The sequence below is a fragment of the Salmo trutta genome, chromosome 27 (assembly GCF_901001165.1).
Source record: "Salmo trutta chromosome 27, fSalTru1.1, whole genome shotgun sequence".
NCBI classification, from domain to species: domain Eukaryota; kingdom Metazoa; phylum Chordata; class Actinopteri; order Salmoniformes; family Salmonidae; genus Salmo; species Salmo trutta.
Genome location: NC_042983.1, coordinates 32658204 through 32796239, shown reverse-complemented (window position 1 = coordinate 32796239; position 138036 = coordinate 32658204). Strand labels below are relative to the sequence as shown.

Here is a 138036-nt window from a genome sequence, read left to right as displayed (position 1 = left end):
AAACTGGTCACCTAGAGCATTGGGGACAAAGAATAAAAGGAGCAGGTTTCTGGGCGTGGTAGAATAGATTCAGGGCATAATGTGCAGACAGGGGTATGGTGGGGTGCGGGTACAGCGGAGGTAAGCCCAGGCACTGAGTGATGATAAGAGAGGTTGTATCTCTGGACATGCTGGTTATAATGGGTGAGGTCACCGCATGTGTGGGAGGTGGGACAAAGGAGGCATCAGAGGTACAGTGGGGGAAAAAGTATTTGATCCCCTGCTGATTTTGTACGTTTGCCCACTTACAAAGAAATTATCAATCTATAATATTAATAGTAGGTTTATTTGAACAGTGAGAGACAGATTAACAACAAGAAAATCCAGAAAAACGCATGTCAAAAATGTTATAAAATGATTTGCATTTTAATGGGGGAAATAAGTATTTGACCCCTCTGCAAAACATGACTTAGTACTTGGTGGCAAAACCCTTGTTGGTAATCATAGAGGTCAGGCGTTTCTTGTAGTTGGCCACCAGGTTTGCACACATCTCAGGAGGGATTTTGTCCCACTCCTCTTTGCAGATCTTCTCCAAGTCATTAAGGTTTCGAGGCTGACGTTTGGCAACTTGAACCTTCAACTCCCTCCACAGATTTTCTATGGGATTGACCACTCCAGGACCTTAATGTGCTTCTTCTTGAGCCACTCCTTTGTTGCCTTGGCCGTGTGTTTTGGATCATTGTCATGCTGGAATACCCATCCACGACCCATTTTCAATGCCCTGGCTGAGGGAAGGAGGTTCTCACCCAAGATTTGACGGTACATGGCCCCGTCCATCGTCCCTTTGATGTGGTGAAGTTGTCCTGTCCCCTTAGCAGAAAAACACCCCCAAAGCATAATGTTTCCACCTCCATGTTTGATGGTGGAGACGGTGTTCTTGGGGTCATAGGCAGCATTCATCCTCCTCCAATGACAGCGAGTTGAGTTGATGTCAAAGAGCTCCATTTTGGTCTCATCTGACAACAACACTTTCACCCAGTTGTCCTCTGAATCATTCAGATGTTCATTGGCAAACTTCAGACGGGCATGTATATGTATTCTTGAGCAGGGGGACCTTGCGGGCGCTGCAAGATTTCAGTCCTTCACAGCGTAGTGTGTTACCAATTGTTTTCTTGGTGACTATGGTCCCAGCTGTCTTGAGATCATTGACAAGATCCTCCCGTGTAGTTCTGGGCTGATTCCTCACCGTTCTCATGATCATTGCAACTCCATGAGGTGAGATCTTGCATGGAGCCCCAGGCCGAGGGATATTGACAGTTCTTCTGTGTTTCTTCCATTTGCGAATAATCGCACCAAATGTTGTCACCTTCTCACCAAGCTGCTTGGCGATGGTCTTGTAGCCCATTCCAGCCTTGTGTAGGTCTACAATCTTGTCTCTGACATCCTTGGAGAGCTCTTTGGTTTTGGCCATGGTGGAGAGTTTGGAATCTGATTGATTGATTGCTTCTGTGGACAGGTGTCTTTTTTACAGGTAACAAGCTGCGGTTAGGAGCACTCCCTTTAAAAGTGTGCTCCTAATCTCAGCTCGTTACCTGTATAAAAGACACCTGGGAGCCAGAAATATTTCTGATTGAGAGGGGGTAAAATACTTATTTCCCTCATTAAAATGCAAATCAATTTATAACATTTCTGACATGCGTTTTTCTGGATATTTTTGTTGTTATTCTGTCTCTCACTGTTCAAATAAACCTACCATTAAAATTATAGACTGATCTTTTCGTGGTCAGTGGGCAAACGTACAAAATCAGCAGGGGATCAAATACTTTTTTCCCTTCACTGTATGATGAGTGGAACTAGGGGCTCCATTGTAAACTAAAACAATGATAACTAACATAAACAACAGTATACAAGGCATATTGACATTTGAGAGAGACATACAGCGAGGCATAAAGTAATCACAGGTGTTGATTGGGAGAGCTAGCTGGACAACAACGGGTGAGACAGCAACAGCTGATCAGCTAACACAACAACAACAGGTAAAATGGCGATGACTGGGCAGAGAGGGTCAGTTAACTACACACAGAGCCTGAGTTCGCGGCTGGGGTCGACAGATAAACGAACTTCGAGCCGGTTTGTGACAAGTAGATCTAATGGCACATAATATCAACAGTAATTCATGAATTCAAATTTAACAAAATCCAAATGCCCCCAAAAAGTCTATTCAGACTCAAGAATGCTATATATGACCCAATTTGGGGTTAAAACAATCTGGAAATTAAATAATTGTGGGTTTTCTGAGTGGACAGTTTCATGCAAAGAAAATGTGTGGTCTGTTGGTTGGTGGGTGGATACTTATAAATCATTGCTCTCTGTCAAAGTGCACTGTTGTAATGGGCTTGAACATGGACCTTAGCTACTGACAGAGGACCCATCACACTTTCTGAATGTAAATGTGATGTTATGATTTGGTGTTTGCGTTTTTTACATTTGAGCCTTTGTGAGTTTTAATTTACAGATTAGTATTGGTTCTTCCACTGTAGATGAGTCTGCGATAATTGCTCAACTCTAAAGCTGTTAGAGTATTTTTTTTAAAAAGACATGTTTCTCTTCTAAGCTTGCTCCAATTTTCAAATGAATTTGCGTCGCATCGCTTTCTCTCGCCTTGTTTTTGAGAACCCATCACTACTTCCTCAAGGTGTCTGCAAATAAACAGCCACCCAAAAGACTGCAGCTGAACACCATGACGCAGCATGTACAACAAGGCGTTAACAGCTGCAGCTCATTAGCTCCAGTAAAAACATGCAGTTCTCTCATTTGCACCCTGGCCAGTTCAAACGGCCTGAGTTAATTTGTTGTTACCCTCTTTTTCTTAAACAAATATCACGGTTGCCCGGAGTGGAATACTCAGGGTAATTTAGCCCTGGTCCATGCACTGCAATGGAAAAGAAAACCGATCTACGACAGTGAGCGCTGCTCCTGGATTTGTCTTTCTTCCTCTCCATCCCTTGCTCCCTCTTTCTTTCAAACACTGTCCCTTTCTCTATCGCCCCATCCCCCCACCCTCTCTGTATGGCTGGACTTCAGCCAGAGCTCCCAACCAGCCTGATTAGAATCTTCCTTAGTGCTGTGGATCTTCCTTAGTGCCCTGTAAACCACGAAACCTCTCCAGCCAGGAGACAGGTCACTGTTGACCAGTGAACCCTCACACCAAAACCCACAACAATAACAACTATGCAGCTGTCTTCTGAAGATCTTTTCAGTTTATTTTTTATTCATATTCAGTGACAGATCATCAGGTCACATTTATTACCATTAGATCTTTGTTGCTTGTAGAAATGTTACACAACATTTTCAGTAGAATTGTATCTGGCACTGGTCTCTTGACAACTTGCATCTTGTCCTCCTGTAGTTTGTACATCTTGATCCAATCAAAAAGGTCACAAGGTTGACTTGACTTGCCTGGCTACCTAGACTCCTTGCCCCAGCCAAACGTTACGCCACGCCCATGGACGTGAGTTTCGTCACCACAATGAGTCTGTTTGAAAATGTGTCATTGGCTTTGATACTCTGATTGGTTAGAGACGATTCAAAAAAACGACTTCAATGATGGCAGTCTCTGACCAAAGTATGTAGCAAACGACAGAGCAGCGGAAGAATTTAGTGTGAGTCGTCAGGCTATGATTTGACACCATCCCATCTTTCTTACATACTGTAAATGCCTCTGGCGATTTTCTCCACGCAGTGCTGCGTCAAAAACACACTACAGACATGTTTGTGGTTTTGTGACGACAGTGACTTATCCTTTTCCAGTGCTTCCCGAGAATGGCGTTGGGAGTTAATTACTTGGAAGACGCGGTCGCAATTCGAGGCCAAAGATATGGAAGCAATTTCTCAAGAGCTTGACTTCGCCCCAGAGCTGGAGCTGCCAACTTCCAGGCCTGAGTTTTGAGTCAGACCATGCAGCGGCACACCATGGGGGAATGTCAGAGACTGTGGAGACTACTCCCTTCACAGGGTGTCTTGTCTAGTCTGATAACATTCAGACCTGCCACCACAGTTCAAAAAAATACAAGTGTTTCATTGTCGCATATACCAGATATGTGCAGTGAAATTGTTTTACAGGGTCAGCCATAGTAGTATGGCGCCTCTGGAGCAAACTACGTTTGTGTGTTCCCAGTGGTAAGGCTGATCAATCAGACTCGGGGGAAAGGTCTGAATTTGTTGTTTATGTGGTTTCTTAAACCTTACAGCAATAATTACCTTTGATTAATTGTTAGAATACAGATTGCAGATTGATATGGTGGCATTATGTCGTGATAACCTCAACTTGCACATATTTAGCATTGAACGGTAGTGTCAAGGTTCAGTTTTACTATTACTTGACTTCGGCTGCTGTCGTAATCTATTGTATCATGGTCTGTTTTAACAGAATTGCTAGTCTTGTAAAGGCATTATGAGCACCTATACCTGAACTGTTGTTAAAAGCTCAGTGCACTCAAAAACATGATTTTCCTCTGTTTTATATATATATATCCACACGATGAGGTTGGAATAATATTGTGAAATTGTGAAAATTATGATAATGCCCTTTTAGCGTTAAAGCTGTTTGAAAAGACCGCCTGACATTTCAGCCTGTTTGGGTGGGATGGGGTTTTGGCGAGCCTGGTGACATCACCAGGTGGTAAATTAGTTAATAGACCAATAAGATAGCTCCGAACCTCTCTGCCAATATCAGCTAGTTTTCAGTGTTTCCCTCCCCACTCAGACCATTCCCAGACAGTCCTACAAAAATTCTTGCTTGAGAAATTGCTCTTTGCTAACAAGCTATTTTGGTTTCTTTTTGACCATTTTAATTGAAACCAACCCCATTACGGTACTTAATTGTTACTGAGAAATTATTAGATATTGAGATAAAAACCTCTGCATTGCACCTTTTAAGAGAACTTGCTAATCTCTCACTCTTTTAAAGACTGACCCATAAAGGATCCACAGTAAACCTGACACACACGAGACACAAAGAGAAACCATGAACGTACAGTACAATAAAGAGTCTTCTCAAACATGTTGTGTTCACTGTCTTTTGTTTACAAAACTAGAACCATCGACACTTACACTGTACACACGCACAGAGACACATACTGACACAGAACATTTCCTCATAAACTAGACATGTTTACTCGGAGCCCTGAGACTTGGCCATTAAAATGTAACAGCAGAATGTTCTGACAAATGTGGCACAGATTGTGGTTATTTCCATAGACAATTGTTTTGCTAATTTTAATGGCTGAGGGTGTGGAGGGAAGTGCACAGTTTTGATTTGGAAATATTGATACATCCCAAACCAACTAGTGATATTGTACAAGCAGCATGTGCATTGAGGTTTGTCTTTTAGTGACCTGTCCTACTGAAAGAGATCTTTTTTATTTATCTTGTCTACTGATAAGTTCATGACAAGGCTGCCATGATGTGCTAAACCTTTTAACTGATGGTAGTGTGGAGCATCCAATCCCCCTCGATCTCTCTCCATGGTGCCTCCATGGCCTGGTCTATCCCGGAGGCATCTAGCGGAGGACTAGGTCAGCATGCCCAAGATGGAGTCTGTCTGTGTCACGCTCGTCGGAAAAGACGGACCAAGGCACAGTGTGAGTTGAGTTCCACATTTTTAATATATAGTGAAACTAAGAAAACAACAAACATGCAACGAACGTGAAGTCGTAGTGCTCAACACACTAACACAAAAACAATATCCCGCAATGCAGGTGGGAACAGGGACTACTTAAGTATGATCCCCAATTAGAGACAACGATAATCAGCTGCCTCTAATTGGGAACCATACTCAAACCCAAACATAGAAATATAATTGACTAGAACACCCCCAAGTCACGCCCTGACCTACAACACCATAGAGAACCAAGGACTCTCTATGGTCAGGGCGTGACAGTCTGAGTGCTCCACTCCTCCAAGAGGCAGGTCATGGGTTAGCACAAGGTTTTTTACACAAGTGGTAATGAAGCTCTGTGTCAGTCTGAACTTGAATTCCTTGCCCCCCTGCAGAGTAGAATGATGATTCCCCCTAGACACTGATCAAATCAAATTAAATTGTATTTGTCACAACAGGTGTTGTATGTGAAATGCTTACTTGCAAGTCCTTAACCAACAATGCAGTTTTAAGAAAATAGTTAAGAAAATATTTACAGAATAATCTAAAGTAAAAAATAAAATGAAAATGTAACACAATAAAATAACGAGGCTATATACAGGGGGTACCGGTATAGTCAATGTGTGGGGGTACAGGTTAGTCAAAGTAATTTGTACATGTAGGTAGGGGTAAAGTGACTATGCATAGATAACAAACAGCGAGTAGCAGCAATGCACATAGTCCAGTTGGCCATTTGATTAATTGTTCAGCAGTCTTATGGCTTGGGGGGAGAAGCTGTTATGGAGACTTTTGGACCTAGACTTGGTACTCCGGTGCCGCTTGCCATGCGGTAGCAGAGAGAACAGTCTGACTTGTCTTTCACAATTTTGGGGGCTTTCCTCTGACACCGCGTAGTATATAGGTCCTGGATGGCAGGAAGCTTGGCCCCAGTGATGTACTGTGCCGTACGCACTATCCTCTGTAGCGCCTTGCGGTCGGAGGCCAAAGCAGTTGCCATACAACCGGTCAGGATGCTCTCGATGGTGCAGCTGTAGAACTTTTTGAGGATCTGTGTACCCAAATCTTTTCAGTCTCCTGAGGTGGAAAAGGCATTGGCGTGCCCTCTTCACAACTGTCTTGGAGTGTTTGGACCATGATAGTTTGTTGGTGATGTGGACACCAAGGAACTTGAATTTCTTGACCCGCTCCACTACAGGCCCATCGATGTGAATGGGGTTGTGTTCGGCCCTTCTTTTCCTGTAGTCCACGATCAGCTCTTTTCTCTTGCTCATGTTGAGGGAGAGGTTGTAGGCCTGGCACCCCACTGCCAGGTCTCTGACCTCCTCCCTATGGACTGTCTCATCGTTGTCGGTGATCAGGCCTACCGCCGTTGTGTCGTCCGTAAACTTAATGATGGTGTTGGAGTCATGCTTGGCCTTCAGTTGTGGGTGAACAGGGAGTAAATGAGGGGACTAAGCACGCACCCCTGAGGGGCCCCCGTGTTGAGTATCAGCGTGGCAGATGTGTTGTTGCCTACCCTTACCACCTTGGGGCGACCCGTCAGGGAGGCCAGTATCCAGTTGCAGAGGGAGATGTTTAGTCCCAGGGTCCTTAGCTTAGTGATGAGCTTGGAGGGCACTATGTTGTTGAACGCTGAGCTGTAGTCAATGAACAGCATTTTTAAATAGGTGTTCCTTTTGTCCAGGTGGGAAAGGACAGTGTGGAGTGCGATTGAGATTGTGTCATCTGTGGATCCTTCCGGGTAATATGCGAATTGGAGTGGGTCTAGGGTTCCTGGATGATGGTGTTGATGTGGGCCATGAACAGCCTTTCAAAGCACTTCATGCCTACAGTGGCTTGCGAAAGTATTCACCCCCCTTGGCGTTTTTCCTATTTTGTTGCCTTGCAACCTGGAATTAAAATAGATTTTTGGGGGGTTTGTATCATTTGATTTACACAACATGCCTACCACTTTGAAGATGCAAAATATTTTTTCTTGTGAATCAAACAAGAAATTAGACCAAAAAAATGAAAACCTGAGCATGCATAACTATTCACCCCCCCCCCCCCCCCCCCCCAAAGTCAATACGTTGTAGAACCACCTTTTGCAGCAAATACAGCTGCAGGTCTCTTGGGGTATGTCTCTATAAGCTTGGCACATCTAGCCACTGGGATTTTTGCCCATTATTCAAGGCAAATCTGCTCCAGCTCCTTCAAGTTGGATGGGTTCCACTGGTGTACAGCAATCTTTAAGTCATACCACAGATTCTCAATGGGATTGCAGTCTGGGCTTTGACTAGGCCATTCCAAGACATTTAAATGTTCCCATTAAACCACTCAAGTGTTGCTTTAGCAGTATGCTTAGGGTCATTGTCCTGCTGGAAGGTGAACCTCTGTCCTAGGCTCAAATCTCTGTAAGACTGAAACAGGTTTCCCTCAAGAATTTACATGTATTTAGCGCCATCCATCATTCTTTAAATTCGGACCAGTTTCCCAGTCCCTGACGATGGAAAACATCCCCACAGCATGATGCTGCCACCACCATGCTTCACTGTGGGCATGGTGTTCTCGGGTGATGAGAGGTGTTGGGTTTGCGCCAGACAGCGTTTTCCTTGATGGCCAAAAAGCTCAATTTTAGTCTCATCTGACCAGAGTACCTTCTTCCATATGTTTGGGGAGTCTCCCACATGCCTTTTGGCGAACACCAAACGTGTTTGCTTATTTTTTTCTTTAAGCAATGGATTTTTTTCTGGCCACTCTTCTGTAAAGCCCAGCTCTGTGGAGTGTACGGCTTGAAGTTGTCCTATGGACAGGTACTCCAATCTCCGCTGTGGAGCTTTGCAGCTTCTTCAGGGTTATCTTTGGTCTCTTTGTTGCCTTTCTGATTAATGCCCTCCTTGCCTGGTCTGTGAGTTTTGGTGGGCGGCCCTCTCTTGGTAGGTTTGTTGTGGTGCCATATTCTCTCCGATTTTTAATAATGGATTTAATGGCGCTCCGTGGGATGTTCAAAAGTTTTTGATTTTTTTTTAGAACCCAACCCTGATCTGTACTTCTCCACAACTTTATCCCTGACCTGTTTGGAGAGCTCCTTGTTCTTCATGGTGCCGCTTTCTTGGTGGTGCCCCTTGCTTAGTAGTGTTGCTGACTCTGGGGTCTATCAGAACAGGTGTATATATACTGAGATCATGTGACAGATCATATATTTGGTATTTGGTATTTTATTAGGATCCCCATCAGCTGTTGCAAAAGCAGCAGCTACTCTTCCTGGGTTCCACACAAAACATGAAACATTATACAAAATGACATAATACAGAACACCATTAGACAAGAACAGCTCCTGGACAGAACTACATGACAATTAGATTGCACACAGGTGGACTTTATTTAACTAATTATGTGACTTCTGAAGGTAATTGGTTGCACCAGATCTTATTTAGGGGCTTCATAGCAAAGGGGGTGAATACATATGCACGCACCACTTTTCCCCCAATTGTTATTAGCATTTTTTTAAACAAGTTATTTTTTTCATTTCACTTCACCAATTTGGACTATTTTGTGTATGTCCATTCCATGAAATCCCCCCCAAAAAACATTTAAATTACAGGTTGTAATGCAACAAAATAGGAAAAATGCCAAGGGGGATGAATACTTTTGCAAGGCACTGTACTGTGAGTGTTACGAGACGGTAGTCATTTAGGCAGGTTTCTTGGGCACAGGGATTATGGGACTATGGTGGAAAGTTTAGCATCCAACCCTCACATAATGTCTATCATAATTGATTTGGGGAGGGTAGACTGGTCCCAGACCTGTGCCTAAGGGAAACTTGGACTTGAAGCCTGTGTTTGAGGAGCCAGTCTGACCTCTGACCACTGTGTTATGACCTAATGATACTGTTAATGACAGCAGGAGGCCATGCTGCTGCTAATCCCTCCACAAACCCTAATCCACAATGGAATGTCCCACTCAGCCTCCCTCATAGAGTAGCTACTACTGTACATTATGTTCAGTACCAGTCAAAAGTTTGGACACACCTACTCATTCAAGGATTTTTCTTTGTCTTTACTATTTTCTACATTGTAGAATAATAGTGAAGACGTCAAAAGTTTGATATAACACATATGGAATAATGTAGTAACCAAAAAACTTAAACAATAAAATATATTTTATATTCTTCAAATAGCCACCCTTTGCCTTAATGACAGCTTTGCACACTCTTGGCATTCTCTCAACCAGCTTCATGAGGTAGTCACCTGGAATGCATTTCAATTAATAGGTGTGCCTTGTTAAAAGTAAAAATGTCTTGCCTTAATGTGTTTGAGTCAATCAGTTGTGTTGTGACAAGGTAGGGGAGGTATACAGAAGATAGCCCTATTTGGTAAAAGACCAAGTCCATATTATGGCAAGAACAGCTTAAATACGCAAAGAGAAATGACAGTCCATCATTACTTGAAGACATGAAGGTAAGTCAATCCGGAAAATGTCAAGAACTTTGAACGTTTCTTCAAGTGCAGTCGCAAAAACCATCAAGCGCTGTGTTGAAACTGGCTCTCATGAGGACCACCACAGGAAAGGAAAACAAAGAGTTAACTCTGCTGCAGAGGATAAGTTCATTAGAGTTAACTGCACCTCAAATTGCAGCCCAAATAAAAGCTTCACAGAGTTCAAGTAACAGACACATCTCAACATCAACTGTTCAGAGAAGACTGCATGAATAAGGCCTTCATTATCGAATTGCTGCAAAGAAACCACTACTAAAGGACACCATTAAGAAGAAGAGACTTGCTTAGGCCAAGAAACACAAGCAATGGACATTAGAACGGTGGAAATTTGTCCTTTGGACCAAATTTGAGATTCTTGGTTCCAACCGCTGTGTCTTCGTGAGACGCAGAGTAGGTGAACAGGTCTCCGCATGTGTGGTTCCCACCGTGAAGCATGGAGGAGGAGTTGTGATGGTGTGGGGGTGCTTTGCTGGTGACACTCAGTGATTTATTTAGAATTCAAAACACTCTTAACCAGCATGGCTACCACGTGATTCTGCAGCGATATGCCATCCCATCTGGTTTGTACTTTGTATGAGTAAAATGTGTTTTTCAACAGGACAATGACCCAACACACTACCAGGCTGTGTAAGGGTTATTTGACCAAGAAGGAGAGTGATGGAGTGCTACATCAGATGACCTGGCCTCCACAATCACCCGACCTCAACCCAATTGAGATGGTTTGGGATGAGTTGGACCGCAGAGTGAAGGAAAAGCAGCCATCAAGCGCTCAGCATATGTGGGAACTCCTTCAATTCTGTTGGAAAAGCATTCCAGGTGAAGCTGTTTTGAGAAAATTTCACCTTCATTTAACTAGGCAAGTCAGTTAAGAACAAATTCTTATATACAATGACGGCCTTCCCCGGCCAAACACTAACCCGGACGACGTTGGGCCAATTGTGCACCACACTATGGGACTCCCAATCACGGCCGGTTGTGATACAGCCCAGGATCAAACCAGGATCTGTAGTGACGCCTCTAGCATTGATATGCAGTGCCTTGACTGCTGGGTCACTCGGGAGCCCCCAAAGAATGCCAAGAGTGTGCAAAGCTGTCATCAAGGTAAAGGGTGGCTACTTTGAAGAATCTAAAATATATTTAGATTTTTTTTAACACTTTTTTCATTACTACATGATTCCATACATGTTATTTTATAGTTTTGTTGTCTTCACTACTATTCTACAATGTAGTAAAAATAAAGAAAAACCCTTGAATGAGTAGGTGTATCCAAACTTTTGACTGGTACTGTATATGAAGAAGATTTTGAAGTAGAGAATTTGAACTTGAATTTCTCAATCTCCAGAGACTCTAAACTTCCATGGAATACCATATTATGGCTTATATGTGTCAAAGCCAGAGTATCCCTGGCAGCTGAGAAGGTTAACACTGGTAGTGAGAAAGCTTTGATTGCTATGCCAGCCTCAAATTAAGCGTCCAATGACTTGCTTATCATCTTAATTCACTTAAGTATGCACCTGCACCCTTCTCTCAGTCCTGGTGATGACAGGACTCTTCCTGCTCTGCTCCTTGTCCTGCCATGTTGGAGGAGTGAGACATAGGGCTCCTTATCAGGAGAATAGGTGTGTGGTGTTCGGACTACCCACTGTGCTGGTACTGTAATGTCTGACACAGCTCCTACAGTCAACAAGCAATATTTAGAGAATGTTGTGTTCCCTGTACAACTTCCCTGTACAACTTCTGTGTCTTTTAAGTTGAGGGTTTTGCCGTATTCTGTTACTGAAACAATTGTACTGAATTAACTGGTTAATTTTACCCAGGCAGTCTGTTGTAGGTCATCCAGTATTTTTAGATAACTATTGGAATGATCTTGCTTGTTGGGTCGCGTTTTCTTAAGGCTTGGCAGATACAAAGGTTCAGTGTGCTCCAAAAAAACATAGCATCATGAGTTATGTTTGGCTCTGAATCTGATTTGAATCAATGGGACTTGAAAATCTAAAACATGGTACTGACTGGTTTTTCTAGAAAGGAAGACAGTTGAACAGTTCAGTGCTCCTCTAAGTTATGGTAACTTTCCTTTCATGAGTTTATTTGGTTTTGTTGGCCCAACAATGTCAGACCACATTACCCATCAAGCTTGGTGTTCGCAGTGGGCAGTGCGGCTCTTCACGCCGGGGGTGGTACAGGTATGTAGGTCAGGCAGCAGCCAGGCTGTTGGAAACTGGAGGAATACATTTCAGGGCATTACAAGCACAGCAGTTGGCCTTCCTTCTGCCCCTCTTTGAACTGACTGTGCCATCTTGTGTGTGTGTGAGAGAGAGGGGGCCATCTTTTGTCCTGGGGCTCAGGCCTGTAAGTCTGTTTAAAAGGGAACATGATCTGCCATTTCGCGAATGATCAGAAAGTGGCTACTGTAGCCTCTCGGTGTGTGTATGTGTATATTGCATATGACTTCTGTTCTTTACAATTCACACAATGTTGACAAGGAATATTGTGTCACTATAAGGACCTGTAAACTCATGTGTTGTGCTTGATTGAGATTCCATTCTATGAAGCTATTTTTTATAGCCTGTCCCTATTTGATGCTGCATGCAATAGTGGAACCATAGAATTAGGAATTAGAAGACTAGAGCGGCCATTAACCTTCTTATGATGGTCCTAAGGTCAGGCATGTTGGTCAATTATTGTTTGCCAGTGCTGTGGAAATATACTGTGTAAAATAATGAATTTGAAGAATGTGTCTGCACTGTATGTGTGTTAGCTAGCTAGCTAGACAGTTTTAGAGAAATTATTCTATAAATCTTTACGGGATAATCAGTGAGGGGCTATGCGTTCTATGGAAAATAGTGAAAGACGTGGAAGGTGTGTTCCACGATGCACTAGTGGAGTGAAACTAACCTTCCACGGAGTTGCGTTATTTTCCAGAGAACGCATAGAGCCCTAAGTTGATTATCCCTTTTATACCATCGCTAATTGAACACATTTGCCTCTAGAAATGTGTTAATTTGCCAGGGAATTGTGTTCAACATCCACTGAAGTAGCTAGCAAGTTTACTAGATAGCTACAGTAGTTACCTTGGTAGCCAAATAGACTTGCTAGTTTAGTAAACCAAACCATCAGTCCTATCTTGCTAAATCTAATTCAACAATGCAATAACGTTAATGTTTTCAATTCAACTTTTGCTTTCAAAAGCAGCTCAAACATAGAACATGTAAGAATGAACTAGCCATTCAATTATACCGTGCTGATATACCATGCATTATCGGGAAATAATGCACACTCTAGAATGACCTTCAAACCAATCAAAAATTAGTATTCAAAAACGCCATGGTATAATTAAGCAATAAGGCCCGAGGTGTGTGGTATATGGCCAATATGCCATGGTTAAGGGCTGTTCTTATGCAGATTTCATTCAAAACTGTATCTCGGCCACTCAGGAACATTCACTGTCTTCTTGGTAAAAATTCCAGTCTAGATTTGGCCTTGTGTTTTATGTTATTGTCCTGCTGAAAGGCGTTTTGGGAAGATTGTAATGATACTAAAGTAGGCCAAGTGAACATAGAATCCATCTCTCAGTGTCTTGTAAAAAGCAGACTGAACCAGGTTTTCCTCTAGGATTTTGCCTGTGCTTAACTCCATTCTGTTTATTTTATTTATTTTTTTCCTGAAAAACTCCCCAGTCCTTAAGAATTCAAAGCATACCCATAACATGATGCAGCCACCACTATGCTTGAAAATATGGCGAGTGGTACTCTGTAATGTGTTGTATTTGATTTGCCCCAAACGTAACACTCAGGACAAAAAGTGAATTGCTTTGCCACGTTTTTTCCAGTATTACTTTATTGCCTTGTTGCAAAAAGGATGCATGTTTTGGAATCTTTTTTATTATTTACAGGCTTCCTTCTTTTCACTCTGTCAATTAGGTTAGAATTATGGAGAAACTACAATGTTGTTGATTCATCCTCAGTTTTCTCGTATTACAGCCTTCAAACTTTAACTGTTTTAAAGTCACCATTGGCCTCATGGTGAAATCCCTGAGTGGTTTTCATCCTCTTCGGCAACTGAGTATCTTTGTAGTGACTGAGTGTATTGAGACTGAGTGTGCATATACAGTACAACCAGATGAGCCCAGTGTTTCCAAGTCTAATTGGTGTGTGTGTTATAAGACTTTTAGCTTCTTCTCCTGTATTATCAGGATTCTATGTTCACTTGGCCTACTTTAGTATCATTACAATCTTCCCCAAACTGCTAGCAGATGGTGGCAGGTAGCGTAGCGGTTAACAGCATTGGGCCAGTAACCGAAAGGTCGTTGATTTGAATCCCCGAGGCAACTAGATGAAAATTCTGTAAATGTGCCCTTGAGCAAGGCACTTAACCCTAATTGCTTCTGTACGTCTCTCTGGATAAGAGTGTCTGCTAAATTACTTAAATGTTTTTTTTTTAAATTGCAGGGCCAAGGGTGATGTGGGAACAGTGTATATGACCGCTGGTCACCCAATTATAAACGTATACCTGTACTCAAGCTCATCCTTTGGATTAACAAAGCTATGGTTGAGTCTTGGCTCATAACCACATTCTTGACCTCTGTCTTTCCCTTGAAGTGATTAAACATGGCACAGTAAACACTATCTTGTTTAGTGTTCTATGATTCAGAAGTTTATCTGACGTATGGTGTCTCTTGTGTGAAATATTCTTATGTGAATTTACTGGGCAAACGCTACGGATTGAATAGGACCATCATTTTGCTAATGAAAACCTTGCTTTAGAGTGGTCTTGAGTATGATTCTATATGTGCTCTGTGATTCTCACACACCAACTGACTGAACATTTTCAATGAGACTGAGACGAAAACATGGCAAGATCTTTATTGTCCCTATCATAAAATCACACCTCAGGCTGTTACAATGGGTGGTCCAAAACTGTTATTATTGGGCTTTGTTCAAATAAAATGCTTTGAAAATCCTAAATGGATTTTATTAAAAGTAATTTTCCTTAATTGCATGAATTAGATTATTCTCATCAGCAATCTGGGATATTATGTTGTTATCATGCCTCTTGGTCAGACTAGGCAATCGACAAGCTTCCCACCCATCATGCCTTCTCCCATGTAATTGCAACCTGGCTAGACTGCTGACTGTAAAGCGTCTCACTCACTTAGCTACAGCAAGAATCAATGTCTTCATTGTGAGTTGCAATTTTAAACCAATGAATTAACGCATAGTCGGCTGAAATCTAGCCTACGTGACGTTTCTCATACCGTGTTTGGTTGCACAATCTGGAGATTTTCCCCACAAATATGTGATTCTGAATCCCCTATGAAGCAGTATGTACTGATTCACTTATTTACAGCAAGGGGGTAGGGTATTATATGGATCCCACACTTCTGCAATCTATTTACTGTAACTGACTCAAGTCTATGAGTACGCAAGCAGTCTGTTTAATATTATCAAACTCACTTTTTCTCAGAAGGAAATTTCAAAAGTTGGGTAGATTGTAGGTGCATGAAATTATTGATTCACTCAATCTCATTTCATTATGCTGGGAATTACTCGGATTCATTGGAAGAAAACATTTGTGACCTCTTTTCTGACAGAAGTGTATTTGCAAATTGTGTGCGACTGCGTGCAGGTATGCAGATTTGGTATTTGGTTAGTCATCCCATTGGGATTACTGTTCTGGGCCTGGTTTCCCAATAGCGATGGAATTTGTGTTTTAACAGGAATTTGTGTTTTAACAGTGTATTGTTTCTATAACGGCCAAACAACTTACATGTGTTTCCCAAAACAGTACATAGGAAGAACTTCCACTAAGTGCTTAGTTGGAGCATGTGTCAATACTGATAGGATGGAAAGAAAGGCAGCTCTGCACTTGGATCCACTTTCTCCGTTCAAATCTTACATTAATATTATAATTATTCTACAATACTGATGACAGATCAGCTTCTAGAGAGATATTATCACCTATATGGAATATCGCGTCTTATTCAAATGCTTACCCTACACAGTTTAGCAGGTGTTATAGCGGGTGCAGCAAAATGCTTATATTACTAGCTCCTAACAATGCAGTAAAGTGTCAAACAATTCAAATGTAAGAGGAAAAAAAGACAAGAAATCAAGAATGGCGAGACAAATCTGATTAACAGCCCAAATAGCACTGTAGCAATAATCAAATACAATCTATACGTATGTAATCTAGGAACATTTACACAAGATCAACTAAGAATTATTTGTACAGCAGAAGATATATTACAATTTATTTTTTATTTATTCATTTCACCTTTATTTAACCAGGTAGGCTAGTTGAGAACAAGTTCTCATTTGCAACTGCGACCTGGCCAAGATAAAGCATAGCAATTCGACACATACAACAACACTGTCACGTCCTGGCCAGTATAAGGGTTAATTAGTATTGTAGTTTGGTCAGGACGTGGCAGAGGGTATTCGTTTTATGTGGTTCGGGGTGGTGTGTTTTGTTGAAGGGGCATTTGGTTGAAGTATTCCGGGGTTTTTGGGCACTGTTTGGTTTTCAGGTATTCTATGTTTAGTCTAGTATGTCTGTTTCTATGTTTGGTTAATTGGGGTTGGGACTCTCAGTTGAAGGCAGGTGTTGTCTATCTGCCTTTGATTGAGAGTCCCATATATTAGGGCGTGTTTGTTATTTGTGGGTGATTGTTCTGTGTTTAGCCTTGTGCCTTACCAGACTGTTTTTGTTGATCGTTCGTTCTTTGTTATTTTGGTGTTCATTTTGTATTTATTAAAAAATTAAGATGAGCCTGCACATACCTGCTGCGTTTTGGTCCTCCTTCACCGACGACAACCGTGACAGAATCACCCACCAACTATGGACCAAGCAGCAGAGGAAGGAGCAGAGGGACTTCGAGTTGGACTGGCGGGAGAAGTGGACCTGGGAGGAAGTTCTGGAAGGGGCCGGACCTTGGCACCAGGCTGGGGAGTATCGCCGCCCGCAGTGGGAAATTGAGGCAGCCAAGGCAGAGAGGCGGAGGTACGAGGCCATGGACGCGCTGAGGGAGAAGCACGAGAGGCACCCCCAATAATTTTTTTGGGGGGGGCACACGGGTAGTTTGGCTAGGCGTAGGAAGAGCCGGAAGCCAGCTACCCGTGGTAATATGGAGGGGCGTATGGGGTGGAGAGCGCTATGTTTCGCTGAGGAGCGCACTATCTCACCCATACGCACGCACAGTCCGGTGCGAGTTATTCCAGCCCCTCGCAGGTGCCGTGCTAGAGCGGGCATCCAGCCTGGTAGGAGGATGCCTGCGCAGCGCATCTGGTCGCCAGTACGCCTCCGAGGACCAGGCTACCCAACTCCCGCTCTACGCACGGCTACCATCAGGCCCCTGCACAGCCCAGTCTGCCCTGTATGAGCACCCCACTCGTACAGGGCTACTAGTTCCATCCAGCCAAGGCGGGTTGTGCAGGAGGTAAGATCTGGACCGACTGTGCGCCTCCATAGCCCTGGGTTTCCAGGTCCTGTCTCTCGTGCGGACCCGGAAGTGCGTCAACCCAGTCCGACTCGTCCTGTTCCCGCTCCCCGCACTAGCCTTCAAGTGCGTAAACCCAGCCTCGCCAGTCAACAGTCGTCAGAGCTGCCCGCCAGTCAACAGTCGTCAGAGCTGCCTGCCAGTCAACAGTCGTCGGAGCTGCCCGCCAGTCAACAGTCGTCGGAGCTGCCCGCCAGTCAACAGTCGTCGGAGCTGCCCGCCAGTCAACAGTCGTCGGAGCTGCCCGCCAGTCAACAGTCGTCGGTGCTGCCCGCCAGTCAACAGTCGTCGGAGCTGCCCGCCAGTCAACAGTCGCCGGAGTGGCCAGACTGTGCTGAACTGCCGGAGTGGCCAGACTGCGCTGAACTGCCGGAGTGGCCAGACTGCGCTGAACTGCCAGAGTGGCCAGACTGCGCTGAACTGCCGGAGTGGCCAGACTGCCCTGAACTGCCGGAGTGGAGTGGCCAGACTGCCCTGAACTGCCGGAGTGGAGTGGCCAGACTGCCCTGAACTGCCGGAGTGGAGTGGCCAGACTGCCCTGAACTGCCGGAGTGGCCAGACTGCCCTGAACTGCCGGAGTGGCCAGACTGCCCCGAACTGCCGGAGTGGCCAGACTGCCCCGAACTGCCGGAGTGGCCAGACTGCCCCGAACTGCCGGAGTGGCCAGACTGCCCCGAACTGCCGGAGTGGCCAGACTGCCCCGAACTGCCGGAGTGGCCAGACTGCCCCGAACTGCCGGAGTGGCCAGACTGTCCCGAGCTGCCGGACTGCCCAGACTGTCCCGAGCTGCCGGACTGCCCAGACTGTCCCGAGCTGCCAGACTGCCCAGACTGTCCCGAGCTGCCAGACTGCCCAGACTGTCCCGAGCTGCCAGACTGCCCAGACTGTCCCGAGCTGCCAGACTGCCCAGACTGTCCCGAGCTGCCAGACTGCCCCGAGCTGCCAGACTGGCCAGACTGCCCCGAACTGCCAGAGTGGCCCGACTGCCCGGAACGGCCAGAACCGGAGCCACCTCCTGATATAGGTGGGTTGGGGAGGGGGGGTGTAGCACAGTGCCGTCGTTGACGGCAGCCACCCTCCCTTCCCTCCCTTTTAGTAGAGGGGAAATTTGTTTTGTTGTTTGGGGTTGTTGTTTTTTTTTGTTTTTTGTTTTTAAGGTGCTTCCGGGGTTAGCACCTTTAAGGGGGGGGTACTGTCACGTCCTGGCCAGTATAAGGGTTAATTAGTATTGTAGTTTGGTCAGGACGTGGCAGAGGGTATTCGTTTTATGTGGTTCGGGGTGGTGTGTTTTGTTGAAGGGGCATTTGGTTTAAGTATTCCGGGGTTTTTGGGCACTGTTTGGTTTTCAGGTATTCTATGTTTAGTCTAGTATGTCTATTTCTATGTTTGGTTAATTGGGGTTGGGACTCTCAGTTGAAGGCAGGTGTTGTCTATCTGCCTTTGATTGAGAGTCCCATATATTAGGGTGTGTTTGTGTTTGTTATTTGTGGGTGATTGTTCTGTGTTTAGCCTTGTGCCTTACCAGACTGTTTTTGTTGATCGTTCGTTCTTTGTTATTTTGGTGTTCATTTTGTATTTATTAAAAATCAAGATGAGCCTGCACATACCTGCTGCGTTTTGGTCCTCCTTCACCGACGACAACCGTGACAAACACAGAGTTACACTTGGAATAAACTAAACATACAGTCAATAATACAGTAGAACAAAAGAAAACTAAAAGTCTATATACAGTGAGTAGAAAGGAGGTAAGTTAAGGCAATAAATAGGCCATGGTGGCGAAGTAATTACAATATAGCAATTAAACACTGGAATGGTAGATGTGCAGAAGATGAATGTGCAAGTAGAGATACTGGAGTGCAAAGGAGCAAGATAAATAAATAAATACAGTATGGGGATGAGGTAGGTAGATAGATGGGCTGTTTACAGATGGGCTATGTACAGGTGCAGTGATCTGTGAGCTGCTCTGACAGCTGGTGCTTAAAGCTAGTGAGGGAGATATGATTCTCCAGCTTCAGAGATTTTTGCAGTTCGTTCCAGTCATTGGCAGCAGAGAACTGGAAAGAAAGATGACCAAAGGAGGATTTGGCTTTGGGGGTGACCAGTGAGATATACCTGCTGGAGCGCGTGCTACGAGTGGGTGCTGCTATGGTGACCAGTGAGCTGAGATAAGGCGGGGCTTTACCTAGCAGAGACTTGTAGATAACCTGTAGCCACTGGGTTTGGCGACGAGTATGAAGCGAGGGCCAACCAACGAGTGTACAGGTCGCAGTGGTGGGTAGTGTATGGGGCTTTGGTGACAAAACGGATGGCACTGTGATAGACTGCATCCAGTTTGTTGAGTAGAGTGTTGGAGGCTATTTTATAGATGGCATCACCGAAGTCGAGGATCGGTAAGTTGGTCAGTTTTATGAGGGTATGTTTGGCAGCATGAGTGAAGGATGCTTTGTTGCAATATAGGAAGCCAATTCTAGATTTAATTTTGGATTGGAGATGCTTAATGTGAGCCTGGAAGGAGAGTTTACTGTCTAACCAGACACCCAGATATTTGTAGTTGTCCATGTTTTCTAAGTCAGAGCCGGCCAGAGTAGGGATGCTGGACGGGTGAGCAGGTGCGGGCAGTGATCGATTGAATAGCATGCATTTAGTTTTGTAATAAGCTATGTCAAGAATCCAGTGTATAAATAAATATGCAGTGTGTATTAACAAAATTAAAATACAATGTACAGTTGTAGAAATATTATGTTGAGTTTAGTCAGGGATACAGTATTTAAATACACAGTGTGAAACGGAAGTGACCAGTGGTTCAAATGTCTCTATAAAAGGCTAATGCACTAAATCACAGATTTGGCACATCATTGTGACACATCAAGAAATATACTGGAAAAAAATATAAACGCAACATGCAATAATTTCCATGATTTTGCTAAGTTACAGTTCATGTAAGGAAATCTCTTAACTGAAATAAATAAATTAGGTCCTAATCTATGGATTTCACAAAAGGGCTTTATTACAGACAGAAATAATCCTCAGTTTCATCAGCAAACGATCCCACAGGTGAAGAAGCAGGATGTGGAGGTGCTGGGCTGGGCTGGTTACACGTGGTCTGCGGTTGTGAGGCCAGTTGGACGTACTGCCAAATTCAAGGCAGTTTATGGTAGATTAATGAACATGAAATTCTCTGGCAACAGCTCTGGTTGACATTCCTGCAGTCAGCATGCTAATTGCACTCTGCCTCAAAACTTGAGACATCTGTGGCAAAACTGCACATTTTAGTGTAGCCTTTTATTGTTCCCAATACTGTGCACTGATCATGCTGTTTAATCAGCTTCTTGATATGCCACACCAGTCAGGTGGATGGATTATCTTGGCAACCCAGTAAGTTCAATGAGAACATGTTTTAATTTACAGCAATGACCTGGGGAATAGTTATAGGGATGAATGAGCCAATTGTAAACCAGAGATGATTAGGTGGCCATGAAGGCCAGATTGGGAATTTAGGCAGGACACCAGGGTTAACAACTCTACTCTTTCAATAAGTGCCATGGGATCTTTAGTGACCACAGAAAGTCTGGACATCTGTTTAACATCCCATCCGAAAGACAGCACCCTACACAGGGCAATGTCCCCAATCACTGCCCTGCAGCATTGGGATTTTTCACTGCCCTGCAGCAAAGGGTGCCTTCTTCACACCCTCCTACACCACTTCCAGCAGCATCTGGTCTCCCATCCAGGGACTGACCAGGACCAACCCTGCTTAGCTTCAGAAGCAAGCCAACAGTGGGACGCAGGGAGGTATGCTGCTGGCTTTTTGGTCACTAACAGGGAAGTAAACAAATGTGTGCACAAATTGGAGAGAAATAAGCTATCTGTGCGTATGGAACATTTCTGGGATCTTTTATTTCAGCTCATGAAACATGGGACCAACACTTGACATGTTGCCTTGTACTGTATTGATCTTTTAATGCACTCATTTCGGTTTTAATTTGAATAATATTTTTATATTTTGCTTGTTTGTAACAATTGCAAAGACATTGGCAACTTTGTATTTTTAGTCAACTACTTCTGAAGTTATCAGCGACCACAGAGACAGATAAACATCTTCATTCTATGTTTAGCGGAGATCTTCTGTGTATAAAGTGACGTGGAAGGGCAAAAAAGCATCTAACAATGCAGCTGTTCTACTGGTGGTCTGAGGCAGTCAGTAATAAACAAGTGTTTTCAAGAGTAACTTTAGTAATAATGGTTTCGGAAAAGAGCTCGGAGATTTAACGATGCTCCTACCAAGGTTCTAACGATTAACTTAGCCTTCAGATGCTTTTGCGAAACCAGGCCCAGGAAGCTTCCTTGATAAGTTCCTTTGTATGTTTCATGTTCCCTACCTGTGCGTCTCAGGACACGTTAATCTGACTCACAGACCAGGGAAGGGTCCAACATGTGTCTGAACATGAAGCCCACTAACCTAAAGCAGCTGTCTGAGTAAGGCCTTCTTATCTCCCTACCCTGTTACAACCCACTGTCTCTCCCTCTCTTTAGGGGTGAGGGAAGATAGGGGCCCCCCTTGTAAAATCTGTTAGCCTCGTCGAGTCATGTGGTGTGTTGACTGGAGGATGCCATGGTGAGCAAAGTATTGGCACGGACAAGGTCAATGACAAAGTTCTTTAAGCAAGGTGGTCTGGGTAGAAATTGCCCTCAGTCACAGATCTAGGATCAGCTTAGCTTCCTCAATCCTAACCTTATTGGTAGTGATCATTCACTACTAAAATCTAAGTTTTCCAGATGTTTCAGACCTCAGAAGTCCATGCCCCATGCCATTGGTCTTGTAGAACATCTCTGCAACTCTGTGTTATTCCTGATGACTGACTTGCTGTCCAAAGGTGATTGATACCTGTCCTAAGATTCAAATAAAATCAAAGTTTATTGGTCGTGTACACAGATTTGCAGGTGTTTTAGTGGGTGCAGTGAAATGCTTGTTTCTCGCTCCAACAGTGCAGTAGAATGTCTCGCAAATACAAAACTAATACACAAATAGTAAATTGTAAATAACGTAACAAAATGTGGAAAAAGTCAAGGGGTCTGTACTATAAAATAAATATAAAATAACTCTGATCTACACGTTTTACCCTAGTCGAATATCCTATAGGATTTAATGTAAATGATTACAATAAAATTATTGGAATCCAATCTGAAAATCTTGTCAGATTTTCAAACCAGTCCTATTGGACTCCAAAGGATTATATTCTATAGATACAGTGCAAAAGGATAAAATCCTATAGGATAGGTTCCAAAATCTTTTGGATTGTCTTTTTGATTGTAATAAATGTTATTATTGGATTTTTTTGACGAGGGTGCCCTCCTCTCTTTTCCAGTTTCACCACTCTAGGCCAGCCAGCTGTAGGAAGGGGGTATAGTAGGTACCTGGTGGTCAGCCCGGGGATGATTACAGTGCAGACGGGCATGGAGACATCACCTAACACTTTTACAAGGGCCCCCAGGGGGCCAGGACCATCTTCCCTAAAAACAGGCTGATCACCCCTGCTCCAGCTCTCATCTGGCCTGAAGAGTCTCTGAGAGAACACAGTGATGTCACAATACAACTAGCCTGCACTGCTAGACCAGACCTGCCTGTCAGCTTTGATTCACAGAGCCTGTTCTCAATGACTACTATTAAGGGCAGTCATTAGTGTTGTTATTAGCGGCTAAATTTGCTTAAGGAAACTAAACGACATGCAACTTTCACATTTTCAGGAAGGACCCACCAACGTGAGCTGAGCAGATAACCAATCAGGATACCGTTTCGAGGTTGTTCTCAGCATCACAGCCAAACTAAAGGAAGACAGACTTTCAATAACTCACCACTGTCAATCAAATCAAATGTATTTATATAGCCCTTCTTACATCAGCTGATATCTCAAAGTGCTGTACAGAAACCCAGCCTAAAACCCCAAACAGCAAGCAATGCAGGTGTAGAAGCACGGTGGCTAGGAAAAACTCCCTAGAAAGGCCAAAACCTAGGAAGAAACCTAGAGAGGAACCAGGCTATGAGGGGTGGCCAGTCCTCTTCTGGCTGTGCCGGGTGGAGATTATAACAGAACATGGCCAAGATGTTCAAATGTTCATAAATGACCAGCATGGTCAAATAATAATAATCACAGTAGTTGTCGAGGGTGCAACAAGTCAGCACCTCAAGAGTAAATGTCAGTTGGCTTTTCATAGCCAATCATTGAGTATCTCTACCGCTCCTGCTGTCTCTAGAGAGTTGAAAACAGCAGGTCTGGGACAGGTAGCATGTCCAGTGAACAGGTCAGGGTTACATAGGGTTAGACAGAACAGTTGAAACTGGAGCAGCAGCACAACCAGGTGGACTGGGGACAGCAAGGAGTCATCAGGCCAGGTAGTCCTGAGGCATGGTCCTAGTGTTCAGTTCCAAAAGAGAGAGAGAAAGAGAGAGAATTAGAGAGAGCATACTTAAATTCACACAGGACATCGGATAAGACAGGAGAAATACTCCAGATATAACAGACTGACCCTAGCCCCCTGACACATGAACTACTGCAGCATAAATACTGGAGGCTGAGACAGGAGGGGTCGGGAGACACTGTGGCCCCGTCCGACGATACCCCCAGACAGGGCAGAACAGGCAGGATATAACCCCACCCACTTTGCCAAAGCACAGCCCCCACACCACTAGAGGGATATCTTCAACCATCAACTTACCACCCTGAGACAAGGCCGAGTATAGCCCACGAAGATCTCCCCCACGGCACAACCCAAGGGGGGGAGCCAACCCGGACGGGGAGATCACGTCATTGACTCAACCCACTCAAGTGACGCACCCCTCTTAGGGATGGCATGGAAGAGCACCAGTAAGCCAGTGACTCAGCCCCTGTAATAGGGTTAGAGGCAGAGAATCCCAGTGCAGAGAGGGGAACCGGACAGGCAGAGACAGCAAGGGCGGTCCATTGCTTCAGTGCCTTTCCGTTCATCTTCACACTCCTGGGCCAGACTACACTCAATCATAGGACCTACTGAAGAGATGAGTCTTCAATAAAGAGTCTGCATCTGTCACATGGATAGGCAGACCATTCCATAAAAATGGAGCTCTATTGGAGAAAGCCCTGCCTCCAGCTGTTTGCTTAGAAATTCGAGGGATAGTAAGGAGGCCTGTCTCTTGTGACCGTAGTGTACGTGTAGGTATGTACGGCAGGACCAAATCGGAAAGATAGGTAGGAGCAAGCCCATGTAATGCTTTGTAAGTTAGCAGTAAAACCTTGAAATCAGCCCTTGCCTTAACAGGAAGCCAGTGTAGAGAGGCTAGCACTGGAGTAATATGATACAATTTTTTGGTTCTAGTCAAGATTCTTGCAGCCGTGTTTAGCACTAACTGAAGTTTATTTTGTGCTTTATCCGGGTAGCCGGAAAGTAGAGCATTGCAGTAGTCTAACCTAGAAGTGACAAAAGCATGGATTAATCGTTATGCATCATGTTTGGACAGAAAGTTTCAGATTTTTGCAATGTTACGTAGATGGAAAAAAGCTGTCCTTGAAACAGTCTTGATATGTTCGTCAAAAGAGAGATCAGGGTCCAGAGTAACGCCGAGGTCCTTCACAGTTTTATTTGAGACGACTGTACTGTACAACCATCAAGATTAATTATCAGATTCAACAGAAGATCCCTTTGTTTCTTGGGACCTAGAACAAGCATCTCTGTTTTGTCTAAGTTTAAAAGTAGAAAATGGATTGTTCTTATTTTCCTCAATTAAGTTGGAAAAATAGGATGATCGAGCAGCAGTGAGGGCTCTTCGATACTGCACGGTACTGTCTTTCTAAGCTAGTCGGAAGACTTCCAGTTTGGTGTAGCACCATTTCCGATCCAATTTTCTGGAAGCTTGCTTCAGAGCTCGGGTATTTTCTGTATACCAGGGAGATAGTTTCCTATGACAAATATTTTTTGTTTTTAGGGGTGCGACTGCATCTAGGGTATTGCACAATGTTAAACTGAGTTCCTCACTTAGGTGGTTAACTGATTTTTGTCCTCTGACATCCTTGGGTAGGTGGAGGGAGTCTGGAAGGGCATCTAGGAATCTTTGGATTGTCCGAGAATTTATAGCACGACTTTTGATGATCCTTGGTTGGGGTCTGAGCAGATTATTTGTTGCGATTGCAAACATAATAAAATGGTAGTCCGATAGTCCAGGATTATGAGGAAAAACATTAAGATCCACAACATTTATTCCACGGGACAAAACTAGGTCCAGAGTATGACTGTGGCAGTGAGTATGTCCGGAGACATGTTGGACAAAACCCAACAGCTCTGAAAGCCTTTTGGAGTGGGTCTGTGGACTTTTCCATGTGAATATTAAAGTCACCAACAATTTGAATATTATCTGCCATCACTACAAGGTCCAATAGGAATTCATGGAACTCAATGAGGAACACTTTTTATGGCCCAGGAGGCCTGTCAACAGTAGCCTTAAAAAGTTTTATTTTTATTTTTTTTTATTGAAATTTGCTATCATAAATGTTAGCAACACCTCCGACTAGGCAAAAGTAGGCTACATCATTCACATACTTTACAGAGAAGGAACAAACACATTCCCACTGTGTGGATCCACTATAATGATAATGGAGTGCCATGTTGTCAGTTTTATGTGATCAATGATCATAGACTGTATTAAAGTCTAATAACACATCTAAGCACATAACAGGTGTGGAGGTCCCCATTATACTGTGTAAACATCCCAAATGGGGCTGTTAGCCATCTCCACTATCCAAATGGTAAGACTTAAATCACCTATTAGGCATGTAGGGGCTGAATTATGTTGGATTGGACATCCCTGTGTAAACAGTTGACGGGATAGTCTGAATAAAGTGTCTGTTGGGAATAGTTATTTTAACCCTTAACCTACGGAACTAACAATTCCATAACACATATCATGATAACATTGTTTAATGACAAATTTGTGAATACATATTATTGACCAACATGTCATGTAAAAGTAGGTGAAACATTCTAACATTTATATTATCTTAAAGCACTTTTAAATTACAATAATTCATGCAAAAACAATAACTATTTAAAAAAATATATATATATATGTTTTTCCTATGCCTGGCCAAGCATGATTTTCATAATTAATTGTTTTATGGAGAAGTGTGGTATTAGACCTAAGAATACTGTAAGTAGCTCTGGATAAGAACGTCTGCTAAATGACTAAAGTGTAAAATGTGAAAATGTGAATATATTATTTCTCCCAAACAAACAAAAATGTACTTTATAAAATGACAGTACACATACTGTATCAAGAACTAAGAGATTTGAAATTGATGATAGGCTGCATGAGAAAGACTGCATGTGCAATCCTTGATTGCTTTAATAATGAACAAGCTCCTCTGACAACGATTTCGGAATGGAATCCCTTTTTTTGAGTTTTGGTCACACACACACCTCCCCCAGAGGTTCATCCAGCCTCCGTATCATGACAGTAGCCAATGAACGTTACTATCAGCCAGGAGGTAGAGCGGTCCGGCCTCTCCCCCGTGTGGAAAGGACAAGCAAAGGGGCTTCATTGTCAGATCAGTCACTGGCTCTCAGGCTCTGGCTCTGTCGGGTCATGTCAGTGGTCTCAGTTATCCGACCAACTTAGAGCCGTGAAGTAGCATTGTTCTTAGATCACCATAAGATACACGCTGGCATATTTGCGTTGACAATGGTGACCTTAATGAAATGCCTGCAACAAATGAAGTGAACTTGCCAACTTCTCATACAGTAGGCTACATTAGATGTTTTCATTTAATTATCACACATTTGCTTGTGTTTATCGCCGGACCGCAAGGTTGGCAGGAATAGGCTTTTGCGCAAAAGTGTATGTTTACGCACCATTTGTAGCCTATTGATTCGATTTGGTTGTATCGACATTTTTTCAAAAGTGGGCGACCTCATCCCTCTACAGTTGTGTGTGTTGTCCAACCTGTTAGCACAAGGAACTTTATCCAGTTGTTGAATTACACATCACTCCTTTAACGCGCTGCGTTCCATTACGCGCACCCTTAGGTAGGAGCGGTCTACACCTAGCATCATTTTGGACACCCTTTTATTCCAAAGGAATTCGTTGATCATCTTCAGTATTTTCTTGGATCAAAGTATGGAAAAAAAGATGATGGCTCTGACTAGTGATTTGAATATTGCACAGAAACATATCATTATTTTGTATTGATTAATTAAATTGACGCATGGGTACATCTGGGTTCCAAATGGAAAGTTAAATGGTTTCATTGACGATCTGACCAGTGCAAGTGAATTGTGTGGTGTAGCAACAACGTTATTGGATGAGGATGTTCGTGTTAGACAAAGGGTCTAATTATGTTTTTTTTCTCCCTCCTAAAGGTGTCCACAATTTTTTGGGATGGGCGGTGGGCCCCTCCTCTCCAACAGTGACGAAATAACAGTGGGTGTAAAGAGAATTTGAACTTGCAGCCGGCTACCACTTCTTGGTTGCTCTTGCCCGGATCAGAACAAGCAACATACTGGAGTGGGACACTGCACCACATGAGCAGTGATTGGAGAGGATCTGCGCACCCGGGAAATAAGTGCTCAGTGACCGACTTTCAGATAAAATATTTATTGGGCACTTTTTACGCATGACTATACTGGGAGTGACTGGAATTTCAAGGATATAAACTGATTCTCTTTCTATATTTCATGGAGTTAAAACCTTGTTTAAGGTAATGTTTATTGTTGTTATTTTATTATACTATATGTAAGCCTTTACTTAAAGCATCCAGGTATAATGCTTTATAACTTGTTATAAGCATGTATGAGCCTTTATGTCTTATCATATTTTATGTCTCTATTGGCCTATACATTTTCTTGGAGCAGGGATACAATAATTAGTTATAAAGTTATTTTTACTTTCTATTTGAGCATCCTTTGCGGATGATAGCCTCATTGGACAAACAGTTCAGTGCGTGCATATTTTTTGGCTAAGTTGTATTGTCCATACCCCGTCTGTGTAACTCACAGTCAATGTTAGAAAAAGTACTAAATGTCATACTTGAGTAAAAGTAAAGACACCTTAATAGAAAATGACTCAAGTAAAAGTGAAAGTCACCCAGTAAAATACTAGTTGACAAAAAGTCTAAAAGTATTTGGTTTTAAATAGACCTAAGTATCAAAAGTAAATGGAATTGCTAAAATGTACTTAAGTATCAAAAGTAAAAGTATAAACCATTTCAAATTATTTTTATTTAGCAAACCTGAAGGCACAGGGGCACACTCCAACACTCAGTTTAGTGAGTCCGCCAGATCAGAGGCAGTAGGGATGACCAGGGATGTTCTCTTGATAAGTGTGTGAATTGGACCATTTTCTTGTCAAAATGTAACGAGTACTTTTTGGTGTCAGTGAAAATGTATGGAGTTAAAAGTAGATATTTTTTTTTTAGGAATGTAGTGAAGTAAAAGTTGTCAAAAATTTAAATAGTGAAGTGAAGTACAGATACCACAAAAAATACAAAGGATTTTTACTTAAGTACGGTACACCACTGCCCACAGTTCACATTTTGTCCACACTTGTTGGACACCAAATGTTTGTTCTTTTTCTGTAGACGACGGTTGAGGTTTGTAGCCTGACAGGTGAACCAGTTTCACTCAGTTATGCATCACCTTTCTCAAAGTTGGTATTTTAACGATATTGGTCATATCAAGTCCTGATTAAATGTATGTGACATTTACATTAGGTAGCCCACAGGTGTTCCTATATATATGGGATAGTGGGAAATGTTGACAGTGAAAATAATCAATGTTTCACATTTCAGCAAACTCATAACAAGGAACGTTCTTGAGGATTTAAATAATTGTATAGTCTGCATTTATTGCAATGCGCTTTTATTCACAACTCGAGAAAGCATTACAAACACTGGGCTATTGTAAGCCTATTTGTGTGCCATTGGTTACCGCTGTTAGCCTATCCAGTGGTATAGGGCAGTCTAGCCAAATTGAGTTTGAGGCGCTTTAGACACTCACTGGTCGATGAGAGAGTAATCTCGTCCACCCAGCCGGCTCTCTCTAGCAATTGAGCCTCGAAACGAGGTTAATGATAGAGCAAGATGACAGAACGCGGGGCAGTACATCAAACAGACAGGTTATAGATTAATACATGGGCAATGTGAATTGGCAACTCATCAACTACCCCTCCCCTCAACAAAAAAATAAGAAAGAAAGTAACCAGCCGCCAGAGATTTTTTCTTGAATTACTGTTCTTAGGGTGGAGTGTATTGAATCAGGACAGCCAGCCAGCCAACCCAGCCCCTCTAGACGTGTATTACGATATAACATGTCACACAGTTTACCCGCCCTGAACTCTCTCCCACAATCAACTCAAATAACCGAGTGCTTGCTATCAGATACATTTATTACCTTTTAATTTGACGTCGGGAAGCGTGGCCAGCCGACCGAGAGGCTATAATGTAACAGTTCCAACTGATTTACCTGTCACTCGTGTTTACATTGCCGAGGTGCAAATTAAATGAGGCCACTCACAGCCAGTCTGTTGAGCGTCCCCCACTTTTCCCCCACACATTTGTGACTTGACCCAACAGGAGGCTACCTCCATGGGGTTCTCAATCCCACCACCCACATTCGGAGGAAGTGACAAGACAGACAAATTGTCCTTAGCGACCACCGGGGCATCATACTAAGCAAGAGAGAGCCGCTGGACACTCGTTCTGGGCTGTAGAATGACACCGCAGAAACGGGAACGGACAGAACCATTCAATTAACCGCTATCAGGATTATATTCTCTAATCGATCTGTTGGAGTTCGCCTGTAACAATTACCTAATTTTGTTGGTCCACCCCTATCGCTCACTTTTGAACATGCTTACATGTCAATGGACTCATCACTGTAATGAATGAGGAATGTGTATCTTGCTAGACCTTATAGCAGAAGGCTGGTGTGTCTCATAACAATCAGTTAATTCATTGTGTTTCCCTCCCACCTTCAGGTTCAAGATGATACTGAATATAAAACATATCCTCTGGTTATACTGCCTGTGTCAAAGTGCATCTGGGTTCGGTAAGTGTTGCCTACTACTACTTCTACTTCTACTATTACTACTGCTACTACTACCACTACAGGCTACTACTACTACTACTACTACTACTACTATGAATAATACTACTCTCTATCTCTCTCTCTCTCTGTACAGTTTCTGTATGTGTGAGTTTGTTAAAAAAATGATTAGTTTCACCATATTAAAGTGAGAGTTCAGTTCACATAACATGGTTGTCCTTAAAATAAGGGACATGCGTAAATTAATCACTAATCACATTAAATGAATAATAATCTTCAGATATGACTTTGTCAAAGCAACAAAATGACTAGGGCTTCACAGTGACAGTGAAATTTGGAGACATTTTGGGATTAAGTGGGTTAAAACCTTCCTAGAATTGACACTGGTTTTCACAGAGGGACATGTCAAAATGCTGAATTTTGGAACTTTAAGCAAGCCTTTATTGAATTTTCCATGTGGTCTATATTAAAGGGCACTTCATTTAATATACGGTTGAAGTCGGAAGTTTACATACACTTAGGTTGGAGTCATTAAAACTAGTTTTTCAACCACTCCATACATTTCTTGTTAACAAACTATAGTTTTGGAAAGTCAGTTAGGACATCTACTTTGTGCATGACACTAGTCATTTTTCCAACAATTGTTTACAGACAGATTATTTCACTTATAATTCACTGTATCACAATTCCAGTGGGTCAGAAGTTTACATACACTAAGTTGACTGTGCCTTTAAACAGCTTGGAAAATTCCAGAAAATGTCATCATGGCTTTAGAAGCTTCTGATAGGCTAATTGACATCATTTGAGTCAATTGGAGGTGTAGCTGTGGATGTATTTCAAGGTCTACCTTCAAACTCAGTGCTTCTTTACTTGACATCATGGGAAAATCAAAATAAATCAGACCTCAGAAAATAAATTGTAGACCTCCACAAGTCTGGTTCATCCTTGGGAGCAATTTCCAACCGCCTGAAGGTACCACGTTCATCTGTACAAACAATAGTACGCAAGTATAACACCATGGGACCACGCAGCCATCATACCGCTCAGGAAGGAGACGTGTTCTGTCTCCTAGAGATTAACGTACTTTGGTGCGAAAAGTGCAAATCATCCCAGAACAATAGCAAAGGACCTTGTGAAGATGCTGGAGGAAACAGGTACAAATGTATCTATATTCACAGTAAAACGAGTCCTATATCGACATAACCTGAAAGACCGCTCAGCAAGGAAGAAGCCACTGCTCCAAAACCGCCATAAAAAACCCAGACTACGGTTTGCAACTGCACATGGGGACAAAGATCATACTTTTTGGAAAAATGTCCTCTGGTCTGATGAAACAAAAATAGAACTGTTTGGCCATAATGACCATCGTTATGTTTGGAGGAAAAAGGGGGAGGCTTGCAAGCCGATGAACACCATATCAACTGTGAAGCATGGGGTGGCAGCATCATGTTGTGGGGATGCATTGCTGCAGGAGGGACTGGAACACTTCACAAAATAGATAGAACATTATGTGGATATATTGAAGCAACATCTCAAGACATCAGTCAGGAAGTTAAAGCTTGGTTGCAAATGGACAATGACCCCAAGCATACTTCCAAAGTTGTGGCAAAATGGCTTAAGGACAACAAAGTCAAATTATTGGTGGCCATCACAAAGCCCTGACCTCAATCCTATAGAAAATGTGTGGCCAGAGCTGAAAAAGCGTGTGCGAGCAAGGAGGCCTACAAACCTGACTCAGTTACACCAGCTCTGTCAGGAGGAATGAGCCAAAATTCACCCATTATTGTGGGAAACTTGTGGAAGGCTACCCAAAACGTTTGACCCAAGTTAAACAATTTAAAGGCAATGCTACCAAATACTAATTGAGTGTATGTAAACTTCTGACCCACTGGGATTGTGATGAAAGAAATTAAAGCTGTAGTAAATAATTCTTTCTACTATTATTCTGACATTTCACATTCTTAAAATAAAGTGGTGATCCTAACTGACCTAAGACAGGGAATTTTTACTGGTATTAAATGTCAGAAATTGTGATAAACTGAATTTAAATATATTCGGCTAAGTTGTATGTAAACTTCCAACTTCAAGTGTATATAAACATCAAAGCGATGCAAAATGCACCTATTTTGTGGAATGACCCATGCATGTGTTTCAGCACAATTCAGGTAGGCAAGTAGTCAAACTCACGTTTTGGTCCTAAGTCAATTGGAAAGTATTGTGCTTTGGGCTGCAGATATTCTAACGGTTAGAGCAGTACCTCCGTATATCAAGTTTATCCATCTTGTCAAAGGGTGATTGGTCAAACAACCCACACCCAAAAGGTCATGAACTTCAAAGTTCTACTTTCCTCATGTCTTGAGTGTTGTTATTTTTGAAAAATAAACTAGTTGTACAATGACGTGACGGGATTTGAAACCGAAAGTTTACTGGTTCAAATACCTGAGCCTACAAGGTAAAAAATCTGTGGATGTGCCCATGTGCAAGGCACTTAACTCTAATCTGCTCCAGGGGTGTCGTACTACTATGGCTGACCCGTTAAAACAACAGATTCACTGTATCTATCCGGGGTATGTGAAAATATGATTTGTTTTTAAATGGTTTACATTAACCATTACTGTTATAAGGTCCTAAACGATATCATAACCGCCATCGATAAGAGACATTACTCTGCAGCCGTATTCATCGACCTGGCTAAGGCTTTCGACTCTGTCAATCACAACATTCTTATTGGCAGACTCAACAACCTTGGTTTCTCAAATGATTGCCTCGCTTGGTACACCAACTACTTCTCCGATAGAGTTCAGTATGTCAAATCGGAGGGCCTGTTGTCCGGACCTCTGGCAGTCTCTATGGGGATGCCACAGGGTTCAATTTTCAGGCCGACTCTCTTCTCTGTATACATCAATGATGTCGCTCTCGCTGCTTGTGATTCTTTGATCCACCTCTACGCAGAAGACACCATTCTGTATACCTCTGGCCCTTCGTTGGACACTGTGTTAACAACCCTCCAGACGAGCTTCAATGCCATACAACTCTCCTTCCGTGGCCTCCAACTGCTCTTAAATGCAAGTAAAACTAAATGCATGCTCTTCAACCGATCACTGCCCGCACCTGCCCGCCCATCCAGCATCACTACTCTGGACGGTTCTGACTTAGAATATGTGGACAACTACAAATACCTAGGTGTCTGGTTAGACTGTAAACTCTCCTTCCAGACTCACATTAAACATCTCCAATCCAAAATTAAATCTAGAATCGGCTTCCTATTTTGCAACAAAGCATCCTTCACTCATGCTGCCAAACATACCCTCGCAAAACGGACCATCCTACCGATCCTCGACTTCGGCGATGTCATTTACAAAATAGCCTCCAACACTCTACTCAACAAATTGGATGCAGTCTATCACAGTGCCATCCGTTTTGTCACCAAAGCCCCATATACTACCCACCACTGCGACCTGTATGCTCTCGTTGGCTGGCCCTCGCTTCATACTCGTCGCCAAACCCACTGGCTCCAGGTCATCTACAAGTCTCTGCTAGTTAAAGCCCCACCTTATCTCAGCTCACTGCTCACCATAGCAGCACCCACCCATAGCACGCGCTCCAGCAGGTATATCTCACTGGTCACCTCCAAAGCCAATTCTTCCTTTGGCCGCCTCTCCTTCCAGTTCTCTGCTGCCAATGACTGGAACAAACTGCAAAAATATCTGAAGCTGGAGACTCTTACCTCCCTTACTAGCTTTAAGCACCAGCTGTCAGAGCAGCTCACAGATCACTGCACCTGTACATAGCTCATCTGTAAATAGCCCATCCAATCTACCTCATCCCCATACTGTATTTATTTATCTTGCTCCTTTGCACCCCAGTATCTCAACTTGCACATTCATCCTCTGCACATCCTACCATTCCAGTGTTTAATTGCTATATTGTAATTACTTTGCCACCATGGCCTATTTATTGCCTTACCTCTCTTATCCTACCTCATTTGCACATTCTGTATATAGATTTTCCTACTATATTATTGATTGTATGTTTGTTTATTCCATGTGGAACTCTGTGGTGTTGTTGTATGTGTCGAACTGCTTTGCTTTATCTTGGCCAGGTCGCAGTTGCAAATGAGAACTTGTTTTCAACTAGCCTACCTGGTTAAATAAAGGTAAAAAAAATAAAGAAATAAAAAATAATAACTCCATGTCTCACAGCAATGAGGTTTCACCCCAATCAACAGCAGACAGACAACGCCAAGTCAATGCCTGTGAGCCCTGCAACCTCAGGTCCTTAGCCCTGCACAGACAGGATACCTTTCAATTAGGCCCAGGTCCCAGTCTGGATTCAGCTAAAACAGCTGGTTTTACCTCTCAGCCCTAGTAAGGCCCTCTGTTTAGAGGCCTTGCTCACGACTGTCCCACACCACTTCCAAAGCATTCTGCCCATCGTTGCTCCGAGCGTTCATTGATTCCCACCAATGTGATAATCTTGTGCCAGTGACCAAGGGTGATTCAGCTCATTGCCATGGCATTGCATCTGGCATCGTGAGGATATGCGCTGTGTGTGGTGTGGTTCTAACCGGAACATAAACAGAGACTGGGAGTTACTCTGTGTTGATTACTTTATAAAAAGCAATAGTTGAGGGAATTGTGAATAACCTTGCTCCAGAGGACTGTTTGCCTGTCCGACCTGCTGCCAGAAAGTCTGAGTTGTTTAGACAGACCAGATGTGATGCTTATAAACTGTCATAGCTGTGTCATACTGTAGCTGTGCCACATAGCAAACTTTTCTTTTTGCGGTGTTGGCCTTCATAGAGAGAGAGAGTAACAATATATTTTAAGATATGTGGACCAAATAAGAGCTTTTACTCTGATGACTTGAAAACTCTGTTCATTTATGACTTGACATTGCATTTTAAGTATCATTCGTAGTTTATAGGGTTTCCCAGACACAGATTAAACCTAATCCTGGACTAAAAGCATGTCAATGTAGATTATCTGTTGAACGTGCTCCTTAGTCCAAAACCAAGGTAAATCTATGTCTGGGAAACCAGCCAATTGTGTATTTTTAGCTCTGATAGCCTTGAAGAACAGTGAATCAGTTTTTCTTATGGTTCCTGACAAGTAGTATAGTAGTGGAACAACTTTTAAGACTGCAGACATCCCTTCCCTGTTTGACTATTTTATGTCATACACATTTTTATGTACATACATCACATTCTGTGTATGTCACTGGGAGGCTCCCCACCCATAGTTTTGAGGATGAGGCTTGACTTTCCAAGGGCTAGTTTGGTGCTATGATGCATGTCCTTTAGTTGTCTGGGACTTAATGTTACACCCTCTGTGTCTGTTATTGAGTAAGAGGTTCATAGCAAACTAGCAATACACTTGACTAATTAGAAGTCTTTGCAGAGTGTTTCAACTTTGAATAAAAGGTTTAACTTTTTATGAAGAGCTTGTCACAGACTATATTTACCAGATGTTTAAAGCTAGAGGAAAAGCTTGGGTAGTGTGGTTGAAGGGGACAACCTTGAATCAATGTATTGCTTCTTGTTGTTTTTATTGTTGTTGTCCTTTATCATCCATACTGATACTGCACCAGAGTTAACATTGTTATTCTCTGAAAAAACATGCCGTTGTTCAGTAATCTCTCTATACATTTTCAACTGCCTTACCTAGTCTTTCTTGTTTTAAAATTTCCCAGCATCCAACACGTTAACTATGATGAGGCCTGTGAGTGGCTCCCTCTCGGGGAAGGTGGTTTTGCCGTGCCACTTCTCCAATATGCCCACAGCCAAGCCCTCCATCAACGCCAACGGCACAGTAACCCCCACCAGCACCAACTACCTGCGCATCAAATGGACCAAAATGGATGGGGAAAAGGAATCCACAGTGCTGGTGGCCCAAAATGGCGTCATTAAGATAGGCTCCATCTACAGAAACCGTGTGTCAGTGCCCAGCCACCCAGAGGATGTGGGGGATTCTTCTCTGACCATGGTGAAGCTCCGAGCCAGCGATGCCGGCACCTACCGCTGCGAGGTCATGTATGGTATCGAGGACACGCAGGACATGGTCAACCTCGACGTCAAGGGTTGGTGTCATCTGTTTATTTCTGTATAGTCAGTTTCTCTGCTTCTTCTTTCCTTATGCTGGAGAAAATATCTGCTAAGCACATTGACACTTTGGCAAGTTCACAATGGAAAATGTTTGATAAGCTTATGAAGTTGATGAGCCAACCTTTGAATGTAGTGGTGGAGACATTTTCTAGCAAATCAAAGCAATTTCCCTCAATGTGTCATTCAGTAAATATGAAAGTAGGGAGCACATGTGTCGACTGTAGACTTGGGGTTTCCTGCATTTTGTGCTAGAGACACCCAACTCTATATGTATCGTCACGTGGGACACATCACTTCTGGAGTGGCTATGCCATAGGGAGGAGTTACTCAGCTACGTTATAGGCCTAAGAATTGTGTGCGTTTGATGATATTAGTGCCTGTTGTTGGTTCCCATCCTTTTTACCTGAATGGTGAGAGACCCTATGCTCTTATAATAAGACATCTTGTTTTATCCCCTTGATTTAGCATAGGAAACAATCATGTGTGAATCATTAATCAGGGAGTACATCTGGTATTAGTGTAACATTCTTTCTCCCAATGTTTTGCATTGCAACAGTTTCTCATTGAAAACAGTGGCATGCAAAGTTAATCTTCTCACCAGGAAAACTAGTTATGATCTGATAAAAGACAAACACAGTAAGGTCAGTCACTGATGAGGTGTCAACATACAATGTTGAATCTTGTCATGTTTACAGTCTATGTCCCAAGTGGGATATTATGCAGAACCGTTCCAGAGCTATGGCAACTGTGGTATAGAAGGATAACTGTGTCCCAATCATTTAATATGACTATATTCTCAATCTTTATTTGGGGAGTTACATTATCTGGCAGACATAACTCATATTTGGGACATTGAAAACAGGGATGGGTTGATTTGGGATCGCTTTGGCTTTCACAGAGACATAACCACCCATTTCTCCAACTTGCTGCAATTATCATTCATTTCTTCAGAGTCAGTCTACTGCCACAAATATGGGAAGTCAGGGTCATGGTATCGTCTCTAAATCATCCAGTGTTATCTTCATTTGTGGTCATTGCAGAAGGTTCTAGTCATCTTAAGCTAAATCATCACAACAAACATATTAGACCCTGATTTATTTCACACGTGTGTGCTATTAGACAGGAGTCATGACCCTCCGTTTTTTACTCTTTCATTATTCATCTATTATTTACTAGAGCCCTTTTCTACACAGGAACTCATTTGTTTTTATGTGTGTGTGTGTGTGTGTGTGTGTGTGTGTGTGTGTGTGTGTGTGTATGTGTGTGTGTGTGTGTGTTTGTTCCCAGGTGTTGTGTTTCACTACCGGGCAAGCACCAGCAGGTACAACATGAACTACAAGAGCGCTGTCCAGGCCTGCCAAACCATAGGAGCCTCCATCGCCACCCTTGACCAGCTGAAATCAGCCTATGATGACGGCTTTGACCAATGTGACGCAGGCTGGATCGCAGATCTGTCAGTTAGGTGAGATGACCTTCCATGTTCTATTCTGTTTGTGTCAAAAACTAAATAGAAGTAATTGGCTAAATCAGAAAAGGACTGTCTCCCAGGCTACTGGTAACTGGTTGTCACAGGGCCTGAAGTCTAAAACTCTCTGCCATAGCTGTCATTGGTCTTAATTTGCATGTGTACAGTCGTGGCCAAAAGTTTTGAGAATGACACAAATATTAATATTCACAAAGTTTGCTGCTTCAGTGTCTTTAGATATTTTTGTCAGATGTTACTATGGAATACTGAAGTATAATCACAAGCATTTTATAAGTGTCAAAAGCCTTTATTGACAATTACATGAAGTTGACGCAAAGAGTTAATATTTGCAGTGTTGACCCTTATTTTTCAAGACCTCTGCAATCCGCCCTGGCATGCTGTCAATTAACTTCTGGACCACATCCTGACTGATGGCAGCCCATTCTTGCATAATCAATGCTTGGAGTTTGTCAGAATTTGTCGGTTTTTGTTTGTCCACCCGCCTCTTGAGGATTGACCACAATCAATGGGATTAAGGTCTGGGGAGTTTCCTGGCCGTGGACCAAAAATATCGATGCTTTGTTCCCCGAGCCACTTAGTCATCACTTTTTCCTTATGGCAAGGTGCTCCATCATGCTGGAAAAGGCATTGTTCGTCACCAAACTGTTCCTGGATGGTTGGGAGAAGTTGCTCTCGGAGGATGTGTCGGTACCATTCTTTATTCATGGCTGTGTTCTTAGGCAAAATTGTGAGTGAGCCCACTCCCTTGGCTGAGAAGCAACCCCACACATGAATGGTCTCAGGATGCTTTACTGTTGGTATGACACAGGACTGATGGTAGCGCTCACCTTGTCTTCTCCCGACAAGCTTTTTTCCAGATGCCCCAAACAATCAGAAAGGGGATTCATCAGTGAAAATGACTTTACCCCAGTCCTCAGCAGTCCAATCCCTGTACCTTTTGCAGAATATCAGTCTGTCCCTGATGTTTTTCCTGGAGAGAAGTGGCTTCATTGCTGCCCTTCTTGACACCAGGCCATCCTCCAAAAGTCTTCGCCTCACTGTGCTTGCAGATGCACTCACACCTGCCTGCTGCCATTCCTGAGCAAGCTCTGTACTGACGGTAACCCGATCCCGCAGCTGAATCAACTTTAGGAGACGGTCCTGGCACTTGCTGGACTTTCTTGGGCGCCCTGAAGCCTTCTTCACAACAATTGAACCGTTCTCCTTGAAGTTCTTGATGATCCGATAAATGGTTGATTTAGGTGCAATCTTACTGGCAGCAATATCCTTGCCTGTGAAGCCCTTTTTGTGCAAATCAATGATGACGGCACGTGTTTCCTTGCAGGTATGCTTGACAGAGGAAGAACAATGATTCCAAGCACCACCCTCCTTTTGAAGCTTCCAGTTTGTTATTCGAACTCAATCAGCATGACAGAGTGATCTCTAGCCTTGTCCTCGTCAACACTCACACCTGTGTTAACGAGAGAATCACTGACATGATGTCAGCTGGTACTTTTGTGGCAGGGCTGAAATGCAGTGGAAATGTTTTTTGGGGATTCAGTTCATTTGCATGGCAAATAGGGACTTTGAAATTAATTGCAATTCATCTGATCACTCTCCATAACATTCTGGAGTACATGCAAATTGCCATCATACAAACTGAGGCACCAGACTTTGTGAAAATTAATATTTGTGTCATTCTCAAAACTTTTAGCCACGACTGTACTGACATATACTGAGTTTAAGCCAGTGACAGTACCAGCTCTATTCTGACTCCCTGGCTTTCTCATTTATGACATGATGTACAGGTTAGGGATCAATTACATGACGTGATCTTATCTTCTGTTTGCATGTGTAGATACCCAATCACCAGACCTAGACCTGGCTGCTATGGCAACCTGCAGAGGAAGGCTGGGGTGAGGACGTATGGAGCCAGGAAGCCCACAGAGACCTATGATGTCTACTGTTATGTGGACAAGCTGGATGGTAAGAGAACAACATGTTGGATGTAGGGTTGGCTAGTGGTATTGGATGTAGGGTTGGCTAGTGGTACGTCCAATGAAAACCAAGATAAGCACATCCAATGGAACAATACACAGACAAGCTGCTAAACTACACTGATGCTAGTCAGGGGGAGAAATGGGTTTCTACACACCTGGTGATGGAAAGAGTTGGCAATGTACCAATTTAGGTCTTTATTCTGGTATTGTAAGCAAGTAAATGCATGTGGCAAGGCATTTCCTCTCTAAAGATTTACTGGATTCTATTTTGTTTGTTGCCTGTTTATAACATACTTGCGGTCTGTAAATAGGAATGAGTGAAGGCTACAGTAACTCTACGTAACTTTGACAAGCAGCAAGGTGCCAAACGTTATTTCCCTGACAGGCACAACCATCAAAAGAGACAAACTGCCAGGCTTAATGTTGGACCAGATCCTTCCTTCCTTCACAAAGGCTCTAAAAATGACACCAGAAACTATGTGGTGATGGGAGCTTTAAATGCTTCTGGCACCATAAAGGGAAAGCCTGAGAGCAGCCAATACACTTTATTATCTGTGTTTATCCTTCACGCTGAGCCTGCTGACAAATTGAATGTGAGTCGCAGCGTGCTCCATCACTTGTCTCTGAGCACTAACGTCACTCCTCACGCCACTCATGCTAGGAAGGTATCACACGTGTCTTCCTTGTGGTATTATCAGGTCAAATCCTCTTGGATCATAAGGAGTATGATAATACTATTAGGGTGTAACATGTAGTAGTGTTGATCTTAATGCACTGTTATGGAGGCCAGCTGAGGAACACATGTAGTTACTCCAGTATAATCTCAGCCAGGAAGCAGCACCCCACCCCACCCGTACCTCACCATGTTCTGCTCACAGTTCAACCCTCTCATTTACAATATACATATACTGTATGCATGTCAATAATGCAAAGTACACAAATAAACATTTGTGACGGAATTCAGGAAGGTGAGCTTATATCAAATGTTCATTCTTTTAATGCATTTTATAAAAGTTCAGACACATAGCTTCAAAATTGTATATCATACACTGCAGTTGGGGGAAACATGATAAAAGTTATGCTTCTTTGACATTTTGGATAGAAGTAGGAGAAAACAGACCTTGAATGATTTTCACACTTCCTAGAGAGCTCTTTTTTGTTTATGCCCATTCAACATTGTTAACGCCCTCTAAAGCCTTAGGCCCACCCATCTCTTTAAAAAACCACATTTAAACGCATGAGTCAGCATGGCATTGTCCTCCAGAAAGTAGTCTGTCTATTGTCCCCCCCTCTATTATCTCAGCCAATCATGGGTCCTAACTTTCTCCCTATATAGCTCAGTGTTTTCTCCTTGGCTAAACTAGGCTCATCATTTATATTTCTTTTTTTTTTATTTCTTTTTTTTTGCTGTGAAGTAGGAAATAGCATCAAACACCCCTGATCCTGAATCCAAAATGGTACCTGTATTGTATATACACTGTCATACTGTACCTTGTACATACTTCCTCTGTATGGTATATACACTGTCATACCTTATACTACAATGTTTCTGTATGGTATTACTGTGCATATCAATGCATATTTATGGATTCTGAGACTTTTAGTGAACATCTTTCAATGTTTAGCAAACCGGAGTATACTTCCCTTGACACTGAGACACATGGCAATAGAACAGAAACAGACAGTTGTGTGTTGTGGTGTTTAATATGTCTCACGCCTGCTTTATTAAAGACACATTTAACACCAGACACTGCGACTGGGGATGTCCGAAACTTACAGCAGTAAATTTGTAAGGTTTAAAGTATGGGAGAATTCATATGGAAACTACTGAGAAGACAGTGAAGGTTACACCCAAATCTTAACTGAAAACATGCAGTTTTTTTTATCCCCACTGTCACTTGTTTTGAACTATATTCCAATCCAGGCAGGTTGAAAACATAATCAATAAGTGTTGTCATCTTTATTTAGTGAAAACTTTGGATGATGAGTAATGAAGTTAACTTCTTTAACTATGGACTAATGGCATGAGGGACAGACTGTCTTTGAGAGTGAAACACATAGTCAGCATTGCTAGCCCACCTCAGGATAATGGAATGAATGCTGTACTATAGTCCTAAATGAATTAGTGGGAGAAGGTTTAGGCCCAGAGCCCTGCACTGCACTGACACTGGCTTATAGTAATGGCTCTATATCTTTATGACACTGCTACCATGGTCAAATTGGAATGACATATTTGTTGTGGATGATACCAGTATTGTGATACTCGTTAGTATCATGGCAGGGAAACAAACATCATTATGTTGTCATCCAAAGTCACATGTATTTATTTTCCAAGCTCTATCACACAATATTTTACCTGCAGCAGGTTTTTAAAGGACCAAAAAGTTAGTGATAACACTATAGTCAGTGATAGCACACATATAAGTTGTATTACAACATCCTGATGCCCAGTCACTAGAAAGTCACAATTTACATGTAATGTCTGTTTGTTTTCAGGTGAGGTGTACTATGCGCCTGTGACCCGTAAGATGACATTTGAGGAGGCGAAGAAGGAGTGTGAGAACAGGAATGCCGTACTGGCGTCGCCGGGTCAGCTCCACTCCGCCTGGAGACAGGGTCTGGACAGATGTGACTATGGCTGGCTCTCCGACGGTAGCGCTCGCCATCCTGTCGCCGTACCCAGAATGCAGTGCGGTGGAGGTCTACTGGGCGTCAGGACCATGTACCGCTACAGGAACCAGACTGGCTTCCCAGAACCCTCCACCCAGCTGGGAGCCTACTGCTTTACAGGTAAACATACACAGGCATCTATGTGGAAAGGGTTCCTTTTGGATTTTAACAGAGCACTCTCAGACTACACTACTCAGACACAGACTGAGGTGAGAGAAGGTTTAATATTTCTGGTCAAGGACAGTGCTGGGATGTCCCCCCTTTAGAGTGCAGCTGCTTCACTCCCACCCACCAATCCTCATCTTGTCGGCACCCTCTCTGACACAAATACTGAAATGTCTACAAAACAGTCCACTCTCAATATGTTGTGTATAACTCACCTTGTATTGAGTGTATGGTTTATTTGCATGTTCATTTTCATGTTTCTGTTTCTGTTTTTGTCAACAAAACAGACTAAACAGATCCCTATGAAGAGCGTTGTGCGTTTTGTGCTAGATAGACTGTGTAGCCTGTTACAGGCTAAATTGGGATTGGCTTACAGTAGAATGAAATCATGACTCTAAACTCTTGCTGCCTTTGATTTCGATGCATAGCCCAATCTGATGGGTGTTTTACTTGATGCATAGCCCAATCTGATGGGTGTTTTACTTGATGCATAGCCCAATCTGATGGGTGTTTTACTTGATGCATAGCCCAATCTGATACTAATGGACGATTTATTTACCAATAGTGTGTTGGAGAGTCACAGTCATTATCTGTCCGGCTGTAATATCTGTATTACTTCAAGGCTGGGCACATTTTGTGTTTTCTTTCTCTGTGGCTAGCTTTGAATGACCTCATTGGTGCAGTTGAGCAGAGAAAACAGTCACATACTACCTCATAAAAGATACAAATATAAAAAATATATAATACTTAATATAGTTATTTGATCCAAGTAATACAAACTCTATCTAAACATGACATCTCCAGGTGATGCCAAATGACTCGGCCACCAAAAGAAAGTGCAGATACAGGTCTGTCACCCTTTCTCCTCTCCTTATCTTTCTCTTTTCTCCTCTCTCCTCTCGTTTCCGCTGTCAGAGTTTGCCCCTTTTCTGTAACACTCACTTGGTAGTTATCAGAGCAGACGTTAGGATAACGGATGGAGCTACTGACCAGACTTCTAAAACCAGTCAGCCTTGGTGACCTCTGACCTGGCCTTTCCATCTTTTTAAACGAGGGTCGGCTAGATAAGCCGACCTCTGACCTAGCCATTCCATCTTTTTAAACGAGGATCGGCTAGATAAGCCGCCCCCTGCCAGGCCATTGGGCCTCCCTGAGAGACGCTAGAAGTCACAGGGTTAGGAGGTCACATAAAGAGGGCACCCTTACCTCCACATTCCTGTATTCCATTTTAGATCTCCCTGTGTTGCCTTTTAGCTCTCCCTTTTTGGTTTTGTTCTCACCTAAGTACTTTTCAAGTACCCCCTTTTCCATTGACTGGGACACTTCATCATTTCCCCTTCCAGGAACACAAAAACACCAAATAAGACATTATATATACATTAGTCAGTTACTGTAGATGAGTGGCAGAGGAGGAAAATGGAGGGATAATTTGGTCCCTGGACTGGAGAAAACAAAGGACCGGGTAACAGTGACAGCACACAAACAGATAGTGCACTCCCTCTGCTTTCCAACAGACCACAGACTATTTTCCCTGCTAGGGAAAAAATGGTCTCACACCTTACATCAGAGATAGCTGGTAGAGACGGAGGGAAAGTACGCAATGCTGAACAGCTGTCATCTGCTTTACACAGCCTGTCGCGCCGCTGAGGAGAGGAGTGTGTGTGTGTGTGTGTGTGTGTGTGTGTGTGTGTGTGTGTGTGTATATATGAGGGAAAGAGGGAAAGAGGGAGAGAGGGAGAGGGGGAGAGTGAGTCAGACATAGGGACAGGGAGAGAACGAGCAAGGATGTGCCTTCTGAACAATCAAGCTTTGATCCAGTCATTGAGACCAGACTGGGAGGAATATAGTCTTGATCGCTTAGCAGCTTAACCTTTAATATTCCTTCAGTGCTGTAGCTTATAGGGAGGGATCATAATTATGATTAGGCTATGTAATAGGAATATTGGAGGAACAGTTCCCGTAACCACATGAAGTCAGGAGCTGGAGCACAGGGAGGAACAACACCAGTAAACACAGAGACCGTGCGATGACAGGCACAAAGAGACCAAAAAGCAAGAGCTAATCCACAAAACCACAACAATAGACATCTAAAAGTTAATGTGCTGTTTAATTCCAGTGCTGGAAAAAGCACCCGATTGTCATACTTGAGAAAAAGTTAAGATACCTTAATAGAACATGACTCAAGTAAAAGTGAAAGTCACCCAGTAAAATTCTATTTGAGTAAAAGTGTAAAAGTATTTGGTTTAAAATATATCAAAGTAAATGTAATTTCTAAAATATACTAAAGTATCAAAAGTGAAAGTATAAATCATTTCAAATCCTTATATTAAGCAAACCAAATGGCACAATTTTCTTGTTTTTTTTAATTTAGGGATAGCCAGGGGCACACTGCAACACTCAGACATAATTTACAAACGAAGCATGTGTTTAGTGAGTCCACCAGATCAGAGGCAGTAGGGATGACCAGGGATGTTCTCCTGATAAGTGAATTAGACGATTTTCATGTCCTGCCCAGCATTCAAAATGTAACGAGTACTTTTGGGTGTCAGGGAAAATGTATGGAGTAAAACGTACATAATTTTCTTTAGGAATGTAATGAAGTAAAAGTAAATAGTAAAGTAAAGTACAGATACCCCAAAAAACTACTTAAGTAGTACTTTACACTACTGTTTAATTCACACTTAATGGCTACATGCATGCCGATAGACACTGTAGGAAATGTAAAATGACTGTTCAAAGTTGGTACTTGTCTTAACATTTAAAATAGAAAGTTTGAAAATGACCTCACCTACATTACAGTATCTGCCTGTGCTAGGCAAACTAGCCTGTGCTAGTGGTGGGAATGGGGGGAAAGAACATTCTGAATGGATCAACATGATAATACTGGACTTCGAGACACAATTTATGACCATTGTTTGGTAATTTGAACCTTTGTTATGATTACAAACCTCAGGGATGGGAAACTGCTTCCAATACTGATGCTCCAGGGACTGTCTCCTCCATAACATGTCAAAAATCATTTCAGAATAATATCATTATTTCTTGGAGAGAAAGTGAGAATTTATGGAGTGACTAGTGATAAACACAACAGCTGTCAAAGCTTTGATGTGTCTCTAAGCCTCATGTTTACACAGAGTTCTTTCATGCCCTACACTCAAATGCCATGGCAACACTATGTTATTAAGCCATGCCTGGTATTTTACTCAGATTTTGTTGTTTTCTCACAAGAAGAAACACTTTTAACCAAGTGTTACAAATTATTATAAACTCTGCAAGTATATAGAAAGTTGTAAGATGAGTCCCACGTTTATTAAGGGGAATTACGTTTGAAGGGGATTACTTTGCTTTGTTTCATAAACAATTAGCCAATAATGCTAATCAATCATTCAGTTTTCTATTATTTTGCTCTCCTTTTATTCCAGAGTTTGCATTATTAGACTTATTGCAACTGTGGGAGACAATGTCATGATTTGTAGGTCTACAGGCTGGGTCTTCTGAGGACACTCACTGTAGGGTTTATAGTGAAGTCTATACTGGCGTCGTGCCATACACCAGCGTGTGTGCTGTATTGTAAGTGGGTAGTGCTGTGTGAAATCTGGTGGATTGAGTGAGTTGGCAAGGTACAGCCAAGACAAACGTACCATTCTGGTGCCAGCCAGTGAGCCTCAGACAGGAACTGGGTAGTTTGAAAATAGAATGAAAGATCCCAGATTAAATAGTTAAGTGGTCCAAAAATAAGACAGAGGGATATGAATTTACTGTCTATTAATCACGCTGTTCTTATGTAACAAACTATTTTTGGGCCTGATCATATTTTTATGTGTCGGTCATTGGTTCTTTTTGTTTCAGGCACTTTTTTTGGTCTGGGGATTTCATTGACAGTAATACACTTTATTTCTATTCTTCTGTCCACAGCTAGGAGGGAGCTGAGAAATCAGACGACCTGGGTGGATGTGTCTGTGGAGGGTTCTACCACGCCCCCCCCCATGCTGGCCACATCCCCCATTGGCTCCACAACAGAGCTCTCTTCTCTGGACAGAGGCAGCACTACCCAGACCCTGAGTTCTGAACTTGTCACAGAGACAGGAGAATCAGCTGAGACAGCAGCAACTCCGTCTATGTTCTCAACCAGCATGGCCCCGCCTCGCCCCACCCCGGTGACACATGAAGATGATCTTGAGGAGGTGACCCCGCTACACACAACCGCTGCTACAGAGCCACACACTACCGTTGCCACCATCACCAAGCAGACCATTGACAATGTCATTACAACGCCCTTCCCCGATTCCCACATCACTGACTTTGAGGAAATCTCAAGCCATGTGGAGTCGTACCCAGGCCGTGGAGACTCGTTCCAAGCTCCACCCACTACAACAGGAAGTCCAACAGCTCCACATCCTGGTGAATCTACCTCCACTGCTCCCCCTCCGGCCACTGCAGCCGTCCAGTTGGAAGATGCCAAACCTGAAGAGTCTGTAGGTACCACCGTGGCCCAGCCACAGAGCACAGAATCTGGGCCGAGATTGGCTGAAGCCACAGAAGAACCAGAGGATCACTCCATGATTGAAGTTGGCACGGTTCAGCCTGACATTCTTCTAGAGGCCTCTCCAAGCACAGAACCCATGTTTGCTCATGGAAACACAGAGGAAACCGTCCTAGAAGGGATTACTCCAGAGATAACCTTAAACCTGAAAGACGCCCAATCAGTTTCGACAACCGAACCAACTGAATCAATCACCACTGAGGAAACTACAGAAGAATCAATCACCTCTGAGCAAACTACAGATGAACCTATTAATACCGAGGACACTACAGATGATTCCAGTCTACATGTAACTGAACTGTCCTACACTCTTGAAACCACAGATGATTCCACAATGATGACTGCCTCTACCACTCCAGATGTGTCAGTAAGTGGTGCTATTTCTCAACCAATTGATCATAGTGAAGTTGAGGCTACTGCCCAACCCTCAGCAGTAGAGGTCCTTGAGGGATCCTCTGAAGGAATTGTAGAGAGACTTCCACCAGTTCCTCCAACCCAAGAGGTACATGATGAGCCCTCAACCAGCACATCTCCCACCATTCTCCCAATCATGTGTGATACAGATCCCGGCACCTGCATAGAGACCACCGCCACCCCGACACAACCAGGAACCACACACTCAGCAATACCAACGGATTCATCATTGAAGCCTTTAGATGGCTCAGAAACTGATGCCGTGACCACACCCTCATCCCAAGATTCAACCGTGCAAGCCGTGACTCACCCGGCTGAGACAGAGGGTGTTTTTGAAGCTGAGGCCACCCAGAAACCTCTTCCTCATGATGTAGCGACACTAGCCACCGTGTACAGGGAGGAGGCAAGTCAAACACAGGCCCCACCAACTGAATCCCCCACACTACATGCAACCATGACATCCAAGCAGCTTTCCTCAGTGAGCACAACAGCAGTTGCCATTCTCATCAACATTGAGACGTCAGCTGAGGATGTGACCTCAGGCGTCCAGGTCATTGAAGAGTCCACCACTCACATCCCTGAGTTCCCCTGTGAAACCCTGACTGAAGACCCAGACACCAACACAGACATCGACACAGAATACTTCACATCTGCCCACATGACCTCCGCCGTGATCAAGCCCACCAGGGCTCCAGCCACAGTGGGCCCAGATGGACTTCCAATCCATGTCATCATTGTCAATGTTGACGAGCAGAAGCAGAACAAGTCAGGTAAGAAGAATACCTCTTGTTCACTGTATTCCATTACATACAATGCTATGGTCATATGATATAGGCAAACATTAGAGGTAAACGTTGATCTGTAACAATTCAACGTTTGGTGATCAATATAAAGTATGACATATAAAGGTCAAACTTCCAGTAGCTCTCCAGATTATGTTTATTTTCATGACAGTGATAACCTGGATGTCTCCAATTATGTTGATTGCAGTGGTTAAGGTTTGCTGTGCATCACCTGGAAAGATCAGGACCTCCCTATAATAGGATTAGGCCTACTACACGGTCATGTGGTGCACATGTGCTTAGTAGTCTTTCAGGTCTGTCCCTACCCGGGATCCTTTATGTCTGCTCTAGTAGGAGGTCAGATATGATAGGCTACTGTTACTAGGATGGGTCTTCAACTTGATCACTCTCCTCCTGTCAACTTGCATTTTAAAACATAAGCACAGTACATGTTTTGGTTTTACTGTGAATAACAGCTCTTTTCATTTTCAATATGTTTAGGCATAGGCCTATATGACAGAGAGTCTGTAACGCAGGCATGTGTTAACACTTATTGCCTACTGTGCTGCTGCTCTCTGCCAATGAACATGAATGTACAGTAGAGGGGGTTGGCAAGAGACAGTAAGACCATGTGCTGTCCAGGGTGCTGAAAGGGGGGTGGGGGGGTTGACTCTCTGCCAAGGAGAATGCATGTGCTGCTCTCTCTCTCTTTCTCTCTCTCTCTCTCTCTCTTTCTCTCTCCTTCTCTCTCACACACACACAGACATACACATGGAGGCGCTGCCATATCAGCATTAGCTTTGGTGTGACTGTTGTTCATTTCAATACCATTATGGAACATGTTTGTAGTTTTTGGCTTTGCAAATGGTGTAGCTGTTTTCTTTTGGAGATGCTGTAGTTTGGAGGAGCATGGAGCACTAATATTTTATACTCTCTTGATCGTGAAACAAAGATCGTCTTTGTGTAAACCTATCTGCAAAAACGAAGCATAGTCGAACCGTATTCTGATTTACCATGGGTGAAGTTCATTCTAGCTGATTGAAAACATGCATCTCTACGTATATTGCCACAATGGCTTTTTTTGAGCTGGATACTTGAAAAGGAAAATTATGACTTGTCTTGTCATTTGGATAGCCAATTATAGTGTGGAACCACTACTGCACTGAACACATACATTGCTATAGCAAATTAGCTTGTCTAAACAATGCTGAAGAATACCGACGTTGCTTTGCCTTTATAGTGTCATATAATTCTCATATTTTAAAACATTTTACTCTATATAGGCTACTTGAGTGTGTTTCATGAAAACCTTGGACCAGGCAAGAATCATGTAGGTTATTTACATCAGAGGACCCTTTGAAAATGACAGAAGAACAAAGGCAACATTAGCATATTGTCACAATTGTACATCTTCTGACACTGTTACAGAGCAACAGAAACAAAACAACATTATTTCTAATCATTAAATATATTAAATATATTTCCACCCCTGTAGACCTGTCAAGGGACCCCTTGCAAAACCCTTTTTTTGTAAATGTTTTCCTCTCCCCTGCTAGCTAGTGAATTCCTCAGTGGATCCTCTCTCCCCACATCCGTTAAGAGACTACTTGGTTCTTAGTGCCTGGACCACCTCAGTTCAGGCAGTCAGTCCAGCTGAACAGATGTCCAGACAGACTGGGGGTTCAGAGGGAAATTAACACAGAATGAGAAATGGAGAACTTCGCAGTCTCTCAGAAAGCAGCTGTTTATTGGATTAACAGGTTTTGTGGTCAGCATAGCAGTGAGGCCTCCAGGACCTGAGTTATGTAAATTACCAATGTTAAGAATAACTCTCTCCACGTCGCGTTTTGCTATCGCTGGTATTCTTCTTCACTGAGGCAGCCGCGACAGTGTAGGACGAGGGAGTGTGTGGCCTCACCTCACAGTCAATCGGCCAGTGGGAGGGATTACTGTACAGGTGCCTGACAATTTATTCAGCAGGTTATTGATGGTTGCTCAGAGTGCCAGTGTGTTTCAGGTGTGATTACTCATGCTTTTTGAGTAATGCTAGATTACAGATTAATAGCATGATTGTAATATTTTACCAAGTGTCAATATGCCACTTTTCCTCTTTAATTTCAAGCAGTGTAAGGCAATAAAATCCTTAATGTGTCGTAAGCGAATTGGCATGCAGTTTCTGCTGAAGTGGCCTTTTACATGTGTCAGTAACATTACCTCACCCACTTCAGATTACAGTATATGGGGATATTTGCTACTTGTCTCTCAGCATTTATGTGAAAATGAGGATATGGCTGGCCTTGAGGATGAGAAAAATGAGAAGGAGAAAACAGGGGGATACTCCAGTGTTACTGACCCGCTGTGGTGCTAACCTAGCTGTAGATGAGTGTGGTGATCTAGCACGGTGCTACAGGACATGCTTGGTTTGGCACAGCCATGGGACATGGCTGCTATTGAGCCTGGCTACAGGTGATCTGGACTCCCTCTCAGAGTGCAGGCCTGCTGGTGCAGCCTGCTGGGGAGAGAGCCAACACTGTGCTCAGAGGAGCCACACCACAGACCCAGGGCACAGCTTGTGTGTGTGTGTGTGTGTGTGTGTGTGTGTGTGTGTGTGTGTGTGTGTGTGTGTGTGTGTGTGTGTGTGTGTGTGTGTGTGTGTGTGTGTGTGCGCACACGTAGCTCCCTCTGCCAGCCTGACAGTAAAGGAGGAGGCTTGGCAGCCTACCTGAGTAAGCACAGATGCCTGTCAGCACACTGAAGCCTGGACACCACCTCAAGGGTGATGTCACCACTAAGAAAAAATCTCTCCTCTCTGTGAGGACATAGCTGGTGGCGTGGTGGCTTGACTGTTTTGTGCCACCACAGGAGACACCACTTGCTTATGGGAGTTGGCCTCCGTTTTCTGTGCTCACTGGAGTCATTGTAGCCTATACAAAGGGCTTGATAAGTGACAATAATCACTCACATCTCCCTGATCAGAATGAACAAAATGATCCCATAAGGGCACAGTGATATTTTATTGCACGTTTAAATATCACTGTGCCCTTATGGGATAATTTTGTTCATTCTGATCAGGGAGATGTGAGTGATTATTGTCACTTATCAAGCCCTTTGTATAGGCTACAATGACTCCAGTGAGGACAGAAAACTGATATTTGTCCACTTATAATTTGATCTTCAGTTATGTGCCCTCCAGTACAAAATGATTCCTCCAAAGCAACCACATGACCTACCTGCCCACTGAATTAGAGTCAGGAGATAGGTCTGGACTCTGAAGCAGTGGTGCTGTGCAGCTGGTGAGTTTTGTGGTTGAGGTCATGATTCGCACACAGCAGAGTGTTTGTGCCTGTCCTCAGCATGGAGCACTGCTCTCCCTCCAGAGCCACTGCTGGCCTGGGTTTATGTGGGCTGCTGGTTTTATTTTAACAGATGTGTAATATGTCACCAGGAGCTTGGGCACCCGCCACTGAGCAACTGAGGCAGGGAGGGCCAAGAGGGAGGTGGGGAGGCGTGGTGGTGGGGGTGAGGGTAAGTTAGTGGTAGTGGTGGTGGGGGTAGTAGTAGTGGTGGGTGTAGTGGTAGTGGTGGGGGTGGGGATAGTGGTAGTGGTGGGGGTGGGGGTAGTGGTAGAGGTGGGGGTGGGGGTAGTGGTAGTGGTGGGGGTAGTGGTAGTGGTGGAGGTAGTGGTGGGGGTGGGGGTAGTGGTGGGGGTAGTGGTAGTGGTGGGGATAGTGGTAGTGGTGGGGGTAGTGGTAGTGGTAGTGGTAGTGGTGGGGGGGTAGTGGTAGTGGTGGGGGTAGTGGTGGGGATATTGATAATGGTAGTGGTGGGGGTAGGGGTAGTGGTAGTGGTGGGGGTAGTGGTGGTGGGGTGGGGGTAGTGGTGAGGGTAGTGGTAGTGGTGGGGGTAGGGGTAGTGGTGGGGGTAGTGGTGGTGGGGGTAGTGGTGGGGATAGTGATAGTGTTAGTGGTGGGGTTAGGGGTAGTGGTAGTGGTGGGGGTAGTAGTGGGGGTAGTGGTGGTGGGGGTAGTGGTGGGGATAGTGATAGTGGTAGTGGTGGGGGTAGTGGTGGTGGGGGTAGTGGTAGTGGTAGTGGTGGGGGTAGTGGTAGTAGTGGTGGTGGGGGTAGTGGTAGTTGTGGGGGTAGTGGTGGGGGTGGTGGTAGTCTTCCCTGTGGCTCAGTTGGTAGAGCATGGTGTTTGCAACGCCAGCATGGCGTGTGCAACGCCAGGGTTGTGGGTTCGATTCCCATGGGGGGCCAGTACAAAAAAAAAAGAGACAAAAAAAAGGTCTGAAATGAATGAAATGTATGTATTCACTACTGTAAGTTGCTCTGGATAAGAGTGTCTACTAAAAATGTAAAAAACAAATGTAAAAAATGTAGTGGTGGGGTAGTGGTGGGGGTAGTGGTAGGGGTAGTGGTGGGGGTAGTGGTAGGGGTAGTGGTGGGGGTAGTGGTGGGGGTAGTGGTAGTAGTGGTGGTGGTGGGGGTAGTGGTGGGGGGGAGTGGAAAGGGTAGGGTGCTTGGCAGTGTGTGGTGAGGTAAGATGCAGTGATTAAAGAGGGTGTGTGTGTAACAGGTGGGTTGTTGCTCTCCTGTGTTCCCAGGCTCCACTGGCCTTAAACAAGTGTCAGCCTCTGCAGCTCTCGGCTCCTGCAGGTGTTCTCTCTTCCAGCCATTAATCTATCTGAGCCACAGCTTGTGGGAAACTTTTCTTTTCAGATGGGAGAGAGAAATAGATAGAGGAGGAGTGTGTGGTGAATGGTGAATGAATAACCATTATTCCCTACCCTGGCGCTGGTTGGATTGCAAGTAGAAAATGGTAAACAGATCAAGCCAAAGAATGGTGAGCTGATTACCATGACAGAGAGATGACCACACTGCTCTGTGTTCTGCCAAGCCATTTACCACCTGCTTTATAATACATTTTAGTGCCGTCAGATCAGGGTGTGAAGAACTGGCTGACTCACAACGTTTGTTATTAATAAGAGGAAGGAAAAAAACACAGGAGTGTGCATCTCGAGGGGACATGTGAGGACTTCTTTTCCAAAGGCTGTACAGTTGTGTGGGCCGATCATCAGATGTGGCACGTGTTCCTCTTCAGGGAGACACTCTGACATCCAATGGATCTGCTCAGGGTTTGACTACGAACAGCCGTTCTTGTTTGCAAAGCAGGGCAGGAACAGGATGTCTGTCTTTGCTCAGGGCCTTAGTTGACTTGGGGTCTGAGGGGAACCTTTCAGCCCGCAGGACATGGGCTTAAGGGCCGTGTTACACCGAGCATACGCATTCTTTAATGCTCCCCATAACAGCCTGATTGAAACATCACTGCCAAGTATTGTGAGGTGTACCAGATGCCATCCTCTTAACAGGTGAAGCATGTCACTTAGTGTGCTTTCCAAAGCAAGGCGTAAAGCGTGTAGGAAGATGGGGATAGCTTTGTGCTTTAGAGAGAGTGAAGGATGCTCCTGAGTTACCATAAAAAAGAAGAAGAAATTAACACAGCTGATGGAGAAAAAAAAACTACTGATGAAGCCTAGGGTCACACAAGGTCATTGGACCACTATACTGTATGTGTGGTATTTGATTGTTTGTGAATGTGTACAGATGCAGGATCTTCATTTGAGCCAGTTTGCTACAGCAGGAAAATAATCCTGCAGCAAGCAACAGGAAATGTAAATTCTTATGAGGATTATAATTAATGGACATTGTTGTAGGGGTTGATACAGTTTTTGTAAGGGTAAATCAGGTCTGAAATTTCAAAGGGGAAATTTCAGAAGCCTTTTTAAACCTCATACACTACAAGTTTTACATTTCCTGCATTGCAGGAAATTTCTCCTGCAACAGGGTGATCAAATTAAGATCCTACATCTGTAGTATTGCAGGACATGTAGGATTTATGAATCCAAGTTGGAAGTGGCCACCATCAATACAGATATTTCATAAGACCTGTAATGCAATAGTGGTAACCCCAGACAAGCAAACGATGTTCCACGAAGATGTTTGGAAGTGTCACTGTTTAATTTGGAATCCTCAATGTTAAGCCTAAATGTTACATTTCTGACTCACTTGTGGTCTTATGGTTGTGGTCATATTTTCTTAGAAAATTAATTGGGGATATAAATCTGTGGATTATGGTTTGGATGGTATTCAGTTGGCAGACAAGCCAAAGTTTTCAAGTATGTACGAGACGATTTGATTTATAATATTTTGGTTATTTGTAGGCTGACCTTTAAAGTGACTAGTCTTCTCATGTTATCTTTGTTGTGACGATGCTGTGACCATATCAAATCATTAAGTCATAAGCACATAACAGGCATTAGCTGCTGAGCTCTACTTAGTGCGGGATCTTGCCACTCGATTTTACCATCCCCTGCTATTCGTGACTAGAGAGAGGACCTACAAATAATAAAGGTTAACAGGAGTAGAAGCGGACTCCTTCCCCCCCACTGATGACCTAGGCCTAGGTGATCTTACATGATTTCAGGTCCAATGTTTTTGTAAACCATGGAGCTTAATAGAGTTCAGCTGAAAGAGGAAGGGCAAACGTGAAATTGTTTTTATTTCAATTTCAACTCACTAAATACAGCCTGGACGGAGAACTGTGAAAGTTGAGACAACCCACTGGGCAAAAACTGGTTGAATCAACATTGTTTCCACAACATTTCAACCCCCTATGTGATGACGTTGAATCAACATGGAAAATGTGTTGGATTTGCAAAAGGTCAGAGCATTTTGTATGTTTTTCACCTAACTTTCAACCTAAATCCAATGACATGGTGAAATGTTTTGTTGATTTCACGTTGAATGCACACCTTAACTAAATGTAAATCAAAACTAGACGTTGAACTGATGTCTGTGCCCAGTGGGAATGCTTTTCAATTTCCGTATGGATAGGAATGTGTATATTTTCACATAATCTACTCTTTGTAGCTTTGGAAAATCCACACTTTAGTAAAATTATACAGAATGGCCATTACTGTGTTCAGTGAGGTTACATTTCAGGAGGAAAGAAATCTAATCATAAGTTTAAGAACAATGTCACAATTGTTCATTTTGTGCACTTTATCAATCACTTTCAATAATTATATAGTAATAAGTATAAATAAATGCATGAACTAATGTTAGCAACACAATTACTTTTTATAGTGTCATTGTCATGTATTGTAATCAGTCTCTTTCCCTCCTCTTTCTCCCTCTATCTCTCTCTCTCTCTTTCTCACTCTTCTTTTCTTTCCATTTCCCTGTCTCTTTTCAGTGGATGCGACTCTGCTGATCTTAGACACTTTGAGTCAGTTCCCTATCATCCCTGCCGTTCCTGACCAGGCCACCCTCTCCCTGGTGGATGGTGAGCCCATGCTGGCCAGTGGACAACCTGACTTATTCTCCTCTGCTGCTGTCACCATCACCCCAATGCTGAGCTTCATCAATGGAAAACATGAGGTGACCCTGGAGCCAGAGAGAAGACGGATAGAGGAGGAGGTTGGGAGGAGACCAGGAGGAGACCAGTTCCAGTTTGAGGGCAATGTGACCGCGCTGGGGGGCAGCGAGGAGGAGATGACCCCCACCGTTTTTGATTACTCTGTGATAGAGATTGGTACTATAACAGATGAGACTGAGGTTCAGAATGAGATCTCTTTGGTGCCCAAGGAGGAACTGTTCTCAACTTCCCCACTGCCTTTGTCAATGTCCACTCTGGACACATTGTTTGAAAGCTATGGCCCTGAGATGGTTCATGTGGAGTCAACTCCTCCTCTGTCACCTCCAGAGCAGGCTGAGTCAACCACACAAGGCCCTGCTGTAAAGATAGAAGTGACTGCAACCTCTACACCTGTCACAACAATTGTGGAAACCACCCCATCCAAAACAGAGCAAACAGCTGAGGGTGTATCATCTTTTTCAGAAACCAGAGAGGGACCAAGTGACATCATAACTACATCCACTGAAGCAGTGTCCACTGTTTCACCATCTGGCACAGCAGTAACCAAAGCTTCAGAACAAACCCAAACATCTCATACACCCACACCCCCTGAAGGAAGCCAGCAAGTCAGCACCTCTGTGTTTGACAAAGAGGTGGAGGGATCAGAGACCCAACCCCCGGATGATGACAGTAATGCTGAGGTGACTCAGCCAGAAGGGTCTGTGGAAGAGCTCTCTGTCTCTCCCACAACTGAACTGCACGTGTCCACAGATGCGACTGAAATTGCAGAAGGAACAAAGAGCACCTCTGCTGTTCCAGATGTTGTAATCTCCACTCAAACCCCTTTACTGTCCATCTCTACACCCACTTCTGGTGATGTTGAAGATGGATCACCGCCAGCGACCCCCAGTGACATTGAGGGCTCCACCTCAGGCGAGGAGGAAGGATCAGCACAGGACACACACACTCCTCAGGAACCAACCAGCACCACTCTGCCTTCCTTAACAACAAGTGCCCAAACAACTTTAGGAGAAACGATCACGACTGAGGTGACGCCATCCAAAGAGGCAGGCAGCACAAAATCACATTCCTTGAGCTCTACCACAGCTGAATTTTTGACAAGCCAGAAAGAGGGAACATCAGTTAGCCAGCCTTTTGTGTCTCCCACCGTGAAAGACACGTCTGCATCACATATGGTTTCCATACCAGAGGAGGAGACCACAGGAGACCAAACTTCTGATATGTTCACAACCAGCTCTCCATCATCCAACACGGAACAGATCTTGTTAGGATCCACAACAACGTTACCAAGAACAAGCTCAGCAGACACTACACAGGAAAGTGAGATAACAGCACTGACCAAAGACAGAACAGGCACAGAGAAACCATTAGTTGTTCCTGTCATTGATGAGACTGAGACAACTTCAACCTCCACAGATGAAGAGGGTTCTGAGAGTCCGGCAATATCTCCAATGTCGAGCAAAGAATTTCCTTCAACAACTGCTTCTCCAATATATAGTACTATTCAGATGATTAAGACAACCATGGCTACTCTCTCAGACTTAGTCAGCCGATACACCACACAGGGCACAATTCTGACAAGTGAGGTACCTAAACAAGACGAAGAGACCACAAGCAAAGATAAACCTTCAGTTACCACAACTATTACGGAGAAGGAAAGTTCAGGTGACCCTGGTATGTTTACTAGCACATCTACTGCAACACCTCTCTCTCCTCTTTATAGTACAGTCAAAACAGAACATGATGTGACCACAAGCTCAACAGCAACCAGTGAGGCTATAGAGCAAACAGAGAAACCATCAGCTACTCCGATTAGTGATGACACAAAGACTAGCACAGCTGTCACCTCTACAGATGAAGATGAGATTACTGCGATGTCCACTAAGGAGTCTCTTGTGACAACAGCTTCTCCTATGTTCAGCACGAGCAAAATGGAGGATGATAGATCAACATTATCATCAAGCATTGAACCCAGTAAAAAAGTTGATGTGTCACCAACAGACTCACCTTCTGTGACTTTCAGCCCAGCTGTTTCTAGTGGAGCTACAGTGGATACTCAAGAGACTGAGGCAAGCTCAACCCTATCCTCTACAGTGACCTCAGGTGACCAGACAAATGAGATTTACACCAAAGACACTGCAACTCCCACAGTGTCTTATTTGTATAGCACTGAGAAACCAGTAATTACTACCACAGTGTCATATAAAACAGCAGAGAGGGCAGTTACAGAGCAGGCTGAGAAACTGGCAGGCTCAGAAAAACCTTCATCTATTCCTGTTACAGAGACAAGCTCAGCTCTCACCACAGATGAAGAGAGCTCAGGTGATCAGACTCCTGATATGTTTACCAAACAGCCTGTCACTTCAACAGTTTCTTCTGTTTGTAGCACAGTCAAAGCAGAACAAATGACAACCACTGAAATGCCACATGTAATGATCACAACAGGAAAGAGTGAAGTTACAGGGCAGACTGAGAAATCATCGGGAACAGAAAAACCATCAGTTACACCTGTTATTGATGAGGTGGTGACGAGCACAGTTATCTCCTCTACAGACGAAGAAAGCTCAGTTGACCAGACAAGTGATACGCTCACCATAGACTCTGCAACTACAACAACCACCACTTTTCCTCTGTTTAGTACTGAGAAACCAGAACATGTAGTGACTACAGCATCACATGGAACTGCAACAGGGGAGTCTCCACAGACTGCTACAACTATAGCTACTTCTCTGTATAGCACTGAGAAACCCGGACAAGTAACCACTGCATCACATGAAACTGCAACACCTGACACTGCGACTGCTACTACTACAGTTTCATCTGTATATAGCACAGAGAAAACAACGTCACAAGAAACTGCAACAGCGGAGACAGTCACAGAAGTCACAGAGAGGTCAAAAAGCACAGAAAAACCTTCAGGTAGCCCTGTTACTGTTCACACAGAAGAGGATACAAGCTCAAGTGGAGCAACAGCTGAGATGTTCACCAAGGAGTCTGTTGCAACAACTGCATCCACATCAGAGTCAGTTAGTGCTTTCACTACATCAAGACCAACAGTGACCTCAAGTTCAATCTTGACCATTACAGAGGAAAATGGTTCTGGTGACCAGACACCTGATATGTTTACCAAGGCACAAGTCTCAACGATTGAGTTTGTCAGTAGATATACCACTGTTCATACATCTACAGGAAAGGTGACGGAACAAACCGGAGCATCAACACAGTATACCCACAGCACCTCTTCACCCATGGACTTGGAGGGATCTGGAATCTCAAAGACAGAGGGTGACCAAGAGACAACTCAGCCAGAGGGTTTAGGTGTGGAAGAAGTAGTTGAGACCACCAGTAAACCACAGGACCAGTTTGCTGTAGCCACAGATGAGACAGAAATCAAAGAGACCGAGAGTAAATCTGAGGCTCTAAGTGTTGCATCCTCAACACAATCCGCACAGCTCAGCCAAGAATCTACATCAACCCAATACCCTCTATCCACTAGCACATCTGAGACAATAGAATCAGCTGCTGCTTCATTGTCCGAGCAAGGAAGTGGAGACTTCACAGAACCCTCTATTTCAGAAAGTGATGCCACAGAGGGTGAGAGTTCAGGTGATGACACATCTGCTATTACAACAGCCCCACTGCATACTACATCATCTTTAACAGACTCATTGGTAACAAAATCAGTAAGCACTGAAGTAACTAATGGAACCAAGGTGGTTGAGCAGACAGAAGAACCAACAGGCACAGATGGACCTTCAGCTGGCCCTGTCTCAAGTGTGACAGCCTCAGTGGTCACATTCACAGATGAGGAGAGCTCTGGCTACCTGACACCTGAAATGTTTACCAAGGAATCTACTACACCAACATCACTAGGGTCAGAAGCTTTGATGATCACATCTTCCTCCCCAATCAACAGCATTGACCAATTCCAAAGCACAACTGTAGGAACAGTCATCACACCCACAGAAGAAATAGATGAAACGCCCATAGACTCTCCCACTGCAGCAGTTGAAACTTTGGAGCCTTCTGTGGACCAAGCAACTGGACTAGCAAGCACATCATCACCATTTGTCACTGCATTCACTTACGTAGACATGGGGGTCTCGGGAATCTCAGCAACAGATGATGACCAGGAGACAAGTAAACCTGAAGGGTCAGTTGAGGAGGCACCAGTGGAGACCACCACTAAACCACAGTACCAGTTCACTGTAGCAACTGATAAGAATGAAATCAGAGAGACTGAGAGCACATCTGAGACTGCAGGTGATGTTTCTTCAAAAGAGTTGAAACAGTCCAAGGAATCCACATCAACCCAATCTCCTTCCATGTCAAGCACAGGTAAACCAACAGAGGCTTCCACAGCCTCTTTCACAGAGCAGGGTAGTGGTGACTTGACAATAGACTCTATAGCCGAGGATGAACAGAGAGAGCACGAGAGTTCAGGTGACGACATCTCAGATGTGTCCACTAAGCAACCTGCAAGCACAACTGCTCCTCTCATGTCTAGTCCAGCAACAACAATGGAGGAATATACCACATTTTCTGTTAGTGGTGACACCACCCTTGAAACAGCTGTTGAGGTTGATGCAACTTTATCAATCGGCACAACTGCAGAGGTACCTAAGGTTATTTTTAGCACAGATCAGACCCAGGAAAGTGAGGTGACAGAAAAAGATACAAGCAGCACAGAGAAACCATCAGTTGCTTTAATGTCAAATGTAACACTCACAGACGATGACATTTCAGGTGACCAGACCCCAGATATGTTTCCCAAAGGGTCTGTATACAGCACAGTCGAAGCAGAACAAATGACATCCACGACTAAAGTTTCTTCTCTGTTTAGCACTGAGAAGCCAAAACAAATAGTGACCACAGCGTCACATGAAACTGCAACAGCTGAGACAGCAAGAAGTGCTAGAACTACAGCAACTTCTCTGTATAGCACTGAGAAACCTACCACAGCGCAACAGCACACTGCAACAAAAGAGAGTGAAAAGACTGCTACAACTACAGAAACTTCTCTGTTTAGCACTGAGAAACCAAGTCATATAACGACTTCAGTATCAAAGGAAATTGAAACAGCGGAGTCGGAAATGGCTGCTGCCTCTGCTACAGTTTCTTCTCTATATAGCACTGAGAAAATTGCTCATGTTGAGACTACCATCCTAGAGGAGGAGAGCTCAGGGTATCTGACTTCTGATATGTTTACGACTCAGTCAGCTGCCACCCCTCCTTCTCCAGTGTATAGTACAGTCAGACCAGAACAGCCAGAGGCACCATCAAGCTCAGAAATTCCATCAGTTGTTCCCATTATTGATGAAACAGAGACAAGCACCATCCTCACTTCAGAAGAGGATACAAGCTCAAGTGGAGCAACAGCTGAGATGTTCACCAAGGAGTCTGTTGCAACAACTGCATCCACATCAGAGTCAGTTAGTGCTTTCACTACATCAAGATCAACAGTGACCTCAAGTTCAATCTTGACCATTACAGAGGAAAATGGTTCTGGTGACCAGACACCTGATATGTTTACCAAGGCACCAGTCTCAACGATTGAGTTTGTCAGTAGATATACCACTGTTCATACATCTACAGGAAAGGTGACGGAACAAACCGGAGCATCAACACAGTATACCCACAGCACCTCTTCACCCATGGACTTGGAGGGATCTGGAATCTCAAAGACAGAGGGTGACCAAGAGACAACTCAGCCAGAGGGTTTAGGTGTGGAAGAAGTAGTTGAGACCACCAGTAAACCACAGGACCAGTTTGCTGTAGCCACAGATGAGACAGAAATCAAAGAGACCGAGAGTAAATCTGAGGCTCTAAGTGTTGCATCCTCAACACAATCCGCACAGCTCAGCCAAGAATCTACATCAACCCAATACCCTCTATCCACTAGCACATCTGAGACAATAGAATCAGCTGCTGCTTCATTGTCCGAGCAAGGAAGTGGAGACTTCACAGAACCCTCTATTTCAGAAAGTGATGCCACAGAGGGTGAGAGTTCAGGTGATGACACATCTGCTATTACAACAGCCCCACTGCATACTACATCATCTTTAACAGACTCATTGGTAACAAAATCAGTAAGCACTGAAGTAACTAATGGAACCAAGGTGGTTGAGCAGACAGAAGAACCAACAGGCACAGATGGACCTTCAGCTGGCCCTGTCTCAAGTGTGACAGCCTCAGTGGTCACATTCACAGATGAGGAGAGCTCTGGCTACCTGACACCTGAAATGTTTACCAAGGAATCTACTACACCAACATCACTAGGGTCAGAAGCTTTGATGATCACATCTTCCTCCCCAATCAACAGCATTGACCAATTCCAAAGCACAACTGTAGGAACAGTCATCACACCCACAGAAGAAATAGATGAAACGCCCATAGACTCTCCCACTGCAGCAGTTGAAACTTTGGAGCCTTCTGTGGACCAAGCAACTGGACTAGCAAGCACATCATCACCATTTGTCACTGCATTCACTTACGTAGACATGGGGGTCTCGGGAATCTCAGCAACAGATGATGACCAGGAGATAAGTAAACCTGAAGGGTCAGTTGAGGAGGCACCAGTGGAGACCACCACTAAACCACAGTACCAGTTCACTGTAGCAACTGATAAGAATGAAATCAGAGAGACTGAGAGCACATCTGAGACTCCAGGTGATGTTTCTTCAAAAGAGTTGAAACAGTCCAAGGAATCCACATCAACCCTATCTCCTTCCATGTCAAGCACAGGTAAACCAACAGAGGCTTCCACAGCCTCTTTCACAGAGCAGGGTAGTGGTGACTTGACAATAGACTCTATAGCCGAGGATGAACAGAGAGAGCACGAGAGTTCAGGTGAAGACATCTCAGATGTGTCCACTAAGCAACCTGCAAGCACAACTGCTCCTCTCATGTCTAGTCCAGCAACAACAATGGAGGAATATACCACATTTTCTGTTAGTGGTGACACCACCCTTGAAACAGCTGTTGAGGTTGATGCAACTCTATCAATCGGCACAACTGCAGAGGTACCTAAGGTTATTTTTAGCACAGATCAGACCCAGGAAAGTGAGGTGACAGAAAAAGATACAAGCAGCACAGAGAAACCATCAGTTGCTTTAATGTCAAATGTAACACTCACAGACGATGACATTTCAGGTGACCAGACCCCAGATATGTTTCCCAAAGGGTCTGTTACTGCAACGGTTTCTTCTGTATACAGCATAGTCGAAGCAGAACAAATGACATCCACGACTAAAGTTTCTTCTCTGTTTAGCACCGAGAAGCCAAAACAAATAGTGACCACAGCGTCACACGAAACTGCAACAGCTGAGACAGCAAGAAGTGCTAGAACTACAGCAACTTCTCTGTATAGCACTGAGAAACCTACCACAGCGCAACAGCACACTGCAACAAAAGAGAGTGAAAAGACTGCTACAACTACAGAAACTTCTCTGTTTAGCACTGAGAAACCAAGTCATATAACGACTTCAGTATCAAAGGAAATTGAAACAGCGGAGTCGGAAATGGCTGCTGCCTCTGCTACAGTTTCTTCTCTATATAGCACTGAGAAAATTGCTCATGTTGAGACCACCATCCTAGAGGAGGAGAGCTCAGGGTATCTGACTTCTGATATGTTTACGACTCAGTCAGCTGCCACCCCTCCTTCTCCAGTGTATAGTACAGTCAGACCAGAACAGCCAGAGGCACCATCAAGCTCAGAAATTCCATCAGTTGTTCCCATTATTGATGAAACAGAGACAAGCACCATCCTCACTTCAGAAGAGGATACAAGCTCAAGTGGAGCAACAGCTGAGATGTTCACCAAGGAGTCTGTTGCAACAACTGCATCCACATCAGAGTCAGTTAGTGCTTTCACTACATCAAGACCAACAGTGACCTCAAGTTCAATCTTGACCATTACAGAGGAAAATGGTTCTGGTGACCAGACACCTGATATGTTTACCAAGGCACCAGTCTCAACGATTGAGTTTGTCAGTAGATATACCACTGTTCATACATCTACAGGAAAGGTGACGGAACAAACCGGAGCATCAACACAGTATACCCACAGCACCTCTTCACCCATGGACTTGGAGGGATCTGGAATCTCAAAGACAGAGGGTGACCAAGAGACAACTCAGCCAGAGGGTTTAGGTGTGGAAGAAGTAGTTGAGACCACCAGTAAACCACAGGACCAGTTTGCTGTAGCCACAGATGAGACAGAAATCAAAGAGACCGAGAGTAAATCTGAGGCTCTAAGTGTTGCATCCTCAACACAATCCGCACAGCTCAGCCAAGAATCTACATCAACCCAATACCCTCTATCCACTAGCACATCTGAGACAATAGAATCAGCTGCTGCTTCATTGTCCGAGCAAGGAAGTGGAGACTTCACAGAACCCTCTATTTCAGAAAGTGATGCCACAGAGGGTGAGAGTTCAGGTGATGACACATCTGCTATTACAACAGCCCCACTGCATACTACATCATCTTTAACAGACTCATTGGTAACAAAATCAGTAAGCACTGAAGTAACTAATGGAACCAAGGTGGTTGAGCAGGCAGAAGAACCAACAGGCACAGATGGACCTTCAGCTGGCCCTGTTTCAAGTGTGATAGCCTCAGTGGTCACATTCACAGATGAGGAGAGCTCTGGCTACCTGACACCTGAAATGTTTACCAAGGAATCTACTACACCAACATCACTAGGGTCAGAAGCTTTGATGATCACATCTTCCTCCCCAATCAACAGCATTGACCAATTCCAAAGCACAACTGTAGGAACAGTCATCACACCCACAGAAGAAATAGATGAAACGCCCATAGACTCTCCCACTGCAGCAGTTGAAACTTTGGAGCCTTCTGTGGACCAAGCAACTGGACTAGCAAGCACAGCATCACCATTTGTCACTGCATTCACTTACGTAGACATCGGGGTCTCGGGAATCTCAGCAACAGATGCTGACCAGGAGACAAGTAAACCTGAAGGGTCAGTTGAGGAGGCACCAGTGGAGACCACCACTAAACCACAGTACCAGTTCACTGTAGCAACTGATAAGAATGAAATCAGAGAGACTGAGAGCACATCTGAGACTCCAGGTGATGTTTCTTCAAAAGAGTTGAAACAGTCCCAGGAATCCACATCAACCCAATCTCCTTCCATGTCAAGCACAGGTAAACCAACAGAGGCTTCCACAGCCTCTTTCACAGAGCAGGGTAGTGGTGACTTGACAATAGACTCTATAGCCGAGGATGAACAGAGAGAGCACGAGAGTTCAGGTGAAGACATCTCAGATGTGTCCACTAAGCAACCTGCAAGCACAACTGCTCCTCTCATGTCTAGTCCAGCAACAACAATGGAGGAATATACCACATTTTCTGTTAGTGGTGACACCACCCTTGAAACAGCTGTTGAGGTTGATGCAACTCTATCAATCGGCACAACTGCAGAGGTACCTAAGGTTATTTTTAGCACAGATCAGACCCAGGAAAGTGAGGTGACAGAAAAAGATACAAGCAGCACAGAGAAACCATCAGTTGCTTTAATGTCAAATGTAACACTCACAGACGATGAAAATTCAGGTGACCAGACCCCAGATATGTTTCCCAAAGGGTTTGTTACTGCAACGGTTTCTTCTGTATACAGCACAGTCGAAGCAGAACAAATGACATCCACGACTAAAGTTTCTTCTCTGTTTAGCACTGAGAAGCCAAAACAAATAGTGACCACAGCGTCACATGAAACTGCAACAGCTGAGACAGCAAGAAGTGCTAGAACTACAGCAACTTCTCTGTATAGCACTGAGAAACCTACCACAGCGCAACAGCACACTGCAACAAAAGAGAGTGAAAAGACTGCTACAACTACAGAAACTTCTCTGTTTAGCACTGAGAAACCAAGTCATATAACTACTTCAGTATCAAAGGAAATTGAAACAGCGGAGTCGGAAATGGCTGCTGCCTCTGCTACAGTTTCTTCTCTATATAGCACTGAGAAAATTGCTCATGTTGAGACTACCATCCTAGAGGAGGATAGCTCAGGGTATCTGTCTTCTGATATGTTTACGACTCAGTCAGCTGCCACCCCTCCTTCTCCAGTGTATAGTACAGTCAGACCAGAACAGCCAGAGGCACCATCAAGCTCAGAAATTCCATCAGTTGTTCCCATTATTGATGAAACAGAGACAAGCACCATCCTCACTTCAGAAGAGGATACAAGCTCAAGTGGAGCAACAGCTGAGATGTTCACCAAGGAGTCTGTTGCAACAACTGCATCCACATCAGAGTCAGTTAGTGCTTTCACTACATCAAGACCAACAGTGACCTCAAGTTCAATCTTCACCATTACAGAGGAAGATGGTTCTGGTGACCAGACACCTGATATGTTTACCAAGGCACCAGTCTCAACTATTGAGTTTGTCAGTAGATATACCACTGTTCATACATCTACAGGAAAGGTGATGGAACAAACCAGAGCATCAACACAGTATACCCACAGCACCTCTTCACCCATGGACTTGGAGGGATCTGGAATCTCAAAGACAGAGAGTGACCAAGAGACAACTCAGCCAGAGGGTTTAGGTGTGGAAGAAGTAGTTGAGACCACCAGTAAACCACAGGACCAGTTCGCTGTAGCCACAGATGAGACAGAAATCAAAGAGACCGAGAGTAAATCTGAGGCTCTAAGTGTTGCATCCTCAACACAGTCCGCACAGCTCAGCCAAGAATCTACATCAACCCAATACCCTCTATCCACTAGCACCTCTGAGACAATAGAATCAGCTGCTGCTTCATTGTCCGAGCAAGGAAGTGGAGACTTCACAGAACCCTCTATTTCAGAAAGTGATGCCACAGAGGGTGAGAGTTCAGGTGATGACACATCTGCTATTACAACAGCCCCACTGCATACTACATCATCTTTAACAGACTCATTGGTAACAAAATCAGTAAGCACTGAAGTAACTAATGGAACCAAGGTGGTTGAGCAGACAGAAGAACCAACAGGCACAGATGGACCTTCAGCTGGCCCTGTCTCAAGTGTGACAGCCTCAGTGGTCACATACACAGATGAGGAGAGCTCTGGCTACCTGACACCTGAAATGTTTACCAATGAATCTACTACACCAACATCACTAGGGTCAGAAGCTTTGATGATCACATCTTCCTCCCCAATCAACAGCATTGACCAATTCCAAAGCACAACTGTAGGAACAGTCATCACACCCACAGAAGAAATAGATGAAACGCCCATAGACTCTCCCACTGCAGCAGTTGAAACTTTGGAGCCTTCTGTGGACCAAGCAACTGGACTAGCAAGCACATCATCACCATTTGTCACTGCATTCACTTACGTAGACATGGGGGTCTCAGGAATCTCAGCAACAGATGATGACCAGGAGACAAGTAAACCGGAAGGGTCAGTTGAGGAGGCACCAGTGGAGACCACCACTAAATCACAGTACCAGTTCACTGTAGCAACTGATAAGAATGAAATCAGAGCGACTGAGAGCACATCTGAGACTCCAGGTGATGTTTCTTCAAAAGAGTTGAAACAGTCCCAGGAATCCACATCAACCCAATCTCCTTCCATGTCAAGCACAGGTAAACCAACAGAGGCTTCCACAGCCTCTTTCACAGAGCAGGGTAGTGGTGACTTGACAATAGACTCTATAGCCGAGGATGAACAGAGAGAGCACGAGAGTTCAGGTGAAGACATCTCAGATGTGTCCACTAAGCAACCTGCTAGCACAACTGCTCCTCTCATGTCTAGTCCAGCAACAACAATGGAGGAATATACCAAATTTTCTGTTAGTGGTGACACCACCCTTGAAACAGCTGTTGAGGTTGATGCAACTCTATCAATCGGCACAACTGCAGAGTTACCTAAGGTTATTTTTAGCACAGATCAGACCCAGGAAAGTGAGGTGACAGAAAAAGATACAAGCAGCACAGAGAAACCATCAGTTGCTTTAATGTCAAATGTAACACTCACAGACGATGAAATTTCAGGTGACCAGACCCCAGATATGTTTCCCAAAGGGTTTGTTACTGCAACGGTTTCTTCTGTATACAGCACAGTCGAAGCAGAACAAATGACATCCACGACTAAAGTTTTTTCTCTGTTTAGCACTGAGAAGCCAAAACAAATAGTGACCACAGCGTCACATGAAACTGCAACAGCTGAGACAGCAAGAAGTGCTAGAACTACAGCAACTTCTCTGTATAGCACTGAGAAACCTACCACAGAGCAACAGCACACTGCAACAAAAGAGAGTGAAAAGACTGCTACAACTACAGAAACTTCTCTGTTTAGCACTGAGAAACCAAGTCATATAACTACTTCAGTATCAAAGGAAATTGAAACAGCGGAGTCGGAAATGGCTGCTGCCTCTGCTACAGTTTCTTCTCTATATAGCACTGAGAAAATTGCTCATGTTGAGACTACCATCCTAGAGGAGGAGAGCTCAGGGTATCTGTCTTCTGATATGTTTACGACTCAGTCAGCTGCCACCCCTCCTTCTCCAGTGTATAGTACAGTCAGACCAGAACAGCCAGAGGCACCATCAAGCTCAGAAATTCCATCAGTTGTTCCCATTATTGATGAAACAGAGACAAGCACCATCCTCACTTCAGAAGAGGATACAAGCTCAAGTGGAGCAACAGCTGAGATGTTCACCAAGGAGTCTGTTGCAACAACTGCATCCACATCAGAGTCAGTTAGTGCTTTCACTACATCAAGACCAACAGTGACCTCAAGTTCAATCTTCACCATTTCAGAGGAAGATGGTTCTGGTGACCAGACACCTGATATGTTTACCAAGGCACCAGTCTCAACTATTGAGTTTGTCAGTAGATATACCACTGTTCATACATCTACAGGAAAGGTGATGGAACAAACCAGAGCATCAACACAGTATACCCACAGCACCTCTTCACCCATGGACTTGGAGGGATCTGGAATCTCAAAGACAGAGAGTGACCAAGAGACAACTCAGCCAGAGGGTTTAGGTGTGGAAGAAGTAGTTGAGACCACCAGTAAACCACAGGACCAGTTCGCTGTAGCCACAGATGAGACAGAAATCAAAGAGACCGAGAGTAAATCTGAGGCTCTAAGTGTTGCATCCTCAACACAGTCCGCACAGCTCAGCCAAGAATCTACATCAACCCAATACCCTCTATCCACTAGCACATCTGAGACAATAGAATCAGCTGCTGCTTCATTGTCCGAGCAAGGAAGTGGAGACTTCACAGAACCCTCTATTTCAGAAAGTGATGCCACAGAGGGTGAGAGTTCAGGTGATGACACATCTGCTATTACAACAGCCCCACTGCATACTACATCATCTTTAACAGACTCATTGGTAACAAAATCAGTAAGCACTGAAGTAACTAATGGAACCAAGGTGGTTGAGCAGACAGAAGAACCAACAGGCACAGATGGACCTTCAGCTGGCCCTGTCTCAAGTGTGACAGCCTCAGTGGTCACATTCACAGATGAGGAGAGCTCTGGCTACCTGACACCTGAAATGTTTACCAAGGAATCTACTACACCAACATCACTAGGGTCGGAAGCTTTGATGATCACATCTTCCTCCCCAATCAACAGCATTGACCAATTCCAAAGCACAACTGTAGGAACAGTCATCACACCCACAGAAGAAATAGATGAAACGCCCATAGACTCTCCCACTGCAGCAGTTGAAACTTTGGAGCCTTCTGTGGACCAAGCAACTGGACTAGCAAGCACATCATCACCATTTGTCACTGCATTCACTTACGTATACATGGGGGTCTCGGGAATCTCAGCAACAGATGATGACCAGGAGACAAGTAAACCGGAAGGGTCAGTTGAGGAGGCACCAGTGGAGACCACCACTAAACCACAGTACCAGTTCACTGTAGCAACTGATAAGAATGAAATCAGAGCGACTGAGAGCACATCTGAGACTCCAGGTGATGTTTCTTCAAAAGAGTTGAAACAGTCCCAGGAATCCACATCAACCCAATCTCCTTCCATGTCAAGCACAGGTAAACCAACAGAGGCTTCCACAGCCTCTTTCACAGAGCAGGGTAGTGGTGACTTGACAATAGACTCTATAGCCGAGGATGAACAGAGAGAGCACGAGAGTTCAGGTGAAGACATCTCAGATGTGTCCACTAAGCAACCTGCAAGCACAACTGCTCCTCTCATGTCTAGTCCAGCAACAACAATGGAGGAATATACCACATTTTCTGTTAGTGGTGACACCACCCTTGAAACAGCTGTTGAGGTTGATACAACTCTATCAATCGGCACAACTGCAGAGGTACCTAAGGTTATTTTTAGCACAGATCAGACCCAGGAAAGTGAGGTGACAGAAAAAGATACAAGCAGCACAGAGAAACCATCAGTTGCTTTAATGTCAAATGTAACACTCACAGACGATGAAATTTCAGGTGACCAGACCCCAGATATGTTTCCCAAAGGGTTTGTTACTGCAACGGTTTCTTCTGTATACAGCACAGTCGAAGCAGAACAAATGACATCCACGACTAAAGTTTCTTCTCTGTTTAGCACTGAGAAGCCAAAACAAATAGTGACCACAGCGTCACATGAAACTGCAACAGCTGAGACAGCAAGAAGTGCTAGAACTACAGCAACTTCTCTGTATAGCACTGAGAAACCTACCACAGAGCAACAGCACACTGCAACAAAAGAGAGTGAAAAGACTGCTACAACTACAGAAACTTCTCTGTTTAGCACTGAGAAACCAAGTCATATAACTACTTCAGTATCAAAGGAAATTGAAACAGCGGAGTCGGAAATGGCTGCTGCCTCTGCTACAGTTTCTTCTCTATATAGCACTGAGAAAATTGCTCATGTTGAGACTACAGTCCTAGAGGAGGAGAGCTCAGGGTATCTGACTTCTGATATGTTTACGACTCAGTCAGCTGCCACCCCTCCTTCTCCAGTGTATAGTACAGTCAGTCCAGAACAGCCAGAGGCACCATCAAGCTCAGAAATTCCATCAGTTGTTCCCATTATTGATGAAACAGAGACAAGCACCATCCTCACTTCAGAAGAGGATACAAGCTCAAGTGGAGCAACAACTGAGATGTTCACCAAGGAGTCTGTTGCAACAACTGCATCCACATCAGAGTCAGTTAGTGCTTTCACTACATCAAGACCAACAGTGACCTCAAGTTCAATCTTCACCATTACAGAGGAAGATGGTTCTGGTGACCAGACACCTGATATGTTTACCAAGGCACCAGTCTCAACTATTGAGTTTGTCAGTAGATATACCACTGTTCATACATCTACAGGAAAGGTGATGGAACAAACCAGAGCATCAACACAGTATACCCACAGCACCTCTTCACCCATGGACTTGGAGGGATCTGGAATCTCAAAGACAGAGAGTGACCAAGAGACAACTCAGCCAGAGGGTTTAGGTGTGGAAGAAGTAGTTGAGACCACCAGTAAACCACAGGACCAGTTCGCTGTAGCCACCGATGAGACAGAAATCAAAGAGACCGAGAGTAAATCTGAGGCTCTAAGTGTTGCATCCTCAACACAGTCCGCACAGCTCAGCCAAGAATCTACATCAACCCAATACCCTCTATCCACTAGCACATCTGAGACAATAGAATCAGCTGCTGCTTCATTGTCCGAGCAAGGAAGTGGAGACTTCACAGAACCCTCTATTTCAGAAAGTGATGCCACAGAGGGTGAGAGTTCAGGTGATGACACATCTGCTATTACAACAGCCCCACTGCATACTACATCATCTTTAACAGACTCATTGGTAACAAAATCAGTAAGCACTGAAGTAACTAATGGAACCAAGGTGGTTGAGCAGACAGAAGAACCAACAGGCACAGATGGACCTTCAGCTGGCCCTGTCTCAAGTGTGACAGCCTCAGTGGTCACATACACAGATGAGGAGAGCTCTGGCTACCTGACACCTGAAATGTTTACCAAGGAATCTACTACACCAACATCACTAGGGTCAGAAGCTTTGATGATCACATCTTCCTCCCCAATCAACAGCATTGACCAATTCCAAAGCACAACTGTAGGAACAGTCATCACACCCACAGAAGAAATAGATGAAACGCCCATAGACTCTCCCACTGCAGCAGTTGAAACTTTGGAGCCTTCTGTGGACCAAGCAACTGGACTAGCAAGCACATCATCACCATTTGTCACTGCATTCACTTACGTAGACATGGGGGTCTCAGGAATCTCAGCAACAGATGATGACCAGGAGACAAGTAAACCGGAAGGGTCAGTTGAGGAGGCACCAGTGGAGACCACCACTAAATCACAGTACCAGTTCACTGTAGCAACTGATAAGAATGAAATCAGAGCGACTGAGAGCACATCTGAGACTCCAGGTGATGTTTCTTCAAAAGAGTTGAAACAGTCCCAGGAATCCACATCAACCCAATCTCCTTCCATGTCAAGCACAGGTAAACCAACAGAGGCTTCCACAGCCTCTTTCACAGAGCAGGGTAGTGGTGACTTGACAATAGACTCTATAGCCGAGGATGAACAGAGAGAGCACGAGAGTTCAGGTGAAGACATCTCAGATGTGTCCACTAAGCAACCTGCTAGCACAACTGCTCCTCTCATGTCTAGTCCAGCAACAACAATGGAGGAATATACCAAATTTTCTGTTAGTGGTGACACCACCCTTGAAACAGCTGTTGAGGTTGATGCAACTCTATCAATCGGCACAACTGCAGAGTTACCTAAGGTTATTTTTAGCACAGATCAGACCCAGGAAAGTGAGGTGACAGAAAAAGATACAAGCAGCACAGAGAAACCATCAGTTGCTTTAATGTCAAATGTAACACTCACAGACGATGAAATTTCAGGTGACCAGACCCCAGATATGTTTCCCAAAGGGTTTGTTACTGCAACGGTTTCTTCTGTATACAGCACAGTCGAAGCAGAACAAATGACATCCACGACTAAAGTTTCTTCTCTGTTTAGCACTGAGAAGCCAAAACAAATAGTGACCACAGCGTCACATGAAACTGCAACAGCTGAGACAGCAAGAAGTGCTAGAACTACAGCAACTTCTCTGTATAGCACTGAGAAACCTACCACAGAGCAACAGCACACTGCAACAAAAGAGAGTGAAAAGACTGCTACAACTACAGAAACTTCTCTGTTTAGCACTGAGAAACCAAGTCATATAACTACTTCAGTATCAAAGGAAATTGAAACAGCGGAGTCGGAAATGGCTGCTGCCTCTGCTACAGTTTCTTCTCTATATAGCACTGAGAAAATTGCTCATGTTGAGACTACCATCCTAGAGGAGGAGAGCTCAGGGTATCTGTCTTCTGATATGTTTACGACTCAGTCAGCTGCCACCCCTCCTTCTCCAGTGTATAGTACAGTCAGACCAGAACAGCCAGAGGCACCATCAAGCTCAGAAATTCCATCAGTTGTTCCCATTATTGATGAAACAGAGACAAGCACCATCCTCACTTCAGAAGAGGATACAAGCTCAAGTGGAGCAACAGCTGAGATGTTCACCAAGGAGTCTGTTGCAACAACTGCATCCACATCAGAGTCAGTTAGTGCTTTCACTACATCAAGACCAACAGTGACCTCAAGTTCAATCTTCACCATTTCAGAGGAAGATGGTTCTGGTGACCAGACACCTGATATGTTTACCAAGGCACCAGTCTCAACTATTGAGTTTGTCAGTAGATATACCACTGTTCATACATCTACAGGAAAGGTGATGGAACAAACCAGAGCATCAACACAGTATACCCACAGCACCTCTTCACCCATGGACTTGGAGGGATCTGGAATCTCAAAGACAGAGAGTGACCAAGAGACAACTCAGCCAGAGGGTTTAGGTGTGGAAGAAGTAGTTGAGACCACCAGTAAACCACAGGACCAGTTCGCTGTAGCCACCGATGAGACAGAAATCAAAGAGACCGAGAGTAAATCTGAGGCTCTAAGTGTTGCATCCTCAACACAGTCCGCACAGCTCAGCCAAGAATCTACATCAACCCAATACCCTCTATCCACTAGCACATCTGAGACAATAGAATCAGCTGCTGCTTCATTGTCCGAGCAAGGAAGTGGAGACTTCACAGAACCCTCTATTTCAGAAAGTGATGCCACAGAGGGTGAGAGTTCAGGTGATGACACATCTGCTATTACAACAGCCCCACTGCATACTACATCATCTTTAACAGACTCATTGGTAACAAAATCAGTAAGCACTGAAGTAACTAATGGAACCAAGGTGGTTGAGCAGACAGAAGAACCAACAGGCACAGATGGACCTTCAGCTGGCCCTGTCTCAAGTGTGACAGCCTCAGTGGTCACATTCACAGATGAGGAGAGCTCTGGCTACCTGACACCTGAAATGTTTACCAAGGAATCTACTACACCAACATCACTAGGGTCGGAAGCTTTGATGATCACATCTTCCTCCCCAATCAACAGCATTGACCAATTCCAAAGCACAACTGTAGGAACAGTCATCACACCCACAGAAGAAATAGATGAAACGCCCATAGACTCTCCCACTGCAGCAGTTGAAACTTTGGAGCCTTCTGTGGACCAAGCAACTGGACTAGCAAGCACATCATCACCATTTGTCACTGCATTCACTTACGTAGACATGGGGGTCTCGGGAATCTCAGCAACAGATGATGACCAGGAGACAAGTAAACCGGAAGGGTCAGTTGAGGAGGCACCAGTGGAGACCACCACTAAACCACAGTACCAGTTCACTGTAGCAACTGATAAGAATGAAATCAGAGCGACTGAGAGCACATCTGAGACTCCAGGTGATGTTTCTTCAAAAGAGTTGAAACAGTCCCAGGAATCCACATCAACCCAATCTCCTTCCATGTCAAGCACAGGTAAACCAACAGAGGCTTCCACAGCCTCTTTCACAGAGCAGGGTAGTGGTGACTTGACAATAGACTCTATAGCCGAGGATGAACAGAGAGAGCACGAGAGTTCAGGTGAAGACATCTCAGATGTGTCCACTAAGCAACCTGCAAGCACAACTGCTCCTCTCATGTCTAGTCCAGCAACAACAATGGAGGAATATACCACATTTTCTGTTAGTGGTGACACCACCCTTGAAACAGCTGTTGAGGTCGATACAACTCTATCAATCGGCACAACTGCAGAGGTACCTAAGGTTATTTTTAGCACAGATCAGACCCAGGAAAGTGAGGTGACAGAAAAAGATACAAGCAGCACAGAGAAACCATCAGTTGCTTTAATGTCAAATGTAACACTCACAGACGATGAAATTTCAGGTGACCAGACCCCAGATATGTTTCCCAAAGGGTTTGTTACTGCAACGGTTTCTTCTGTATACAGCACAGTCGAAGCAGAACAAATGACATCCACGACTAAAGTTTCTTCTCTGTTTAGCACTGAGAAGCCAAAACAAATAGTGACCACAGCGTCACATGAAACTGCAACAGCTGAGACAGCAAGAAGTGCTAGAACTACAGCAACTTCTCTGTATAGCACTGAGAAACCTACCACAGCGCAACAGCACACTGCAACAAAAGAGAGTGAAAAGACTGCTACAACTACAGAAACTTCTCTGTTTAGCACTGAGAAACCAAGTCATATAACTACTTCAGTATCAAAGGAAATTGAAACAGCGGAGTCGGAAATGGCTGCTGCCTCTGCTACAGTTTCTTCTCTATATAGCACTGAGAAAATTGCTCATGTTGAGACTACCATCCTAGAGGAGGAGAGCTCAGGGTATCTGACTTCTGATATGTTTACGACTCAGTCAGCTGCCACCCCTCCTTCTCCAGTGTATAGTACAGTCAGTCCAGAACAGCCAGAGGCACCATCAAGCTCAGAAATTCCATCAGTTGTTCCCATTATTGATGAAACAGAGACAAGCACCATCCTCACTTCAGAAGAGGATACAAGCTCAAGTGGAGCAACAGCTGAGATGTTCACCAAGGAGTCTGTTGCAACAACTGCATCCACATCAGAGTCAGTTAGTGCTTTCACTACATCAAGACCAACAGTGACCTCAAGTTCAATCTTGACCATTACAGAGGAAGATGGTTCTGGTGACCAGACAACTGATATGTTTACCAATGCACCAGTCTCAACGATTGAGTTTGTCAGTAGATATACCACTGTTCATACATCTACAGAAAAGGTGACGGAAGAAACCGGAGCATCAACACAGTATACCCACAGCACCTCTTCACCCATGGACTTGGAGGGATCTGGAATCTCAAAGACAGAGGATGACCAAGAGACAACTCAGCCAGAGGGTTCAGGTGAGGGGGTAGTAGTTGAGACCACCACTAAACCACAGGACCAGTTCACTGTAGCCACAGATGAGACCGAAATCAGAGAGACTGAAAGCACATCTTGGACTCCAAATGTTGATGCTCCAAAAGAGTTCACACAGTCACAGGAATCCACATCAACCCAATCTCTTTCAATGTTAATAACAGGTAACCCATCAGAGGCTTCCACAGTCTCTTTCACAGAGCATGGTAGTGGTGACTTGACAATTGACTCTACAGTTGATAATGATGGTACAGAGGACGAGAGTTCAGGTGAAGACAATTTAGACGTGTCCACTAAGCAACCTGCAAGCACAACTGCTCCTCTACCGTCTAGTCCAGCAACAACAATGGAGGAATTTACCACATTGTCTGTCGGCAGTGTCACAAGCCTAGAAACAGCTGTTGAGGTTGATGAAACTCTATCATCTGGCACAACTGCAGAGGTACCTAACACTATTTCTATCACAGCTCAGACCCCGGAAAGTGAGGTGACAGAAAGAGAAACAAGCAGTACAAAGAAACCCTCAGATTTAACACTCACAGACGCTGAAAGCTCAGGTGACCAGACCTCTGATGTGTTTACCAAGGAAACAGGCCAAACAGAATCTATTGTGTCAAGTTCACCAGGCCCAGATGACGAGGGTCATGTCAGCCCAGATAAAGAAACTACCATCAGTCCAGATGCTACACAGCCCCCTACTACTGTGAATGATCGCACAACTATGACTGATAGCACCACTATGAGTGACCATACAACACACCGATTCCATAAAACCGAAAGAGACCATACTACGACGAGAGCCCATACAACAGTGAGTGATCATTCAACTATTGGAGACCACACAGTAGCAAGAGACCACACAATTGTCAGAGACCATACAACAGTGCCTTTTAGATCACAGTCATCCACATTCACTGCTCTCCCCTCTATTATATACCAGGGTGTTACCGACCAGCAGGTCATGATAGTCACCTCAGCAAGCAGCCAAACCAAAACTGACCAGACCCCCACCATGGTGCTGCACGGTACGAAACCATCGACAAGCACAGTTATCATATTTACAGAGGAGGCTGGAGATGAGGACACACTGTTCTCCACTGTTACAGACAGCATGACCACAACCCCTGAGATTATCACTAAAGATGAAACCATCATTGACGCTGATACTGTGGCAATGGTTGAACTCTCCTCACCTCTCTACCCCACCATCTTTACAGAGGAAGCATGGGGAGTCACAGCCATTACCATGACACCACAGTCCTCAATTGCAATGACAAAAGAACCTGAAGGGTCTGGGACAGATGACTATTTGTCTTCCACAATTGACTCACTGAGTCTGGCCACAACACAAATCCCATCAGTCACCTCTGTAGATATATCTGCAGAGGCAAGTGCTCAGACAACAAGAAGGTCTGCAAAAGTTCAACATTCAGAGACTGGTCGAACGACCACCTCGTCATCTGTAGAGGATGTTTTTAGTGATGCGTCTACTTCAGTGTTTGTGCCCTCTGTAGCTGAAACCACCCAAGCCAGAGCTCTATCCACGGAGTCCAGCTCTCAGACGGCCTTCACCACACCAAATGTGTTTAGTGATGAGTTCTCCGGAGATGGTGTCACTGGTGAGGAGTCTGATACAGAGCCTACTCCTTCTGCCCCTGTATCATCCCAAGCATCAACTCTCCCCATAGATACAAGCTCACAGACCACAGTTAGCAGTGAGGAATTCCCGACAGATGCAATTGAATTATCCACCACCCCTTCTCCTACTACTGTTAAAGCTAGAGTAGAAGACACATCTGATGAGCATTCTGAAGTGGAGGCCACAACAACTTCATCTAGTTCCACCCAAGCCACCAAGGTGTTTGACACTCCTACACAACAGACGCCAGAGTCCACTGAAGAAGACAAAGAGACTGTGAAACCAACCAGCCCATTGCCTGTTGATGAGTCTTCAGGAGAAGACGACTCTGAAGGCTCTGGATCTGAGACCTTCACCTCTGTAGTGGAGACCTCCCAAACCACAATCCCCACCTCAACAGCTACTAAGGAGGGTGAAGCGACAGAGATTACCATTCTAGTACCTCCATCTTTAGAGAAGGGCATCTCTGGGGATGACATGAAGACTTCAAATCCCAAACCCTCTGAAGCCACTTCCTCCCTGTATAGCAAAGATAAACCATCAGTTGCTTCCATTTTGGATTTAACATCCACAGATGAAGACAGCTCTGGTGACCCAACCCCTAAAACGTTTACCAAAGAGTCTGTTACTGTACGTTTACAAATGACATCCACAACTACGGTTTATTCTCTGTTCAGCACTGAGAAACCTTCACTTTCTTCCATTTCGGATATAACCTCCACAGACGAAGAGAGCTCTGGTGACCATAACCCTGATAAGTTTACTAAAGCGTCTAAAACTACCACAGTTTCTCCAGTTGACAGCACTGTCAAAATGGAGCAGGTAACAGCCACAACAATGTCACCTGAAAAAGCAACAGCAGAGATTGAAAAGACTACAACTACTACAGGTTTGTCTCTGTTTTGGACTGAGAAAACAGAGAAAGCTTCCTCTCAGGCAAGTTTGTCTGTCCATTCCACTGTTGCGCCATCTGTAATGCCCGATGTGGTGGACCAGTTTGTCACAACTTTTGTCCCCGAGGTGGACGTGACAAAACCTGAAGAATCTTTCCAACAGGCTAGGTCTGAGATTGCATTTACCCACCATGCATTTACCCATACCTCTGATATGTTGGTCACTACAACAGCTTCTTCTGTACACAGCACTGTCAAAGCAGAACAAGTGAAAACCACAGTAATGCCACATATGATGTCACCAGAAGAGACTGCAGCCATTGATCCGACAGAAACACCAACAGACTCAGAGGAGTTAGTAACTCCTGGTGTTGATGACACAGAAACAGGTTCTACAGATGAAGAGAGTTCTGGAGATGAGACAAGTCCGATGACCACCCAGGAGTCTCCTGTAACAGAAGCTCATTTACACAGTAGCACAGCCAAGCCATTGCAGACATCAACTTCAGCTGTCTATGAATCCGTGGCTGACCTTACCTCTCCTGAAACAACTGCTGATAGTGAAGAAACCAAACAGACAGACCTAACAAACACAGGACAGCCATCAGATATTCTCAGTTCAGTGAAAAGCACAGTGATCTCAGTCCTACCTGATAAAGATAAGGAGAGCTCAGGTGACCAAACCCTTGACATTTTTACCGAAGACTTACCAACTACTACAGTTTCTTCTCTGTTTAGCACAGAGGAACCTACAACAACATCACAGGAAACTGTAACAGAAGAGAGTGAAGTCACTGAGCAAACTGAGAGACCATCAGGCTCTGCAAAACCGTCAGCTACCATCTCCGTCTTACCTTCCACAGATGACCAGAGCTCAGGTCACCAGACAAGTGAGGCTTTCACTACAGACGCTTCTTCAACAGAAGATCCTCTCTTGGCTAGCACAGTGCAGGCAATTGCCTCTGTCTATTCCACTGAGGCAGCATCAGAGTCTGACGTGGTGGTCCAGTTTGTCACAACATTTGCCCCCAAACCAGACCAGACAACACCAGAGGAATCGTTCGAACAGGCCAGGTCGGAGATAACATTTACTCATCGTCCTCATACTGATCTCTCTTCTGAGGAAACGGCATTGCCTACAACCAGTCCCATGCTGCCTAAGGAAGATTCAAGCCAGTCTTTAGAAACTATAACTGCACCTGCACAGAGCTCAGAATCAACTTTTGTCTCTTCTCCAGTGAAGACTGATGCTGTTTTACCCACACCAGAGGCAGAGCAACAAGTTGAAGCTTCAAGCCAGGTACCTACAACAGAGGAGGTTTCTCCTAGTGCAGAGGGCAACTCCGAACAAGAGGCTGTGGTTGAAGAGACAGGCGTTCCTATCATTGTTTCTCCTCTAACTGAGAAGGTATTAGAAACTAACGTGAACAGCACACCATCTGCAATGACATACATTGATGAAATGGTGGACTATGAAAGTACCTCAGACCCAGTACAGGTTAAATCTATACCTTCCGTCGTTATAACCACCACAAAGCCTGAGGTGGAAGCAACAGCGCTCAGAACTGCCCCAACACAGACTGTCCCAACACAGACTGTCTCAACACAGAATATTGAGAGTGTGTCATCGAGTTCAGAGAGCAGTTCAGAGAGCAGATCAGAGGAACTGTCCAGCCCATCTGTGACTCAATCAGTATTAGCCTCCTACAGCTCAGAAAGCAGTTTGGAGGAAAAGTTGACAATAGCTTCAACCTTGAAGCCAGAGAGTAACACAACAGAGGAGACCACCCCATCCCTCTTTGTGACTCAGACAGAACTGACAGCCTCCGTCACTGGTTCACCCTCTCTCACGACTCCTAGTGCTGAAATTGAGTCAACCGGTTCTGAGAGCAGTCCAGAAGGAAAGACAGTTTCTGAGAAGCCAGAGATTGACACTATGGAGGAAACCACCCAATCGTCGGCACAGATTCAGACCGTGGTTTTGCCAGGTGTCACCAGTCCACCATCTCGCCAGTCTCCAGCCGCCCCCGGGGCGGAGTCCCTTAGTGTCGTAAGCTCCTCTGAGAAACAGGAAGCACAGGGTGAAATTGAGGAAGTTGTTACTCCTACCACGGAGATGCCAACGAGGGAAAAGCCAGAGTACACAACTGAATCGCCAGCAGGAACACAGAACCAGCCAAAATCAGTCGCTACAATCCACAGCATTCCTTCATCTGTGTCTGAGGAGGAGGAAACCGTGGACTATGATAATGTATCAGGACCTACGTTAGTCGAGGGTGAACCCCCCATCAAGGGAGTGGAAACTACCACTTCAGCTGAGACCAGACTGGATTTGGGGCACACGATCGTTGGCGAGACAATTGAAATTGCAGGTATGTGGTGGTCAATGATACAATGTTATTGTGTGCTATGGAAATATCATCATATCATAATTTTAAACATTTGTCATTTAACGTTTATCTTCTCTAGAATGTGAAATCAATTGAATGTTTGTTTTCCTTTTTCTACTTCTTATTTAAAACACAGGCATCCACTCCTGCACTGAGAACATTTGTCTGAATGGGGGCTCTTGCTACAGACGCGGAAGTCTCCCCTCTTGCAGCTGTGCCCCTGGCTACAGTGGAGATCGTTGTGAAACAGGTATGCCAAAAATGGTTTTCAGTCAGTGGAGGACTAGGCATTTTAGAGTAAGCGTTCAGTCTCAATATGCTAATGAGATTCATCTCAACGAAAGGACCAATTATATCCTGAAGGCCACATTTATGTGTAGGCCTTTCATTTTGGTGGCTTACTGGTGCAGTAGCCATGTGCCAAAATTGGACAACGGGTATTATCTGCATGCAATGGTGTAAAGTACTTAAATAAAAATACTTTAAAGTACAACTTATGTAGTTTTTTGGAGTATCTGTACTTTTCTTTACTATTTATATTTTTCACAACTTTTGTTGTACTTTTACTCCATAAATTTTACCTGTCAGCCAAAAGTAAGTATATTTTGAATGCTTACCGGGACAGGAAAAAGGTCAAATTCAAGTACTTGTCAAGAGAACATCCCTGGCCATCTTTACTGCCTCTGATCTGGCGGACTCACTAAACACACATGCTTAGTTTGTAAAATATGTGGACTGTTGGAGTGTGCCCCTGGCTATCCATAATAATTAAAAAACAAGAAAACCGTGGCATCTGGTTTGCTTTCAAAGCAATTTGAAATTATTTATACTTTTACTTTTGATATTTAAGCATATTTTTGACATTACATTAACTTTTAATACTTAAGTATATTTAAAACTTAATACTTTTAGACTTTTACTGGGTGACGTTTACTTTTAATTTAGTTATTTTCTATTAAGGTATCTTCAGTTTTACTCAAGTATGACAATCGGGTACTTTTTCCACCACTGTCTACATGTTGTAATTTGAATTCCGAGTTCATCAGACATGCATTTGTTTTGCATGTCCACCTCCTCCACATCTGACTGGTTATGCAGTTGTTCTTTCGGTTTATTTTATTTCTTGTGCAGTATAATTTACCCATGCTTTTTCACGTTTTCTTTTCAGACATTGATGAATGTCAGTCCAACCCCTGTCACAACGGAGCTACATGCGTTGACGGCCTGAATTCCTTCACCTGTGTTTGCCTCTCAAGCTACACTGGATTCTATTGTGAAGAAGGTAGGTTAGTTAGAATATCCATGGGATCTGTCAGTAAACTCTGTCAGTAGGATTCTCTCCTCATTTAACATCAGCTGAATGAAAGCATTCGAGTAGGTATTTGTTCAAGGTTGTTCCAGCTAACCCTTTTTCTCCATCATTCAGGCACTAGTACTTATAAAGGCTTGCCATGCAAAGGAGAATATGAAATAGTAAAATAAACAATGGTAGTGTTCTTAGCAACGGTGTGACTCGTTCCAGCGCTGGCCTCGATTTCACACAAAAATACATCACTGATCATTGAATTTAGATCACAGAGGAAAAGAAGTTGGCTTTGTTGGAGGAAAGTCATAGATCACCAGATAGCTGTGTGTGATATGATCAGTTATCTGAGCCCTTGGGAAATAGAGTGAGACTCTTAGACTCTGAGTCATTCAGATACTGGAGGCAGCGTAGAAATGTGTGGTCAGAAAGCCAGGGGCTACAGTCTCTTCACATATCAGACAGACCACAGATTGTCACAGTTTCCCATGTCTGCAAACACAATGGTCTATTAAAGAAATCACAGACATTCGGTTAATACCCACGAGTCCAGGTGTAAAGTAATTTTCCAGTACAGGTGTTTTAGACTTCACGTCCTCTCTTGTTCAACTCAACAATGATCCAATCATTCACTGGCCCTAAGCAGGGTATGTGAAAGGAATCAGTAGATATCACTGCATTTGTTCAACACAACCTGGGTTGAGAAACTCAAGCTTCATGTTTAAAGTTTGAAGTTTTAATGTTACATGCACAAGTACAGTGAAATGCCTGATTATGTCATTCAGACAAACTCATAGCCTCTTATTCTCTTTTGAGTCTATAGCTTGACTGCACCCCATTTTGTCCCTGGTGTGTTGACCCAGGGCATTATACACGCTGGCCAGTCTGTCCTGACCATACTCCGAATGTTGCTGCCATTACTCATCACTGAGTCAGGGCTGGATCCCGTATGCTTAGACCCAGCTGTTTTCTCAGGGTCTCTTGCCAGAAGGCAAACAGAGAAAAGTCTGTGATAACACTCTTTGTTTAGCCCATATACAACTGTATTAAGGGTATAAGAGTGAGACGGTAAGTAGTAAATATAAGTAAATAGAGGTGCCACAGTAGTACACACACACACACATGACTGCATCATGACAGGGTTACCATCAAAATGGTTCATGAAATCTGATATTGAAAAAATATACATAGATAACCACTAGTGTATACACTCCAGAGTCTTTCTCTGACCTCCTCACTGGTTTATAGGGTGCTGGGGGCTAGAGGAGAGAGAGAGAGGGAGTGAGGGAGAGAGAGAGAGAGAGAGAGGGAGAGAGAGAGAGATGACCATATTAGTAACACATATTTCCCTCAGATTACACAGACCCACAAAGAATTCGAAAACAAATCCAATTTTGATAAACTCCCATATCTATTGGGTGAAATACCACAGTGTGCAATCACAGCAGCAAGATGTGTGACCTGTTGCCACAAGAAAAGAGCAACCAGTGAAGAACAAACACCATTGAAAATACAATATTTATGTTTATTTATTTATTTTCCCTTTTGTACTTTAACTATTTGTACATCGTTATACAACACTGTATATAGACATAATATGACATTTGAAATGTCTCTATTATTTTGGAACTTGTGTGAGTGTAATATTTACTGTCCACTTTGTATTGTTTATTTAACTTTTAAAGCCCCTTGAATTGAATTGAGGGGGGGGGGCTCTGATTAGAGAGCAGTCTGAGATAACAGCAGAGCCAGGGGGCTCAGGGTGACCTTATAAAGACACACAGTACCCCGCTCTCTGTCTCCTAGTTATCTCCTGAACCTAATTGGTGTGCACTGGAGGATAGGGATGAAACCTAGATCAACATGCAGATAGGGCCATGTTCCTACAGGTGTTGGGTGGATTAGACATTCTTAGGGGAGAGTCTCTTTTTCCTTTTTCAGTGAAAATATAGTGAAATGTGTGTAACCCTTTTATTCATTAATCACATTACCTTTTTTTGCCAAGTTGTAGACTCATGCATTGTTAACAACCTTTTCCCCCCCCTCAATCAATAACAGTTTTTGAAAATGCTGTGTTTATTTATAGGCATTCTGCCCATTGTAAAAGTCTGTATCATTGTCCGTGGATTCTCAGCTGCTGTTATCTTTTTTATTGTACCGTTGAAGCACAAATGTCTGTGATACACATCCATTCTCTCTCTCCTCAGACACTGAGACGTGTGACTATGGCTGGCACAAGTTCCAGGGCAACTGCTACAAGTACATCCCCCAGAGGAGGAACTGGGACACAGCGGAGCGAGAGTGCCGGGTACAGGGGGCACACCTGGCCAGCATCCTCTCACATGATGAGCAGCAGTTTGTCAACCGTAAGTGTGATATCACACTCATGCACGTACACGCCATGAAAACAATACTATTAGTTGTACACAAGACAACACAAGACACAAAGCCAACCATAGAATAATGCTCAATGACACAGTCTTAACCATCTGAAAATAACTACAGTATTTCACAAGTATTCTTCTTAAGGCTGATTTAAAACCCCTGCAGCTAATTGTAGGATTATCCTACATCTGGAATTTGCAGAAACACCAGGGAATTCCCAACAGATTTATCCCCATGCTCCTCGTCTTAAAGTCAGTATACACTAATCTCGTTAATGAATATGGGCTGTGGAGCAGAGAGGCATAGTGGATTACTACAGTAGGTTTTTGGGTGGTTGGCAGCAACAGTGGAGTAGACGTGGAGTAGACGTCAAACGTCTTGGCTGAGAGTGAGAAAGAAAACGCAGGCAGTTGGAACAGGAAGAGTGATGCATGTGTAGAAAAATGCCTCTCTCGCTCTCGCTTTATGGAGGGACTGAAAAGTGCCTAATAAGGCATTGGAATCAACTCATTGACCTCCTGTGTTCTGTTGTGCCCTTCACGGCAGGCCTTGGACAGGACTACCAGTGGATCGGCCTGAATGATAAGATGTACGAGAATGACTTCCGCTGGACCGACAGCACGCCCATGGTAAGAAGGGGTTCTCACACTTTTTAGCCTCAACAAACAGTGTTGAATCCCGGTAAATATTTACAGGGATACTGCTGACAAACACAGTCATCTAGGAGATGTGTCATTTCCTGCGGTGGTAAATGAGGAAACTCACTGTGGTCACTTTCTCATGACATACCCTACTATCTCCTCTACACCCTGTTGGACAAGCTCACTGGCTTGGCGTCATGCTCATAGAAATATAAAGAATAGAACAGGCGTCCCCATTCAAGACAATGATGGCATAATGGGGGGACTGCGAGTATACCCATAGAGGCAAAGCAGGAAGTAAAAGCAGGAAGTGTACCCAATAATCTGTGCTGTCCCGGGTGGCGCAGTGCTAGCTGTGCCACCAGAGATTCTGGGGTCGAGTCCAGGCTCTGTCGCAGCCGGCCGCGAATGGGAGGCCCATGGGGCGGCGGAAAATTGGCCCAGCGTCGTCCGGGTTAGGGAGGGTTTGGCCGGCAGGGATATCCTTGTCTCATTGTGCACTAGCGACTCCTGTGGCGGGCCGGGCGCAGTGCACGCTGACCAGGTCGCCAGGTGTACGGTGTTTCCTCCGACACATTGGTGCGGCTGGCTTCCGGGTTGGATCGGCATTGTGTCAAGAAGCAGTGCGGCTTGGTTGGGTTGTGTTTCGGAGGACGCATGGCTCTCGACCTTCGCCTCTCCCGAGTCCATACGGGAGTTGCAGCGATGAGACAAGACTGTAACTACTACCAATTGGATACCACGAAATTGGGGAGAAAAAAGGGATGTAAAAAAAATATACAAAAATAATCGGTGCTGTGAGTTGTCGATTCAACTGACATTACAAAAAATTCATTCCATTGCATGAGCCACATCAGTTAACATCATTTGAATGAACATTCTACATTAGCATGGAAATTATTGCATCACAATACCAGGCAGCCATTGCAAGTGTACCCATGAGTTTCCCAGTCAAATTGCCAGGGTTAGAGGTACCAAGCCCGTTCTATTCATTCTATTGCTATGGAAATGCTACTCCACATGTCCAGTGACATGTCATGCCTTTCACTAACAACAATCTCTGTCATTCACAAACTATAACAATAACCACACTGGCTTGAATTGTGTGTGTCTGTTGATTGTAAGAGAGGGAGAAAAATAGACATAATGAGCCTCAGTATATCTAGTGTATGTGTCTGCACAAGTGGCAGCATGATTGTTTGTGGTCATGTAAACGCACTGCAGATTCCCCTCACTAGACAGGAAAGTGGTTAATTACTACTTTCGGCCAGGTTGTACAGATTGGCTCTTTACTTCAAAGATAAGACCCCACCATCACCAGAGAGAGAGGGGTGGGGGGAAGGGCGGAGGACAGAGAGGGCCTGGGGGGCAGGAGATAAGCTGTGTCCTTTTGCGGGCAGATTGAACCCCCTCTCAGTTGAGAGAGATGGGAATAAAGGTGTCAATGACGCAGCAGAGAGAGGAGCTGACAGGCGCAGACAGGTACAGGCCTCCCCCTCTCCTCAGGAAGCACAGCAGGCAGCCAGACACACAGATGGGCAGCACCTGTCCCCGGCAGCAGAGAGAGATAGGTGGGGGGGTGGGGTAGGGTAGTGGGCCTGGGTGGGTGGTCAGCCTTACTGTATTACGGCTTTATCTGGGAACAGAGTGTATCTACCTTAACAGTATTACATTCTCTCTTGTGTAAAACAACAAACACATTTAACACACACAACATTGATTTTCAATTCATTCAGGAAATGTAGGAATTATATTTTGCATGTGTGGGGTCATTTTGGTTTTGTGGGAGGGAGGTTGTTTGATTATTTTGGGGAGGATGCGTGGGGGCTGTTGTGGGCATTTGCTACGTCAGTCAGCTGAGCAGGAAGCTGAGGTTGTGTTTGCTAACCGTAATAACAAGGTTCCTTGTGGGTTCTTGCATGGGGCCTCGGGGGAGGAACAAGATGAGGGGGGAGGGGGGGGTCAAGGCTTTGAACAGACTGTTTGAACCTTAAGCCTAGCTGAAAGATGGTAGCTCTGATCAATGCAGTGGTGCATTCCACGCAGCTCTGCAGCTGTGTGTATACAGCTGCAGCAAGTTTGCTATAGCAGGAAAATAATCCTGCAGCAACAGGAAATGTGAATTATTATGTGGATTATATTTAATGTAAATTTTTGTAGGGGTTGATACATTTTTCAAACAGGAAAATCAAGTCTGACATTTCAAAGGGGAAATTAGACAATTCAGAAGCTTTTTTTGTAGCTCAAATACTCTAGTTTTACAGGGTGATCAAATTAAGATCTTACATCTGTATGTGTGTCATACGACAATTATCGTGTGTTGAAGCAGAGTTACTCTAGTAATGCCAGGAATGTATTAAATGACACACCATTACTGTGTAATGTGGAGGGACCATAGCAAAGCATTGAGAAGCCTCCTCTTAGCTCCTCTCCCACCTTGTTACTTTATTTGGATGAATAGAGAATTAAGCAATAAGGCACGAGGGGGTGTGGTATATGGCCAATATAACACGGCTAAGGGCTGCTCTTAGCACGACCCAACGCGGAGTGCCTGGATACAGCCCTTAGCCATGGTACATTGGCCATATACGACGGGTAGGACAAAACATTCATTTTTCTGCTCTAATTACGTTGGTAACCAGTTTATGATGGCAATAAGGCACCTTGGGGGTTTGTGGTATATGGCCAACATACTGTACCACAACTGAGGCCTGTATCCACGCACTCCATGATGTGTCATGCATAAGAACAGCCCTTAGCTGTAGTAAATTGGCCAGATACCTCACCCCCTCAGGGCTTATTGCTTAAATATAGTACTGCTAAGGGCTGTTCGCAGGAACAAAGCGGAGTGCCTGGAGACAGCCCTTAGCCGTGGTATATTGAGCATACTGTATACCACAAACTCCCAGATGCCTTATTGCTAATATAAACTGGTTACCAAAGTAATTAGAGCAATACATATTTAATGTTTTGTCATACCCGTTGTATACAGTCTGATATAGCACAGCTGTCAGACAATTAGCATTCAGGGCTCGAACCACCCAGTTTGTAATGGTCTTCGGAAAGTATTCAGACCCCCTTGACTTTTTCCATATTTTGTTACGTTACAGCCTTATTCTAAAATTGATTAAATAAAACAATTCCCTCAGCAATCTACACACAATACCCCATAATGACAAATCTATGCAAATCTATTAAAACTTAAAACAGAAATACCTTATTTACATAAGTATTCAGACCCTTTGCAATGAGACTCGAAATTGAGCTCATGTGCATCCTGTTTCCATTGATCATCCTTGAGATGTTCCTAAAACTTGATCACCTGTGGAAAATTCAATTGATTAGACATGATTTGGAAAGGCACACAGCTGTCTATGTAAGGTCTCACAGTTGACAGTGCATGTCAGAGAAAAAACCAAGCCATGAGGTCGAAGGAATTGTCCGTAGAGCCCCCGAGACAGGATTGTTTTGAGGCACAGATCTGGGGAAGGGTACCAAAACATTTCTGCAGCATTGAAGGTCCCAAAGAACACAGTGGCCTCCATCATTCTTAAATGGAAGAAGTTTGGAACCACCAAGACTCTTCCTAGACCTGGCCGTCCAGCCAAACTGAGCAATCGGGTCAGAAGGGCCTTGGTCAGGGAGGTGACCAAGAACCCGATGGTCACTTTGACAGATATCTAGAGTTCCTCGGTGGAGATGGGAGAACCTTCCAGAAGGACAACCATCTCTGCAGCACTCCACCAATCAGGCCTTTATGGTAGAGTGGCCAGAGGGAAGCCACTCCACAGTAAAAGACACATGACAGCGCACTATGAGTTTGCCTAAGGCACCTAAATACTCTCAGACCATACGAAACAAGGTTCTCTGGTCTGATGAAACCAAGATTGAACTCTTTGGCCTGAATGCCAAGCGTCATGTCTGGAGGAAACATGGCACCACCCCTACGTTGAAGCATGGTGGTGGCAGCAGCATGCTGTGGGGTTGTTTTTCAGCAGCAGGGACTGGGAGACTAGTCAGGATCGAGGAAAAGATGAGCGGAGCAAAGTACAGAGAGATCCTTGATGAAAACCTGCTCCAGAGCGCTCAGGACCTTAGACTGGGGCAAAGGTTCACCTTCCATCAGGACAACGACCCTAAGCACACAGCCAAGGCAACACAGGAGTGGCTTCGGGACAATTCTCTGATTGTCCTTGAATGGCCCAGCCAGAGCCCGGACTTGAACCCGAACGAACATCTCTGGAGAGACCTGAAATTAGCTGTGCAGCAACACTCCCCATCCAACCTGGCAGAGCTTGAGGCGATCTGCAGAGAAGAATGGGAGAAACTCCCCAAATACAAGTGTGCTAAGCTTGTAGCATCATACCCAAGAAGATTCAAGACTGTAATCGCTGCCAAAGGTGCGTCAACAAAGTCCTATCAAAATGTGGAAAAGGTCAAGGGGTCTGAATACATTCCAAAGGCACTGTACCATACCCCTCGGGACATATTGCTTAATTCTCTATTCATCCAAAGAAAGTATATTTACAATGCCACATTAATAATATAACTTCCCTGTGACAAGATCAATTGTATTTCTAACAAGGTGGGAGAGGAGCTAAGAGGAGGCTTCTCAATGCTTTGCTATGGTCTCTCCACATTACACAGTAATGGTGTGTCATTCAATACATGCCTGGCATTACTAGTGTAACTCTGCTTCAACACACGATAATTGTCGTACAGACACACATACACACACACACACACACACACACACACACACACACACACACACACACACACACACACACACACACACACACATACAGATGTAATATCTTAATTTGATCATCCTGTTGCAGGATAACTTTTCTGCAATTAAAAAATTGTCTGGATGTCCTTTGGTTGGTGGACCATTCTTGATACACACGGGAATCTATTGAGCGTGAAAAACACAGCAGCGTTGCAGTTCTTGACACAAACCGGTGCGCCTGGCACCTACTACCATACCCTGTTCAAAGGCACTTAAACCTTTTGTCTTTCACATTCACCATCTGACTGGCACAAGTACACAATCCGTGTCTCAATTGTCTCTATTGTCTTAATCTACACTGATTGAAGTGGATTTAATAAGTGACAGAAATAAGGGATCATAGCTTTCACCTGGATTCACCTGGTCAGTCTATGCCATGGAAAGACCAGCTGTTCTTAATGTTTTGTACACTCGGTGTACACACAGCTGAAATGCTATTTCAGCCAATCAGCATCCAGGACCCAAACTACCCGGTTTATAATATCCAATACTCCACATTGGATCAATATGTCCTCTGTCTTCCAAATGTACAATATGACAGTGTATATGTGTTAGAAACATTCTATTTCCCACGACTGTTTCCATCCTGCACAGCACAACTGTACCAGTATAATGTTTATCTGAGCAGGACTCACAGGCTCAGTTTATTTAGTGATTTGGCCTCTTTTCGGTTCCTTTGTTTGGCTTTGGAGCGAAGTCTCTCACAGGGTCCCAGTGAAAAGTCTGGAGGGTGATGTCATAGTGTAGCTGAGCAGTGGGTTACAGTGTCCTTTGGGAACTGAGGCAGCAGTGTGGAGTATAGAAGTGTGGAGGGGGCGAGGAGAGAGGGGTGGAGGGGGTGAGGAGAGAAGAGAGAGGGGTGGAGGGGGTGTGGATAGAGGAGAGGGGGTGGAGAGGTGGAGGGGGTGAGGAGAAAAGGTGGAGAGGATGAGGAGAGAGGGGAGGAGGGGGTGGGGGGAGAGAAGAGAAGGTGGAGAGGTTGAGGAGAGAGGGGAGGAGGGGTAAGGAGAGAGGAGAGAGGGTGGTTGGAGAGACAGACGAGTAGGATAGTCTGTTTGAAAGTAGGAGAAAGTAAAAAGTGATTTAAATTCCCCAGCCACAGTACATTCTACCGTTATCTATCACCCCTGCAACTCTTCACCAGGTTGTCGCTGTAAGTGAAAAATAGTTTTCACTCCATCTACCTGGTAAAATGAAGGTTAAATCGAATTAAAAAAAAGGATTGTTGTAATGATTCTAGTTCCAGATGTGTCAATAGTCTGTGTTGATCTGAACAGGCGGAAGGAACATAGAGCCCTCCAGTGGATGATATAAGCATTACATTCAGCTGCCACTTAAGAGTCATTCAGAAATGGCCCCACCAACCTAACTACACACTGGAAAGCTATTTTAACCTCATTGATAACCAATGTAATGGCCTTTACCCCAGAGGAGACTTGAGACTGGACTATCACTGACCATATCTATTGTTCCAATTATACCCCAGAGATAACGAGTGCTGCCAGCATGTTGTTAGCTGTCATTCTAAAATAAAGAGAGTGTGTATCTGTACTGATTTCAGCTCGGACAAAGTGAGGCACTTGCTAGAGGAAATTTACTAAAGTGTCTTTACTGTGATCCTGGTCCGATCCTTCTTATAATGATGATGATGATGTGGACAGTGATGATGATGATGATGATCCAATCGTGATGGTCTGTTTCTTCTTCTTTTCCCATAGCAATATGAGAACTGGCGTCCCAACCAGCCAGACAGTTTCTTCTCATCTGGAGAGGACTGTGTGGTGATGATCTGGCACGAGGACGGCCAGTGGAATGACGTGCCCTGCAACTACCATCTCACCTTCACCTGCAAGAAAGGCACAGGTAAGACAGAAATACAGTTTAAAAATGTCACAAAAGTACTTCAATGTTAGCCATAACTGTCCCATAATAATTGTCCCACCTAGATATCCTAAGATGGATGCACTAAGTGTAAGTCTCTCTGGACTGGAGCGTCTGCTAAATGACTGAAATGTTGAGAGCTATTTCAATCCACTGACAGTGTACATTTATCTATCTATCATTCATTCATTCATTCATCCACCCATTCATCCATCCATTAATCCATTCATTCATTTGTTTATTCATCCATCCATCCATCCATCCATCCATTCAGCCATTCATTCTCCCATCAACCCCTGTGTGTTCTTCCCAGTGGGCTGTAACCAGCCCCCTCTGGTACAGAACGCTCGTACCTTCGGCAGAAAGAGGTCACGCTATGAGATCAACGCACTAGTGAGGTACCAGTGTAGGGACGGTTTCATCCAGAGGCACGTGCCAACCATCCGTTGCCATGAAGACGGCCGATGGGACATCCCCAAAATCGCCTGCATGAGTCGTGAGTACAGTAGATCGATTGATTGATTGATTCTAGTGAGGATCTCTCCACATTTTCTGACCAAGTGCTATTGTTTCTTCCCCAGCATCAAACTTCCAGAGGGCCTTTGCGAGGAGGCAGAGTTACAGTCTGTTCAGTAGCAACAAATACAAGCGGCAGTCCGATGAGGCGGCGTCCCGACATCATCCTCACCATCGAGGAAGGAGAGAGAGGAGAGGCAGAAGACAAGCAGAAGACAATGATCGCCATGGTTACGCTAGGTTACGTTTACTCAGAACCAGCAGAGCCTAAACCATAGGAACGCAGGACTGTTAGTTATGTGGATATTTGTTTTTTTTATCGAATGAAAACATTTTAAGAACTTTAAAGAATGAAAGGACAAAAAGAAGAAACCCAAAGGATATTTACAATTTTTCTTGCAATTTTGATGATGGAATCTTGGAATGATGTGCCTTTTTAAAGAAATATTATTTTAAAGAATATTCTTATAAAGGGACACTATTTTATAACAAAGCCAAAGTGGATACCTTCAGTTGGCTACTGGGAAAGTGTGCTGGAGATGTACTTTGGACCAAATAATGCATTCATCCTCAACTATACGATTTTCTCCATTTTATACAGACAGGAGAGCGTTCAACTCTTACATTGGGAAAAAGATATCGGCAAATTCCAGCTTTTGTGAAATTATAGCGCTTATGTTATGCAAAATAATACAATTAATTTACAAATAGTCTGTACTACGCAGGCACTGACAATCAAATGAATCCACAGTACACAATCCATCTCTCTCTTCTCTACATTATTCCGGAAATGACATTTCAAAGAAAGAGGATCTATGCTTGGGTTTATCTTGTTGTTACACATGATTACTGTATGCATTTTTTCAGAGTTTTTCATCCAATACCAAGCTTGGGACTATCCGATGACGCATGTCACTGACCAATCAGATTTCAGATCACAGAATGAAAAACTGAAACATGGCGAAGGCCCATCCAATCAGAATTTGACCTTTTATCACTAACTTTGTCATCAGCTGCAGTCTTCATCCCATCTCATCCATAGATATATAAAAAATATATGATGCGTTGATAATGGGTTAATGTTTGTGCACATCCATTTAACACTTTTGCTTTCTATTGTATGTTGAGAAACAAAAGAGGAGATTTCTAAGTATTATTTGACTGAGGGCCAAATGAGTGTCTCCTCCTAAGCCCTAAAGGCCTTATACATTGAAGTGAAGCCATCGACCTGTAAATTATTTGGCTGTGTTGAATGAAACTATAGAAGGGAAAGGAGGGTTATGGAATGTATGTTTTCTAGACAATATAACCTGGAATTCCTTGCTACGTTTACAACAAATGTGAGGTATTTTAATGTTACTAAAACAATGTTATAAAAATCCTTTAAAAAAATTAGCTTTACTTCTGTTCTGCCTGAGGGGGTAACTTCTCTGTTTCCTGACACTGTAGGCGACTCAAGCTCTTCGCTTCCTTCCATGTGCTGTTTTCTTAGGTCAATGTAAAACTACTATTGAGAGAATGTACTTAGTGAAACACTTCGAAAGACTTGAACAAACACCTTTTTAAACAAAAGATACAAATAATTTATTTTTCAAGCTGCTCTTCCTCTTCTTGCTATGTTATTGTTTTGTAAGTGAAATATTCTGATGATGCAATCACTTGGTCTGACTAGTCTCGATACTACATGTATTTACATGCTTTGTGGGAGACAGCTAACATCACAGTATCTGAGTCAATGTGATGAAGATATTATTTTACTACACACTATGCTAGATAGGTCTTATAGTATGACACTTAGGGGTCAACAATGGACCAAGGGCTTCAATCAGCTGAAATTGCAGTGTTTCCGTCACAATATCACCAAACACTTTGTACAGATTTAGTGTTGCACAATTGATGACGATCATCCAGCAGTTGTTGTTTGTCTTTTTTTATTTGTTGTGTTTTAGCATTAAAGTGCACATAATAACATTTTATATTTACAGTATAACTTTTTTTTTACAATGTGAAAGTCTGGGATGTTTGAGAAATACATTTTTAAATTAAACAAGACTGTTTTAACTGCTCTCAGTCACCAAAGAAATAAAAACAAAAGTTTGCCAATTTCACTCGCGTCTCTTTTTTGTTTGTAAGGTCACCACCATTACATGTATTAACAGTCTGGGGCAGGCTAGGTTTCAAACCATGTTACAAACCATGATTTAACGTTCAGCAGTAAGCTTTGACTTTTACCGTGATCGTGGTGGTCAACAGGACTTCACTTTGTTAGTAGTACAGTCCTACTACCAGCAGGTAGCGCTGTTGAACATTGAACTAGTTGTATGACATGCCATTTACTGCTCAAAGCTTTGTCTACAAACAGCTGCTGTCAATGAACTGGGATGGCTACTTTCACTTGAAAATCTTTAGTAACTTCTGAACATTTGTTTCTTGCGACAATGCAATATGTATCCAGGAGGTGTGCTATTGCTGCCTGAACGTTTGAATTAAAATAGATATGAAAGTGAGAGATATGAGAAAACAAATGTATTGAATTAGAGAAAATATGACGCCTACCAAAGCAAGACTCCATATTGTTGTACAGTTCACATTGTAACACAACCCTCTCACAAGTCATTACCTTTAAAGTATTCTTCTGCTTTCCATACCATTATCATCTGAACACAAATCCCTAATGGGTTGGAGCCCTGCACAGCACGCTATTACAGTTCACCAGCGCTTTTGTGCACACATCCTTGCAGGGAGAAACATTACATGTGAATCTGTAAAGTGTTACACCTATTCCACAAGCCCCTATACTGACATACATTCATCCTCTTGGCTCCTGAGCGCTCGTCTGTGCTGTGAAACACAGAGAAAACAGGCTGATGCTCAATCCTTGGCCAGTGACCCTGGGGTCAAAGACAGTACAGAACAGAGGTGGATATATCACCGCCCTGTCTCCACAGCACATACTGTTCACTTTTAGGGGACACAGGTGACCATAGTCAATTCCTTTAACATATGAGGTCAGAAGCACATGTCTTTTCGGGTACTGAGCAGGGAATATCAGTGAGGCTCAAAACGTTGGTATGGGTTGAAGCCTTCAATGTTTTGTTGGAGCATCTGCGTGTGGGTGCTCTACTTTTCTACCTATGCAATGCCTTAAAAACAATTCAGTACAAATAATGGTTTAAAATAGGGGGGCCTGTGCCCCCTTCAGTTCCACTGAACATCACTCCATTGGTCCCCAGTGCCTGCTTATTGAGAAGCTCTGTCTAAACAGGGATCATCAACTAGATTCAGCCGCATGACGATTTTTTTCTTGAGTGGATGGTCGGGGTGGCCAGAACATATTAACAAATAATTTGTAGACTGACCAAATTGACTGCAAGAAGCTCAAACATTTGCCCAAAACATAATAATTCCAATCCTGATTTCCTGGTGTTTTTACGGTATTTTATGTCCAACAATGAAAAATAAAACCATCTAAAAAATACATTTTAAAATAGTCCTAAAAAAACAAAACAATCCTCAGAAAACTTGGAGGTCCAAATAAAACCATCCACGGGCCTCCAGTTGGGGAGCCCTGCTCTACAATGATGCAATGGTGTGAAACACCATTACCAATTCACCATTATTACATACAATAACAGTGAGTAGATGAATGCAATCTTTGTATTGATTGAGGTTTGTGTACAGTTCTTATGATGAACATTGCTGCTCTAGCTGTCATTAGCATTACAGGCCTCTGGCTGGATGTCCCACGGAGAGAAACCCTTCAATCTTCCTTCATGAAACAGACATCCCGTTAATAAGCTCAGGAAAAGAACACTCTCTCGGCTGGTTTCTCTGGGATATCGGAGGCTTTCTTCCCTCTTTAGAAAAAAAGAGAAACATTTTGGAAAGGAAATGTGCGCCGGATTGTCCTGATAGTCTCAGGGTCTGTTTCAGTCTAATGCTCCATGTCCATCGTTTATTCATTACTTTGGCATTTCCTCAGCCGTGTAACATAATCTGGATATCAGTGACCATCATGAAACATGGAGAGGATTTAGCCCTGAAGCACACACACACATGCATGCGCAAGCGCACGCGCATGCACACATACGCACAGACATTTAACAAGCCCCCACATTGTGTGTATACTCTGGTGCTTTGCTTTGTATAATAAAACAGCATTGCTCTTCACCTCTCCGCCATAGTTTTTTGTGGCTTTAGTGATATTCCCTGCGATCTCCCTGGCGTGTGCAGCAGTGTATTTTGAAGCAGTCTTGAAGGAGTCTTTAACACAACCTTTGGAAGTGGCATGTCAATGGGTTCTTGGGCTAGTCAAACAACACCCTTACATTTGTCTGGCGTTTCCTTCTGCTAACACAGTAAATGTTTCCCCGCTGAAATATACCACAAATAGAACCACTTGGAGAGACAGCTCCCTGTAATCTACTTGGTTGGCTAGGCAACACTTAGCATACCAAAGCAAAGGAGGTAGAAGTTGTCTGTCTCTGTCCTGCTGCTCTCTCACTTCTTAAATAATAGTCAGTTGAATCACAGCTGGCAGCTCTCCCATGGAGAAGTACTGTATTAACAGCTGTCAGGTCTCCCATAGAGAAGTATAAACAGCCGGTAGGTCTCCTATAGACAAGAATAAACAGCCAGGGAAGATTAAGGGAAAATACACTTATTTTCTATATATCAAATCAAATGTTATTTGCCACATGCTTAAACATCAGCTGTAGACTAACAATGAAATGCTTAGTTACGGGCCCTTCCCAACAACGCAAAGAGAATATATAGAACTAATAGAAAATAGAAACATAATAAATACACAATGAGTAACAATAACGTGGCTATATACACTGGGTACCAGTACTGAATTGATGTGAGTCAACAGGATAGATAATAAACAGTAACAGCAGCATATGTGATGAGTTTAAAGAGTTAGTGCAAAAAAGGATCCATGCAGATAGTCCAGGTAGCTATAGGTTAACTATTTAACAGTGGTATAGCTTGGGGGTAGGAGCTGTTTAGGGTCCTGTTGGTTCCAGACTTGATGCATCGGTACCGCTTGCCGTGTGGTAGCAGAGAGAACAGTCTATGACTTGGGTGGCTGGAGTCTTTGACAATTTTTAGGGCCTTCCTCTGACACCGACCGGTATAGAGGTCCTGGATGGCAGGGAGCTCATATGGACTACCCTCTGTAGCGCCTAGCGGTCGAATGCCAAGCAGTTGAAATACAAAACGGTGATGCAGCCAGTAAAGAGGCTCTCAATGGTGCAGCTGTAGAACTTTTTGAAGATCTGAGGACCTAAGTCAAATCTTTTCAGCTTCCTGAGTGGGGAGAGGCGTTGTCGTGCCCTCTTTACGACTGTGTTGGTGTGTGTGGACCATGATAATTCCTTAGTTATGTGGACACCGAGGAACTTGAATCTCTCGACCTGCTCCACTACAGCCCCGTCGACGTGGATGGGGGCGTGCTCGGCCCTCCGTTTCCTGTAGTCCACGATCAGCTCATTTGTCTTGCTGACGTTGAGGGAGTGGTTGTGGCCCTGGCACCACACTGCCAGGTCTCTGACCTCCTCCCTGTAGGTTGTCTCATCGACGTTGGGGATCAGGCCTATCAACGTCATGTCATCGGCAAACTTAATGACGGAGTTGGAGTCGTGCGCTGCCACGCAGTCATGGGTGAACAGGGAGTACAGGAGGGGACTAAGCATGCAGCCCTGAGGGGCCCCCTTTATGAGGGTCAGCATGGCAAAGGTGATGTTGCCTACCATCACCACCTGGGGTCGGCCAGTCAGGAAGTCCAAGATCCAGTTGCAAAGGGAGGTGTTTTATCCCAGGGTCCTTAGCTTAGTGATGAGCTTGGAGGGCACTATGTTGTTGAATGCTGAGCTGTAGCCAATGAACAGCATTCTCATGTAGGTGTTCCTTTTGTCCAGAAAGGGCAGTGTGGAGTGCAATAGAGCTTGCGTTATCTGTTGATCTGTCGGGGCGGTGTGCGAATTGGAGTGAGTCCAGGGTGTCTGGGATGATGGTGCTTATGTGAGCCATGACCAGCCTTTGAAAGCATTTCATGGCTACAGATATGAGTGCTACGGGCGATAGTCATTTAGACAGGTTACCTATAGGCCTGGTCTTGAGCGTCTTATGACACACACAAACCACCTCCACAATTTATAGGCTATTATTAAATCTATACCATGGTTGCACATTTTCATATCACAAAATATTGATTTGTAACTGGTTTCTGAATGGGACTTTGCAGTGCAAGTGGAGCCTTTGTTTATATCAATCCCTACATTTATATCCTAGTGTTTGATACACATGCAATATTAAAGCTTTATGCAGGCAATTTACCTTCAATATAAAACTCCATTGTACACTGAACATGGAGACAGGAGAGTGCCCTTCATTTGCCAACTCCTTTGCTCCTGCCAGCAGCCCTCTACTGCACCAAGGGCAACCTCAGCATTTATAGAAAGTAGAAACATAATCCATGTATGTTGGTCCAGATCCAACGACAACAGAAATACACAGAACTACCATTAAATGGAGGGGGAAAAGTTTATTACCAAGTCTTTATTTTCAGTTTGGTCTTTTGTTCAAAAAGGTAAATGGCATTAGAAAACAAAAAACACCTGCACCAAAGGATGTGTGCATACAAAGGTAACACAAATGTGAAAACCGCCAATTATGTGTATCATGCTTTAGAAAAGTCTGTTTCTTTTTTATGTGACTGCAGTTAGTAAACCAGGTTCAATCAAATAACCACATGCTACCTGTGTCAATGCCATCTAGGAGAGCAAGAGAAAGGTAAGCCTAAATGCAACACAAAAAGAAAAGAAAGATCACCTCCATCATTTGTATATTCAGTTTTACTGACCAATATTGTCTCCACTAGGCTAGTGGTTATGGCTATAGTCAACACACATCTCAGTTGTCAACCTCCTGCATGTCCAATGGGTCCATTTTAGTGTTGTAATGCTGAGGGAACACTGTAAAACATTTGACATAATATGGAGACATAGAAGTCACGTGGTATTTCTAGTCACTCTCTTTATTTACCACTTTATATGCATTGCATATAAAATAATTCTGGTTACTGCCCTTGGATATTATCATTCCAGAATTAACTTCACAAGAGGCTAATCTCAAGTGTGAGTTAAAACTGGTAGCAAATACTTTGTGATTTTTTGCTCTTCAAGTCTGGACTGGACCAACTTCTTCGAGTCAGGATTTAAGTCAGACCCTGCGTTTCATTGATTTGAAAACAAAAACTGCTCAACATTGTTTTAAAAAAAATCCAATTGAAAACTCTCAAAGCGGATGCCTCTTATGTGATGCCGTACAATCAACACTATAGTACGTTGAGATTTTTCCTTCACTGACATTTAGCTGAAATTATACCTAGGAATTGTAGCGATTTCAATCTGAGAATTTTGTCCAATATAATACTGTACACTAAGTAAGGTTTGGGTGAGGGGCAAGTGTGGGGAGTACATATTAAGAGTTACAAAAAAAACGATTTAAAAACAATTTGACAAAGCAATATGCCACACATAGTGACATAAAAAAACATAAGAAAAAGGCAATACAAACACTTTGTAAAAAATAACAAAACGGGTTATATTAGTTAAAATAATTGCTTAGTATGACTTTTGATTATCTATTGATCTAAACTATCTATGAAGAGGAGTGACAGTACGGGACACATAGATTCATGTTATGCTTTAAACAGAAATGTTAAAAGATCGGATCACAGTTCATAAAGTTGAAAAGCACCCCGGAGGATTCTTAGTAAGAGGGGGAAGTATTTAGATGTTGAAGAGAGACATGCATTATTAAAGTAACACTTGCAAAGAGAAGGGACAATGAGTTAGCAGACAAACTTTTCTGAAACTTTTTGAAACATTATCCTACACTCTTAGAAAAAAAGGTGCTATCTAGAACCTAAAACGGTTCTTCGGCTGTCCCATAGGAGAACACTTTGAAGATCCCGTTTTGGTTCCAGGTAGAACCCTATTGGTTTCTGTGTAGAACCGTTTCCCCAGAGAGTTCTACATGGAACACAAAATAGTTCTACCTGGAACCAAAAAGGGTTCTCCTATGGGGACAGCCAAAGAACCCTTTTGGAACCATTTTTTCTATGGGTGTAGTTCACCGTTTCAGGACATACAGGAAAGTTAGCTTGCTGACTTGAATCTCCTTTGTGAAATGCTAGATGAAGATTCACTTGGGATGGGGATAAAAATGTGATTTTGTTGTTGTTGTTATTTGTCTATCGTAGTTTGTGGTAGCATTACTGTGAAAGTGTTACTGAAAACAGAACTTCCATAGTCAAACTGTGGTTACTATGTTAATGAAATTTAGCCCATAAGCTGCTTGATATGCATGTTAGTTAGACCTGATGCATTTTGTCACAGACAATTATTTAAATTTTTTGAAACTTCAAAAGCATTCCCTGGCCAAATAGAGCATAAATGCTCCAATCATTATTTCTTCACACAATCAATTTGTGGAGGACAAAACAAATGAGGATGATGTAACTCATCCTAGCCTTGTCTCTGTCACAATTTCAACCACGGTGCTGTGTTATTACATGACGAGGAATAACTCTTGTTTCAGCTTCCAAAATCTATTTAGGTCATTGCAGTATTCAAATTCGTTTTTACAATATTCATAGTTTGTAAGAATAAAAAAAAGTTAGCACAGTTTTTGTAAGGTAATGAGCTCATGCTAGTTCATGCGAATTAATTCCCGACATGTATTGGTGTTATTGGTGTTGTTGTTGTCATTTTTTTCCTTTGGTGGTTAAGTTGGTTTTGTGCACAGGGCTAAGTCCTGGCATTCCCTCTTCACTGCTGGCCCTTGAAGCAGTAGACACCAAAGAGCTTTTGCTTCTTGTCAGGGAATCCCACAAAGCGCACGGCCGCCTCTGTTGGGCTGCAGTTCCTGCGGGGACTGGAGATGGGGTAGCGGACGCTGCCGTCAGCCAGCCAGCCAGAGTCGCAGCGGTCATAACCGTTCAGCTTCCAGGCAGCGTACATCTGGGCCACATTGGCAATCTCAGCCCCGTCATCCTGGCACGCCTGAACAGCCTCTGCGAACGTCAGCTTGTGGGGTTGCACCAGCCAGTAGAGACGACCTGAGGTCGGCCAAAAGTCAACAGAGGATTTGGGTTGGGGGTATTCTGCCTCACTTTACAAAAAGGTCTATTAGCTATGTTGATGAACTCTTCCCTACTGCAATGTATGTCCATCTATTTCTGCTACTTGAATAATTGTGTCTCAATGATACATAACACACTGCATTTGCAATGATCAACTGGAAAACAACCACACGAAGGAAACACCAACTCACCCTTGAGGCCAGAGGTGAAGCAGAAGACATCGTAGTGGCTCTTGGACTTTTCACGCTGGCCGTAGTTCCTCAGGCCCGCCCTGGCGTTGGCACCTCCACAGGGCCCTCTAGGTTTGGTGATGGGGTACTGAACGGACCCATCGTTCAGCCAGCCGGCGTTGCACCAGTCCATGCCACTCCTCCAGGCCTCGTAGAGCTGGTCGAACGAGGCTACCACAGAGTCCTGGTCCAGGCAAGCCTGCTCGGCATCGTGGAAGTTGAGGTTGTATCGGCCCAGCCGTGGGGAGTAAGGGAACACCACACCTGGGAATGAGAAAGGAGCTGTGGTTAAGTGAAAATGCTCTCGAAGCCGTTTTTGGAGGATATATTGACATGGGGGTTGTTTCGTTGAGGGCTCGGCAAACTGTGCCAATATATCCTCCAAACAACTGGCTTTGAGGGCATTATCACGTTTATACAACGGGTTAACAAGATATTCAAATAATTATTGATAGAATTTCATTAAAACTTTATTTGATGAATTTATTTGTTTGTTCTATCGATTCAATTGCCAGAGACGCGACCCAGTCGTTAAGTATTTTTGTTCTTAATCTATGGACGTGACCCAGTCGTTCTAAATGTTCCGTTGTCATGATGGCTGTTAACGTTCTTATCCCATGCTTGCCAGCTAGCCAACTTCGGCTAACACAGTCATGACAAACAGTCCAGCCAGAATAACAGCAAAGTAGCTGCATTTGCGTTTGTTTAAGCTGTTTTCTAGAGATTTTTTGGGGGATGTATCCATAACAATGAGCTAATGATGCACGATATCACCTGGCATAGAACATTTGCTTTCTCGCCAGAGAAGCTAGCCAACTACACAGCGAAGACAATCACTTCAAACTGAAACTTGAATGACAGCAAACTAGCTGTGTTTCGTGTTTTTATATTGACATTTCTTTGTATATATCCATAAAAATAATGCTGATTCATGATTTCGACTGTCTGTCTCGTCCGAATTTCAGTATTGAAACAATGTTGCAAATTTTGGAGAGAGACAGACAGTAAGGTTTATACAAATCTCCGCTGTTGAAAACCAAATGCTAGTCTAAAAGAAATGGGAAATAATTTCTAAGTGCCCTTTACAGTGGAGATTAACTTCATAAATTGCCTGATTGGGCTGATGAAACAGTAGATTGCACAGTCACATGGAACAGTAAATATGCATTTTAACGTCACAGCTTTTGCCGGGCTGTCACGTCCTGACCAGCAGAGGGAGTAATTGTATTAGTTTTGGTCAGGACGTGGCAGAGGGTTTGTGTTGTGTATGTTCTAGGGTAGTTTTCTATGTGTAGGTTGGGTGCTGGACTCTCAATTGGAGGCAGGTGTTTCTAGTTGCCTCTGGTTGGGAGTCCTATAAATAGGTGTGTGTTTTTGTTTGTCACTTGTGGGTAGTTGTTTGAGAGCACTGCTTTTGTTGAGCCTGCTTCTCTGTTCCTGTCGTTAGTTTGTTTATTGTTTTTCCGTGGTGTTCTCATTGTTATAATAAATATGTTGAGCACGCAACCCGCTGCGCACGCAACCCGCTGCGCCTTGGTCCCATTCTCTCTTCCACGACAGCTGTGACAGAACTACCCACCACAACAGGACCAAGCAGCGGAGGAAATCTGGCGAGGACCGGGGAACACGGCTGGTAAGGGAGCCCAAGAGGCAGCCCCAATAATTTTTTTTGGGGGGGCACAAGGGCAGTTTGGCGGGGCGAGGATGGAGCCCCAGGCCAGCTCCCCGTACCCTTTTTAGGCAGAGACATACTGGACAGGTCCCATGCTTTGGGGTGATGGGTGCTGTGGCGAGGCCGGGTATTTTCAAGCCGGTACGCGCAGTACAAGCGCCCCGCATGTGCCAGGGGAAAGTGGGCATCCAGCCAGTAGGGGTGATGCCAGCCCTGCGCTCGAGACCGCCAGCGCGCCTCTACGGTCCAGTGTTTCCTGCTACACGCACTAGCCTTGAGGTGCGTGTCTCCAGGCTGGCACGTCCAGTACCAGCCCCACGCATCAGGCTTCTAGTGCGTCAACCCAGTCCGACTCGGCCTGTTCCAGCTCAGGGCGTGTGCCCAGACTGGCACATCCTGTACCAGCCCCACGCATCAGGCTTCTAGTGCGTCAGCCCAGCCTAGCCAGTCTGGTGCCGCCAGAGCCGCCCGCCAGTCAGGACCCGCCAGAGCCGCCCGCCAGTCAGGAGCAGCCAGAGCCGCCCGCCAGTCAGGAGCCGCCAGAGCCGCCCGCCAGTCAGGAGCCGCCAGAGCCGCCCGCCAGTCAGGAGCTGCCAGGGTCGTCCGCCAGCCGGGCGCAGCAAGGGTCGCCCGTCAGCCGGGCGCAGCAATCGCCGCCCGCCAGCCGGGCGCAGCCAGAGACACCCGCCAGCAGGCCGCAGCAAGAATCGCCCGCCAGCCGGGCGAAGTCAGGGTTGCCCACCAGTCCTCCGACGCGGCCAGGAGCGCCACCTAAGTGGGCGACGCCGAGGGTGGAGCGGGGTCCACGTCCCGCACCTGAGCCGCCTCCGATATAGGTGGGTTGGGGAGGGGGGGTGTAGCACAGTGCCGTCGTTGACGGCAGCCACCCTCCCTTCCCTCCCTGTAGTTTAGGGGGATTTTTCTGTTTGTTTTGGGGGTTTTCTGTGTTTTTTCTTTTGAGGTGCATTCAGGGTCTGCACCTTTGGGGGGGGGGGGGGGGGGGTACTGTCACGTCCTGACCAGCAGAGGGAGTAATTGTATTAGTTTTGGTCAGGACGTGGCAGAGGGTTTGTGTTGTGTATGTTCTAGGGTAGTTTTCTATGTGTAGGTTGGGTGCTGGAGGCAGGTGTTTCTAGTTGCCTCTGATTGGGAGTCCTATAAATAGGTGTGTGTTTTTGTTTGTCACTTGTGGGTAGTTATTTGTTAGCACTGCTTTTGTTGAGCCTGCGACTCTGTTCCTGTCGTTAGTTTGTTTATTGTTTTTCCGTGGTGTTCTCATTTTTATAATAAAGATGTTGAGCACGCAACCCGCTGCGCCTTGGTCCCATTCTATCTTCCACGACAGCTGTGACACGGGTGGTAACTTGACGAATAGACACTGGTTGGAACGCGGTTTTAACCAATCAGCATCCAGGATTAGACCCCCCATTGTATAATGTAAGATTAATTGTTCTCTTTTAACAAGTTGGAAAATATTTTTTGATCCTTTAATGTAATCACCACAGTGGATAGAAGAAACCCGTTGCATAGTTACCCATGCTTTATACAGTCGAAGTCGGAAGATTACATACACCTTAGCCAAATACATTTAAACTCAGTTTTTCACAATTCCTAACATTTAATCCCAGTAAAAATTCCCTGTCTTAGGTCAGTTAGGATCAACACTTTATTTTAAGAATGTGAAATGTCAGAATAATAGTAGAGTGAATTATTTCAGCTTTTATTTCTTTCATCACATTCCCAGTGGGTCAGAAGTTTACATACACTCAATTAGTATTTGGTAGCATTGCCTTTAAATTGTTTAACTTGGGTCAAACGTTTTGTGAAGTGCACCAGTCCCTCCTGCAGCAAAGCACCCCCAAAACATGATGCTGCCACCCCCGTGCTTCACAATTGGGATGGTGTTCTTCAGCTTGCAATCCTCCCCCTTTTTCCTCCAAACATAACGATGGTCATTATGGCCAAACAGTTCTATTTTTGTTTCATCCGACCAGAGAACATTTCTACAAAAAGTACAATATTTTTCCCCATGTGCAGTTGCAAACCGTAGTCTGGCTTTTTTATGGTGGTTTTGAAGCAGTGGCTTCTTCCTTGCTGAGCGGCCTTTCAGGTTATGTCGATACAGGACTCGTTTGACTGTGGATATAGATACTTTTGTACCTGTTTCCTCCAGCATCATCACAAGGTCCTTTCCTGTTGTTCTGGGATTGATTCGCTATTTTCGCAACAAAGTACGTTCATTTCTAGGAGACAGAACGTGTCTCCTTCCTAAGCGGTATGATGGCTGCGTGGTCCCATGGTGTTTATACTTGCGTACTATTGTTTGTACAGATTAATTTGTACCTTCAGGCGTTTGGAAATTGCTCCCAAGGATGAACCAGACTGATTTCTTTTGGATTTTCCCATGATGTCAAGTGAAGATGCACTGAGTTTGAAAGTAGGCCTTGAAATACATCCACAGGTACACCTCCAATTGACTCAAATTATGTTGATTAGCCTATCAGAAGCTTCTAAAGCCATGATACCGTTTTCTGGAATTTAACAAGCTGTTTAAAGGCCCAGTCAATTTAGTGTATGTAAACTTCTGACCCACTGGAATTGTGATACAGTGAATTATAAGTGAAATAATCTGTCTGTAAACAATTGCTGAAAAAATTACTTGTGTAATGCACAAAGTAGATGTCCTAACCGACTTGCCAAAACTATAGTTTGTTAACAGTAAATGTGTGGAGTGGTTGAAAAATGAGTTTTAATGACTCCAACCTAAGTGTATATAAACTTCCGACTTCAACTGTACATACAGTAGACAGAAATATACCGTAAATGAAAACATACAGATACACATAAAACATCATAACATACTGAGGTGAGGAATATGATGAATACAGACCATTCTTCCTTTTAAACCAGTGACACCTTGTTTGTAATTCCAGTTTCAGGAAGTGTATGGAAAAGAGGATTTTGGATGTATGTTTTACACACTCGTCCTACTGTCAGTTTACAGACCCAGACATCCCGTGGGATGAAGAATGTGTGGTCCTGGGTCGAGACCGGACCAGTCATGAGGGAATGGGGGTTTCTGACATACGATCTGATAGTATATGTTAGTGAGTGTAAGTCATTACTCTTCTTGGTCTTGCGGCTCCTGGTGAGTGTTAGAAGAGCAGCCGTCTCCAGAGAGACAGAGAATCTCCAGACTTCGCTAACTGCCTAACTTCGTGGCTGTCTGCCCCTCAGCAGGGAAGGGAGATTCATCTCACGCAAGCTAGGTGTGAACTCTGCTCTTTTACCAAACAAGCTGATCATGTTTTAATTAGGCTGCAACTGCCAAGCTACAGATGCATGACCTTAATTTGATCTCCCTGTGGCTTGAGATATTTCCTGCAATGAAGGAAATCTAAAACGTGTAGTGGATTAGAGGTTTAAAAGGCTTCTGAAGTTTGTAATTTCTACTTAGAAATTTCAGACTTGATATATCCTTATGAAAAATGTGTCAACTCCTACAAAAATGTCCATTAATTAAAATACACATAATAATTAACATTTCCTGTTGCTGCAGGATTATTTTCCTGCTGTAGCAAACTGTCGCACATTAAGATCCATGTATGTAAGTATGTATGTAAGTATGTTAGGCCAGAACAACCTGAATGCACTATAATACAAAGTACAAATGGAACTTCTGGTGTCAATCATTGGGTGGTTCAGTTATGTAGTTAACAGCTGTAAAACAGCACCGTGAGTGTGATGGTTTTGGAATGGAAGTAATTCCTTTGACTCAGACTTTGCTGGTCCACTCCTCTATTGTCCTGTTAAATATTTTATTTGTCCGGCCTCCACCCAAATGTAATCCCTTATAAATGTGAAAACCCTGAGGGGAAGGTGGTTATCACAGGCTCTAGTGATTGTTGACATGTTCTTGGAGAGCACAGAATTTGACCTCAACATTACTTCTTCAGCCTTCATTAATGTACTTTGTGTCAGAGATGTAAGAGGAAGCGAGACATTGCACTCCCTAATTTTTTTCTGGTTCATGTACAGTCAATGAACTAAGTAGACCACACCCAGATGCTATTGTATTGATGCCTAAGGGAGAGCCACCTGTTAATTTCTTTCAATCGTAAACAGCCTGAGTAAGACATCTGCATTTAACCCCCATCTTTGCTTTGTGTCACTGCTACTGTAGCTAACAGAGAGGGTGACATTTGACCACTGCCTGTTTATCCCAAGATAAATCAACCACTTCTCTCTTTACCCTTTGGGAATGGTTAAGAAATGATTAGGAGCCGATAAAGCAGGAACCATCCCTGTAAGACAGTAGATTATCCTGGCATTGCTATATCAGCATCTGTAGTTACATCTGTTACAAAACCCTGCATCCCATGGTAGCCTAAGTACCCGAGTGCTGGACTGTCAGATGTGTACAGCTGTAAACAGAATAACATTTTGATTTGATTACCGGTACTTTGAAGAAAACTCACAACCAACATTAAGGCTTTTTATTGGACTATTTTGTTCCAATGTTAACAATGGCTAGTTGTACCAGCATATTTTCATTATGGCTCGCGAACTAGCTTCTCTCTGTTAAAGATCCCTTTTCTTACCCAAGAGCAAAATCTGCTCAGGCGTTCTTGGCCCAAATAGGAACAAGGACCATATAATAGTATTGAAATGCATTTAGGCTGACTCAGTTTTACCGATAGATGATTTGCCATGTGGTTGTATTTGTGCCACATATTAAAAGGAAGAACAGGACTCATTTCATCATTATACAAATGCTATAAGTAAGGAGGATGTCTGGATAGATGTGGAGTGGTATTAGTTCAGATGGAAAATGTGTTTTAGTTTACTGCTGTGTTAGACTGCGTGAATGTATTCAGCACAAAATCTGAATAAATGAACAAAATATGTCAGCTCTTTTGTCTTTTGTCTTTCTGCAAAGAAATCAATAATGTGGTTGTGAGGTGTTGAAAATAAGGGAACAGCCAGTCTGTGAAAAAGATTGATTGGCTCTGGTCTTGAAACCATTAATTTCCACCAGTAGTTCATGGGTAGGACTAGGGCGGCTTAAGAGCGTTGGGTCAGTAACCGAAAGGTCGCTGGTTCAAATCCCAGAGTCGACTAGGTAAAAAATATATATATACCAATGTGCACTTGCGCAAGGCACTTAACCCTAATTGCTCCTGTAAGTCACTCTGGATAAGAGAGCCTGCTAAAATGCAAAATACTTTTCCCCCTGCAGGTCAGGCTACTAAGGCTTGAAAAACTCCTCTCTATTTCCAGGGTAAAGTATAACCACAACATAAAGACAAAGAAGACAAGATAAAATGGTGCGGGGTGATGAGGAAATGTGGGATGATGCGATGAGATGACGCCCATCGCAGAGCCAGGGGCAGAAGTAAAGAGAGAAGGATTTACCATCGCTGTAGCCTACACTACCTTGCACCTCCAAGGTAACCTCATGGATGACATCATCAATGCCATCAATGACCTCACAACGGAACTTTCCCACGTCATCTAGGGACACGTCGCTAAGGACCAGCGAGGCGTCGTCATCGTCTGCCTCCAGCAGGTGGACGCGACCCTGGAAGCTGCCGTAGCTCTTTTTGTGGAAGCCCATGGACACTAGCACATCCTCCTCCAGAGACTCATCTGCAGACAGCTTGGTCCACTTGATTCTCATGCCCACGCTGCCGAAGGACATCCCATGCTGGCGGTGGAGCCGGCATGGTAGAGTGACGTTGGAGCCACGGCTGGCAAACACCCGGTTCTGATCACCAAGTTCAGTTTCTGTGAAAGACAAGAGAAGACGTAGAATGTGTTAAGATTCAATAAGGCATCAGAACAACAGGGCAGAATACTGAACAATGTTGTATTAATTACTGGTGTCAGTTCAGAAAGGACCGCTTCCAAAAAGCAGACTGACACGTCTGGTAATGTTTTGAGTCAGTAATGGGTTTATGCATACGTATTAATGATTGACGTTCGAGGACATTCAAGTGTACCAGAATAAAGATGGTCCACAAGAATTGTGGCTTTGCAAGTGGTTGGTTGGCAAGCAAAAAAGTATTAAAGGATCTCTGAAAAATGCACCTCTCAACATTGCCTATAAACCAGTTTTTAAAACCCATAATGACTGTGGCTTGGAGTTGAACAATGTTAATATAGCTATGAGAACATCAGACTGTTTGTCACAAAACCTCTTTCCCATTGTGGCATGGCTCTATCCCTTGCAATAATTTGCTGAGCAATTTGCCATGTTCCTGGCACTAGTGGTTGAGTAGGGGAATGGGGGGCAGTTTAAATGGACTTTACTGTATAAGCTTATCTGTATAGTGTCTTGTGGTAGGGGTGTACCAGCGTGAAACTGACTGTCACCAAAGATTCCTTAGCTGTAACGGCCGTCGTTGAAGAGAGTAGACCAAGGCGCAGCGTGGTTAGTGCTCATCATGAATTTATTAAAGATAGAACACTTTAGACAAAAAAACAAGAAACCAACAGCCAAACAGTTCTGTCAGGTGCAAAACACTAAACAGAAATTTACCACCTGTAACAGATGTATATCGTACTCTCCTTGCGTTGTGTTTTCTCCTAATAACTCACATCAGCCAGTGGTCCCAGTTGAGCATCATTTATTCCTGTTGTTAAATGAGAAACAGCACGGTAGTTGTGCAGGGCTTAATGATACTGATGGCTGTCGATGGCAAAAGCCCTTGCATCACATTTTCATACTGGGCTCACAAAATACAAAAATACAATACAAAATATAACATGTGTAAATACCTGTTGTTAAATGAGAAACAGCACGGTAGTTGTGCAGGGCTTAATGATACTGATGGCTGTCGATGGCAAAAGCTGTAGCATGAAGACAACTGTGTTAGCAGTGGGCTTATGTGACCATTACAACGGTGTATGCTAGCTAACACTTATCTACAGCAATCATATGCCAAAGCACATTCCATAAAGCCCCTCAATCCCTAACAGGTACCATATACCCACACATGTATAAATCAGTAATGTACAGCAAACTTGTACACATTGTAAAATATAAAATATAAAACAGTATTCAGAACGTGACCTACCCCTTGCATCACATTTTCATACTGGGAAGACCTGACGTTCGCGATCTCCCCCTATCTGCAAGCGGGGCCAATCACAACACACCTTATTGTCATCAGTTGAACCAACCAATACGAATGCTTGAACATTAAGTACACATTGCTTTAGAGGCAAGTGGAAACATAACCAACCCTGTTACACACCCACAAAACCCAAAGGAAAACAGGCTGCCTAAGTATGGCTCCCAATCAGCAACAACGATATTACAGCTGTCCCTGATTGAGAGCCATACCCGGCCGAAACAAAGAAATACCAAACATAGAAAAAAGGACATAGAATGCCCACCCCAACTCACGCCCTGACCAACCAAAATAGAGACATAAAAGGATCTCTAAGGTCAGGGCGTGACATTAGCAAAATCTGAGTCTTACAGTAGGTAACATATTGCTTGTTACACAATTGGGTCACACAATATACTGTAGGCTTATTATCTGAATAATTTATGGTGTTTGTGTGTTATAAAACACATGCACAGACACACACACACACACACACACACACACACACACACACACACACACACTCTTCCCTTTCTGTTGGGTCCAGTAAGCTCTATCATCAAATGGGGCCTCTAGTCCTGATTAGATTCCACTTTGGGGCACCAGCCAGTCTCCTGCCTCTGGAGCAAATCACCAGCAGCTGGCTTTCACCAAACTGTATAACACCTGCAGCTCTGGCTTTCACAAACTGTATAACACCGTCAGCTCTGTCTTTCACCAAACTGTATAACACCGCCAGCTCTGGCTTTCACAAACTGTATAACACCTGCAGCTCTGGCTTTCACCAAACTGTATAACACCGTCAGCTCTGTCTTTCACCAAACTGTATAACACCGCCAGCTCTGGCTTTCACCAAACTGTATAACACCGCCAGCTCTGGCTTTCACCAAAGTGTATACCACCTGCTGCTCTGGCTTTCACCAAACTGTATACCACCTGCAGCTCTGGCAGTTACCAAACTGCATTCCACAGCCAGCTCTGGCAGTTGCCAAACTGTATACCACCGCCAGCTCTGGCAGTTACCAAACTATATACCACAGCCAGCTCGGCAATTATCAATGGCTAATTTATTACTCATTAACCCCCGAGATTAAATGTTTATCTTTCATCCAGCCCAGCTGACTTGTGTAAAAATATTGTTGGGCATCCCACCAGGGCAGGAAACAAAGTCTTCCATTCATCAGTTTACAAAAAAAGGTGACAACTATTCCCTCCCTCCCTTTCTTCTTCCCGGCCTCCCTCCTAATAAGGCCACCCTTCAGTTCAGAGAGGTAGGTGCTATTAGTCATGCCACCCTTCAGTTCAGAAAAGTAGGTGCTATTAGTCATGCCACCCTTCAGTTCAGAGAAGTAGGTGCTATTAGTCACTCCATGTGAGTTCCCACAATCTCCCTGACCTCTGTTAAGTCTTTATGAGAGTGGTGCTTTTTGGGGATTCCACCTAGTGGTTGCCTACACACATCTCTCTAAGCCCATGATGAGACATGATGGATGCACTTGGCTCATGACCCCCTCACCACTGGTGTAGCCCCAATCAATAAAGCTTTGACAAGAGTCCCAGGAAATACAGCACCCTGGGCCAGACAGAGCAGTCAATGGTCACCACACATCAGCCTCTTCTTAGATATACTACATAGCCAAAGGTACAGTTGAAGTCTGAAGTTTACGTACACCTTCCATATCTTAGGTCAGTTAGGATGACCACTTTATTTTAAGAATGTGAAATGTCAGAATATCAGTAGAGAGAATTATTTATTTCAGCTTTTATTTCTTTCATCACATTCCCAGTGGGTCAGAAGTTTACATACACTCAATTAGTATTTGTTAGCATTGCCTTTAAATTGTTTAACTTGGGTAAAATGTTTCGGGTAGCCTTCTACAAGCTTCCCACAATAAGTTGGGTGAATTTTCCTCCTGACAGAGCTGGTGTAACTGAGTCAGGTTGCTTGGCCTCCTTGCTCGCACACACTTTTTCAGTTCGGCCCACAAATGTTCTATGGGATTAAGGTCAGGGCTTTATGATGACCACTCCAATACCTTGACTTTGTTGTCCTTAAGCCATTTCGCCACAACTTTGGAAGTATGCTTGGGGTCATTGTCCATTTGCGACCAAGCTTTAACTTCCTGACTGTTGACTTGAGATGTTGCTTCAATATATCCACATCATTTTCCTTTCTCAGGATGCCATCTATTTTGTGAAGTGCACCAGTCCCTCCTGCAGCAAAGCACTCCCACAACATAATGCTGCCACCCCCGTGCTTCACGGTTGGGATGGTGTTATTCGGCTTGCAAGCCTCCCCCTTTTTCCTCCAAAGATAACGATGGTAATTATGGCCAAACAGTTCTATTTTTGTTTCATCAGACCAGAGGACATTTCTTCAAAAACTATGATCTTTGTCCCCATGTGCAGTTGCAAACCGTAGTCTGGCTTTTTTATGGCGGTTTGGAGCAGTGGCTTCTTCCTTGCTGAGCGGCCTTTCAGGTAATGTCGATATAGGACTCGTTTTACTGTGGATATAGATAATTTTGTACCTGTTTCTTCCAGCATCTTCACAAGGTCAATTGCTGTTGTTCTGGGATTGATTTGCACTCATCTCTAGGAGACAGAACGCGACTCCTTCCTGAGTGGTATGACGGCTGCGTGTGTAATAGTATAGCTTCCGTCTCTCTCCTCGCCCCTACCTGGGCTCGAACCAGGGACCCTTTGCACACACCAGCAACTGCCTCCCACGAAGCATCGTTACCCATCTTTCCACAAAAGCCGCAGCCCTTGCAGAGCAAGGGGAACAACTACTTCAGGTCTCAGAGCGAGTGATGTCACCCAATTGAAACGCTATTAGCGCGCACCACCGCTAACTAACTAGCCATTTCACACTCACCCCCATTTTGACCTCCTCCTTTTCCGCAGCAACCAATGATCCGGGTCAACAGCATCAATGTAACAGTATAGCTTCCGTCCCTCTCCTCGCCCCTACCTGGGCTCGAACCAGGGACCCTCTGCACACATCAACAACTGCCTCCCACGAAGCATCGTTACCCATCGCTCCACAAAAGCCACGGCCTTTGCAGAGCAAGGGGAACAACTACTTCAGGTCTCAGAGTGAGTGACGTCACCCGTTTGAAACGCTATTAGCGCGCACCACCGCTAACTAACTAGCCATTTCACATCGGTTACACGTGGTCCCATGGTGTTTATTCTTGCGTATTATTGTATGTACAGATGAACTTGGTACCTTCAGGCATTTGGAAATTGCTCCCAAGGATGAACCAGACCTTGACTGATTTATTTTGATTTTCCCATGATGTCAAGCATAGAGGCACTGAGTTTGAAGGTAGGCCTTGAAATACATCCACACCTCCAATTGACTCAAATTATGTCAATTAGCCTATCGGAAGCTTCTAAACACATGACATAATTTTCTGGAATTTTCCAAGTTGTTTAAAGGCACAGTCAACTTAGTGTATGTAAACTTCTGACCCTCTGAAATTGTGATACAGTGAATTATAAGTGAAAAAATCTGTCTGTAAACAATTGTTGGAAAAATTATTTGTGTCATGCACTTTGACTTATTCCACATTTTGTTGTGTTACAGCCTGAATTCAAAATATACAAAATAGATGTTTTCTTATCCATCTGAACACAATACCCTATAATGACAAAGTGAAAACATGTTTTTAGACATTTTTGCAAATGTATTGAAAATGAAATACAGAAATATCTCATTTACATAGGTATTCACACCCCTGAGTCAATACTTTGTCAAAGCACCTTTGGCGGCGATTACAGCTTTGAGTCATCTTGGGTATGTCTGTATCAGTTTTGCACATCTGGATTTGGGGATTTCCTCCCATTATTCCTCGCAGCTTTTCTCAAACTCTGTTAAATTAGATGGGGAGATTTTCAATGGGATTCAAGTCTGGGTTTTGGCTGGGCCACTCAAGGACTTTCACATTCTTGTTCTGAAGCCATTCCAGCATTGCTTTGGCTGTATGCTTGGGGTCATTGTCCTGTTGGAACATAAATCTTCGCCCCAGTCTCAGGTCGTTTGCACTCTGAATCAGGTTCTCATCAAGGATTTGCCTGTATTTGGCTCCATTAATTGTTCCCTCTTTTCTTACCAGTCTCCCAGTCCCTGCTGCTCAAAAGCATCCCCATAGCATGATGTTGCCACCCCCTGCTTTACGGTACTCATGGTGTTAGACGGGTGATGAGATGTGCCTGGTTTACTCCAGACATAGCGCTTTGCATTCAGGCAAAAGTGTTGCATTTTTCTCAGGAGTTCCTTCCTTCTGGCCTCTCTCCCATAAAGCCCAGATTGGTGAAGTGCTGTAGAGACTGTTGTTCTTATGGCAGGTTCTCCCATCTCAGCCAAGGAACCCCCTCTTTTGCCCTCAGAACAGCCTCAATTTGTCGGGGCATGGACTCTACAAGGTAGCAAAAGCGTTACACAGGGATGCTGGCCCATGTTGACTCCAATACTTCCCACAGTTATGTCAAGTTGTCTGGATGTCCTTTGGGTTGTGGACCATTTTCGATACACACGGGAAACTGTTGAGTGTGAAAAACCCAGCAACGTTGCAGTTCTTCACACAAACCGGTGTGCCTGGCACCCACTGCCATACCGCGTTCAAAGGCACTTAAATATTGTTTCTTGCCCATTAAACCTCTGAATGGCACACATACCCAACCCATGTCTCAACTGGCTCAAAGCTTAAAAATCCTTCTTTAACCTGCCTCCTACCCTTTATCTACACTGATTGAAGTGGATTTAACAAGTGACATCAATAAGGGATCATAGCATTCACCTGGATTCACCTGGTCAATCTATGTCATGGTGTCCTTAATGTTTTGTACACTTGGTGTATATATATTTTTTAAACAGGACAAATATGTTGGCACATGCCCCTGTGCCCCCTATGGGTTTCACACCTCTGCTGACATTGCTTGTTCTGATATTGCTGCAGTGGAGGATGCTGAAGGCAGGACAGCTCATAATAATGGCTGGAATGGAGCAAATGGAATGGCATCAAACACATGGAAACCATGATGTATTTGCTACCATTCCACTTAGTCCTCCCCAATTAAGGTGACACCAACATTAACGTGCCACCAAACTCGTTCTGATGTCTTCATTTCTTGTTCTTTTTGGATTAACTTTTGGATTAGGTGTGTATTGTTATTGTATTGCTAGATATTGCTGCATTGTTGCAGCTAGAAACATAGGCACTTCACGGCACCTGCTATAACATCTGCCAAACTGTGTACACGACCAATAAACTTTGATTCGATGCAAAGCAGACTTTTCACATCCCCTTCCCTTTGAGCAGAATATGTCTGGAGAAATAATCAGCAGCATTTGGTAAAAACTAAGTCCCCTTTTGAGTCATAGATCAAATGATGTCAGTACTAACTGGTGTCCCCAGTGGCATCCTAGCCAGTATCCCTTCCTCCCTCTCCTTCTGTGCCTGACTATCTCCTGGTACCTCTTTAATTTGCTCTAAATCTCTCTACATCTGTCTCTTCCTCTATTTTTCTTCCTCTTTTGTATCTCTCTTGGGTTCTGTTCCACATCTGTCTGGCGGAGGCTCACTCAGAAAGTCGTATAACCGCGGGCTTCTTGAGCCACACCAAAGCCATGACTTGAAAACGATTCCACTGGCTCTTCAACGGGAAAATACTTTTCAACGTGGATGCAAGAATCACTACCAGGCGCTCCAGGTTAACTGCCTCCCGGTTCAGTCATCTCTCCCCCCACCCCAGCTTCCTCCACCCCTGTTTCTCACCTCAAACTCTCTAAATCCCAGAACCCAATTCTTCTATGCACACAGAGCACATAGTCGACGCGTGGCTGGATTTACTAGCATGACCTATACATATCAGTTGCAAGCTATCCTGTAGACTGATTTAATGAACAGAAGTGGGGCTGCCTTACACATTTTATCTTCCCCTATAGCCCTAAATCCAACCGCTCTTTCCTCCACCCCTCCCCTAATTACCCACCAAACACACGCCAAAGAGTTTATACCACTTCTGCTACAGAATGACACAATGGCTCCTCATCAAAAGCACTAGGCGTGCATGACCCCAGCGTCCCTGTGGAACACCTTCGACACCTGGTAGAGTCCATGCCCCATCGAGTAGGCTGTTCTGAGGGAAAAAGGGGGTGCAACTCAATATCAGAAAGGTGTTCCTAATATTTTGTACACTCAGTGTATATCAAGTCTTAGCTTATTTATACAGGGCTATTTGTTTGGGGTCAAGGGTTCCCCCTAATTGGGGTGGCAGGTAGCCTAGCAGTTAAGAGTGTTTGGCAAGTAACGGAAAGGTTGCTTGTTCAAATCCCTGAGCCGACTAGGTGAAAAATCTTTTAACGTGTCCTTGAGCAAAGCACGTAACCCTTATTGCTCCTTTAAGTCGCTTGTGCTTTGGTCTGTTCATCTTTCCCTCGATCCTGACTAGTCTCCCAGTCCCTGCCACTGAAAAACATCCCCACAGCATGATGTTGCTACCACCATGCTTCACCGTAGGGATGATGCCAGGTTTCCTCCAGACGTGATGCTTAGCATTCAGTCCAAAGAGTAAAATCTTGATTTCATCAGACCAGAGAAACTTGTTTGTCATGGTTTGAGAGTATTTAGGTGACTTTTGGCATACTCCAAGCAGGCTGTCATGTGCCTTTTAATGAGGAGTGGCTTCCGTCTGGCCACTCTACCATGAAGGCCTGATTGGTGGAGTGCTGCAGAGATGGTTGTCCTTCTGGAAGGTTATCTCATCTCCACAGAGGAACTCTAGAGCTCTGTCAGAGCAACCATTGGGTTCTTGGTCACCTCCCTGACCAAGGCCCTTTGGACAGGCGGCCAACTCTAGGAATAGTCTTGGTGGTTCAAAACTTCTTCCATTGAAGAATGATGGAGACCACTGTGTTCTTGGGGACCTTCAATGCTGCAGACATTTCTGGGTGCCCTTCCCCAGATCTGTGCCTTGACAGAATCCTGTCTCGGAGCTCCAAGGACAATTCCTTTGACCTCATGGCTTGGTTTTTGCTCTGACATGCACTGTCAACTGTGGGACCTTATATAGACAGGTGTTTGTCTTTTCAAATCATGTCCAATCAATTGAATTTACCACAGGTGGACTCCAATCAAGTTGTAGAAACATCTCAAGGATGGTTCATGGAAACAGGATGCACCTGAAATCAATTTCGAGTCTTATGTAAATAAGGTATTTCTCTTTTTATTTTTTTATAAATTTACAACAACAAAAAACTGTTTTCAATTTGTCATTATGGGGTATTGTGTGTAGATTGATGAGAATATATATTTTTTAAATCCATTTTAGAAGAAAGCTGTAACATAACAAAATGTGGAAAATGTAAAGGGGACTGAATACTTTCTGAATGCACTGTATATGTGTTTGTTCTGTGTCGGTATGCGTGTGTGTGTTCTATGTGTGTGTGTGTCCGTATGTAATGTTTGAATGTGTGAGGGTTTTGTTTGGGAATGACAGTATAGTGTGTGAGTACGTGTGTATTTGGTGTGTATATAAAGTCTAATGAGTGTGCATAGGGTCAGTGCAAGATAGAATCAGTGCAGATAGTTCTGGTGACATTAAATGACCATTTAGCAGTCTGGCTATTTAACAGTCTTATGGCTTGGGTGTAGAAGCTGTCTCGGAGCCTGTTGGTTCGAGAGCCGATGCTCCGGTACCGTTTTCCGGATGGTAGCAGAGTGAAGAGTCTATGGCTTGGGTGGCTAGAGTCTTTGTCAATTTGTCGGGTCTTCCTCTGACACCGCCTGATATAGAGTTCCTGGATGGCAGGGAGTTCGCCCTCAGTGATATACTGGTCTGTCCACACCACCCTTTGTAGCTCTTCATGGTCAAGGGTGGCGCAATTGCCAAAGCAAGCAGTGATGCAGTCAGTCAAAATTCTCTCGATGGTGCAGCTGTCAAACCTTTTGAGGATCTGAGGGCCCATGCCAAATATTTTCAGCATTCTGAGGGGAAGAGGCGCTGCCGTGCCCTCTTCACAACTGTGTGGGTGTGTGTGGACCACGTCAAGTCCTTTGTGATGTGGAAAGCCAAGGAACTTGAAGCTCTCAACCTGTTCCACAACAACCCCATCGGAGAGCTCTCCCCTCTCCCCATAATATGTTTCTCCCCAATTGGTAGTTACAGTTTTGTCCCATCGCTGTAACTTCCGTACGGACTCGGAATAGGCGAAGGTCGAGAGCCATGCGTCCTTCGAAACACGACCCTGCCAAGCCTCACTGCTTCTTGACACACTGCTCGCTTAACCTGGAAGCCAGTCGCACCAATGTGTCGGAGGAAACACTGTACATCTGGCGACCGTGTCAGCGTGCCACAGGAGTTGCTAGAGCGCAATGGGACAAGGACATCCCGGCCAGCCAAACCTTCCCATGACCCGGACGATGCTGGGCCAATTGTACGTCGCCTTATGGGTCTCCCGGTTGTGGCCAGCTGCGACACAGACCGGGATCAAACCAGGATCTGTAGTGACGCCTCAAGCACTGCAGTGCCTTAGACCTCTGTGCCACTCAGGAAGCTTCTTTCTCATATAGTCCACAATCAGCTCTTTGGTCTTACTGACATTGAGGGAGACGTTGTTGTCCTGGCATCACAGTGCTAAACCTCTGACCTCCTCCCTGTAGGCTTACTCATCGCCGTCGATGATCAGGCCTATCAACATTGTGTTATCAGCAAACTTGATGATGGTGTTGGAGTCGTGCGCGAGCACACAGTTGTTGGTGAACGAGGAGTACAGTAGGGGACTAAGCACACACCCCTGAGGGGCTCCTGTGTTAGGGTTGTTGCAGTAGGATGGTATCAGGTGAGTCAAAGCTAGAGATTTCCTTCACCCTGGAAGTAGCACACCAGTTGTTATTTATTTTTAAAAAACACTTCGCCTCCTTTCGATTTCCCTAAATCCACCAACCGATCCTGCCACTGGATGGAGAATCCACCGACTACTACGTGCATAGCTTCATCATCCAGCCACGTTTCAGCAGTAAGACATACAATATAGCAGCTTTCAAGTCTATGACAGAAGGCTCTTGCTGAAGTTGAAATCAAGGATTAGTAACTGGTGATCTGATGTCCAGAAGTGCTTCGCAGTCATATGTGATAATAGTATGAACTTACTGTACAAAACAAGTTAAGATAAACATGATACATTTCACTATATTGGAACTCGTAAGATGTCGCCCTTCTCCGTCTGCACCATCTTCAGTGTGTTTCTACGGGGCTAACAGCAATAAGGCCAAATTCAATGCTTCATCTAATAGGTTTTTCTCATTTATTTTTTATACCTATAGGGGTCCAAAAATGTTAAATGAAATACTTCAATGATCCTGGGTATGACCATCCACATGTTAGCTTAGTTGAAACCCAGCCCCGGGCCCTTAGAACTTAGGCTTTTGAAGGTGGGGGTTGAATGAAAAAGAGGAGAGAATAAGTAAGTGACCACATGTGCATGACAATAAAAAGTACCGTAGTAACCATGACCTACTGCCATTTTACGATCATATACAATTCTCTCTCACTTCGTAAAATGTTATAGTACTGAGTGACTGAAAACAGCTGTATCTGAGAGAGTAATAAATTGACAGTAACATCATAATGGTCCAACGTTGCCATGTGACATACATGTTCAGAGTCTACAGGCACTTCATAATGTTATCCTAACCTTGTGTTCATTAACTTAGTTTTACTGTGGTCTTTGAGACGTTGAAGGAGCAACCGAGCAAGTTGATTAGTCACTAATTAGCCAATAAGCTTGAATCAGTATGTATACAGAGAGTATGTTACACAGCTGTAACTACATGTGTGTCATCCAGTGTAAAACCACACCCACCCTGACCAGCTAGACATGCTATCCTTTACAACATCCTGCAGCTCTGCTCCTGAGTCAACAGGGAGATCTAGTTAACAGCCAGCTGTGACCAAGGTACACGCCTACACACACACACCCCCGCACGTGCCCAAAAAACGTGCACTCACTCTCATACACGGACACAGGTGTGTACGTACACATGCACACACATGTCAACTCTCTTAAACACACACATACTCTGGGAATGGTACTATGATGTCACCATGACTTCTTGGCTGTTGCCATCGCCTTATAAATCAGACCTGTCTTAAAGTAATTGTTCAGTGAAAAGCTCCCTTTTAAAAGTTAATATTCTCTTAACTCATACCCAAATAATGTTGTTGACTCATCCTATACTGGTATTTGTGGCCAAAGCATAAATAAAACATTTATTAATTAAAAAACAGCTCAAACTTGTATCTCAAACAGACCGTTTCAAAAATTCTTGATATTTCCTCATAGAGAATGATGTCTCCTGCCTCATTGGCTGAGATGGCCAATCAGCGGTCTACTCACAATAATATTTTTAATGACCGGTATACGTCCACACCATTCTGTTGATGGGGGTTGGCCCGTATCATTACAACACAGAAAATCTGCTTTTTAACATACTTAATTATCCTTTTGGGAAAGGAAATATTTTCACTCATATTTTAATTAATTATAGTAGTCATATTTCATAGAAATGTGGAAAAACTGGACAGTTACTTTAAACTTTCACATCAGATTTCACTTGCTGTACCAGCATCACAGCCCCCTCCTGACACAGCACCAACCCCCTCCCAAACTAGCCCGAGCCCAAGCCCCTTCCCAGGCACCAACTATGTCAAAGCCACAGCCTCACCCCCAACCCTGCCTGAGTCCAAGCACAAACCCCAGCTCCAGCCCAACCCTGTATAAGTCCCATCCCAGGCCCAGTTCCAACCAAACCCTACTTAAGTCCATCCCCAGTCCTGTCCAATGCCCAGCCCTGTCCAAGCCCCAGCCCTATCAAAACCCCAGCCCTGTCCAATCCCCAGTCCTGTCCAAGCCCCAGCTCTGTCCAATCCCCAATCCTGTCCAAGCCCCAGCCCTGTCCAAGCCCCAGCCCTATCCAAACCCCAGCCCTGTCCAATCCCCAGTCCCGTCCAAGCATCAGCCCCAAAAAATCCCCAGAGTTAATAGACCATTACCTCAGTGGGAAAGGGAGAGTCATTTGGCTAGAGTTCAGCTCTATATGTTTTGCTGTGGCTGTTAATCTTAACCATGTTCTTGTCAAAATGCATGTACCACTAAGGATTTCCACAGGCTCAGAGGCCTGGGTGAGTCAGTGGAGCAAGCAACGCCCCTGGCATAAGTGTACATTAAGGCTTCTTTTCCATAGGGTTAGAATAAAGATCTACTGTATAGATTTGGGCAGGGTGCCGGCCAGAGCCAAGGTTATGACATCATGGGGCTACACACACACACATACACACACACACACACACACACACACACACACACATTTCTGACATCATCAGCCCACATGAGTAGAACAAACTTTTGCACAGACAGGACAGCATCTCATCTACAGACTCTGAGAAAGTGCATTTTTTTCTACTTGGCCATGTTTCTCTGTCTGCCGTGCTACTGCTCAAATCCCATGAGTCAGCCTGACAGACTGAAGAAATTACATTTCATACTACTCTTAACCTTGTACATTGACACTCTGGTTTGAGCTAGACCAATGTGTTTCTTAGTGGTATTTGACTATTGCATTTGGCAGTAAGATATCCCACAGTATTTGATTTAGTCAACAGGTGCTATTTCAAATAATACTTAAGGATGTAGCTGGAGCAGGTGCAGTCTGAAAAAGTGCTGTTCCAATTTCCCCCTTCTCACTCCCTCCTAATAGGAATGCATTGTGGGGAAAAAAAAGATAATGAGCACGTAGCTACAGTTTATCAGAACACAATTTTGACAAATTCTGACCTATAAGTGAATTTGAGCTACAATGGAAACAGTGACTCATTTTCAGAGTAAAAAGTAGGGTTTGGTCCACATTTAAATTCTAAAAATAATAGTTTTGTCCAAATATGCAGTGTAAAACCAGTAGATTGTGACGTGTGGACAGTGAGCCCTTGTGAGTGACAGGCTGATTTATGCTCAGCCAGTGGCCAGCCGAAAGCAGTTGATAAGTCAGTGGTGAGTCAGACTGTGTATGGCAGCCCAGAGAGGCTTCTATTACCAACCACTACAATTACCCTGCTGTTATAAGTCTATGGTACCACTTTACTGAGGCCCCATAGTACACACACATGTACAGACACTACATACACACCCCTGTACCCACCCAACCACGCACGCACGCACGCACGCACACACACACACACACACACACACACACACACACACACACACACACACACACACACACACTCTTACCTGCTGTGTAGGCTGGTGGAGAAGCAGGGCTGTTGGTCTCGCTGTACACACTGCTGGCCAGGGTCAGGGAAAGAAAAACGGTGCAAAGCAGGGTGATCATTTTCTCTTTCTTTTTTTTCACACCAAGGGGTCTCTTCACTGGAAATGCAAAAAAAAATCACACTAATTAGCAAGGTAACTAAGGAATCAGAATCAAGAGCTCTTTGTTTGTTTTCTTTATTTTCTTTCTTTCTTTTATGAGGTGTGCCAGTAACCCTGGAACAGCAGCCACCGGTAGTGCTACTGGACAGTTTGGACTCCTCAGATATGAGGTCTCTTTTATTGTAGCCCAGCATGGCTGAGACCACTCCCCCTCCCCATCGCTCTGGCTCTACATAGCTCTGTATAAGCTTCACACAGCCACGTCATTTATGAACAGCTCTCCTCAACCTCCCCACAACGTTATGTTCCTTCACGTTGGCCTCCCAGAGGGGCAGAAAAGGTACACTATATTGGCCTCAAAGTGTCCCCTTTGTTGATATGACACCTGCCGGACTTAGTGTACTGAACAAAGAAACACCTCCAAGACTTAGTCCACTGAACAAAGAAACACCTCCAAGACTTAGTCCACTGAGGAGGGGTGGTGAGGGGTGTCGGGGGGGGGGGTCTGTTCTAATAGTTTTCCGGATGGTCCTTGAGTGACAGCAGCATTGGGAGTGGAGGAACACACTGTAGACGGTGCCCTGGGCCTCTCGATCATAAGAGTTGCTACAGCTGGGGAAATTGAAACTTTTTTTCTCTCTCTCACTCTCTTTCTTTTACACCCCCTGAAATGTGACAACAACCCTGTCACAGAAGACCCTATGGGCCCCTGTTGTATAGACTAAAGCCCTAGCTAATGACATCCTCCCCACCTAGACCGCCATCCACCAGATATCTTACATAAGATCTGAACGCCGAACGTAAGCTAATCCAAAGCGAATTACACTAGTGAGTGCAAACACTTTCATATTATTTCATACTGGTCCCACGTGGGAATCGAACCCATAACCTGAGCCACACAGGACCTAAGTTAGTGGTAGTGGTGGGATTCAGTTGAGATTGACCTAAAATGCAAGGGAATGCAATGTACGGTGCATGAGTTGCAATATCGCATAGATTACTTCCTGACAGGCTGACTACAATGCTTGCGTAGCGCGAGCGTTGTAAAATACATTTAGAAATCTATATTATTCAATTATTGCGGCCAACAAGCGTCAGCGTTGCCAAGGGCTAAAATAGAAGACTAGAAGGAGAGATGACTAGAAACGATTCGGTTGACTGTTTTATGTGTTGATTAATTGTTGGAGTAGAGGACCTTGTGCATTTCAGGTAAAATAACAACTCAGTGTTTATATCCCAGGACAAATTAGCTAGCAACAGCAAGCTAGCTAAATTGGACAAATTAGCTAGCAAGTGCAAGCTAGCTAGCTAAATTGCCATAAATGTTTAATACTTTTCGACTTGTCCCCAAATTAATGTAATTGGTTCAGAGTTTGTTTTGATATTTTAACCTGCGTGTCGTGATCGCGTTTGGTGTGGGGGGACAAAATCCATTTATGCAAGATGGTGCATGATGGCGTACGATGGCGCACGCGCACAGCCAGTTTGGGTACTATGTGAGGCTTATTCTTTCAACAGACTCTGGTGCTGTGGTAGTTTAAGTTTCAGTAATCCCAAAGTATTTACAGGGAGAATGATTAGCAGTTTGTAGGGTATGTACAGCAGAACTTCAGTCCTGCTCCAGGCTAGAAAGTAGATATAATGTATGACTCTGGGGGATTTTACCACAACATAGTGTTCTCCTCTAATGAAGGCTAGCTAGTTAGCACAGCTATGATTGAGATACTTTTCACCCACAGTGAAAGAAATACTTGCAGACAAACCTCAGGGACAAACGTAGATCCAGGAAACACAGCCACCATTATGCAGCCAAACTTACCATTGAACCAGTTCATTTTGGATGTGAGCAGATTTCAGCAGTATTGTTTTGCTAGATTAATGCTGCAAACTAATTTTCAATTGGAAAAATGGTGTAAGTATATTTGGACACACAATCAACGTTTAAGGATGCAACTAATTACCTCTGTTCCCTAAACACTGCCGTTGTCGGTTACTTTGGCATTTCATGAATTTTAAATAAGGGCAATAATTAAAAATCTGATTTTCTCAGGCATTTTTCTTTCTGTTGTACAGATTTTTTTCATCAACTTTGATCTTCATGTGAGTGTCCAAGCCAAAGATCACTGACCATGAAACAGATCACCTAACAGTGCAATGAAAACCAATGTATTGTGTAGAAGTTCAGCGCTGGCAAATTGACCTATTATAGACCTGATGAAAGACTGTTAAAAAGCCACCCATTTAAAAAATAAACTCACAGCTAGGGCAACATGACAACAGCACGAGTAACGTAAATGTCCCGCAGAGTGTCCATGTGACGTGACATGACCCAAATGATGTAATCAGCACAGAATATGTATGGAACTGCAGAGGAGAAAACTATACGTGAAGAACCACAAAAGGGTTAATGCATTAATTTGGATGGATGAATAATGCTGAACGCCCCTGATTTAATAGCACTGCTTAGCAATGGGAAAAAGTCCAATGGAAAGACAATTCAACCAGCCCTAGTCCAAGTTGCAATAAAGGCTGCAATGGAAAGTAGTCATCAGCACTTTGACAGTTGGGGCAGCTATATACAGTGCATAGGCAGAGTCATTTGTGTGGTTGGGTACTGGGTATGTGTGCATGTGAATGTGTAGGTGTGTATGTGTGTGTGCGACGTGTATGTGTGTTTATGACTATCTGCAATAACTCATTGTGCATGAATACGTGAGTATTTCTTAGTGTGCCCATTAGCTTGTCCATCTGTGTACTTGTGGGAGTGTTTGTGTGGGAGAGTACATACTGAACTGTAAGGATGGATATGGAATGTCCCACCCAAAGACCCTTCGCCTCGTGTCTGGGCCATGAGCGAATTCAGAGCTGGCTCGCTGAGGTCTGTGCTTCCTGCACTTGACAGGGTGGTATGGTTCCCGTTAATATTCATATAGCAGCTTCCTAGGATGCTGCCATCGGGGGCCGCAGGACAATGGTCGTCTCAGACCCCTGGTGTCTCTTTACATAAACCTTCACACAGAACTGAGCTGAACTGAGCAGGTTAAGGCTGAACTAGGAGAGGGTGTCCATGTTAGCCACCGCCAAACATGTGCTTCAAATCATCGTCACAGACACAACAAGTGATTGGGGACAGGACTATTGCTGGTTAATAATGCTCAGACAACGTGCTGCTTCTCTCAACATGAGGACAAGATGGGGACAAAAAGGGGAGGATGAGCTTAGTGCGTTTGGAGAGGGCTGGACCCATGCATGAGCAGAAGTGATGAGACGCCTCACAGATGGTGTATCATGGTTTCAGCCTCGCTTCAGATCAGGGAGGAACAAAAACACTGTATTTTGTTACGCTATGTTATAATGGACGTACTTTGTCATCTGATCCTTATTAAGGATGGCTCGACTCACGGTAGAGTTGCCTTGGCACTGCGTCCCCATTCATGTGCCATCTATGCGCAATGCCTGGCATCCAGGATGGAAATAGCAGGAGTGTCCTTTGCCCATGCCAGCTCCTTGTCACTGCACATCATATCAAATGCAACAAATGCTAAAGATTCGTTTGGCTCATCTGTTTTATTTCAGATGGAAACACACAACCATACATTACAGTTATAAAACCACCACTCCATGAACAAAGAGATTGCCACCGTGAAACAACCATCATGTGAGGAACAAAGGCAAATGGATGGAGCGCAAGTACCCACAACCCCCTCCAAGAACAGCACCGATCAGTCTTTGATACTCTACAAAGCTTGTAAATAAGAAATAAGGTCAGAGGAGTGTGATATATAGCCAATATACCACGGCTAAGGGCTGTTCTTATGCACGGTGCAACGCAGAGGTGCCTTATTGCTAGTATTAACTGGTTACCAATGTAATTAGAGCAGTGGAAATAAATGTTTTGTCATACCATGACAAATATGATCTGATATACCACGGCTGTCAACCAATCAGCACTCAGGGCTCGAACCACACAGTTTATAATATACAGTACACATAACACACAAGAAGGCATAAAACACACCTATAAGATCCCAGTGTAAAGTCCCCTTTCCCTGCCTTTCCCAACCCCTTCTCTTCTCTCTCTCTTTCTTTCTCTTTCTGAAATCCTGGCACTTTCCCTTGGCCACTGTGAGTTATCTTTGGGGGGCATGGAAATATACGGCTCCACTTTGGCCACAATTGTTGAACATTCTGGCCAAGGACCGTGGGAGCATCACCATAATTGATAAGAGCCCATGAGTTATTACACCTTGTATGACTGCTTATGATAGTACAGTTGAAGTTGGAAGTTTACATACACTTAAGTTGGAGTCATCAACCACTCCACAAATTTCTTGTTAACAAACTATAGTTTTGGCAAGTCGGTTAGGACATCTTCTTTGTGCATGACACAAGTAATTTTTCCAACAATTGTTTACAGACAAATTATTTCACTTATAATTCACTGTATCACAATTCCAGTCGGTCAGAAGTTTACATACGCTAAGTTGACTGTGCCTTTAAACAGCTTGGAAAATTCCAGAAAATGATGTCATGGCTTTAGAAGCTTCTTATAGGCTAAATGACATAATTTCAGTCAATTGGAAGTGTACCTGTGGATGTATTTCAAGGACTACCTTCAAACTCAGTGCCTCTTTGCTTGACATCATGGGACAATCTAAAGAAATCAGCCAAGACCCCAGAAAAAAAAATTGTAGACTTCCACAAGTCTGGTTTATCCTTGGGAACAATTTCCAAACGCCTGAAGGTACCACATTCATCTGTACAAACAGTAGTATGCAAGACTAAACACCATGGGACCACTCAGCCGTCATACCTCTCAGGAAGGAGACGAGTTCTTGGTGCGAAAAGTGCAAATCAATCCCAGTACAACAGCAACGGACCTTGTGAAGATGCTGGAGGAAACAGGTACAAAAGTATCCATATCCACAACAAATCGAGTCCTATATCGACATAACCTGAAAGGCCGCTCAGCAAGGCAGAAGCCCCTGTCCAAAATCCATAAAAAGCCAGACTACGGTTTGCAACTGTACATGTGGACAAAGATCGTACTTTTTGGAGAAATGTCCTCTGGTCTGATCAAACAAAAATAGAACTGTTTGGCCATCATGATCATCATTATGTTTGGAGGGAAAATTGGGAGGCTTGCAAGCCGAAGAACACCATCCCAACGTGAAGCACGGGGGTGGCAGCATCATTTTTGTGGGGGTGGGTGTGCTTTGCTGCAGGAGGGACTGGTGCACTTCACAAAATAGATGGCATCATAACGAAGGAAAATTATATGGATATATTGAAGCCACATTTCAAGGCATCAGTCAGGAAATTAAAGCTTGGTCGCAAATGGGTCTTCCAAATGGACAATGACCCCCAAGCATACTTCCAAAGTTGTGGCAAAATGGCTTAAGGACAACAAAGTCAAGGTATTGGAGTGGCCATCACAAAGCCCTGACCTCAATCCTATAGAAAATTTGTGGGCAGAACTGAAAAAGCGTGTGCGAGCAAGGAGGCCTACAAACCTGACTCCGTTACACCAGCTCTGTCAGGAGGAATGAGCCAAAATTCACCCAACCTATTGTGGGAAGCTTGTGGAATAAAAGCTGGAATAAATCATTCTCTCTACTATTATTCTGACATTTCACATTCTTCAAATAAAGTGGTGATCCTAACTGAACTAAGACAGGGAATTTTTACTAGGATTAAATGTCAGGAATTGTGAAAACTGAGTTTAAATGTAGTTGGCTAAGGTGTATGTAAACTTCCGACTTCAACTGTAAATCATGATGCCACTGTAGGGAGCTATTGGGAAGAACCATTTACAGTCTGTGGTGTTGTGTTTTTGCCAGAGTTGATCGTAACAGCATTGGATAAACATGTAGGGCTCATAATGGGAAAAATCTGATCTGTACATTTTCCTGTAACCTTCTGATTGTTTAAAGCGCCAGACTTTAATGATTACACCTCTTAAGACTATTACATGTAACAGTTAATCAGGTCATCATTGGATGGAGACTCACCACTGGGTGATCAGCTATTGGCAAGGTTCACTCTGTCTGTGGCTCTCTCTTTTGTTATTCTATTTGATGAAACAAATATTGGCTAAATATGTGGGGGTTGCAATGGAAGAGATCAGTCTTCACATATTATTGTGATGTCATTTCTTGCAAAGCCTTGGTTATTTGTGGTGGTGCCTAAGCTGGCAGTCAAGGGGCAGTGAACTTTCTTTCATGCCAACTACTTGCTGGCTGTAACCCCACAGCTGGCATAGAATAGAGACATTGAGAGTGCTACAGAGGGAAATGTCTCAATGGAACAGTATATATCTGAGTAAGTAACCATGTTTCCATCAACAGTTTTTCTGTGAGTAAAGTTTTACCGTATAAATAAAAAAAATCATGACAGCTGGGATGGAAACAGGAAAATTCGCTAGAATTTTTATATTTTTATTTAACCTTTTTGAACTAAGTCAGTTAAGAACAACTTCTTATTTAAATTTTTTATAAATGCCGACAGATGGTTTGTTTGTTCGACATGGTGGGATCTTTTTGTGTCTGTAAAATGTATTACGTGAGAAATGGAGGTGGAAATGCCTTTATGTGTGAATATTGATATAATAACAATTGCATCGAAGTAAACTTGGGGTCACTTGATGATATGGTGTTTGGTCCTCCCACTACGACTCGGGAAAACATGCAGTTTATTAGGCTACAGATTAAATAAATTAAGATGAACTTCACAGAGTGGTGAAAGTTTGCGGTGATTTTATTGGTCCTTTCCAATAAATATCAAGGGTCTTATTCCGGTGACATGATGATCGATACTTGACTGCCATTTGACCAACAAAAATATTCTTGCTCTTATTCATAATAATCTCCTCATGTAGACTAGCCTACCCACCCAGCCTATCTGCACTTTATGTGCAAGCTGTTGGCTAAAGCCCACATGCCAAGACCAGACTAGGCACATTTTCTATTTAACACAACTTTTTTTGTGACAAAACTGTTGGTATATCGGTAGAGTTAAAAATGCGATGGAAACATATTGAATTTTTTATTTCTATTTGGTACATGAAAACCTATCTGAAAAAGTACATTTTGTGTGCACTATGTCATCACGCACCAAACTTTATCTGCAACTTTAGTCCATTTGTTGGAAGCACACCACTAGTGGGAAATGCGCATATTTTCTTCATGCAGATTCTACAATATTCACATGAAAATCTGTCGCCAGTTGAATGGAAACCAAGCTTCTAACGCGTTGTAAAACAAATTACCAGTGGTCTAAATGCATTACGTGGAATAACTAGAGTTGCCATATAGTCAGCCATATTGGATTGGGACACAAGGTGAGGCTCTGAAGTGGGCACACTCTCCCCATCATTTCCAGTCAGACTCTGGTAGAACCAGTATGGGGAGGAGGAAGTGGTGATCTGTAGCCTGTACATAAGAGTTGGCAGGCTTCCCAACATGTGTCTGGATGGAGACAGACATGTCTATGTTCCTTAACAGTCCGGGGAATTCACTGGTGAGGAACAATAAAACACAATGTTTTTCTCTTCATCCGTTTTAGTTGCTTTTGGAAGGGAGGGCTAAGCATCGGACAATTATGTCTCATTATTAGTTCTGAATGTATGGCGTCTGAAAGGAAAACATTCAAACCCAAAACAATTATTTCGCTAAAAATATCTCTGAAGATAAAGAAAGTGTACACTCCATAGAACCCAGATGTGATTACAGTGCAGTGTCAGTCTCTTAGAGTTTTGTTTAAGTTCACTGGCTCTCTTCACGGAGCACACTGGTGTAGTTAAAGCACAGTTGTTTATGGTTTCCTTGAGCGGTAAAGCGTTGTACAGTGCAGTCATCATTATCATGTTATATGTTATATTCCAGTATGTAATCATAACTTTAACATGCTAGCAGCACAAATGTGGTGGTGGTCTAGCCTTCTTTACGGTGGACTGTAAGCTTCCCTTTCATGCCCTCAACACCCCCCTTCCCCCTGAACCATCAGCTGAAATATCACACCCTATTGCAGAACTATAGGCGAAGGTCCACTGCTCAAGGGACAAGTCCCCATGTACAGCATTTGCTCTTCCCTGAATAATTTAAGCATGATGAAACGAGGCCTCTCTAAGGTCCAGGTTCAGATGCTGAGGTGGCACGCATAGAAATATAATGAATAGAACGGGCGTCCCCATTCAAGTCAATGATGGCATAATGGGTTGACTGGCGACCATTGTGAGTGTACCCATAGGAGCAAAGGAGGAAGTAAAAGCAGGAAGGTTACCCATCAATATATGCTGTGATTTGTTGATTCAACGCAACTGACATTACAAAAAATACATTCTATTGCATGAGCCACATCAGTTAACATCATTTGAATGAACATTCTACATGACCATGGGAATTATGGCATCACAATATCAGGCAGTCACAGTCCCAGTCGGTATTCATGGGTGCAACCTGTCACTCGGTCACTTTGTTGCCATTGTTATCAACATTCAACTGATGCCACAGCCACACTGATGCTCAAAAATAGAACGTGGGCTAATAATTTTGAACGTGGGCTAATGACTGTTTTATCTAAATTACACTATAGGGGCTTGGGAATACGATGACATTGGTGAAGTTTTGCCATCATCATCATCATCATCATCTTGTCAAATTTACTTTAGACAGATGGCAATATTGTCATTGGCTAGCAAAGGTTTGTCAAAAATAGCTAGCAACGCTAACATTAGCTAGCTAAAATCAGGTCTCCCCTCAATCTTAGCTAGCTAGCTAACGTTATACTGCAATTAGTCAATATTGCAACATCAAAATGATGACCAAAAGTTTTCCTACTAATTATTTGCCTTCTTTAGAAATGCCATTGTGTTTTCAAGCCACAGTAATGCACTTTAGACTAAATCTTCATCAGCGCCCAATGAGGATGCATTGAGCAGAATGCTCGGTTGGGAATCAGTCATAAAACGAATGTTCAAAACAATATTGTGACGCAACGTGCAACCCATTAATAGAGGGTTACAGTTGCATCACAAATCCCCTATCAACCACTCTATGCGCCATGTTGGAAGTTCCAGAGTTAGTCTGGTGGAGTCCCCTAATCGTCCACATGGCTGGCTGCATTCTGCTACCACCGGAAACATTGGGAAGATTGCCCATTATTTTGTTTTTCTAAGGACCCAGAAAATGGAGGCAGTGGGCGAACCTATTCAAGTAAGTAAATATATTTAGAAAATGATCAAAAACAATGTATTATTAGCTAGCTAGCTTGCTACAGGAACTTAATGTGCAGGCTAACTCAAATGAGCTGCTAACGTAATGTTAGATAGCTAGCTAGCTAACTTTACATACTGTATAGCTAGCTAAGTGAATTAAATATCACCAGCGAGCTAACTTCATATTAATTAGTTAGCTATCTTGACGTATTTATCATTGTAAATGAAAAACACAAACTCAAAATGTGTAACTAGCTAAAGGCCATGGAAGGGGGTGAAATGATTTACATTTTACATTTAGCAGACACTCTTATCCAGAGAAACTTACAGTAGTGAATACATACATTTCATTTCATGCATTTTTTTTTTTGTATTGGCCCCCCGTGGGAATCGAACCCAAAACCCTGGCGTTGCACACACCATGCTCTACCAACTGAGCCACAGGGAAGACATATGATTTGTCTCCAGCTGTCAGAGAAGGGAGAAAGGAGGCTACTCTGGATAGTGCAGGTGCCTTTGTGGGGGGACATTATGAAAACATTCTAGTTCCAGTCACTATGAGGACAGAGAGATATAGCAACATAATATCCAGTGCTAACTAATTTGAGTATGCTTAGTAATGTTTCTAAAACGTAGATGTTTTACTAGTAAGAAGTAATGTGGTATATTGCTGATTTTAATGTAATATTCTGTGACTCAGTATTTTAACAAAAATATCAGACAAAAATGTTTAGCTGCCCCTTTAAGGTTACCTTGGTAATAGGACTCCTTCAGTCATCACATGTGCCTGTGAGAATGTCACTAGTAGAGGCCAATGCTCTCTTTTTGCTAGCAATGGGAGAAAACTCAGACATTGAAAAGCAACCTAGCTTGTGAACAAAACAATGTAAACAGCCAAGAAAGACGAGGACAAAGTCTCACTTTAGTAGGCTTGAGTAAATTAAACAAACTTTTATGCCTGTGTCCATTGCTTCTAAAAACAAATCTTGCCGAACTCACAGTGCTCACGGCACCCCAGGAAGGCAGTGTTGCTGCGCAATGTGAGATAGCTATAACATTACGATTAAGGTATTTTTGTGCATTACCAGATATGAAACAAAACAGCAGAAATACTTTGAAAACAGCTACTGCAACATTTATTTTGCTATAAATCACAGCTCACACTTTTTTATTTATTTTATTTCACCTTTATTTAACCAGGTAGGCCAGTTGAGAACAAGTTCTCATTTACAACTGCGACCTGGCCAAGATAAAGCAAAGCAGTGTGACACAAACAACACAGAGATACAAAAATCTATAAACAGTGTGTGCAAATGTAGTAAGATTAGGAAGGTAAGGCAATAAATAGGCCACAGTGGCGAAATAATTACAATTTAGCATTAAAACCTCTTGGGGATAGAATCCCACTCACGGGATTGCTAGCATGGCGCGAAATTCAAAACAGCAAAAATCTAATAATTTCAATTTCTCAAACAATCAACTATTTTACACCATTTGAAAGATAAACATCTCCTTAATCGAACCACATTGTCCGATTTCAAAGAGGCTTTACGGCGAAAGTATAAAGTTAGATTATGTTAGGATAGTACATAGCCAAAAAGTACACACATCCATTTTCAATTCAAGGACAGGCGTCACCAAAAGCAGAAAACCAGCTAAAATTATGCACTAACCTTTGACAATCTTCATCAGATGACACTCCTAGGACATTATGTTAGACAATACATGCATTTTTTTTCTATCAAGTTCATATTTAAATCCAAAAACAGCATTTTACATCGGCGAGTGTCGTTGAGAAAATGTGTCTCCCCCAAAACTGCCAGTGAATTTACAAAAAATACTCATTATAAAACGTGGTTAAAGTATTAAACTGTTATTCAAAGAATTATAGATTAACATCTCCGGAATGCAACCGCATTGACAGATTTCAAAATATATTTACTTGGAAAGCACACTTTGCAATAATCTGAGTACTCTGCTCAGAAAAATACACTATGCAATACAGATAGCCGCCATGTTGGAATCATCTAAAATCATAAATAACATTAGAAATATTCCCTTACCTTTAATAATCTTCATCAGAAGGCACTTCCAGGAATCCCAGGTCCACAACAAATGTTGTTTTTTTCGATTAGGTTCATAATTTATGTCCAAATAACTCCATGTTGTTCCATGTTGTTAGCGCTTTCAGTAGGCTACTCAAAATGTAGGGCGTGGGAGGGAAAAGTCACGACGAAAAGTTAAAAAATATATATTTTTACGTTCGTTCAAACATCTCAAACATTGTTTAGCATCAATCTTTAGGGCCATTTTTAACGTGAAACATCAGTAATATTTCAACCAGACCTTTCCTATGTCTTGAAAAACGTTTGGAATACAAGGTCTCATCTCACATGAACGCGCATGAACGCGCAATAATGAAGTGACGACATCCCAGGGACATCAACTTCCCTTCCTTCTCATCCGGTCGCTGTTCATCATATACGCTTCAAACAACTTTATAAAGACTGTTGACATCTAGTGGAAGCCATAGGAAGTGCAAAATGAATCCTTTGTCACTGTGTGTTTTATTGGCAATGACTCGAAAATAGTACAGCCACAAGATTTTCATTTCCTGCTTGTATTTTTTCTCAAGTTTTTGCCTGCCATATGAGTTCTGTTATATTTAGAGACACCATTCAAACGGTTTTAGAAACTTCAGAGTGTTTTCTATCCAAATCTACTAATAATATGCATATTCTATTTTCTGGGCCAGAGTAGTAACCTGTTTAAATTGGGTACGTTTTTCATCCAGCTGTGAAAATACTGTCCCCTAGCCCCTAGAGGTTTTAAAACTGGAGTGATAGATGTGCAGAAGATGAATGTGCAAGTAGAGATACTTGGGTGCAAAGGAGCAAAAAAATGAATAACAATATGGGGATGAGGTAGGGTGGGCTATTTACAGATGGGCGGGCTATTTAGGGTGGGCTATTTACAGATGGGCTGTGTACAGGTGCAATGATCGGTAAGCAGCTCTGACAGCTGATGCTTAAAGTCAGTGAGGGAGATATAAGACTCCAGCTTCAGTGATTTTTGCAATTCGTTCCAGTCATTGGCAGCAGAGAACTGGACCGAAAGGCGGCCAAAGGAAGAGTTGGCTTTGGGGATGACCAGTGAAATATACCTGCTGGAGCACGTGCTACGGGTGGGTGCTGCTATGGTGACCAGTGAGCTGAGATAAGGCGGGGCTTTACCTAGCAAAGACTTATAGATGACCTAGAGCCAGTGGGTTTGGTGACGAATATGAAGTGAGGGCCAGCCAACGAAAGCATACAGGTCGCAGTGGTGGGTAGTATATGGGGCTTTGGTGGCAAAATGGATGGCACATCTAGTGTCTAGCACCCAGTGTCTAGGATGAGCCTTTTGTATTGAGTGAGCTTCTTGTGTAGTCTCTGTACCTCTCCAATCTGAAGTGCCGGTTGTATCACATGCATTGGGACCAACTGGCGCGTCTCATAAAGGCACACAGGTGTCATTACTAATGCCACATTCAAGAAGCATTGGTGAGTCATCCTCTTATATATCTACCTTGGTTACTTTAGATTTGATATTATGTTCCTTTGTCTTCTCATATGTCACATTTTATACTGCTCACCTCACCTGATGACCAGGCAGTTATTGTGAAAAAGCTGTCAATACCAATCATAAAACCTGAGCAGATTTAATTTGTGTACACATACTGAAATATGTCTAGGCTGTCAAACAATTAACACTATGGCACAATCCCAATTTGTGCAATGCACATTAATTGAAGATAAAAAGTTGGTCCTGGGTTTAGAGGAGAACGAGGAAATCTATGACAATGGAGAGGACATGGAGGATGAGGACTACATCCCAGCTGAGGATAAGGAAGATGATGTGATCATTGGGTGAGTAGTGGTGTGAATATTTTGAATTGTGAATACAACTTTGTTTGCCCTACAGAGTCTGTAAAAAATGTCTGACGTTATAATAATGTCTAACATCTATTTTATTCACTCTCAGGGAGCCTGAGGCTTCAGCCAGTCTGGACAAGGAAAATAAGTTAATTGTGTTCCATTCCCAACTGATTAAGCTTTTCCAAGTCTGTGTTGGGTGTGATAAGGAGAGTCCAGGGACTATATAAACAGCCAGAGGAACAGCGCTCATCACACAGATCTCCAGGTATTACAACCATGTGAGGGAATGGTACAGCCAGCCAATGATCGAGAGGGTGCCAGCAGATAACCTGCCCTTTCTGCTGCCATTTTGGTGTCAGGTTGTATGCCAACAAAAGTCCTCTGAATACTCTGCATGATGGAAGTGGCCACCATTCACCGCAGCACATTCTTCCGTCAACAGCATAACCACCTTAAGCCAGCAGTCCTCAAGACATGGGATGTTGAGCAGAGTGGAACCATCAAAACACTCAAGGAAATGGGTGGAGATCTGGTCTTGAAAGGAAATGGAAGGAGTATTAGTCCCGGCCATTCTGCGAAGGTTGGGACATTCACTTGGGACATTCACTGCTGTTGAACAGAGCATTAACAAGATCCCGAACATAGAAATGATTCAGATAAGACATTTACAGTGCATTCATAAAATATTCAGACCCCTTGACCTTTTCCACATTTTGTTACATTACAGCCTTACGCTAAAATGGATGAAATTGTTTTTCCCCCTCATCAATCTTAACACAATAACCCATAATGACACATGTATTTTATTTACAAATAAAAACGGAAATATCACATTTACATAAGCATTCAGACCCTTTACTCAGTACTTTGTTGAAGCACCCTTGGCAGCGATTACAGCCTCAAGTCTTCTTGGGTATGATGCTACAAGCTTGGCACACCTGTATTTGGGGAGTTTCTCCCATTCTTCCCTGAAGATCCTCTCAAGCTCTGTCAGGTTGGATGGGGAGTGTCGCTGCACAGCTATTTTCAGGTCTCATCAGAGATGTTCGATCGGGTTCAAGTCTGGGTTCTGGATTGGCCACTCAAGGACATTCAGAGACTTGTCCCGAAGCCACTCCTGCGTTGTCTTGGCTGTGTGCTTTGGGTCATTGTCCTGTTGGAAGGTGAACTGTCACCCCAGTATGAGGTTCTATGCGCTCTGGAACAGGTTTTCATCAAGGATCTCTCTGTAATTTGTTCCATTCCTCTTTTCCTCGATCCTGACAAGTCTCCCAGTCGCTGCTGCTGAAAAACATCCCCACA

The 138036-nt window shown here is 43.7% G+C and overlaps 4 protein-coding genes across 6 annotated transcripts; 3 read left to right on the top strand and 1 right to left on the bottom strand.

The window, feature by feature from the left end:
- The first annotated feature begins 36383 nt into the window (after positions 1-36383).
- On the top strand, positions 36384-48203 carry LOC115165092 (aggrecan core protein-like). Its single transcript, XM_029718127.1, has 6 exons — positions 36384-36754; positions 38067-38241; positions 40103-40230; positions 42741-43034; positions 46995-47989; positions 48186-48203. Exons 1-6 carry the CDS (start codon positions 36385-36387, stop codon positions 48201-48203), a joined length of 1980 nt encoding a protein of 659 aa, XP_029573987.1. The 5' UTR covers position 36384.
- Positions 48204-48490: 287 nt separating this feature from the next.
- LOC115165090 (mucin-17-like) lies at positions 48491-68573 on the top strand. The gene is made up of 5 exons (XM_029718126.1): positions 48491-48806; positions 56075-56413; positions 56852-57169; positions 58811-68364; positions 68568-68573. Exons 1-5 carry the CDS (start codon positions 48491-48493, stop codon positions 68571-68573), a joined length of 10533 nt encoding a protein of 3510 aa, XP_029573986.1.
- Positions 68378-95107, top strand: LOC115164908 (mucin-17-like). Of its 2 annotated transcripts, none has more exons than XM_029717827.1 (8): positions 68378-81463; positions 81618-81731; positions 82650-82763; positions 84992-85150; positions 85716-85798; positions 92321-92465; positions 92797-92979; positions 93065-95107. In XM_029717827.1, the coding sequence occupies exons 1-8, from the start codon at positions 68632-68634 to the stop codon at positions 93268-93270; spliced, it is 13836 nt and encodes a 4611-aa protein (XP_029573687.1). In that variant the 5' UTR covers positions 68378-68631; the 3' UTR covers positions 93271-95107. The 2 variants fall into 2 exon arrangements, with proteins under 2 accessions (XP_029573687.1, XP_029573686.1); XM_029717826.1 differs by having other exon boundaries at positions 92758-92979.
- A 4419-nt stretch (positions 95108-99526) lies between these two features.
- Positions 99527-123895, bottom strand: LOC115164907 (hyaluronan and proteoglycan link protein 1). 2 transcript variants are annotated; one of them, XM_029717824.1, is made up of 4 exons: positions 123463-123895; positions 109468-109839; positions 102342-102644; positions 99527-102126 (listed from the first exon to the last, which is right to left on the bottom strand). In XM_029717824.1, the coding sequence occupies exons 1-4, from the start codon at positions 123560-123562 to the stop codon at positions 101837-101839; spliced, it is 1065 nt and encodes a 354-aa protein (XP_029573684.1). In that variant the 5' UTR covers positions 123563-123895; the 3' UTR covers positions 99527-101836. The 2 variants fall into 2 exon arrangements, with proteins under 2 accessions (XP_029573684.1, XP_029573685.1); XM_029717825.1 differs by having other exon boundaries at positions 109489-109839.
- Positions 123896-138036: the final 14141 nt, after the last annotated feature.

Bases quoted from the DNA above. Each gene is read 5' to 3' on its own strand.
- LOC115165092 (XM_029718127.1), top strand. From the start codon at position 36,385: ATGATGAGGCCTGTGAGTGGCTCCCTCTCGGGGAAGGTGGTTTTGCCG. The intron at 38,242-40,102 runs GTGAGATGACCT...TTGCATGTGTAG, and splicing joins ATCGCAGATCTGTCAGTTAG to ATACCCAATCACCAGACCTA. The intron at 43,035-46,994 runs GTAAACATACAC...TTCTGTCCACAG, and splicing joins GGGAGCCTACTGCTTTACAG to CTAGGAGGGAGCTGAGAAAT.
- LOC115165090 (XM_029718126.1), top strand. From the start codon at position 48,491: ATGACATCCAAGCAGCTTTCCTCAGTGAGCACAACAGCAGTTGCCATT. The intron at 56,414-56,851 runs GTACTATAACAG...CACCCCCTGAAG, and splicing joins TTACTCTGTGATAGAGATTG to GAAGCCAGCAAGTCAGCACC. The intron at 57,170-58,810 runs GCGAGGAGGAAG...TCTCCTCTACAG, and splicing joins CATTGAGGGCTCCACCTCAG to ACGAAGAAAGCTCAGTTGAC.
- LOC115164908 (XM_029717826.1), top strand. From the start codon at position 68,632: ATGGCTGCTGCCTCTGCTACAGTTTCTTCTCTATATAGCACTGAGAAA. The intron at 85,799-92,320 runs GTAAGAAGGGGT...CTTTTCCCATAG, and splicing joins GGACCGACAGCACGCCCATG to CAATATGAGAACTGGCGTCC. The intron at 92,980-93,064 runs GTGAGTACAGTA...TTTCTTCCCCAG, and splicing joins CAAAATCGCCTGCATGAGTC to CATCAAACTTCCAGAGGGCC.
- LOC115164907 (XM_029717824.1), bottom strand. From the start codon at position 123,562: ATGATCACCCTGCTTTGCACCGTTTTTCTTTCCCTGACCCTGGCCAGC. The intron at 109,840-123,462 runs GTAAGAGTGTGT...TGTCTTTCACAG, and splicing joins TCCACCAGCCTACACAGCAG to AAACTGAACTTGGTGATCAG. The intron at 102,645-109,467 runs GTAAATCCTTCT...TCTCATTCCCAG, and splicing joins TAGTGTAGGCTACAGCGATG to GTGTGGTGTTCCCTTACTCC.